This window comes from Cuculus canorus, chromosome 1 (assembly GCF_017976375.1).
Source record: "Cuculus canorus isolate bCucCan1 chromosome 1, bCucCan1.pri, whole genome shotgun sequence".
NCBI classification, from domain to species: Eukaryota; Metazoa; Chordata; class Aves; order Cuculiformes; family Cuculidae; genus Cuculus; species Cuculus canorus.
In genome coordinates this window covers 169268780-169381653 of record NC_071401.1, presented here as the reverse complement: position 1 = coordinate 169381653, position 112874 = coordinate 169268780, and the positions used below count along the sequence as shown (strand labels likewise).

The 112874-nt window shown below is 45.2% G+C and overlaps 1 protein-coding gene across 1 annotated transcript; it reads left to right on the top strand.

Moving 5' to 3' along the window:
* Positions 1–35345: 35345 nt before the first annotated feature.
* On the top strand, positions 35346–83839 carry NTN4 (netrin 4). Its single transcript, XM_054055269.1, has 10 exons — positions 35346–35467; positions 39669–40198; positions 56865–57143; positions 66151–66277; positions 67550–67738; positions 73811–74027; positions 74725–74837; positions 75993–76061; positions 77885–78055; positions 82108–83839. The coding sequence occupies exons 1-10, from the start codon at positions 35395–35397 to the stop codon at positions 82242–82244; spliced, it is 1905 nt and encodes a 634-aa protein (XP_053911244.1). The 5' UTR covers positions 35346–35394; the 3' UTR covers positions 82245–83839.
* The last annotated feature ends 29035 nt before the right edge of the window (positions 83840–112874 follow it).

Below are 112874 nucleotides of genomic sequence, written 5' to 3'. Positions count from 1 at the left end.
GCAGAATGGTATCGATGTGAAATGAGATGTTGAGGGGTGGTAGGTATATGCTAACAAAAGCCCAGGTCTTGATGGAGTCACAATAATTTTTTGTGCCCTTGCTCCTCAAGGGGGTTTGCTGGAACAGCTCTGCTCTGAACCTGTCACCAGGCTGGGCCGTGCCAGTGAGAAGAGGCATGGGATGGCTATTTTACAGAAATTACAGGAACATTAAAGCCTCCATTTATGCATATTGAAAACCTTTATTTTTTTTTTGTGCAAATAGTATTCATACAAATTATGCAGCTACACTAATGGGAGGCCTTTTAAGAATGTGTATCTGAAAACACAGGCTCCTTTGCCAAGAAATAATGGGACTTCCTTAATTATCAGCTGTTATCTGTTTTTGGCAAACTTTTGTTGCTTTATGTCTGTTGTTTCTTTTATGCTTTGACATTAATGAATTGGAATTGAAATTATGTGCTGAGGAAAACAAAGTGATCTGTATAAATAATAAAATGGCATTCTTGTGTGTCTCAAAAAGGAGGGGGATCAAGCATTGTGCAGAAGGAATTTGGAAACTGTGCTTTCACACAAACATCTTAATGGAAACTAATAGCTGGCTCCAAATCACAGAAGTGGTTCAAGAGTTGGTGTTTTGAGAAATCTGGCTGAGCAGAGCTCAGAAAGTCTGGCTGGTGTTTGGAAGCTCTCTTGTTAGGTGACAAGCTGTATTGCAGCCAAGGAGCTCATTTGCTGCTTCTGTTGTCCCTCTGCTTCCAGCCATGGCTGAAAGTACAAACGTGGTGAAGGTACAAACCCGACAACAGTTTCTAAACCTTACTAGTCCTTTACTCATGCTGAAGCCCTCTTGGACAAACAGTTACTCTGACAAGCAGAAGAAAGTAATTTTTAACAGTGAATCTTGTTGAGGGAGAGGAGAAGAAGGAGTGTTTAGACAGTAAGGCAGCTGGATGAGTGCATGGGTCACCAGGGGATTGCTGGGCAAGAGAAACTAGGTTTTGTACAAGAGATGCTGTCACCGTTTCAGAGAAAGGCCAGAAGGAAACTAGACCTAGAGAAGAAAGTAAGAGAGAAAAACACTGCTGGGTTAAAAGAAGGAGATAAATCCAGGATTCTTGAACTTCTTAGAAAACTCTGTGTGAGCTCAAGCAATGCTCTGGAGAGATGAGACAGAGAAATAGGAGCCGGGGCCCTAAAGAAATCAGTGAGTCATCAAGGCTGGCTGGCAGCTGCAGGGACAAATATGTCCTGAACTCCCTTCATTACACTGTGAGGCTCTGAATGTGCTGTGGTTTTCTTAATTTGGTGGGGTTTTGTATCACAAAAGGGAAGCCAAAGGGAAGAGTGATTTGGGGTTTGAGCCTTTGCAAAGTCTGCTGGGCTATTTGCTGTTTGCACCTGTCCCAGGGGAGCCAGAGCTGATTCTGAGGCAGCTTGGCCAGAAAGTCTCATTTCCAGAAAGGGGCTGCAGACAGAAAAAATCCCCAACCCCACGTACTCTGAAAATGTTCCAGAGGCAATGTCTGCATTTCATGTTTGACTTGAACCTGAGCCCAGAGCCCACATCTCAGCTGAGAGGCAGAGTTCACTGCTCTGCGTCTGAGACCAGTGACTTCTACCTCACTACTGAACTGGTGGTCCTTTCCTGAGGACCTCTCCAGGGTCATGTAGTTGCAAAGGTCTGCTGCGAAGTCAAATGTATGTGTGTAAACCTTCCTCGTGGAGCAGACCGGAGGAGCCAGTTTCTGGTCAGCTACCAGAATCTCTGAGCATCTTGTTGCCTGCCTGAAATAGGCAGGCATAGCTTGCGTAGGTGGGCAAGCTTTTCTCAGATCCCACAAACCCCATAGACTTAGCCTACACAAGATAGGAAGGGTTACAGGGACCAGGAATTAACAGTGGGGATGGATGGTCAGTTCATTAGAGCCAGACAGGACAAAAGACTGAAGCATGCTCAAGGCAAAAGTAACTTGACATCCAATGGTTCAACACGCATCATCTGATACAAATCCAGGAGGGAGATCATAGCTGTAGCTGTTTATGCTGGTTTTATGCCAACTGTTCCCAAATTACCAGTGCCCTGACTTCAATACTTCTTGGGGCAGTGCCCAGCTGCATGTGTTGGGTCCAATGTATCACCACAGAAGTGCCTTTCTTCAAAATGTTTTAGGAGTTCAGTAATCTGGAGATTTGGCGAGCCAGGTTTCCACTACATTGTGTCAACAGCAATGGTGCTCACTGAGAGCAGCAATACCTGCTTCATCTCCAGCCAGGAGGCCACTGATGTGCTGGTGTTCCCATGTCACAAGTGCTTTCTGTGATGCTTTACATTGCTGTTTAGTTTGCCATTTCTGCCTTCATTTTGTTGAGCACTCTGTTAGATCACTTAAACAACTGTTATTGTGCACAGAGGATGGGAGCTGGCCTCTCTCTTTGCCCAGCAGGTGCTTCTGAGGTGGCAGCTAAGGTACCATGGGCTTCCTTACTTGGGCACCAAGAGCCTGGACAGCCACAACGAGCAGTATCGGTGCTTCCAATGGTGTGCTGGCAATTTCTGATGCTCCATGCACATCCTAGGTGAGCTGGCCCCACTGCCACACCACTCCCTGCAGGTATTTTTCTGTACCTTACAGTCTTATGGCACCTGCTGTTGCTTGCCTGTCCTGGGGCATGTGCGGCCTCAGCAGTGTAGCACGGACATTTGCCTCCGTTTGGTGCCTTCCTTCTCCAAAGCAATGTCTTCTCTGTCACAATTTACACCACAGGTAAGGAGAGGGGCCACATGGGTGAGCGGAAGGTGTTCCTTTAATAGGACCCAGAGATGATCAATAAGGGATCAACTCTTCTACCCAGGAATTCATTGACAAACACACTTGTGAGGGTAGTTACTGACCAGGCGAGTGAAGAGATCAGCCCCTGAACATATTGTTTACTGCAATGCAGGATAGAGATACTTAAGCTTGCTTGGGTAATAAAAACAATTGAAAAAAAGACTGTTTTTCTGCCAACAAACATATTCTGGTGTCTGAGCCAGCTCACTCTGACCAGCAAGTGCAACTACGATAATTTGGAGGATTAGAATATGTTTGAGGCTTAGACTGTGGCTGCATTTCATCAGATTTTCACAAGCATAGCAAAAGGTGTACCCTTAACAAAGATTGTTTGTGTGACACTTGGGTCTTTGCTCCAAAACTCATTATTATTTTTCCACAAGGAAATGTGGGCTACCTGCAAATGGCATAGCAACGATCTAGATAGGAGGAAACCTTGTTACTGTCTAAAGAAGCTAATGACCTGCAAAAAGAGTAGATATCTGTAGCTATGCAGCAATGCATAGCTCATATTAGCTCATACAGTAATAGACTATAACCAATCAGCGTGAAAAGCATCGCTTGTAAGTCACTTATAACTAGTATAAATATATGTTAAGAATACAATAAAAACAACATCTTGCTTGCATAAGGCTTTGTCCCGTCTCCTAATCGCGGCAGCTTGGTGCAGATATTTCCTGCTTCCAGGAAAGCTTTCGTAGAGATCTGCCTGCTGTAAATGTTTATACTCACAGTTAAAGGCTGCCAGAGTTATAAGCTGCTAAGAAAGAGGAGCTTAGAATGGAAAGCGGTGAAACCTTAATAATGGTATTGCCTACTTCCCCTAATAAACAGATGCATTTCATTTGGCTTTTATATAATAAACACTAGGTTAGATATGAGACTATTGTACCATTGTTTTGCTACACAACAAAGAAAGATTTAGCATATCCATGTACAAAGTTGAGTATTTTCTGGCAAATATTGTATTTCTAAAGTTATTTGTAAAGTTGTTTGGTCAATTGTAGGTTGCAATGAACTGATATTTATGTTTCTTTCATATAATGCTTCACATAAGGCAAGTGATTACTTGATTTGACAGTTTGTAAAAGAGATGTAATTAAAAGGGGAAGGGGCTGGTTCATACCTGTGACACTTTGTGGATTTACATGCTTCTGTGAATTGGACAGAATACACCACACGTCATCTGTAGTTTTGTGGGTTCTTGCTTTAAATGCTCAAGAAGCAAATAATTTTTTATCTCTAGGAAAGGAGACCTAGAGGAATAAACTATACAGTTAAGGATTTATAGAATCATACATTCATAGAATAGTTTGGAAGGGACCTTAAAGATCACCTAGTTCCAATCCGCTGCCATGAGCAGGGGCACCTCCCACTAGACCAGGCTGCCCAAGGCTCCATCCAACCTGGCCTTGAACACCTCCAGGGATGGGGCAGCCACAGCTTCCCTGGGCAACCTGTGCCAGTGCCTGGCTGCCCTCATAGTGAAGAAATTCTTCCTTATGCCTAGTCTAACTCTTCCCCTCTCCAGCTTATACCCATTCGTCCTCGTCCAATCACTACAAGCCTTTGTAAATAGTGTCTCCTCAGCTTTCCTGTAGCCCTTTTGGGTACTGGAAGGTCACTATAAGGTCTTCTTGGAGCTTTTTCTTCTCCAGGCTGAACAACCCCAACTCTTTCAGCCTGTCCTTGTATGGGAGGGACTTATTTAACAATGGACATAAAATCCACAGCTAAACAGTCGTGTTTAAGTTTAATCACAGTGCTATCATGTTGAGACCCCAAGAATTTTAATGGAGGTATGATTTTAGATTAGGCATATGATAAGATAATAGACAATATAATCAAGTGAATAGCAATTCCTGTGCCCCTGTGAACTGGGCTGTCCGCGGAGAAGCATGGTCATGGCAGCAGGTGAAAGTGTTTCTGTCTCAGCACTAGGACACTAACTCACACTGGAGGACCCCCGTCAGACACTTCAGCCACCCAGGAGATAAGAGTGTCTGGAAACCCCGACAGCCATGATACTTGTTCACCATTTAATAATTAGCTGAGTTGAGGTCTGCCTAGAGCCTTTCCCATAAGCCGTGTTGATAATGACCTTTATCATGTGGCTCTACTTTTTCCAGTGCTTGGGGAACAACATTAACCAGACTTAAGAACCTGGTTTTTGTGAGGTACCTTTGAGGTTGTTCATAACTGATCTACATTCCTCTAATACATTATTCATATCATAGGTTTTCTTTATGAGTCCATTACTTGAAGTGCTAAACTTCTCAGATTTCAGGGGTTTTATTCTGAAAGTAAAAAGTTCATCTGCATTAAGGTAATTTTTTTCCCCGAATTGTCCTCATCAGTAAATTAAATATAGATGGAAAAATACTGCAGACCAGTGTTGAGTCATGCTGAATAAATATATGAGTATGTAATAGCTTATACAAATGAAAAATTCAACATTTTGATGTTGCCAAGTTGACTCCAGCCTCAGATAATGGGTTAAAAGGTGCAAACTAAGCACATTGATTGGTGTTGTAACATCTTTAGCAAATGAGGGAAATTGAATTCGCTTTGCCTACATAACCTTTGCCTTCATTGGTTTTGCTTTATTCACATTTGGAAGTACACATCTTCTCCCAGTGTGTTTAAATAGCAGCAGGATGGAAGTAATGACTGTGCTTTCAAGGGCAGAATGCCCCTGAGTTCCATAGGAACAGGATGCTAAATTATACTAAAAATTCATAGAACATGCATGACTCAGACTGAAATTGCACATCTGAAATGTTGTTGTAATGAAAAGCATCGCTTAGTATCTTTTTATGTATAGAAAAGGCAAATCCATATTGTATTTTTTAAAAACAGATCTTACTTTCCATATTTTCTCTGGTTTAATATTCATATGAGTATTAGATATGTGTGTGATAGCACAAAACAGTGCAGACAACACTATGTCAATCTATATTTCTGTGCTAAATATGTGTATATTATTTCATATTATTTACTAACAACCATTTTATTTCAGAGATCAGAAAAATGTGGGATTTTGCTGTGTTTGAGAGCACTGATTACATTCACAATGGTGAACAGATTAACCATTTAGTTGCAGGTATCAAGGTTGTCACTCAAACTGGCAGCACCTCAGAACTGCTAAAGCTTATCAAAAATTGTCTGGATTGGAAATGACAGCCATACATGCATGAATGCGTCTGTATGGCTGCAAGATTGTTGAAGTGTGAAGTGAAGAAGTTCACTTTAGTTTATTTTTTATCATAATTACTGTATTTCATGAGGGAACATTGACTTGCCACATGATAAATACAAGGGGAAACAGAAAGAAACTTCATTCTCTTATCATCTTTGTCTCCCAAAGGTCACCACATTTGAACAAAGCGTATTTATTTCATTCCTTATGCATTTACGTAGCCATTTACTGTACTCTGTATAAGTGAAGCAGAATAATTTTTTTGCGAGACTAATTAAAAGTTGCATGGTAGAAAATGTTTTTGTGATCACAACACCGTAACGAAATTGAGCTGTCTTTACTGACGTGTGCTCCATTTACTGGGTTTTTAAAAACATATTTCCCACACTTCCAGCAGATTGTTGATTTTTAAGAGCAAAAACATAGTAAAGGTTTTCATCCTAAGCAAAGTAAATTCCTTTATGAGAGTACTTAGAACAAAAAATTGTGGTGATTTATCTCAACTCTGTTCTATTTGTTGTGCAGTTTTTTACCACTTCCTAGTTCTAGAGCATCTTAGAAAACTTGTTTGTCAAATCAAGAACAACTAAATTGCCTCTGAGTCGATAAGATCAATGCATAAACTTTATTTGTCTCCATCCAAGTGGCGTTACAGTCTCAGTTCCAGCATAAAGTGACAACGGGGCAGTTTTACCATGTTCTGAGTTTCATATCCCATGTGGAATGAGCACTTAGTGAATAGAAGAAGCCGCTAATTTATTTATATGATTTCATCATAGACCGTTAATGGAATTGAGGGTTGCTCTAAGAAAGCCTGGAAATTTTAGCACAACAGATGGAGAAAAACAAACTTTTGTTAAAAAAGGAATTAATTACATTCCCCAAGGTGAGCTCAAAACATGATTCCCAAAGACTGCCATGGGAGCAGACAGGACTTAGTTCTGTGGCTGAAATTTTTGAGAACAGAATGGTCTACAAAAGGAAGGGGACGTTTTAACTGGCACAACACTTCCAAGTGCCCATTTGGCTTCCACAGAGAATTTGGGACCTTTTCTTTTTTTTTATTCTGTTACTTTCATCTGCCTAATTAAAATGGGAGAATTAATACTGTCTGGGTATATACTCAAAGGCAACTCCTATATCTGAGCTGGCCAGTAGATGAAGTGTTGGTAATAGCAGAAGTTCATGCTATACCCCAAAGACTAAACCATGTAGCAGCTTTGATACATGCTGTCATTACAGGCGTGAGATCGGGGACTGGCCTTGCCCCTAGTACTGGTCCAGCAAGCAGCTTCAGCAATTTGTGAAACTCGTGTTAGAAAAGCAGTGATATTTGTTATTATTCTGACCATCACTGCATTGTTTTATTGATGTCATGATGGCACCTGGAAGACTTGTGCAAGATTGAGGCTCTGCTGCATGGGTGCCCAACAAACACAAAGAGAGCGCCCTGCAAAGATATCACACCATCAGTGGGGAGAGGGGAAGCAGCTCTGAAAAGACAGAGAATGCAGGAAAGGAAGATAACTCTTAATGTTCTACCTGCCATTCATGATGTGAAAAAGCGTTCCCAGGATATATTATTTTTTATTGCAAAGCTGTGACTTGTGTCTAAATCCATACACATATTTTTCCCTTCTTGGTGGCTGACCACAAGAGTGAAGACAAAAATTCTTCCCTTTCCAAATGCGTGCAAATGGCTCTGAGATATGGATAGATATGGGATTGTCAACTCCAATTAGTTGGTGAAATGACCTACTGTACTTCTCTTCTATAGGTATTACAAAAGCCGTTCCGCCCATGAATTAGGCATCAGTGAGAAGCTGAATTTAAGCCCACTATTGTATGGGAATGTCCACTCTGCTTTGCCACACTAAAGACATTCAGGCAGGCAGAACACCCTCCGCTGACTCATTAGGGCATACATTAGAGGCAAACTTGCTGCGCTCGCCATGAACCCACAGCGCTGTCTTGAATGGTAGCCCTTGGTGGATGCTTGCAGGGCAGACCGGTTCCCACAGCACCCCGCTGATCCCCTGTGAACAGATTCGCAGCTCCCCACTGGCTGCAGAAATGGATTGCTTGCCCCATCCTCACCCGCCACTGACAGCCCTCATAATAATAACCTGCCCAGGAGGGGAGGGATGGGAATGGGTTTCTGACAACTCATTAGCCTGAGATACAGTTGGTTCCTGCCAGGGATTGCCTCTACCACTGCAGAGGGAGCTGCGTGATACTGGGCAACACCAGCTCGACCCTTTTGGGGCCATTCTTTCCCCCAAAAAAGTTACTTCTGTCCTCAGAAAGGAGCATCTGCGGAGGGTGGCTCAATGAAGAATCCTGAGGAGGGGGAAAACCAGAAAAATTGGCAGCATGAGAAGTGCTGAGGAGAAAAATGAGACCAGCAGGGGGTTGTATGATACTACAATGAAACCACAGCTGCTCAGAGGGGTGGGAGGCTGCCCTTGGCTCAGGCACGCATGCACGCATCTTCTCTCTTCAGGCAGCAGTTCTGTTCTGAGGTCCTGGGTCTGATTTCTGTAGTGCTGTCTCACTTTGTCCTTTGGCTTCACCAGGACATCACAGAATCATAGAATCACTAGGTTGGAAAAGACCTCTTGGATCATCAAGTCCAACTATTCCTACCATGATCAAGGTATCAGTCTGGGAAAGAAAATCAAGAGAAGAACCAGGAAGACCCTATTTGCTTTTCAGTGCTCTCTGCAGCTTATCTTTTAAAATCCAGGTGCACTGAACTACTCTGTGATTTTTTGGACTAGTTGAGAACTACGTGTGAGATCCTGCCTGCTTCCCTGTGTTGCTGGAGTGGTAGACGGGGCACTTCTGAGCCTGGCAGAAGTGCTTTTGGGATGTAACTGGTCTATGAAAACCACCAACTAGAAGTTTCTCAGGCTGGTTTAGCAGGAGAAGATGCAGAGGGCTGTCTGTGAGGGACCAGTTCTTTCTGGCTGTCATGGAACATTTTTAACTTACCGTGAGCTTGGAGAATGATGCTTTCAAAGGAGAGATCTTCACTCAAAGTTCCAACAAGAGCAATGTGGGGTAAATTGATCACCAAAAGCAAGAGATGTCCTTGCTTCTGATGGGATTGGAGCAAGATATGGGGAATCTTAAAGGAGGTCACATATTTCTCCTTTGCTACGTATATCTCGTGTTATATCAGAGGCAATTTTCTCTGCAAACTGAAAGCCTGGACTGCATTTCCTTTAGCTGATTTTTTCAAGTTTATCTAATATGTTCAGATCAGAAAGACTGAAAGAGTTGATTTATAAAGTCATTGTCTGGCTGCATACTGGTAAACAATGACAATTTAATGAGCTATCCACAAATTTTAGTGCAGAAATGAGAAACGGCTTCACTAGGGGAAGTATTTTTCAGCACAACTTCTGAGAAACATTGTCCACTGGGCATGGTGATGGTCATTGTAAAGCAATGTCAGCAAGACCAAATTTAACAGCAAAGAAACTAAAAACCAATTCAAGCATTAAATAAGTAAATAAATGAGAAGAATCATCACAGTCTGCTGTTTCCATAGCACATCACAGTCTGCTTAGGAATGAAGACTTCCTGAACCACAACTCTCAAACTAATCAGGCACTGTGGTCAGGGAAGACTCATAGATATGGCTGAAGTTTTGGGAGGATGTAAATGACAACAAAACGACTTCTGTTTCAGGAGGGAGGGAAATAGCAAGAGATGATTCCACATGCAGTGGTCTAAAACTGTTATTATTGTTTCTGTCTTCTAAACACCCTGCCCTGTAGGCAGGACTTAAACTATGGAGAGACAGAGATATTCCAGGCACACTGGAGACATTCCAGACCTGTTAATAGTCCCCCTTAGTCATGGAAGAAGCAACATATACTAAATTGTATTAGAGGCCAATGAAAGCTTTTTAACATCATTATTAATGAATTGGAAAGGGAGAAGCATGTCAATAACATTAGTAGAAAATGTTAAATTTGATTGTGTTGCCAGCAGATAAATTGCTCAAAGACAAATGTAGAGATTAAAATGACCTGGCAGAATTTAACTCATTCAGTTTTGGGAACCATAACTGTTAAAAAGGAAGCCAAATACATTGATCTAAGTTTTACATTGCTCCTCACAACACATGCAATCTGTCCACAGAGCCAGAGGAACTGACTTCTTGCAAAAATAGAGGTCCAGCAGACATACGTCAAGGTGACATCACCTGCTGGGAAGTGACAGCTGGTACTGTCCTGCTGGCCTAAAAGACAGCTATTGATGAAAAAAAGGTGCAAAGAGAGAAAAAGAAATTAAATTAATCTAAATGAAAAGGCTGAGTGACACGAACTAAGACTGTGGTGACATACTGCTAAGTAAACAAGGCACACGTTTTCAGTCTGTGTCCTTCCCTCCAGGAAGGCTCAGTTGCTCAGAGGGAGAAACTCTGAATTTGTGAAGAAGGAATTAGGATCAGTGATGCAGACAGGAGTGCAAGTGGGGTTTTGTACACAGTAAAATGGTCTTGAGAAAGAGGCAGCGATGTAAAGCTAAAAGGCTTTCCTCTGGAAACCTTCCTCCAGAGATTTCACCAGTGTCAAGTGTTCTGGGGCAGAATCATAGTCTTGAATTGCCTTCAAGCACACAGTAGAAAGCAGAGAACAAGCTTTATTATCTGTTTCCTAGGAACTCTAGCATACCAAAGTAATATCAAAGAAACTTTCCTTGAGTACTAAAAGCTGGCTTATGCAGAAAAAACAATATGTGACTATGAAAATACACGTTCTATTGCATTTATTTAAGTGTTTTGTAAATAATGATCCACAAGAATTTTCCTTGTGGAAATTTCTTCTAGGATGGAAAATATCGATCTTCCTGGAGATGACTGTGTAGTTCTGAACTGCCTTCAAATTTGCAAGTGGTTGCACGTCTGTTGAAGACTGTTATTTAAAGTGGTTGCTGCACTTGCACACAGACTCCAGTTGATGGTGACACATCTTCCAACAGTGTAGCCATAACTAGAAAAAAACGGCTTTACTTTGAAGTTCATTTTCAGCACTGAATTTGCAATAGACTCAAAAAGGCTCAGGGAAAAGGAGATACAAAACTTGACTGGGCCAAAAGAGACATAGTCCAAAGGCGCAAAGATTTCAGCGTTGCATTTCAGAGCCACTGTATTGGTTGCAGCATCCCAGTGACACAGGTATCTAAAATTCTCGAATAAAATACCTACACCAATATTACCCTCAATGTAATCCAGACCATAGATTTGCAAGTGAGGTGGAGCATGATATTAGAAGCTGAAAGTGCCTGATGAAATGCAGCAGTCTGGAGGGAAGTGCGTTAGCAGGAATCCACAGAGGAGTAGGATCTGTTAGAGGAGATTGATGCTAAGGGCCAGCAAATCTGCAAATGCAACGAACAGCAGCTCATCCGAGGTTCCTCAGGGCAAAGGAAGAAGCTGATGTTACTTTTCCTAGTGCATGAACAGCTCCACTTTCTGGATGTGTGTTCACATAGAAGTATACATGACAAGGAAAAAATGAGTCTTCCCACTTTATGACATGGAAGCTATATATAGAATAGGTTTTAATACTGTTTGTAAAGCTTTCTCAGTAAGCCATTTCGATATGTTTCACTGAAACTACTTTTCAATGGGAAAACAAACATGTAAAGAAAAACAAGAGGATGTTTTTCCAACTCTTCAGGAGATGTTTTTGGCTTTTGTACACTTCCTTCCAGGCCCATTAAACACTCTTTCCCAAAGTCAACGCGCTTGTTTCACTGCAGCAGGCTAAATGAGTCCAGAGAAACAGACAGATCTATGTTCTCTGTGCCATTTCTGACCTCACTTATAATGTTTAGATACCTCAGATATTTCTCTGTCAAGTTGTCTGAAGGTAAGGACTGTTAATCACATCTGTAAACCGAAGCATGGCCAAATCTTTACACGTGTAAAATATCTTCTCATTATATAGAAATAGTTTATAGACTGCTCTGAGTACAAGGCAAATAACTCACCAGAACAACAGAAATAGTATATACAAGCCTCTTAGCCTTGATGATCTTGTTTGGCAACAGATGTCTGAATTTCTTGGCTGGATTACTTGAAAGTAACAAAATTAAATACTGTCTGTTGTTCATCAGCTGGGAGATTTATTCTAAGCACTCTACTCCAGTCCAAAAACATCTGCAGATATATGAGGAAAAGAAGGCAAAATAGCATATGAAGGAGATTTAACTCTCTTCAAGATAAATGCAAATGAAGGGTTTCTGGCTAGCTTGGGAAATCCCTACTCATGGATATCGATGCTGGAGACTGAACAAGGACAATATGAGCATACATTTCCAAGAACATCCGTGTCACCCAGAGCTGCAAAACTGAGAGGTATCCATGATTATATTCAGGAAACACAATAAATTGCTGTTTAGTACTTATATAGAAAAATGTCAAGAAATCAGATCAGGATCCAGATTCTCATGTGCTAGGCTGAATTTGCACATATGAAGACACACTATTCCCCTACTGAAAGCTTGAATTTCTCTCATTAAACTATACTTGAGATGTATGGAACATACTAAGCTGATCGGATCCGTGGATGCATGGGTTTGAGTGCCATTTGACACATTTTCAGACCGATCAAGTTCCATCCATTCTTTGTGCACTCCTGCTGAGTCAGCAAATCCCTAGATAAATGCGTGCAACACACTGCTGAGTGGAAGGCTCACGTATTTCATTTCCTCCAGTGTTCCCTGCATCATGTCTGTACCTCGGTCAGAGGCAGTGCTGCTCTAAGCCCTGCAGTTGCCTGGTCCATGATCTATGAGGTCTGGCAATTGGAGATCTGGATTTAGGGAGCCGCCAGAGCAGTGTGTCACAGCCACGGTGTAAACCTCACAAGGTTTTATTTTCCTGGACACTTGCTTTGTTTTCCATTTAGAAGTATTTCTCAGGGGGATTTTGCCATATCCCTGTATGGGTGCTGGGCTTCCTGACCTCCCACTCATCAGGGAGGCTGCATCTTCCCAGGCTGCTCTAGAGCACAGGCTGCTCCAGTCACTGCAGATGTACAAGGTTGTCCCACAAGCCCATATTTCTGAACAGGTTGGCCAGACCTGTGGTCAGCAGGGTCTTCAGGCAGACTCCCTTCCTGCTGCAGCTGACTGCCACTGCCCTCCCAGGCACATCAACCCACCTGCAAGTGCTAACGCCCATTGCACAACCCCAGGCATACCATATTTTTTAATATGTTCAGGGATAGATGTTGAAATGTGCAGTTTTTTAAGTTACTGGCCATTTTTGTTTGAAGCATCTGCTGTACTGTGTGTTTTCTTGCTATCTCTTATTCCCTCAAACAAGGACGAAGACAAAGTTTTGTGAGCCAAGTCTAATCCCATTTACATCATGATGTTAACTCCTGTATTACTAGTTCAAAGCACATGTCCAAATTTAGAAGCAAGACTAATACAACCTCAGGCTTAGCGCTCATCAGATCTCACTAATGAAGCATGTTCAGACCTGGTCAGTACTGGATGGAAAGCTGTCAAAAAATTATCTGCCTTAGCTGCGAGTGATCTCAGAGACTGCAGGGGATACGCTTCTCTCAGTAATCAACTACTGTCCCGGCCACACTTCGCTTGGCAGTTTTGAACATCTGGAGCAGAGTGTGGCTTAGTTACATGCACAGTACTTCACATGCATTTTTCCATGTGTAGAGGGAAAGCCAGCCTGATCTTGAAGACCAGTACAGGAATATTTGTCATTTAAAACTCCATATTTCTGTCTGGAGGACAGAGAGGGCTTTGATGCTACACAACATGTGTACTGACCGTCTGCACAGTGCCCTCCCTTGAAGACATAATGAAAATGCTGATGGTTTGGGCTGGGCTGGTGCAGGTGATCATTTATCATCAGTAAAATACTGATACATTTTTTGCTAGGGAAAGGATGATAATTGAGGCATCAAGCTCCAAAGAGAATGATCTTCTTATTCTTTGTCCTCCTTATCCACCTGATCCCTACACTCATTTGTCCCTGCTGCTGTTATACATTTCTCACATTGGCATGAAACTCAACATGGTTTTAATGGCTAGTGTGAGACCAACAAATGACTTCTCCCCAGTAAGAAAGTACTCTTCCAAAACTCAGTGTCTTCACAATCGTCAATGACCAATTTACAATTAAGACTTTAAATGCCCAACCTTTCTCAGGGGTCTGAGAGCAAAGGGCCATTTCAAGTATCTCAGATGAGTACTTCTATAGCCGCGGTGGGAAACCAAGAAAAAGAAGGAGAAGGTCTTAGTGACATTGGTAGTTTGCCACGGCACTGGTAAATTAGCTTAGCTCTTTCCCTGGTATAGTAGGATTTCAGCAATAATCCTGTACATAGCATGTATCAAAACTTCTTGACTGCTGCAGGGGAAGAAAATCTTGGCTGGGGCAAGTACCATCCACCTTCAGGCTTTCCAAACAGAGACATCATTATGGTTCCGGTAAGATGTCAAACTATCACCCTTAAAGATTGTTGGGCTTGGTGATAACTTTTCCAGTGTTGATTCCTCCACCTGCTCTGCTCTGGCCATGTGCCCTTCAGGAGAAACTGCCTAATTTGACGAGCATTGTTGTAAATCCTTGCTGTGCCAGGGAAGCAGCAGCCCATCAGTGTGGCATGTCACCAGCACTGTGGGATGCCACTGGCACTGTGGGATGATCCAGCACCTTTTCAAGCCGCAGGAGGGAGCTTGGAAAGTGCGTGAGCGAGATCCGTCACCCTGGTCCCTACTCCATCCCCTTGCCCCTCAGGTGGACTCCCCCAGCCTCTCAGCCCACCACACATGCAGTCTCCTTTTGTAGACCTGTCAGTCAGGATAACGTCCTTGACCAGGCAAATCACAGCCACTTTTCAGCTGGAAATAATGCTCGAGCCACAACACGGCATTGTGCTCAAAGCGGATTACACAAGCAGGGCTGTCTGCCTGGCATGATATTATTATGTCAATAAGACTTTTCTTTCTCCCGGAAAACGTAAGCTCTGTCATCTTTTAACAAAGAAACCCAATGCCAACCTGCTGCCAGCCGGCACTTTTAGCAAACCACTGCTGCTTTTCTTGGGAAGCACTAACAACTATGGCTTGATCATGACAAAAGTGTCAGGGGCTCCAGTGGGGACAGAGGGGAGAACTGCTTCAGTGGTTCAGATTCCTCTTTCCAAATCCAAAACAACAACAAAAAAAAAAGGATTCCTGTGAGCAAAACAGCCCTGATACATCCCCCTGCCCTGATGCAAACCCCTGTCCTGATGGAAAGCCCCTTCATGTCAGCAGAAAGCCCTCGGTCAGCAGGTGTGTGCAGCACAGACAGCCCACGGATGGTGGTGTTTGTGTCCCTGTGGCACCAATGTGCTCCATGTCTGGAGCTGATGGTGAGGCAGGAGGAGGAGGGGACAAGGTTGTAGCAGCAGAAAATACCACATGCCAAGAAATATCTTTTGCTATTTCAAGGCTGCATTTCTTGCTGCTCCCAAATGCTGTGGAGACCTTCCCTGCTGGCTGACAGGCAGCCAGTGATAGAAAAAATATCTCCCCAGGTCAGCTTATTCCTCTTGGTCCTTGAGTTGGTTGCATTCAACAACTTCTAGATGCATTTTTCCCCCTGAAGCAATGTTGCACCACCATTGCCTTGCACCCTTTGTTACCTTTGGCTTGATCTGGACTATTTATTTCTCATGACATAATTCCAATCAAGTTTCAGAGCGCTTGATTCGTGTAAAGCGGCATGAAAAGGCTGTCGCTGCTGTGCCTACTGATTGTAAATTAAACCAAACATGATTCCATATGGCTACATCAATCTGTCATGTTCGCCCATCTGTGTTTTGCCTACCAGTTAAATTCATCTATCATTAAAATAAATCCATTTCAAAAAAAGAGAGAGTGAGGCCATTTGTTAGGTTAAGTTGAGTTTAATTTGAGATGCCTGCTTAGACCTAACCAAGGAAATTTGCGAGCAGCATTCCCAGCCCATACGGAGAAATATACCTGTCTTCACAGATATTGAATATATCTGCTTGCACAGGAGGGCTGGAAGATAAGTTGGAAACATACCCAGCTATTGCAGGAAGATTGTCTGAGGGACAGTCTAGTCATATTTGGGTTTGTGCATGCCAAGAGAAACCTTGTTGAAATCAGTGTGGGGCATTGATATAAATCTAGTGTATGTCTCATTAGGAGGCAGCGTGTTCCAACATGGTAAGTCACCCTAGGTCCCATTTTCAAAGGTGGAAGAGGCAGTAGAAGAGGCCAAGATTTACTCGTGCCTATCAACGTCTGGAAATAGATGTGCTGACAGTACAGAGTCTATGCTCTTTAAGGTAGATTTTTTCCCATCTTTCTCTGTTGTTCATCTATGGTTTGTATTTCCAGAGAATAGTCTTCTTCCCTGTTTGAGATCTAATACTAAATCTTACCATCTCTGCTGGCCTGGAAGTCTCTCCTTCTCCTTCATCAAATTTAGTTTTCTCAGCACTGCTCCTTATACAAGGTGATGCCACTGGCATTTCCTAATTTGATGCTCACTTGCTGCCTTCTGTGTGGTACCTACTCTCTCTGGGTTAGTGTTTGTGAACTTGTTTGCATACCTTCCCTTGCAAATAGAAAGGGCTTGGAGCCCTCACAGAAGCAAGAAGTGCTGATTCCCTTGAGATGGAGCATGTACACGATGCAGCCAAGCACCAGTACTCCTATGGGTTCCTGTCTTGCAGCAGTGTTTGTAGTATCTCCAGGCACCCACCACCTTCCAGACATGAGGAGGTGACCCAGAACTGGGACAGAGATGCTGTGTGTACAGTGGAATAAATCCTTGACGTTCTGAACATGAATAAACCAGTCAGCTGTAGTTCATTACCACCTTAGTCATTACTCTGCAAATATTTGGACTTATGCCAGAATTCATCAACATATTTCTGGATTCCAGGAGTGTCAAGAATTCATACCAGCTGTTCATTAGTCACTGCTCACCACTCAACTTGCTCACGCAAGGAAACATTGATGTTTGTTTAGAGAATCAGAAACCGCGCTGGCTCGTCCACCAAGCACCCTGGTCACAAAAGTTCATTAGTGGAACATGGTAGCTAACATTTTGCAGGACATCCAGAGCTGGAAAATTATTTGCCCAGATAGTCAGCTAATGTTTTAACATATGCCTCAGACTCATTTCCCAAAACAACACACTCTGAGGGGCTCTGACCAGGGGATCCACAGAGCGCTGGTATGAGGCTCCAGCCTGTCATTTAATTGTGCTCGAAGCCTTTTTATGTGGCTACATGGCATTTTGGGGTTACTTCAGGGCCTAAAGTCCACATTGAACAAGTCTCTTGGGCAGGGCCCCAGAATCAGCTTCTACTTCATTGCATTGCTACATCTGTCTCTGTCTCAAGAGATGACCTGAGCTTCGCTCGGGTTCACTTGGCCTTCCTTGATGATGAGCCTCATAGGCTGCAGTGACTGTAAGCAGAAGCCAACTGCTTCTCAGTGAGGGCACCCATTCGACCAGACCAGCCTCAAAACTTACCATCACCCAGTGATGGGGCCGGTGTTCTTTGAAAGAAGAGGGGAAGAAGAGGTGAAGCAACGTGATGAAAACAGGATTCTTGGGTCCACTGCAGATGTACATCAAAGTCTCCAGTACGGGACTCAACATGCAGGCCTTGCACAGGCATATTCCACAAACACTTGCACATGCCTGTGAGGCTTTTCTTGAAATTGAAGAGACCGCAGCAGCTGCTTCTTTCATATTGTGATCCAAAACAAGCACAAGGCCATATCCCAGCAACTCTGCTGTGCCCGTCTTAGCCAAAGCTGCTGTCAGCCTTCAGTTACCGCAGAGTGGTAATCTCAGCTGGGACATGCTTCTCCCGTCTGCTGGTCCTGGATGATTCCCCTCCTCAAAGATAGCCCTTTACTGGCTTTGTTTAGTACCGGCATCTCTTTTCTCTTGTTTCACATGGTCCTTCAGTATCACAGACTGATATCTGCGGCGCTGGCTTACTGCTGAGCACCACCCAGGGAAACAAACTTGTGCAAATGGGCACACAACTCAGCTCAGCTTCTTTACCTTTGATATGGGCATCCATGTGCCAGCAGGATGACACCTTCTGCCCTGGACCTCCCAGGAATATTCAAAGAGAGTGACTTCTAAGAGATCTCTTTATGTCGGGAGAGTGTGCTCCAACAGGCAACATTGCCTGGTTCTGGTATTTTGGGTTGGATGTTTGTAGGTGTTGATCATTCACAATAGGCAGGTTTGGCTCTAGATCGAATGTCACCAGCATCTAGAAGTCTACCATAATCTCACTTGTGCCGTCACTTGAGAGATCTCAAGTGAAATTACTGAGGAGAAACTAAGTGGTAAATGTGGAGTCCAGTGTACTAAATATTTGTGCAGACAAAAGGGAATTGCCTCTATTACAGGGAGATAAAGAAGATACGAACATAGAATATAACTAAATGGTTTATTTTCTCCATTTAGTCAAAAGGAAAGCTTGAATTTCCCTAGAAAGGACAAAACAAAGAAAAAAGCACAGCCCAAGGGAAGGGAGGAAAGAAAGCCATTAAAAAACCAGAAGGCAGTATTTCCCATTATGAAAGGGTTTTTTTTTAGACATAATGCTCAGAACTACATTATTACAAGATTTCTTGACAAATCTTAGAGCTGACAGAAAATCTTTGACATAATTCAGTTAATATTAGAAAAGGTCTTTGGAACAAGCCAGCACAAGCTTTAAACTTTTAACTTAAGATGAATTAAAATTCTTACAATGAGAGCCTGTAAAGACAGCGCATGTCCCAGCAACATCATGACTGTTACAGTTGAAATGTGGACATATGTAAACTGGTTGCTGGGCTTTGTGGATTGTGCTTTCTAAAATAATCTTGAAAATTTTCTAGGGAAAAGAAACCCCAACTGTGTTTCATATCCGTTCTTGCTTTCAAAACTCCAAGGAACCATTGCTGCTCACTGAACACTAAAATCTGGTGTCAGACAGTTCAGTCTCAAGTCCCCCAGACATTGCTTTTCACAAAATACAGAGCTTCTGTGCATAAAAAGCCACAGACAAACCCATATAATTACTCACTGAAAAAAACTTCATCCCAAAATAGAAAATATAATTCACTGCACTGAAGATGAAGGCTAGAGACTAACCCTTCAAAACTGCCATCTAATGAGGCACTGCTGACTTTTCTCTAGACTGTTTTGAACTTGCGCTCTTGGTTCTGCTTCTACCTTCCTTTGCAGGCAGGCATAATTTGATTACTTTCATTGTCTCTGTTCATAAATTGTAGAAATAATGGGCTACACAGCTTTTCAAAGAGTAGTGAAGTTTGCTCAGATTTAGTCATGTATTGCTGCGGCAACGGGGAACATGCTGTCTGTTAAATAAAACAGCAGGTCAAAATTATTTTCTGTTGGAACATTTCAGAACAGAATTTTTAGTGAACTAGATTAAAAAAACTTGATCTCAGGCAAGTATAAAACTTTTTATTTCAGCTCAGAAAAAAACAAGTGATTATGGTCTTGTTTCATCCTTTCCTCTGGCCTTTCTACACTAGAAAGGCTATAGTGTAAGGGAGACAGTTCAGTTTAGATCAGCAAACATGAAGACAATGTTTCTTTATATATTGGGGATGAGAAGATAAAGAAAAATGAACACTTTAACTCACTTTAAACCATTGCAAACCCCAAAACTTGTTCTGCTTCCATCCAGTCCATAAAGAGAAACCATGGTTTGAAATGTGCTTAGAAATTACAAATTATTTTCTTATAAAGCCACCGACATCTCAAACACATCGATGTGATTTTATCAAACAAGAAATCCTTTTTCATCTGGCCTCATTAGACACTAGCACTGCCCTGGCAGTCCTCTGCTAGATAACCATATTGAGCTGCTGGCTTCATGCTTTTTTCCATTCTCCCTTTCATCTCTTTCTTCTCTCCTTTGTTCTTCAGTGGGTTTCTGAACAGCAGCTTGTTTTTCTTGGCTGCCTTTCAGGAACGTCAGTCAATATTGGATCACTGGATCTCATCTTCTTTGATTTCAAACCTATTTTAAACCCATTAAAAATCAGAGCCATTTGTCCTGTGGTGTTTCCACTCCTGTCTGGTTTCCAGAATCTCAGACCTATTTAGGCAAGGACAGTAAGGTGCCCAAACACCTCCCAGTTTGTGATCTGAGATTTGTCCTGGCTGTCCCCTCACTTGCAGGGCACAGTGCGAGTGCAGCACTGTGAGGCTGCTGGAGCTCATGGCTGGACCCCGGCAAGAAAAAGAGACCTGGCGGCACCCTGTGCGCCTGCCAGGGTGGTTAGAAATCCCCTCCCCAAAGCAGCAGGTTTCCAAGATGCACTAAGGATGGATAGGATTTGAATCTGTTACTTCAGTCAATAGACTCCTGTAGACTCTTCTGTCCAGGTGCCAATAGCGGGGTTAGGATATCACTGGCCTACAGGCACTGCAAGAACTCTTTCCCACCACCCAGATCTGCAGAGGTCCATGGAGGACATAGGGAGAATTTTGTTACCTCCTTGCACTCCGTTACTCTTGGGAATTCCTCCCCTTACCAAAGGCAAGGTAAAGCCCAGGCCTCCAGCCTGGCTGCAAGATCATTTCGCTGCTGAACTTCTGACATCCACGACTCTCCTCAGTCCTCACAGTCACTCCAGCTGTTAGAAATGTCTAAATTTATCCTTTTTGAAATACGAGTAAGTGGCTTCTTATCGGCTTGTATCTTTCCAGATGTGTGGGGATCTCATCTGTCAGGAATGTATTTAGAATTTTGTCCAATGCCAAAATTGCAAAGCTATAAAAAATATTCCCCGCCTTACTAACTCCCAGACCATTCTGCATTTTCCTCTTAATCATTGCTTATCTCTCTTCAAGCTTTTCCGCTGTTTTCTGTTTTTAAACCGAGTAAGGACATTATCTCAGTGATAATTCAGTCATTCAGTGTCCCATCTCTGAGAATGGCTGAGACCTGGTGAAGAGCCAAGTAAGCCCAGAATGGAAAACTATGAAATTATTTGACCACAGTTAGAGATATTCCCTGGAGTTTAGTGTCTGCTTTTGTCTTAAAAAAAGTTTTGATCCTGTCTACTGCTACAGACCATTCATTCATACTCAACTATGTATGTGTTTATTTGCCTCCCTTAAAAATCTTAGCTCTGCAGGCCAGCACGTTCTGTTTTGTGGTCTATAAAGATACAGAAACTGGAAGTGGAAAAAGGAGTCTCTCGTCTATCTCACTTTTCTATGATATTCCTTATTATTATGTATTTTTATTATATGTATTACTATTATTATGGTTTTTTAATGAAGACGGACATCCTCTAAACTTCTTTCGTTTCATTTTTCCTGACATTTGGTTATGATTTTCTTTTGCTCAGCAGCGCTGTACATTGTACTGCTTCAAACAACTATACCACGACTCATTTTCCATCAGTATACTGTCAGTATTTCTCTCCAGCTTTTGTTCAGCTAGATCAGACTTAGTTCTCTGTCCGTCTAGTAGAGGTCTGTCCTCCCACTTTGATTCCTTCTGCTCTTGTACAAGTTCCTTCACTGTCCCAGCATCTTTCCAACAGTGGGGTTCCCAAGGCTGTAAACAATCTTCTAGGTCCTGTCTAAGGAGTTTTTCTAGTACAGAAAAGATCTTAGGGCATAAGGAACATTAATTCATTGCCTGTGTTGTTGGTAGGTGGTGAGCCCAATCCCCCATGCATCGTAAAACCAGGGCTAAAGGACTAGGGTTGAAAGGCTTAGCGGCGCTTCAATGAGTAGGAATGCAATTTCCACTGGTACTGAGGTCACAAATAGCAGTGTCACAAAGCTGAGTGTCCTGTCATCTGCTTTTTAGGCATCTTGCCACCTTCTTGTCTGTATTGCCTTGAGTTAGTTGTCTGGGGTCCCTGTAAGGGGATGGAGAGAGCTAAGTGCCTAAGAATGGGACTGTGGGATTCAGGGGGCATTAGAGAGTCAGGACATAAGCAAGTAATCCCTCATGTTAGATGGATCAGTAGATCAAAGCAGCATCTATCCTACATGCGTCCAAGTGTTTTTCTTTGGACTGTAACTTCCCTATCGTGCATGTGGCTTATAGCTGCCCAAAGGACCAGTTGTTCATATGAACTTATATGTGCCCCTGGGTACTGCAGTGCTGCTCATGCTCACCTGGAGTAGAGTGTCCAGTTTAGTAGCATTTGAAGGAAGCCAGAACTGCTTTGCAAATCCAACCAGTGAGCAATAAGTGGAAATTACTGGGGAAATTGTTTACTACTACTCCTGAAGTGCCAAGACTACTCCTATGATTGTCTTTTGGAGATTGTATGGGCATAGTGATGTAAACATGCCACTGCACTGCCACATTGTTTTTAGGTGTGAAGCACAAATCACAAGTCTGGTCTCTGTAACACTCTCTTACATGCAAAACTTTAGGCACAAAACTCCACCACCCTCAGTGGGATTACACAGTAGGTCAAGACAAGGATGTGGGTAAGGCTCTGAAGAGCTGGAACCTGGCTTGGGAAATTTGGAAAGGTATGCCGCCACTGCGATACTGTGCTTGTCAAGCAAAGGAGGAATTTCAAGGCTATCAATAGGACAGTTTCCAAGAGGTCTAGACTAATTTTATAAAGACAGGAAACATGAAGAGTGATTGTCTCACATTTTTTAGTTCCACACATTACTTGGCTTTTGGACTCCCTTATAGCACAAAGTAAGGAATGTTAAAATTACGTAGAAAAGTATGGTCTGTCATGCTTGATCATTTTCCTTATTATTTGATTGTCCAATATTCTTTAGAAGTAATTTCTGACATACAATCTTACACTAATTTCGTAAAAGAGATACCAGCAGAGAAGGAATGAGAGAAAAGAAAGAGGTGGAAATGCAGAGAATGGGTATGAATGGCAGGTCAGGGAGGAGAAGTTAGAATTCAGGTGTAAGCTATAGGGGTAGGAAGGGTGCAGTGAACAGGAGGGAATTAAAGATGATGATGGCAGGAAGTAAGGAAGGAATGTAGGCTGCACCATGGAAAAGCAGAGAGAGAGTTTGAGACTCAAGAAGAACTAACAGCAAGGAAGAAAACAAGAAGAGGAGATCAAGAAAAGACACAACAGAAATGAAAGCTCTTTTTTTTTTATTTTACAGACCAAACAGACCAAATGTTTTCTCCCTAATGTTGATGGTATATGTTTCAGCTGATCATTTCAGGTCAAGGAAAAAAAAATCCCTGTCAAAGCTTTCATTCACTGAAAGATGCAGTTTAAAATAGCTGAAAATATTAGTGAATTAAGCACACAGATTTGGCTATAACAAGAAATAATTATTTGGAAATGCTGGCATAACCCTTTTCATAATATCCACAGAAACTTTTATTACTCATTTGTGATAAAGGCAGAAGTTTACAGCCAAGAAGTAGGAGTATCAAACTGCTACTGGTGTCATCCCAGTAGAAAAAGCAGTCCATCCAGGATGCATCCTTCAGGATGCAGGAAATCATGGTTCAAGCCCCTTCTCTACCTGCAGGCATTTGCACCTATTTCCTTATGATACTGCTCCAGAGTATGGTGGGTGTATTGCTGTGTGCTGCTTTTGCTTGCTTCTGCTGGCACAGTGCCTCTTTGCATACACACTTACTTTGCACTTGGATATATATCCTTGAGAAGATGAGCCATTCTTCCTAGTCCAGTGCCTAAGCCGCCCTTTCATGCACAATATCAGGGCTGCAGCCTGCAGTGAAATTTGCTAAGCAAATCTGAAAGAGCAAGAAAAAAAAATCATTGAGAACAATTCAATAGTCTACAATAGCTGGTTGGTTAGGTTGCTTTCATGAGAAGGCTTAATTCTGCCCAAGACTCAAACTCAAACCAATACTTTACTGCTCATGGGTGAGAGAATCTTTCATTCCTTCAGCTGCTTTAGGAACCTGGCATTTCAGTATGCTGAAAATGGCAAATAGAGACCCTAGCCAGTGATAACATCTAAGGATATAAAGAAAGGCCAGATCTGGTGGTTCCTTCTGCCCTTATGTAGGACACAGTCAAAACAGGTGACTTCTCAGTGGTGCCCAAAGCCCATTTGCAGAAGTGTACTGGGCATTTAAAGCCTCACAGCCCTACAGCAGTTATACCCTCTGGTCCTTCTGTTAGTTTATCGTATCAGCCTCTGTCTATGTTGGTTAAGAGGAGGCTGTGCATAGTGAAGCTGGCTCAGCTTCTCTTTCTCCTCTGAGACCTCTTCCTAAACCTCTTGAGTAAAGGCTCATATCTAGTGTGTCCTCTGATAACAATCTGTAATTTTACTGGTATGTACTGCAAAATGTCTCCAGGTCCCCATGTTCCTTCTGGATGTCGTGGAATCAGCGGCATGCATACCATGGCCTGGAAATCTGAGATGCTCTGAGGATGATGGAGATCCCCCAGAGGACTCCCTCAAAGGAGATCAGGCTTCTTTCTGGCTGATCTGATATTTCATGCCTTCACTGCAGCCTGCAGCATTGTTTAAAGGTACAAAAACTAACTGTAAGCTAGAACTTAATACAGGCTAATTTAGCTTAATTGCTCAATTTTCAACCACAGCAAAAGTTATGAGGCACCTGGCATCTTTAACATATGCGAAATAAGGCAGCTGGGAAATACTTAGACTGTTTGCCTGGCTCTCTTCCCACTCTGTACGTGTCCTACATCCATGGACACACTGAACAACCAGGACTACTGTGTTTAACTACCTATAAAAACTGATGTTTAAAAGTTGCCTAGTGATCCAAGCTTGAAAGCAGCCAAAGGGTGACTAGGCTAAAAGCAGACTCACATGCATGAGCTACGTGAATCCATAGCTCTGATACACTATGCTGCCACCATAATACAGGCACAGCACATTCCACATTTACAGAGCTCTTTTAGTTTAAAGAGCGAAGTGGTCTTCCATTTACACTTACAAGAAGCTTATTAATTTGATGATATTATAGTGTCCAGCTAATTTGCTACATGTGTGTTAGATATACAGAAGAAATTCCTATTTTAAGGTGTGTTTTCCACTATAAATTATGCCAGCATTCAGCAATACTCACTCCCAGTAACCTACAGCAAGAAGTCTGGCTGTAACGAGTGCACCTAGACTAGCACAAGCTCTTCCTGGCACAAAGTCTTTCTACTGGATCCCAATGCGATGAGTTTTAGTGTACACATTTTCTTACACATCAGTCTCATGTGGGTCCAGGAATGATAAATATGAAATGACTTTGTCCTCTGCCTATCAAAAGATAGGAGATTGTTGTCAGAGACCAGAAATAGCCATAATGTCACCCGTGTGTACATCCAGCAGAAAGCAAGACAAAGTCTAGAATGGGTGGAACGGCTGCCAAGATCTGATATCAAAAGCAACATCTAAGCTGACATTTTGATACTAGGAAAAGGGGCATGAGGATAGACAGATTTCTCTAACATGCTGGAGGTTATGATTTTAAAGACAGCCTTGTGGTTTGATCAAGAGTGTCATCTCTTTACCCTGTATATTATTCACACTCTCCTGAATACATGTAAACTACCTCAGATGTTTCTTTTTCTAGTAGGGATACTTAAGTCCCCTCAGGCGTAAAGATCATAATAAGTACTAATGATGATATTGTATAGCATGCATTACTTTTTTAAATTTACCTGCAGAGATGTTAATAAGTTTGCATAGGGAGAAATAAAAGTGTAGCCAAATTCAGTCCCAGTCTGTGCATGAGAACTCTTTCTCCAGATAATATATCATGACTTACATGAGCCTAAAAAGAAGCATGACCAGCATACCAAGGTTTCTCTGTGCCTGTGTGCTTGCATGGGTATCCTCTTCTGTGCCCGAGAAGTTTCAGCATATCTCCAAACTGCATTTTTCTCATTCCCAATATACATACTTTGCCTTGCAAATCCCTATATGCTGGCTGTAAAAACAGTGTTTTGAACCCTGAGCTAACAGAACAAAAGATGACATTGAGCCAACAGGACAAATTACATCTTTTTGCATCTTCCAGCAGCACAGAAGCCATAACGTGACCGCACCATCAGATCCAGTGCCTGGTGCTCCACCATATCAATGCTGCCACATTCCCTTTCTCTTAGCAGGAAGTGTCTCTGTGTGACACTTCCACTCGCAAGTGGACAAAAGGACCAAGCTACACAACACTGAATTAAGACATTGTGTGTCTGGGAATAATGGAGGGCTTTTTCTTAGACTCCCACGGAAAGGAGCAGCATTAGCAGGAAGCCATCTAGCAACGGGCACCTTCCACCATGCTAGCTCTTATCTGACTGCACAGGTAACAAGACCAGAACTGATAAAAGTGACTGTGTGATCAAACTGACGTCCCAAAGAGAGATTCAAAAGCAAAGAAATCATCACACATTTCTTGCTAGAAAGCAAAGGAGGCAAGGAGTTGGCAGGAGAAAGGCCAAGGTTTTACAGCTCTGCTTGAATTTCAGTGTCTGTTTTTTTTGATGTCCCAGCAGAGACCACAGGAGGGTGCACGCAGATTGTAGGTATTCACACTGCATGCACTAGTTTTAGATGCCTGAAAACAGGGACATGGTAGTGTGCCTGAAAGTCTTGGTGGCAAGGTGACACTCTCAATCACCATCAAAACTTTCTGCTGTTTCTGGCATGCTGAAATCAGCAATTTATTTGCAATAACTGCTCTTACTGTCATGCCTGGGTCGTGTTCAAAGGAGTAGTTTTTAGGCTGTTCTGTGTTGCATCCAGCGCATGCCTGCGCTTCACCGATACTGAGAGACTTGAGTGGTGCATGCTAGTTGGTTTTATACTGTAAAGTATGGCCTGGAGGCTTCCTCTAAACCCAATTAACCTGAAATCCATGCTGTGTGCCTGCAACTAGGTCCTGAGGAACAGTCAGAGCAGGACATCCATGAGGCCCCACTTACGTAGCCATACTCTGCGTTTCCCAGGCAGCCACCAGGTCCACCTTCAGAGCATCCCTCCATGAAACAGGCATCTGCAAAGACGGTGGCAGGACATCAAGTCCACTGTGGCTGAAGCTACTAAGGAGCCAGGCTTTCATGCCAGCATAGGCACAATCACTAGACGAAAGGATATTTGTGAGACAGGGATGGTATTGTCCTCTGAGCCAGGGCTCTGGCTCCTTTGGGTTATTCCTGGTGTCCTACCTGCAGATATTTTGTTTTTGAAAGAGAAGAGTGGCAATGGACCTTCTGCAACACACTTCTCTGTCAGGAGAACTTTTGCACCAGTACAGGATAGACATCATTTCTGTCGTACTTTTGCATTGTCTCTGTTACACACAGGGGAAGGAGGAGGACAGGTCGTCGTGTTCCTGCCCTGCCTGGCCAAACTGGCCACCTCTCACTCTCTCAGCCTCATGGCCATGGCTCCTTCCATGTTTGCTATTTATTCATCAGCACCAACTCTGTGTAGCTTCGGGGAGGAGGCAGGGGTGCTCTGCTCCCCTTCAGACTGTGCCATGTGGCCGGCTGCAATTCTGCTGTGCCCGTAGGGTGGGAGAATTTGTGTTGCTTTCCAAAGAAACTCACACTCAAGAGTGGACCAATGCTCATGGTACCTCTTAGACCCAGGGAGAATCTTTTTATTCCAGTGGTTCATTCAGTCAAAGTGCAATTATGAAGTCAATATTTTTCTGCATTTTGCCTGACAGTCATTTCTCTTTCTCTTTCAATGGAGTCCAATAACATCACAAAACAATGTCCTACTTTCTCTAAATGCTGCCTTTATTGTTATCTTTTATAGAATTTTATTATTTATATTGACACACAACATCTGAAGGGGATGATTTACAATCACCTAATCCTCCTCCCCACCAAGTTTGCCATGAAATCACTGCCAAATGTTTCTTTTCTAAACTCAGTTTGTCAAATATTCATCGCTCATCCTGTTGATCAGGCAGACAGAGGCACATTTTTCCGGTCTTGATTTCTACTAATACCATCCTTCCTCCGCATGAGTAGTGATTGTAACTGAAGGCTATTAAACCTCATTCAATTCAAATATGGTGTGGTTCTCAAACGGTCCTGCTGGGGAGGCAGGTTCAGCAGCAAGTCACTGTCCTGGGGAAAGACCTGACTTACGAAGTTACGTTTGAAGCCCATTTTCTAAATACACTGTGCTTGCATCCCAGAGTCCTTGCAGCTGTCTCTGCTTAACTACCTTTCTGTAAGTCGTGCTGCAATAGGCTTGTGCATGCACTTTGGCACCAAATTCCTATCAATCAGATCGCTATGGAAGAACTGGATGCCATGGTGGTTCCTGGAGTGCCCATCCTGCTTGGCAGCCCAGAGGTGAGGAGGATTATGGAAGGATAATGCTCAGGGACTAAATCAAAAGGCAAAGAGCAGATGCCAAAGGAGGTGGCATAGCCCCACCAACATCTGTGTCTCCACACACACAGGGTCCTCTAAATGAGTCCTACTGGCAGATGCTCTGGGTTAAGAGGTTGGAGCAAATGCAGCTGCCCTGCCCTCTGTTCCTTCTGGAGAAAGCACAGAGGGCAACACGACACAGTAGTTCTGTCTCCACACATATATTAACGCTGGCTGGCAGAAGACACCTCCCCTGGTCACCTTCAAACCCAGCTTTGGGGACTTGGCTCACCTTACATCAGTGGTGAAGCAGAGCAATGCTGAGCATTATTCCCTCTTCAGGAATTGAGAAACAAGCCGCAGTATGCCATGGCCGGCTAGGCATTTCTCAGAGACAAAAGATGTGCTGACCCTGCTGAACTTGGTAGTTTTCCAGCACAAGGCAGTGTCTGGACCAGCTCCCTATACAGCAGCCATTGTCACCTAACCCCTCTCCCTCTGCCCCTCAGCACACTCCTCCCAGCCTCACATCCTGTGGCCACTGCTGGCTGCTGGGCAGCCCTCTGGCACCCCAATCCCAGCTTTTGGGTTTGGTGCCAGGACTGAGACAAGAGCCAGCCAGTGCCCAAGAGGGCTGTGCCTGACCTCGTCTCACTGCCAGTCCCAACACTGCTGGCCATGGACGGCTGCCTCACCACCCCAGGCGCTCCTCACCTCCCTGGCTGCTCTCCCTGGCTGCAGGGAGCATTTTGGAGGCTTTCTGACGGTTAGATGCTGAAGTTGGCAGAGGTGGTATTCAGGAAACAGCCGGCAGGTTAATCCTAATAATTTGTAGCATGAAGGATGGAGTGAGAACTGACGTAGAGCTTTGGGTTTCTATGGCACTTAAATTTCATCTTTGTCTTGATATCTGCATATCAATTACCCAGGAAAGGAGGGAAGGAGGAGGGGCAGACGTTATGGGGGAGCTAAGAAAACAGTGACAGCAATAATCCAGCAAGTGTAAGTCCTATTGCAAAAACATATGCCAACTGCCTACAAATACTTTTCTTTCTTTAGCAAATCCTCCCCATCTGTTTCTCTCTTTTGCTTTGGTTTTTTCCCTCTTGAATCCCCTGTAAATGGATCATGGGCAGATTAGCTGGTTCCCCTTCATTCCTACTTGTCCAAAATGGACAGTAAGAAGGGGGGGGGGGGGGGGGGGGGGGGGGGGGGGAAGAGAGAGAGAGGGAAAAAAAATCTCAAAATGCCTAGAGCCATGGCTTGTGGATAAAAAACAGCTGCACATGAAAAAAAATGACTTTTGGGTTTTTTTAGCTACTACAGTTTGGGGAATAAAACGTCAACTCACCGCTTACTTCCAGAAAGACAGCAGAACTTTTAAGAAGTATTGTTGAAAATAGGGAGTTGGTTTGGGCTTTCTTCTGCAGTGGATGCACAGAATCGAATTCACCTGGATCCAGCCTTGTGTGCTGCCAGACAATCCTCTGCTGCCCTGGGTTTGGGGGAGACCTTCCTTCCTAAAGCAAACCCCTGTCAGAAGGCATTTTGGTGCTGTTAGTCAGAGAAGTGCAGCAGCTATCAAACCACCTGGACACCAGAACAAGCCTTAACCCTCTCGGCCCTCCTGTGAGAGGACTGTAAGTGGAAGCAATACCTGATTTCATGACCAGGTGATGAACCCTTGCTGGTGTGCAGGGGTCCCTTTGAGTGGTGCGGGGGTCCCTTTTTGTGCACTAAAAGGACCAGAGGGAAAAGGGTTCAAATCTTTACTGGACTACATAGCAAATGGGTTTGTCTGTGTTCAATAAAGGGATTAATCATTACGTGTAATGTGCAGAAGTCTACTTAAAGATTGTGATGATCTCAGCTCTGCTGACATATAAAACCACAGTGAGTAAATCCAGGGTTTCTTCTTCCTCTCTTTTTCAGGTTCCCTACCAATGTTTTGCATTTATCCCTGTGGTGGGCAGAAATAGGGTCTTCCCCATCCTCAATACAGACTTCAGAGGAGCAGTGGCATTTTTTGTGACTTGATTTCCAGTTACTAAGTCCATGAAAATGCTCTCATTCTTGTACCCACATTGGTTTGGCAAGCAAAATACTTGGCTCCAGAAAGATCACTGGTTACAGGGAAAAGTAAGGGCACTTTGGTCCTCTTGTTTTCTCCAGTTTTCTGTAGGGTGATGCCTTACATCAGAACTCAGCTTTAACAGAAACTTAAACAAGGAAACATGAAGCTTTATTCAGTAATTGTTGCTCTGGATTATCCTTCAGTTTGTTTCATACAGAAAACTTAGGCATCAAGCTGATTCAAAATACGATGAGTCAGTGAAATGTTTTCATTCTTCATTTGATGATGGCTGGGAGATTTGCAGTGATGCAAAAAACCAGAAAAGTGCAAGACTTAGCAACAGGTTAATAGAAAGGATTAAACATGTGAGACCAAAACAGACAAGAGAGAAGTAGTTGTAGACCCCGTCCAAAATCCACGTATCAGATGTCAACTTCCATTGACTTCAGTGGACTTTTAATCAAGATCATATTTTTTTCTTCAGACAAACAAATTTCTATTCCTTTCAACAAAGCCCTTTTAATATGTTTAAATGTCTGTGTGGTACATTAACCTCTGTTCACGGCTGGAGGAATGAGTCATCTCTTTAAAACAGCAACAGCCACCAAATGTGGATGAGCCAAATTTTCTCTGAAGTCAAAAGGACTGCTAATCCAGTAGATCCTTCATAGAGACAGTAGCATTGCCATCTCCCATGTGACAGAGCAAAAGGTCAGTATTGTATCACTTGATATGCTATGTTGGTTGAAAAACATCGGAAAAAGGCAAAACAGGCCAGTGAAAACAATATGGAGCAAGAAGTAGCTGCTGTGGGGAAGGACTCCGTACAGGAGTGTGGTGGCTCTTCTTGCACAACACGCTGCACCAGTGTGTGAGGAGGATCCTTTTGCCCTCGTCTCTCCCACCAGCAACCTACTGTTGAGCAATGCGCGAGATACATCCAGTTCAGCCCAGAAGACAGCTGAAAGAATGTCTCAATGAAAAATAGCTAACAAACTAAAAATAAGCATCTCTAGAGCTAAAGCATGTAGGTAACTGTTCTGCTGGAACTGCTGCCCTCTAATTACACTCCTCAGTGGAGAACGGTCCGATTCAGCCCTTCATCTTCCCACTGAAGGGCAATGCTCTGTTTGGGTACCACCACAGAACCAAGTGGGCCATGCCCAGCCCTTGGAGGAGCAGTGAATGCATGGACAGGTGCAAGATGACACGTGTGACATCACTTAAAATAGTCAGGTGTTTCTGAAGGACTGTGTCAGCACCAAGGGCCTCCTGTTAAACTGTAACAAGAGTTCTGCATACTTACATGGATGCCAAAATGGTGATCTTTGAACAAGTCAGTAGTTAAAAAGTAAATCTGACCTTTTGAATTTTTGAGATTTTTATGACAAAAGTCTAAGCCAGACAGCTCTGACTGAGTGGTAGGTGAGATATTCCTCCCATAGTTTGCTTCAAAAATCAGCTTCACACACTGACTTAAAAATGTTAATCCCAGCTCATCCCTACCCATGGCAGGGCGCTTGGGTGAAGAAATTTCCAGAGGATCCTCTCTCATCACCCAATCCAGGGGCCAGGATTTCATTCTTACAGAAAAGGCCGAAGGGCTTCTGCCACCTCTCCCCAGGAATGGCATCATGTCCTTGGGGACCTCTGCCAAAGCAGTCTGCTCTGCTTCTTCCTCCAGGTTACCTCCTCAGCATTTTTGAGGAGGCAAGGACCATCCCCCAGGTCAGAGATCCCTGCTTATTCCCCTCTAACTTACTGGGAGACGTATATTCAGGGATCATCACTCTTTAAAGGCTTCTTAAGTTAATCAAGAAATGCAAACACCAGTCAAAGACAGGTGATCATCACATTTCTGGGCCTTTCCATCTACTTGGCTACCTACAACCATGCTCTTGCTCTTCCTTAACCAGCCGTATGGTATGAACCCAAAAACCTATGATCCTCAAGAAAGTTTGGTAAGAGGTGTACAGTCTCTTCCTCGTAATTATGTGATTTTTCCCTTGTTCTTTTCAGCCTTTTCTTCTCCTTGACAATTACTCCTGCTCATGGACTGCAATCTGCCCTATGCTCCTGACATGAAATGGGGTTGACGTAGTAGTGAGCTCTCGCTTACGTCTGACCAGACTTATCACCCTATGGCAGGCTTATCACCAGGCAATTTTGACCTAGGAGGAACTATGAGTGATGCATTACTATGGAGATAAATTCCTTGCCCGTGGCTTGCACTTCCCCTTTCCTAGCCCTGCGTGATATGACTGCTGCAACCCAGCTGCAATAGCATGAACCTCTGTGTGATTCCTCAGCTGTACATCAGTCTTTTGCGAGACATGAGGCAGAAATCCTCCAGAACATCATTTTCCTCTATGGCTACTCCCATGAGGAGGCTCAGAAGTGCAGGTGCAGCCCTCACTGTGATGGGCAGGCTGCAAGACAAGCCCATGAGTAGCCCACAAGCAGCCATGGGGCCTTGAGAGGTGCCCAGGGGCTGGAAGTCCCTGTCTAGACAAGCTCATCTGGAGGGCAGAGAAAATGGCAGCAGCAATGCCAGCAAAATGCTGTGGCATGCAAGTTAGTACTGAAAAATTAGAAACGTGACAAAGATCAGCCTACCTGTACTTTTTAAGTTATAGAGATAATACCGCCCTGTGAGTCAGATGTTCACCTGCTATCAGTAGATTATAGACTAAATACCTCTCAGGGAGCATTTTGGTGACCATATATAACCCTGAGTGTACAGCATTACACTTCAGAAGGCAGCATGGTGGCCTTAAGATACCATCATGCTGGGTAAGATACCATCGCGCTGGGTTTTGAAACAGACCTGTTCTTAAGTTATCCCAGTTCAAAGTGCAGAGAAAGAAGTATGAGATATTTTGTAATGCTTGCAATGCACTCAACTCTCAGGTTAAATTCAGTTAAGTCAAAAAAGTGACTGCTCGGAAGTGCTCTGCCCTTGCTTTCCTAACGTCCCCCTGCTGAGAGAGACCTAAAAAGGTTATGCTCTGGCAGTGAAAAGATGTAACTGTGGCTTTTCCTGTTTTCAGAGCCCAAAACTGCTGTTTAGGTATGATGACTAATGCTATGGAATTGATCAGACCACACAGGACTCTATGGCTCTTAAAAAATGTGACAGAGCCCAGAGATTGCCAAGTCCTGGGAAAGAAGGGAAACCTCTAACGTTTACATGGTTCCATCACTCAGTCCTTCAGTTGCCAGAAAAGAGCCAATAAAATAAGTAACATCTTCCAGGTTCCAAGCACGTGGGGTTTAGATAGCAGCGAGTTAGGTTGCTCTGTTAAATCTGAGCGAGGATGGAGGGAGGCTGCATTTCAAGGCTCAGATTCCACCCTTCCTGCCCCAACAGTGCTCCTGGGCTTGGAAGCCAGAACCAGGCGTCATAGGACCATAGAATCACTAGGTTAGAAAGGACCTTTGAGACCATCAAGCCCAACCGTAGCTGTCCGCTACTTAACCACATCCCTGAGCACTTCATCTACCTGACTTTTAAACACCTCCAGGGATGATGACTCAACCACTTCCTTGGGCAGCCTCTTCCAGTGCCCAATTCTGGAATCCTCAACATAAGAAGGATATAGAGCTGTTGGAATGGCTCCAGAGGAGGGCTACAAAGATGATCAGAGAGCTAGAGCACCTCCCATATGAGGACAGGCTGAGAGAGTTGGGCTTGTTCAGCCTGGAGAAGAGAAGGCTCTGAGGAGACCTTATAGTGACCTTCCAGTACCTGAAGGGGCTACAAGAAAGCTGGGGAGGGACTGCTTACAAAGGCTTCTAGTGATAGGACTGGGGGTAATAGGTATAAACTGGACAGGGGCAGATTTAGACTAGGCATAAGGAATAATTTCTTCACTATGAGAGTGGTGAGGCACTGGCACAGTTGCCCAGGGAAGTTGGGGCTGCCCCACCCCTGGAGGTGTTCAAGGCCGGGTTGGATGAGCAGCCTGGTCTGGTGGGACATGTCCCTGCTCATGGCAGGGGGATTGGAACTGGATCATCTTTAAGGTCCCTTCCAACACAAACCTCTCTTACGAGGGGCGGCTGAGGGAACTGGGATTGTTTAGCCTTGAGAGGAGGAGGCTGAGGAGAGACCTTATTGCTGTCCACAGCTATCTAAAAGGAGGTTGTAGAGAGGAGGGAGCTGGCCTCTTCTCCCAAGTGACAGGGGACAGGACAAGGGGAAATGGCCTCAAGCTGTGCCAGGGGAGGTTCAGACTGGATATCAGGAAAAATGTTTTCACAGAAAGTGTCATGGGGCACTGGCAGAGGCTGCCCACGGAGGGGGTTGAGTCACCATCCCTGCAGGTATTTAAAAGCAGGTGGATGAGGCGCTCAGGGACATGGTTTAGTGGCAGATAGGAATGGTTGGACTTGATGATCCAAGAGGTCTTTTCCAACCTGGTGATTCTATGATTCTTTTCTATGATAACCCTTTCGGTGAAGACATTTTGATATGTAATCTGAACCTCCCTTGGCACGGCTTGAGGCCGTTTCCTCTCATCCTGTCACCTGTTACTTGGGAGAAGAGACCAACACCCACCTGTCCACCACCTCCTTTTAGATAGCTGTGGACAGCCATAAGGTCTCCCCTCAGCCTCCTTTACTCCAAGCTAAACAATCCCAACTCCTGAGTTGCTCCCCATAGCACTTGTTCTCCAGCCCCTTCAGCGGTTTCTCTGCCCTTCTCTGGACACGCTCCAGCACCCCAATATCCTCCTCGCACAACCCAATCCGGCGCTCGAGCTGTCTCCTCACCGCGCGCGCGGGGCGGAGGGCGGGGCGCGGGCGGGGGGGGGGGGGGGGCACTGGGCGCGGGGGGGTGCGGGCGGGGCGGCGCGCGCCCTCCCGGCGGGGCGGCGCGGGGCGCTGATGCCGCGCGGGGCGGGGGGGGGCGCGCGGCCATGGGGCGCGGGATGGGGCCGCCGCCGCCGCCGCTGCCGCTGCTGCTGCTGCCGCTGCTGATCGCCGGGGCAGGTGGGGAGCGGGCGGACGGGGTTTGCCGGCCCGCCGGGGGCCGCGGGGGCGGGGGGGGATAGGGCGAGTGCGTGTGTGTGCGTGTGCGTGTGTATCTGCGTGTGCGTGTGTATCTGCGTGTCTATATATGCGTGTGTACACACGCGTGCGTGTAGATGTGCGTGTGGATGTGTATATGCCTGTGCACGCACACGTGTGTGTGTGTATATGTCCGTGTGCGCGCGTCTGTGCGTGTGTGTATATGAGCGTATCTATGCACACACCGTGTGTGCGTGTGTATCTGCGTGTCTGTGTACATGTCTGTGTACACACACGTGTGTACGTGTGTATGTGCGAGTGTGTACACGTGTGCATTTATATGTGCGTGTGTATATATGCCTGCGTACACACACCGTGTGTGCATGTATACGTGCGTGTGTATGGAAATATGCCAGTGTACACACATGTGTGCATGTATATGTATATATGTGTGTACACTCACATGTGTATGCATATGTGTGAATGTATGTATATGTGTGTACACACACGTGTGTGCATACATATGTGCACATGTATGTATATATGCCTGTGTACATACGTGTGCATGTATATCTGCATGTATATGCATGTGGATATGCCTGTGTACACGCACATGTGTATATATATGTGCATGTGTATTTATATATACCTGTGTGTGCATGTATATATACGTGTGTACAGACACGTGTGTGTATGTATATATGTATATATCTGTGTCTATACACACATGTGTATGTATATGTGTGTATGTATATATGCCTGTGTACACACCATGTGTGCATGTATATGTGCGTGTATATGTATATCTGCATGTCTATACGCACACATGTGTGTATGTATATCTACATGTCTATACACACACGTGTGCGTGTGTACAAAGGTGTGCGCATGCACAGAGTATCTCACACTGTGCATGAGGTGTACGTCTTGTATATTGAGCTGCCTGCTCTGGTGGGAGGTGTCCCTGCCCACGGCAGGGGGGTTTGGAACTGGACGATCTTTAAGGTCCCTTCCAACCCAACCCATTCTATGGTTCTATACACCGCGAGTGCACGCTATACACACACGCGTATGTCTACATACGCACATGTGCACACGCAAGTATGTCCATACGCGCTGTGTCCAGCAGCTCCCAGTCGCGCGCTGCAGACAAAGCGGGGTCTGGGGGCTGAGCTGGAGGTGCTGGAGGAACAGGGTGTGGGGGAAAGGCGGTGTGGGCTCCAGAATCGCTTTGGAGTGGCGGTGCCCTGAGCTGTCGGGGTACGGAAGGCGGCGGGCAGGGTTTTCCAAGCCCCTTCCCGATGGATAAACACTCAGCTCAGCCCGCAGCAGGGTCCCACCGCGCCACAGCGGAGACAATTGGGCATAAACAGTTTGCATAACGCTTCCTCAGCCGGTCACAAGCTGAGTGCCAATTTTCTTCTTTAAAAAGAAGAAAAAACCCAGATGGGAAACAAACATTTAATCAGGCACAAGATATAAACGAAACATCACAAGGCAAGTGTTGCTAAAATGCTTAAGCAGGAAGCATATGATTTTCCATGGATGTTTTACAGGTGAGTCATGGTATTCGCTGCATGCACTTACTCATTCCTGAAGGTCCCAGACCGGTGGCATGCACGGGATATAGAATGGGACAATATAGTTGGGCAAATTCATTAAGTGCAAGGAAGGAAAAAACAACTTTTCCAGGGCTGTGGCGGAGCAGTCGTGAGCTTGCGGCTGATGGCATGGAAATCTTTGTGCTCTCGTTTGTGCTGTTATGGGATTCCTGGGGCAGCCAGCATTACACTAGAAAGCTGTTGCTTTTCATAACATGCGGTGCTCTGCGTCTGTCATGCAACTCTTTCCAATTCAAGTGAAAAGAAACACCCTTTCAAAGGGGGTTTCCTCCGCCCCCTTCCCACTCCTGGGATGGGAGTGGGATCCACATGCCCAGTAGCATTTCTCAAACCTCACAGAAGCCAAGGTCCCTGGCCCCAAATCTGGCCCCAGGTGAGGAAGGGACCCTCCATGCCTGGCCAGAAGGTGACCATGGTCAGTAACTGGAGCATAGCGGGAGCTGGGTATGATTGAACACTCTCAGCTCCCAGGGTCTCGCATGGGAATTTGGTAGCCAACCCCTCCTGGCTGGGCTCAGGCAGAGCCTTGTCCCCATCCCTGGGACAGCTACGCTGAGCCCTGCCACCACTGCAGTCATCGGGGAAACCTCCCACTGACCAGGTCCTCCGCCACTGCCCCACAATGGGCTGTAATTGGTGGTGTGCCCAAAGCAGAAGGACTTTGTGAATGCAATAATTGCAACTTGTCTCAGGGTGCCGACTGTGCCCTACTCTTTTTACCTCTTTCCAAATCTGCTTTGCTGTCCCACATCTGAGGGAACTACATTAAATGGTCATCTATTTGTTTAGCAGCGAACTGTGCTGTGATACATGTACCCAAAGAGTCAAGGAAAGCAGACAAAGACATAAATTAGGCCAACTCGTGACAAGCCTAACTGATAATATGATGTTAGCGCTTTGTTACTTACTCCTCAGGAGAGCTGTGTAGGTTAGTTAAAGTTTATACAACACTTTGAAAAGAATTTTCAGGAGATGTGAGATTACATTAATTTTACAGTTACATTTGTATACTCTTATAGAGTAAACATATTCTGCACGGTCAATAGAGATCATCAGAGACAGTTTTAACAGATCTCTGTAGGGAACTATCTTGACTGATTCACTTTAAATTTCTCAAGACTGCTTACCCAGTGAAATCCAGAGACTGGATTCAGAAGTGCTTGTTAATGGGTGCATAACAAGCAGCAGTCCACATCTGTTTGGAATAATCTCTGTAGAAAACCTGTATAGACCTTTGGTGGTAGGCATGTTTTCTTTCCAGAGTGCTTTTTGGGGAGCAGGAGTAGGAAATGCTGGAAATGCTGTCAGGCTCTGAGGGCTTAGCCTCTGCTAGTGCATAATATAGCTTAATTGCAACTGCGACACTAGACAAAAGCTGAATAAACCCCAAATAAAAGATTTAACAGATACTAAACTGAAATGACCTTTGGACATAACAAAAATGCTGAGATGAAGCCATAATGATCAGTGCACAACACTTGACTATGTACGACTGGGCCAGTGATAAAGAAGACCTTATGCACCTTGGATGGTTTGGCCTACCCACATCCAAGTCATTAGAGCTCTTTTTTTTTCATATTAAACACCTATGGTTCATCAAGTACAGCCTTGGCCTACTGTTACATTTATTAATAAAGACGTGGAGAGCTTCTAATCAAGCATTCCTGCACTAGGTGGGTTACATTGCAGATGGTTTCACACCAAACCCCATGGAGATTTTATTTTTCTTTGACACTAACTGTGGATTTTTAAATTGACGAGGCTTCCAGAGAAACTTGAACAAAACCCACAGAGCCTCAGCTGTAAGGCATCTTGCCAGCATGATTTCAACCAAGGATTTTAATTTTTTTTACCTCCTTTCCACACATCAGTGACAGCCTTCCCAAACTTAACTTCTATTCAACCCTGACCTCGGCAGCAGTTTGGGACTGTGGGAAGATTTGGGATAGGGATGGAGGAGTGGGAAAGGGGGGTGAAGATTTAAGATCATTGGTGGAAGGAGATTTTCCTGCCAGCTCTCACATCCCCGACACCTGAGCTGCCACACGGTGAATTGTGGCATAGCAATGCTGTCCCTCAAGGCTGTCTCCTGGCTTCCTGCCAGCATGCCACCTTGGCCACCTCTATGTCACTGGCAGCCCTTCTTTCTTGTGCTTTTCTCCCCTTCCCTAGGACCACCTGGATTCCCTTGGAGGCCTCGGGGCATGGCGATGGTCGCTGCCCCTGAAGCCCCAGCCCTGCTCTGTCTCCCTTGGGATGGGAGGGTGAGATGGAGGCATCTCTCCCCCAGTGCCGCCTGCTCTGCTCTGCAACTCTTGGTAGGGATTATCCCAAGTGCAGGGAAGCCCTGAGGGTTTTTTGTTTGTTTTGCTGTTATAGACACACTGAGCTCCACAGAGAGGAGAGCTAAGCAGCAATGCCATGCTCTCCCTTGACCCCTTTTGGGGGTCTCAGCGGAGCCAGTGTCCCCAAAAAGTGTACCGTGGGGCATATCTGCTCCTGATAGACCGGGGTGCACCCACCTTGGAGCCAACTTCAGTGCCCCGCTCTCTGCCTTGCAGGTCTGGGCAGCGTGGCCAGAGCAGGCAGCCCCTGCGAAAAAGCCTGCAACCCCCGGATGGGCAACCTGGCACACGGGCGGGCGCTGCAGACAGAGACGACCTGCGGGCACCGCACCACCGAGCCCTTCTGTGCCTACACCGAGGACGCCCAGCGCCGCTGTAAGCGCCCCACATGTGGCCGGTGCAGCAGAGCCCATGCGGGGCTGGCTCACCCCGCTGCTGCCATGGCAGACTCCCCATTCCGCCTGCCCCGCACCTGGTGGCAGGCAGCCCAGGATGCCCTTCGTGAGACCATCCGGCTGGACCTAGAAGCCACCTTCTACTTCACTCATTTGATTTTGGTCTTCAAGTCGCCCAGGCCAGCTGCCATGGTGCTGGAGCGCTCCCAGGACTTTGGTGAGACGTGGAAGCCTTACAAATACTTTGCTGCTAACTGCTCGGCCACCTTTGGGCTGGAGGATGATGTGGAGCAGAGAGGAGCCATTTGCACTTCCAGATATTCGAGTCCCTTCCCCTGCACTGGAGGAGAGGTAGGTCTGCCAGGTTTGAGAAGAGAAAGCCCTTGCTCGCTTCATCCCCCTTTTCTTCTGCAATCTCCTCTCCAGTGTTTACACTTCTTGTTTAAGTGCACCAGCACTCTTTGTCATCAGATTTATTTCATAGGGTGAAATAATATAATTCATTCCTTGATGATGGAGGCACCTCTCTGGTCCTCACTTTGCTGCCCTCATAATCCTCCCTCTTTTCTGAAAAACTGTTCTCCCCACACCTGGTGACCCCCCTACAGAACTGGAAACAAGGCAGATGCTGACGATTCCTTGGGAAAGCCAAAGGGAATGTTGTTCTTGACTGTCTTCTCCAGTCCTTGCAGTTGTGTCTTTTCATTAAAATTAATGGTCACCAGATTCACTTTAAATAGTTACCACCTTCACTGAGAAGTGAGCCTGTAACTATTGAAAATAGCTACCGACCACACTGAAGTATTCTTCCCATAAACCATAGTAGCCAGGTAATTAAGAAACTTTATACCTTGTCTTTTTTCCTCTGTGTCCACTTATGTGAAATGAGCATGAAAAAAAAAGAAGAAAACCATCACATTTCCTAAGAGGAAACATACATGTTGAAAATAGATGTGAAAAATATTATTTTTGGTATCAGAAACAGATAAATCATGCACTTGAAGGAGCTACTAATACTTCTTTTCCCTTTGGTGCCTAAGCCTGTCCTGCGGTACTGGAAAGCCTCTCCTCGGAACCACAGCCTTGGGGATGTCCTCCAGTGTCCCCAGTGACCAGCTCTGTACTTTAAAGGCTGCTCCCTCTAGTGGTCTAATTTAATGAGCTTGTCTGAAAGTTTAATTAAACTTAAAATTCCCCTCTGACCTAATAGAAAGAGAGAAGCAAATCTGATTAGTGAATCAGGAGGTCAGTTATATCATTGTAGTTTCTGCTGAGAATTGGCTTTGAGGTGAAAACCCAGTTCTTGGAGACCAGCGTTCATGACTGAGAAAAATCACCCGTTCAGACCCCTTTGCCATCTTTTGGGGTCACCTCTAGCCATGCTCTGGCTAGGAAGCCACTTTCTGCAGAAATACTGAGAGCAGTTTGTTTGCCAAAGTGCATCTCTTGGCTGTGTCTCAGGAAGCAGCCGATGTCCTGCTCAAGGAGAAGCCACTCTGTGCTCTCACCAGCTCGGAAACATGGATCTCCAGACCTGCTAGGCAGATTCAAGATGATTATTTCATTAGCCCAGCAAAGGGTTTAAATCAGATGGCTGGCAAGAGAAAGTGCTACCTTAGTCTCTTCTCCTGCCTCTCTTTGTTCTTGCCCTTAAAAAGCTGCCTCAACTACCTTTCACAGTGAAATGTAGAAAGGGGCTTATAAGAAAAATGCGGGGGCCTGTACTGACAGGACAAGGAGCAACGGTTCTAAACTTAAATTTATTTAGAGTGGATATAAGGAAGACATTGTTTATGATGAGTGTGGTGAGACATTGCAACAGGGTTCCCAGAGAAGCTGTGGCTGCCCCGTCGCTGGAGTTGTTCACAGCAGGTTGAATGAGGCTTTAAGCAACCTGGTCTAGTGGGAGGTGTCCCTGCCCATGGCAGCAGTGTTGGACTAGGTGATCTTTGAAGGTCCCTTCTAATCCAAACAATTCTGTGGTTCTGAGGAGGGGCTAACACCAAAGTGGGACCTAAAAAGGTAAAGATGGACATACTCCACTGGGAATTTTCCAGGCCCCCCAGCACTAATGGCAGCCTCCTATCCCTCCACATGAATCCATGAATGCCAGCCTGTGATAGAGGGCAGGAACTGAAAGCTATAGCTCTCAGGCCAGCAAGACATGTCTGGGGTACTCTGACTTCTGTGCTCCTTTTTCAGTTTTCATAAAGATCATTCTCAGGGATAAGAAGCTCAGGGCATTATTCAGGGCAGTATTTGCCTCGTTTTTCCTGCATAGCTAGCTCCCCTGTGCCGTTTCCACTGTGGTTACCCGGGTGATGGACCTGCACACCAGGATGGGGGCTGTGCCTGGTGAGAACCTGTACAAATCCTGACCTCAGGCCAGCTCCTGAACAGGTTGGTCTAATGCGTGGGGACAGCAGGATCAAGGTTACGTGTGTAGGAACCAAACTCTGTCTCAAGAAGAAAAGGAATTTGGTGGTGTTTGATGCATCTGCAGTAGCATGCTGCAAAACCAGGCTGTTTGCTGAGCTTGCTTCTGTGAGAACTCTTCTTTTTGGCATCTCTTTAGTCTGTGTTATTGCAAAGAAGCTATAACAGTCAAGATCATTTAACTATCCCAGGTTTTAAATAAACGTTGAGTCCAAGGGGCTGGAGCTTATAAGATTTTATTTATATGACACACTTCAGTTCCCTGCACTTAAACACCACTTTTTACCTGCAAAGTAATAACAGCAGCTCTCTGGTGACCAGATGGCAAGCCTGCATGCTTAGCAAATATCACATCTAATTTATTACAGTGTGCTACATTCCAGCAATTACTTCTAACTGCCAATAGCAACATGTATCTCACCTAAAGAAACATCAGAATTTTCTGTTCTGTTTGTAGTTATGTTGTGCTTTACTCCCACTTCTGGTAGCACCTAATTTCAGACATGTGGAAACAGTAATTTCACTTGAAACAGTGGTTTCAAATATGCAGTCATCTGAAATGTCCAAGTCTAAAGGGTATTGTTTAATTGCAGCTCCGTCACCCCAGTTTTCTTTAAAGCACAAACATAAATTCTGCAAGTGCTACTAGATTTCTTTTTTAACTTTAACTTTTCGGTTTTTAATTGCAATGTAACAACTGTAACCTGTGATCCAAACTGTGTTATCGCACCATCTGCATACTGCTTTCTCCCACTTCAAACATTTCAACACCACATGTGCTTTTCCAGGCAGAGAGTCAGGGCTTGCAGGATTCTGCAGGACGGTGGGGTGTCCGCACACTGCTGGCAGCTTGGTCACTGCTCTCCATCCCCTTGGATGAGCAATTTGGCTCGGGGAGAGGGGACTCAGGAGACAGTGGCTCACCCCAAACAGCACAAGAGCTTGGCACAGACCTGTGGCTGGTTGGGTAGGTGGTTTCTGGCTTTAGCCCTCAGCAGAGAGCAGGCAGTGCCCCGCTTTGAGGCAGCAGAACCTCGTAGTACTCAGGGGGTTACAGCCTCTTTTTAGTAAATCACTTCTGTTAATTTGGAGCAAAGTTGTAGCTGCTTCAGTTTTTATTGAAAAGAAAGATCAGGGCTTTTGCATTTCTTCTGCCCTCAACATCATGAGTCATTCCTTAGATGCCTGTTTCAACTCCTATGACAAAAATCCTCCCTCATCACAACTTTGCCATGATGTTGATTTTAAGGAGATTTATGATACCACAGAAAGCAACAAACTGCCAAGCCTCTGGGTTCATTTCGAAGACCTAGGGCTCAGAGCTTGTCAAGAAATGAGAGATGCTGAGCTGGCTCTGGGAGACGCATTTCATTTTTCTTCTATAGTAGAGCAGCCCTGGGCTTCCCTTTGTGGTCGTGGGACCAGGGTTTTGGAGGGCACTGGGAGACTGGTCTGTGTGGGACAGGGTGTCACCATGCCACGGTCAACTGAGCTGAAGGCCACCACAGCCTTGGGAGTAAGCAGTGGTAATGCTTATGCTGTATGTGGCGCTTGGCAGATCTACTGGTGGGTAGAATCACCTCAGCAGGGACTTAGCAGGTCTCTGCCCTTCCTCACTGCTGGTCCCTAACACTAGAAAAACACTGGGCATGGTTATCCTCTGCTTTGGATGCATCCGAGTCCTCCACCCTGAAGCAAGCATGAGCTGGAGCATAATTATGCAGCCCAATGGTGAGATTAGAAAGGAAAGGACAGATCTGAGTAGAAGTGTAAAGGAAAGAGGTTGAAGGCTGCATGGCACGGTACCAACGTCAAGAACATTGTGTTGATGCCCTGGTGTTGGTCTTACAAGCTTTGTTGGTGGCAGGAAGCATGAGCTCACAGGGCAGCACGTGCTCAGAGACTTTGCTGAGCTGAGCTCCGTGCCAGAGCAGCCTGACTGTAGTTTGGCCTCATGCAAAGAAGAATCACCCTTTCAGCAGCCAGGAAAGCAATGACTTTTCTGCATGAAGCCAGACAAAACATCGAAGCACATCAGTGTTTTAAGAGAGAGGCTAAAGCCAAGTTTTAGCCTGGATCATACAAATGTGCTACAAATCCAGAGTACTTCCACTGTTTTCCAGGGTGTAAACCTTCAGTCACGTTATTGCAAGAGAAGTCAGAACTGGATTCACCAGCCAAGCATAATCTTATCTAAGTAAACAAGATGCAGATATAAACTCTTCCAGCTTCATGCTCAGACAGGAATGCCAATTTTATTGCATAAAAGGCTAGCTTCCTTCTCATAGTTCAGATTGTATTAATATCTCTTCCTTTGCAGCCCAGTCTGATCGCTGTTAAGAGCTCATCGACAAGGGGCCCTTAGCAGATGTTAATTCTTTAACTGTGAGTGAGAGTGACTGTCCACTCTGCAATGCAATTATCTCATCTGCTTTACATTCCCATCTGTGGTCAATTCAGATTAACTCGCCTGAGTGTCCCCATTTAGACAAGCTCCAGCATAAAAGGACTTACTGAAGCAGAGTCTCCTTGACAAGATTTTAGTAAATTAGTAACTTATTTGAATGTTTATCTGTTCGGAATATTGCTAATAAATCACTTGGAGACCTCAGCCATTGTTGCTGTTTGCTATTAATAGGAGAGGCATATTTGCAGCTTGACTGAATTCCAGCAACAAATTCTATTGTGCTTTTAACTCTTGAAACATCACATAATGGTGTTTTACTGTGGGGGTAGGCAGGTGTCTTCCTGAACATTTTATTGATCTTACGTGCCTTCTATAGCAGAAAAGCCTTCAGATGTTTTGCCTTGCACCGTTACTGCATGCAGCTTGCCTCTGTTCCTTGAGGATTTGTCTGCCTGTCCTACTGGTTTTACCTGAAATTTGCTCCGTAGAGAAGTGAATTGTGTCCTGCTACTCACAAGTTTGGCCCTGTTAGGCAATGAGGAGCTGTAACACTCACTGACGCAAAGAGGATTTAAAGATGCTCAGCAATTTTTATTTTGGAGCCCTAAATTGGGGTTGTAGCAACACAATTGCAGCCTAGAAGCTTTTTCCCACTTTTTTTTTGCCTGCCTTTAGGCCTGAATAAGCTTGGTCTTAAGTTTATCCTTGCTGTCCTTACCAGAAGCTGCATCTCCATTGCTCTGAGATAGTCCAGGGATCTTGTGGGTCATGGGGCATTTGGGTTCAGTCACTTACGGGACCTGAGACTCCACAAAAAGTCTAGGCAAATAAGCAAGAATAACCTCAAAACCATCTGGCATGTCAGCCCATTAGAAAGCTGCAAAAAGGTTTTTAAATGGTCCTGGGCCACTGGTGTCTGCACAGAGAGAAAACAGATAAGAGTCCCAAACTGCTGAGAAGGAAAGAGGAATCCTGGCTGGTGTTCAGCAGTGCTCAGGACATGTGAGGACATGGCTCGTGAAGTATATTTTGAAGTCCCATCTCTATACTTCGTAGATGTGCGTTTTGTAGGGAAAAAAAAAACCCTCTTTAACAGCATCTTCATTCTTTTTTCATTCCATCTTTGGGAAAATATGAATTGTCGGGCTTTGTACAAAAATGCCATATGCAAAGGAGAGTCAGTTCAGCTAGAGGCCAGGGGTGATGGCCAGACTCAGCCCAACTCTTTGGATTGTATCAGTGAATTTAGCAAGACACGGGGGCTGTTATTTCATAAGCACAAGTATAATGGTTTCTAGGATAATAGTTAATGAGACAACGTGAACAAAGTCAGGCTTGAGTCAATGGAGTGATGCAGGAAGCTAGACATTAAAAGCTGCAGCAGCTGACCATTCAGCATGGTTTGGCTGGTGGTAGGGTGTGAGAGCCGAGCAGATTGTGTGGATGCCAAGTGGGATGCTGTCCTCCTACCATCCACCTGACCCATGCCTCTTGGCTCAGCCCCCTGGCACCCAGCTTTCCCTCCCAGAATCAGAGCCCATCTTCCTAAGCACTGAGCAGGGTTTCCACTGGCTTTGACACATTGGGGTGAGGAGGAGCTTCTGTCTTTAAACAATGGGGTAGCAAAATGAAGATTCAGGAAAAAAAAAAGGAAACCTGGGAGGACAGGAAACAGGAGCAGTTCCGGGCACATGTGGAGATGAACCTTTGGTCTCCAGGGAATTTGCCATGAAAGGTACTCGCCCTCTAGAGTTCGGTCACCACTGGGGCTGAACAACACAGCTGCTGTTTTCTGGACACTAACACCTGCTTTTTCAGGTTTCCATATGCCTAGTATGGAGGGGCCCAGGGATGATGCTGCCAGTCCCTGGGCCAGGTTGTGACAAACCCTTTCCTTTCCACTGCAGGCAGTTCTAGGTCAGGGATATGTCCCTTTGCTGAGCCTCCGAAGTGCTCAGCACCTCTGGTGGACCAGGGCATCTCAGGGGCAAGACACTTTTCTAACCTGCCCAGTGATCCTCCATGTGATTCCTTCTAATGCAGCTAGCCCACAGGAAGGTCTCATCGTCTCCTTTTCTCCCTGGCTTTCCCAAGGCTTTTGGCACTTGGAGGTTGGCCCTCCGCTTGGCCAGCTCTTGAAATGCAGCCGCTTCTGGGATGGAGCATAGCCAGTGTTTAACAGTGCGTATCAGCGGTCCTCTGTTCAGAACAGCAAGTTTCTAACAATTGCAGATCAGGGCTTCTGGTTCAGCCTCCAATTATGTCTAAAACAAATTATTCCTCAGAGGGAGCTTGACCAGTCTGTGAAAGGGGGTATATTGTAAGCTGCCAGCATCAGGAGGGAATAGGTCCCAGGGCTCCAGGAGACCCTTTCCAAACTTCTTATGTAGGAAGTGAAGAGGACTGTACCCACATGAAACAAGAGAAATTTGGGTAGGCAGGATTTAATTCTCTAACTTGGCATCTAGCCTTGTTAGCAGGACTATTGCTTCTCTTGAGAAAAGTGCCTCCGATTTCAGCGGTGCAGCCAGAGCCTCTCTTCAGGCACTGCACCCCACTGCTTCATTTCACAGTTCATTTTTGGCGTGAAGGGAGGACTGGCTTACTTATTCAGCTCCCAGTTTACTGGCTGGAAAGTAGGGCTGCCATGTTTCTCTTTGAGATTCATGGATTCAAACAGTTACATGGAAAGTGTGTAACCTAAAGCAGTGAATAGACATATCTCAGAAGTTTTGGATCAAAAGCTCATGGGGACTGTGATTAATCGCCATGCACAATGAGTGTCAGCGTGAGATATCCAGTCTACCAGTGTTCAAAATCCTGCACAACTGGTGAAGTCTTCAAATTCTCCCTGGGCAACACTTCTGGGAAGAAAAGAAGTTAATGTGAAAACCAAACTTACTAGACATGTATGCCATGACTCTCTTATCACCAGTCTTTCCATGGCATCCCTCACTGCTGTGGTCAACATCTACAGCCATGGGCTGAAAGGGGGCTGCTGTTTCTCATGACCTTTTCGATCGTGTGTATTCGCATATAATTGACAGATGTTCCTTTTCCAAAAATTAGGTGTAGCTTGCAGTAACTGAATGGTTTAAGCAGAAAGTTCTATAGACACAAAGCCTTTTCATTATAGACAAGAGCAATTGAAAAACGTTCATGAAATCTAGTTACTCTTAGGTTGAAAGAAGTCCCCCTGATGCTTAGTCCTGTCGCAGGTAGTGAAATGCTACCCTGCTGCCTTGCAGGCTTTTTCAGTGGTGCATCATGCTCAAAAGCTGTTGAAGGAGTTGTTCTGCAGCTCTGGGGAGTGAGCCAGCTTTTCTTACAGTCCTGCCTATAAACAAGTAAATCCAGTTCTCTGTCTGGCTCTTTGGGGGTAGCACCAGGTTTTCTTGGTCTTCTATATGCACAACAGGTACTGCCGGCAGGGTACATAGATCTTTGTGGGAATAGGGAAAGGACGGGAATTACTGGAGGGAAGAGTATTTGAATGCCATCTTTCTAACGGATGAGTCAAAGGACTTCTTCATATCATCAGCTGAAATGTACTGGTTCATTTTGCTATGCGGGATAGTGCAGCCTTGGAAACAGTGATTCTGGAGGTGAGAAAAAAACAATAATTATTTTCCTTGGTAGTGCATAGCTGATGATCTCTCACATCTAAAGGGGAAGAAACTGAGTGTTTCAACCTGTTTGATGAGTGAACATAGTGATTAGGCAAAATAAAACTATAAACTACCAATTCTTGCAGGAGCACTGTTAAGTGGAGGTGAAGAAATCCAAATGTTTTGAGCTGTTTTGAACTGAAGAGAGATTTTTCTGCTAAAAATATTACTTCTGTGATCATCGTCTGCATGAAGACAGGCATGACCTAGCAGTGTTTCATTTTCATCTAATGAAATGTTGAAGGGGAGCTGAGAACGTGGCTGTTGTTGAGGATCCTGGAGAAATCCTGAGGCTCTTGCCTAGCTCTCCTCATGCCTTTTCCTGCCCCCCACCACCTAGCTGCTGTGCGTAAGGAGGAACTTATCCCATACAGCTTCTTGCTTGTGAGAATGGCATAAGAATTTTCGGATGGAGAGACAAGGGATTATTTGCCTCTTTTTATGCGCTGTAAAAGACTGCAGAAGGACTGTAAGCATGGGCCAAATGTTGTCCTTTGTAAAAATATATGAAGCAGCCGTAACAGCTGCAGAAGTGCCATTTCTCCAGAGTCTTGAGGAGCTCAGAGGCTGCTGCTGGTGGTTCACAGTGAGTTTCTGTCACCTTTGCTTGGGGAGGTGAACAGAGTGCTTCACTCTGTAGCCTGAAAGACAGGCTCCACTGCTCACTGTGATCTTAATCATAGAATCATAGAATGGCTTGGGTTTAAAGGGACCTTCAAGATCATCCAGTTCCAACCCCTGCTGCCATGGGCAAGGACACCCTGTACTAGATCAAGTTGCTCAAAGCCTCGTCCAGCCTGGCCTTTAACACTTGCAGGGATGGAGCTTCCACAACCTCTCTGGGACACCTGTTCCAGTGCCTCACCACCCTCACAGTAAAAAATTCCTTCCTAATATCTAATGTCTCTGGTGGTCCCCTCTTTGCAGTGGCGAGGCAGGTTTCCCAATTTCTCTTGCACTTTCATCACACCCATGTGATGCTGAAGTGCACAGTGTGAATGTGTACATGCAGAGGATGGTCAGACATCTCTGTGAGAAAAAGAGAGGCTTTTCTTCCCTGCAGTCCACTTCTTCTGACTGGCAGAGAAACAAAGTGTGTTAGGGCAGCTGGTGGGTGATACCTGCCCGGTTTAGTCTGATGAACTTCCCACACTGTGTGAATTATTCGTAGCATCTGCCAGAAAGTCTTTTTTTAGCCTAGGGTCATTGCAATGAACATAGAACAGAGATGTGCATGGGTTTCTCTCTTAAAAGCTCTTTTACCTGGTATGGCAATGCATCAAATAAGTCTATTTTGTCAATAGAGTGTGCCAGCACTGTGGTTCTAGCAGCCTTCTTCACAGAGCAAGGAGTCTACTAGAGTGATTTTGTGAAGGAACAGGGTTGTTTTCATAAAACTTTTAGGATTTTAGCGCTTGTAAGATATATCTCCCAAATGCAGTTGAAATTAGGCATCAGTTTCAAAAGTTTTTAGGGTGGACTGATAGGCAGATGCATAAATACACATGCAGTGCAATGGCATAAGGCCTGTTTCAGTAGGGAACTAATCTAAAAGATATAGGAAGGCTCCACAAGTGAAACACTCCTCTGCAGACATAGCTCTCCCCACTGGGAAAGGCCAAGGCAGAAGTTGACTACACTGATGAAGAAAATCCCTGGAAATTAAAATACTGACCAGGAGGGTAGATGCCAGGAGGCAGTTAAGCCCGCAATATTGAAACTGGGAGACAAGAAAAACCTATCCGCAAAGTTTCTTTCTCTCTCAGAGATGTATGGTCAGGGACTATGTTGTTGTAGGCACTAGGTCTGATGGTTAGACCATGCATCTGACAGATGGAGCACCTAAGCTTCTCCTGCACTGACAAGGCTGAAGGAGCCCTGTTAAACCAGACAACTCGTGTGCCTAAGGCTTCCTGCTGTAAAAATGGGTCTCCAAATGCATGAGGGCAGGTACGACTGTTGCTGCTCCCTGTAGGTACTAAATAGCATTTATTGTTGTGGCCTGAATCTCACCTCTAGGCACAGCAAACCTTGAAAGTCAAACCATCCTCACATGTACAATAAGACAGTCTTACCTCAGCATGTGTTGTTGCGTGTTAAGCTTAAATGCTCTTCCCTGGGAAGGTGCAGGAGGATGAACATAGAGCCATATCAACCCCAAAGCTCCTCTGCACCATTGAAGGGTAACTGAGCAAAAGCGTGCGAAAGAGGTGTGAGGACACCCACTTTGAAGTGGGAGGACCTGGCTGGTGCTGGATTTCTGCAGCTAAATTTGCATTCAACTCCATCTGCAAGTGAAAAAAAAGAAAAGTTCCATCAGGCTTTTGTGGTGATGATGACTTTATTACTCCTAATGCAGTTTCTTGGGTGGAAATTGAAAGCACGTGCTGTGGCAGGTTGACATTATAGACAGCTCCAGTGGGCACACGGATCTTGAATCATTGTTATTATTTTTTCAATTACTGATTTCTACCAATCAGCCTTATTGCCCCCTGTGAGCTTTCCATAATGCTTACTTGAAGAAATTATTACTTTTGACTTTTACATCTATTTAGAAGGAAATCTTAATAAGCCCAATGTAATTTCTCGGCTAAGCTTCTCTGAATGAGACCAGACAAAGCTGAAAGCAGTTGCAGCTTTTGAGTAGTCCCTCGGTTTGATGGGCAGTTTGATGGGCTGGGCTGGCTGTGGAGGGAGGACGGGGGGACAAGCCATGGGTGCTGGCATGCAGTAGCTGGGGTGGCAGAAGTGTCCAAACAGCAAGTACAGCATGGAGCATCTCAGCTTAAGCTGCAGTTGTGCACAGCTGTGAGTAACAGCCAGAGCCTGTGGGCAGGAGCAGATGTGGGGTGATGCTGGCGCACGGCTGGAAATCCTGAATCTAGGAGGTGAGGGATGAGGGCTCCCTTTCGCCTTAGCCCCAGTGCCTGGCAGGCAGTGCGTAACCTCAGCCATGTGCCAGACCTGAGAGAAATTGTTCAGGAGGCAAATGGATGACTTCCCTTGACATGCTGGCAGAGCTGAACCACTGCCTGTACTGACTATATTTTCAGAATGTTGTCCAGGCGCTAAATAAACAAGATAGTTTCCAGTGATGTGGAGATTCAACAGGGCCCCGTAATATAGGCCAATTAGCCACACTTTTATTTAGTACCCACATACCAAGAGACACTGCAGACTCCTAATGCAAACCTTAACTTTTCTGTTAAACATTTACCTAGGCATTTCATGTCCTTTTGTGAGGTGATGCAACGTCCCTCATTGCTTTCACTGTCTATTTGGAGAAGACAACAAACCTTACATCTTTTTATTCTTATTATTCTTTTCCTGTAAAATTTATTGAAAATACTAAGACCACCAGCAAAAATCAAGCAGTACTGGTTTTATCAAACTGAGCCTATGAGCTAAGTAGTTGAATCAGTAATATGGATAGGTCATTTGTTATTGAGTGCTTGTAGGTGCATTTTCATGCATCCAGGTTGGCCGATGCAGGATGGAGTCCATCAGTCTTTTTTAGAAAGAAACCACAGACCACTTTATGCAGAGTTACCACCTTGGTTTTCATTTATAACAAAACAAAAATGTGGTTATGTTTATAATATGTGTATACTGCTTTTATTTCTGCCTTTTTCCTGTTTGTTGGCTTGTTCCTGTGTGTATAACCTTCTTGAGTCTCCCATCAATTTATTTCCTCTGTCTGTAATTTACTGGAGGGGGAAATTCTGATCAAAGCCAAGCTCCTGGTTGGAGATTGGTGCCTCTAGCTGTGCACTGAGACAGGGGGAAGGAACACGCACACAGGGCCTGGAGGTCTCTGCCCACAGCTTCTGTGGCTGTGCGTATTGCTGAAGGTCTGTGGATCACGTCTCCTCAGTGCCATAGGTATTTGTGACCCAAAGGGCCCCATTTTATTGCTGTGGTTATTTGTATCTTGAGAAAGGTCTGAGCCCCTGCAGCTGCAGCAGGTGGAGGCTCCAGTGGTCCAAGATGCGCCTGTGACTTGTCAAGAAGGCTTTGCTAGTGGCAAATCTTTCATTGGTTTTGTTGACTTCCTCAGGCAACTTTGACTTCAGAGCCTATTTTGTTGCTCTCAGCATCATTCATTAGCATTTTCCTTCCCACTGTGGATATATATAAAGCTGTCCTTTCATTGCCTCTCGAGTGTAAACATACTAGGGTACTTCTTGCAAAGGCACTTTTATGTATTTATAAATTGAGGTCATTGTGGTGCAAGCGGTTACTTGAGTGCACCATGTACATGGCTGCTGATTTATTTATATACAGGGCTACATTATTGCGTCTATGGAATGGCAAGTAGCAAAGGCTTCTTGCGCCACTAAGACAGAATAAAGTGAAGTAATCGACAGAGCAAGAGCTGCTCATGACAGCCCATAGGGAAACTGAAACGCTGTGGCTATCTATTAGAGGCTGTCTATGTAACGAAGTGCCCAAACTGCAGACAGTTGGAATGGTCTTCCGGAAAAGCAGAATATTTTTACTCCGTGGCATGTGCAAGGTGCTGCAGGGCAGCTTCTCTGCTCTCACTCCCTTGAGAAAGGAGTGGGATTTTTCCTGCCACCACTGGCAGGAGGTGAACCTGACCCTCTCGAGACATAGCAGAGGCGTTCCTCATTCAAGGATTGAAGTCTAAAGATCCTGTTTTGGCTGTGTAGTGAGACTTCACCCCCACCAAAAAATCCTCTGATCACTGTAAGGTGCTTTCTGGTGAGGCTCGCTGCGGGTGAATGGCCAGATTTTGCTGCTGTTGCTCCTTTGCCAAGAGAGTGGATGCATTCCTGTGCTCATGGTGGAGCATTCTCCTGGCAGAGACCTTGCGGTGTGGAAACAGAAGTGGCATCATCTATCAAAAAATATGTTCTCCTATAGCTCATCAAGCTATTTATCTCCCTTGTGTAATCACAACACAGCTGTCTTTGGCAGGACCCTTGGGTATAACTTCTTCCAGTGCTTTTGGGATAGGAAGAATAATGGACTTAATGGCTCTGCAAGCAGTGACTTCTCTTGGAGCAGGTGGGAACTGCTGTCCCCCCCATCAAGTCTGGCAGAGGGGCTGCCCTGACACCTAAAAAGCTGACATAATACGTGCCAAGACTGTGACTGCAGTGGTGGAGCCACTGGAGGGTTTGTGTTCTTGTAAGCTGAAGTTAGCGTGCATGTTTTCTGTATGGTTTTAACAAGATAAACCCAGAAGGCCTCAGGGAGTTGTTGGAAAGAGGAAAGATGGCTGTGGACTAGACACATCACCACAAGCATCACAGGACGGCTGAGGTGTGCTAAGCCAACAGAGTCAATCAGAGGAAGTCCTGCCCAGTGGCACCAGGGAGATGATGGGCTTGCAAAACCCCGTCATCAGATACACATTTATGTTGGCAGCACATTCTTGTCAAATCCTGCCTACATGCTTTCCCTGCTTTCTTAAAAGTTAAACAAGTCTCTGGTTGAGAGGCCTCTGACTGCAGTTACCAGGGACTGCTGGCAGAAATGTAGGTATGAAAACCTCAGTCAGGTCTGCCGTGCAAACCATGGTTCGTTCACAGATGGGATGCTGGAGACTACGGCTGGTGCTAGCAGTGGGACAATTACATGGAAAAGTCCAAGGACAAGTAAACGCAGGAAGGCTGTTACCCACCCATGAATGTACGTGGAGATGAGGTGCTGGCAGCACAAAGGTAAAGACCCATAACAGCTGTATGAGGATGACATGGCCACAATGATGTGTTGACTCCCAAGACAGGCAGGGATAAATCATCAACGCTAACAACTGAACAGGGAAATCCTTCTGGGAAACACATCCTTGACCCTGTTATGCAACCTCTAGGGGCTCCAGCTCAATCTGCTAGGGCAGAGCAGTGAATTGCTATTTGTATGGTGTCCTACATGTTATAATGACTGGTTTGTATTTCATTAAAGCAGAGCTACTAGCATCCAATACACAGAGATGAGGATGTTTACTGCCTTGGCAGCGCTGAGACCAGGCTCGTCCCGTTACATTGCACTGCTGCAGCGTACAGCATGGCTCTGAATCCCGGGCCAGGGCTGCTGGGCACAGCCGGAAACATACAAGGCAGCTGGGGGGGAGCAGCCGAGAGCCTGCAACCCCTGGGAATTACAGATGGGGCTCATATTTAGCATCACTGTTTTCAAGTAGCCATAAAAAGAAATGTTTGTAACATTTTAGGGCCTGAGCGGGAATACTGGCTCCATTGAAATCAGAATCATAACTCCCCCTGAATTCCACACAGGCAAGATTTAACTCTCACAGCATGAAGGCACTCAGGGTTATTGATTCCTTGTTGTGATATTCTTTACTAGAGCTACAAGCATCAATCACATGCATTAAATGGGGATAGATAAACAAGAAAACCTGAAAATTATGAGAGGAGCCTGCTGCTGCATCTAGCATAAATTATTCACATTGATATATTTCCTTCACTGCTCTCATCCCAATCTGGATGAACAAAGAATTCTCTGAAATGCAATATATATAATTGCAAGGAACCCAAAATGCTAGTTTTTACAGAAAATTCTTAGCCTGGTAATTTTCCATCGTCTCCACTAAAAGAAAATTGATGTCTCCAGTTTGGATGTTTTCCAGGGAATTTTATTGCTGTATCTGAAAGCATCTTGTATTCACAAAGCCTCTAATGAGTCAATGTGATCAGAATGACATTAATTTAAATTTGGGTAAATAACAAGTCTTAGGGAGAGGTGCTGGGCCTGAGGGTTTGCTTGAGTTTCTGTTCATCTGTGCTTGATATTTTTGTTTGAGGAAAGCAGAAAAATCTCTGTAGATACATTTTCTCTGAAAGAGAAGGAAAAAAACCATTTGAAATGTGTTACTATTTATTAATATCCGTCATCATACTCAACATTTTTGCAGAAGGGGCATACTGCTCAGCAGCCTTGCCCTCTGACTGCTTTTCTTATTAGCCTTCTCCTTTTTCAGCGTCTTTCCAGCAGAAGATGCTGGAATACCTTTGGGAGGGAGCATCTGCAGGATAGAGGAGTGGGGCTGCAGCTGCGACGTGCTTGCCAGTGTTCAGCATCCAGCACCAGCACACTTCAGCCCCGCTGTCACCGGCACGCTGGTAGCAACCGCACTTGGCAGACTGATGGGATGTGCAAAAGCACACTGCCACCATTCAGCTCCAAAATAAGCTCTAAATCTCCCTCCAGGCTGGGACAAAGCTTCCACTGGCTGTATCCTGGCAGCTCTGGAGAAAAGCCAGGTCCCGGTCAGGAGCAGTGCCAGCAGCGGCAGGGCTGGTGGAGGTGACAGCCGGCAGGCGAAGCCCACAGCCAGACAAGCTGGGATCGTTATTTCCAGGATATATAAATCCTGATTAAATGAAAGGGAAACCTTCACTAACTGAAGTGTATCAGCCGCATGCTTCAGGAGGAGCAGATTTAGAGAAAGGAGGCTGTGATACCTGTAAGCAGTGCCAGCAGACTCATGCTCTGCTTCTCTCTGGGCACCCTGCAGCACCTCCTGGCAAGAAATGGTCGTTACCTATCGCTATCACACACCATCTTACTGTCCATGGTAGGCTGACTGGCATTTCTTGGGGCATTGAGTAGTTGTCAGCAAGGCAGAGGGGCAGTTTGAGGAGGTTTTAAGCTATTGCTGGGAGCAGTGCATCAAGCCATTAGACTATGTCACACCCTCAAACACTCAAGTGACTGATTGAATGTTGCTTACAAATACTGTAGTTCCTCAAGCTTTCAGTGCCTGTTCAGTGAAGAGCTGTTAAACTACTTAGAAAGTGTCACTGTAATGTACCAGTGACTAATGTCATAGATGTGTCATTTTATGCCAGTGCTAGTTATACAAGATCTGTGCTGTTTCTGATGTCTCACTGCAGGCAGCTAGACCAACAACTTTAAAATAAACCTCTTTAAGAAAATTGGTTATTTTTATCCAGTGCTCTCAGTTTTCGGCTTGAGCCAATATTTACCTATTCAATCAGATGAAAGTTAAAATAAAGACTGACTGATAAGTATTTGTTTAAGTTCCACAAGCCCCCCACTTTTCTTTCTTTCTTATCTCGGTTTTCTCCGCTATGAGCTTGCTGTCACTAATTGCCATACCTAATCACTTTTGCACTAGGAAACAGACTGGGACTGATAGAAGCCAAATATTTGGAAATCTGAGCTGTATTTGTTAAAAAGTACACCCATTCTGGGAGAGGGAATGTTAATGAAGAGTCACCCACCTGAGCATTGCCTTCAGCATGGACGGTCCCTACACTGGGCTGCCAGACTGCATACCAGTGGCACCCAACTCTGCCTAAAGTGATGGCAAAATTTTATTTGACACCCATAGGGTCTCAGTTTCATGTGGAAATGGGCATAGGGGATTGCAGGGGGTTGCTTTGCTCCCACCACTTGTGGAGGGGGAAGAGCATCAGAGGATCCTGGTGTGTGCTCCTGGGGGATACTCCTACTAACATCGAACCCCTTTCCCATGCTGCGTTTCTCTGCCCAGGTGATATACCGAGCCCTGTCACCGCCTTACACTGCTGAGGACCCATACAGCGCAGAAGCGCAGGCACAGCTGAAGATCACCAACTTGCGAGTGCGACTGCTGGAGCGGCAAGGCTGTCCCTGCCTCCCGGCGGACCCAGACCCCCGACCCTTGCCACCCCTGCACTACGCCATCTACGACTTCATTGTGAAGGGCAGCTGCTTCTGTAACGGCCACGCTGACCACTGCGTCCCCGTCACCGGATTCAAGCCTGTCAAAACAGCTGGCGTTTTCCACGTGGTATGTACATATGCCCAACAATGTCCGCACAACAGCAAAGCAGAGTTTCAAAATAATAGGGACAGTTTAGAGTATGGTGTAGGTCCAAGTATGCAGTATTTGACATGTGAAGCCCTGAATTCCAAGCATGGGGAGCAAAAGCAGTCTTTACAAAGGAGGTGGTCTCCACACCAAGCTGAAGCACTGGGCTTCTCTTCTGCCTTGGTGTGAGGTCCACCAGGACTCTCATCCTTCAAGGAGTCTCCACAGTAATTTATTTCAAATGAATCTTTAAAAAAACAGTGAAATTGCTAACTCCCTTCTTCCCCCAAACACTACCTTGCAGTAACACAATATCTAAAAGGTAATAAATGAAGGGCATTTTGGTGATGGAGAAGGAGGAGAGCTCCTCCACAGGTTCTAGAACAGAACCCCAGTCCTCCTATGTCCTAAAGAAGTGAGAGCCACTAACCTGTTAGGGGTGGGAGGCACAGCAGCTGCCTGTGCATTGGGTGCCTGTGGCATGGCATGTCTGCACCCTGCCGGTCCAGTGACACTCATTGCCGTCAGCCTATCTTGTCCTTTCTGTCCATCTTGACTGGCTCTGAAGATCCCGGCTTTGCTGGCACAGGAGCAGTAGGAAAAGCCAGGGCGGTCAAATATTGCGTCAAATAATGTTAGAAAAGAAAGATCATTAAAAAATATAAGGCAGTTAATAGAGGTAAAGAGGTCTGGCATTTGTCCAGCTCTTTGGGGAACTCTCATTTCACTTAAATGATGGTCTCAGACATGAAGCAGACAGCATGTTTCCCTTCTAATAGAGCCCGTCTTGTAACATCTTGAAAATATACCCATTTGAAAGTGTACAGTCCTATGATTGATAAGGCTGTTTCAAGTAGCTCTGCTCTGCTTTCCATAGATGTTCCCTGAGTGAAAGTCTTTGAAAAGAGCTATTTGCTCAGGATTATTTTGGTGAGATACAATTGCACATGAGCGTGCCTAGGAGTACTGCTGAGAGTTGTAACAGAGCCTGCAGCCAAATACGCTTCTGGTACAGCCTATGGAAACCACAGTGCTCAGGTAACAGGCGATGCTGTGGGAAAGAATCAAGTGCCAAAACTGTGCTGAAAACCAAAGCAAGAAGTAGCAATAAGCTCCTGCTCTGGCCCTGAGGGGACTGGAAATTAAACTCCTGTTATAAATATGTGTGTGGCAGGAGTCCCGAAGGTGTCTTTTCTGCAGTGAGGCTGGCTCATTTTACTGTGCCTTACCACTTATTCTGCATTTCCTGTAAGGGATGTGCCCGTGTAGTGGTGACGTAACTGCATAGTTTGCAGGGAGGCTTGGGGAGATATTTCCTCTCCCAATACCAGTTTTTCCATCACAGAACCAGGGCAGCCGGGCTGAGCCTGGTCCATGCCAGGCTCCTGCCTGGTGCAAGGCTGCTGTGATGCAGGGGCTGCGGTGGCACACAACTTGTGCATACCAGGCTGGGGTGTGCCAGTGTATTTCTTCAGAATGGGAAGAGAGGATTATTTCCACGATGACAGCAAGACACGTGCGAATGACAGAAAAGGGGTGCACGGTTCCAGGATCTGTGGCTGCTTAGCTGGGAAAAGGCAGAGAAACTCCTCAAAAGAGGGTAGGATTTCAGAGAGGAAGCATTTTTTATACATTTCAACTGAAAAAGTCGCATGAAAGATAGTTCTGAACAATAGCGGTCTATCATTCCAGTGTGAAAAGGGGACTTCAGTCTTGTCTTTATGAACTGTATCTACATGGGGTCTTAGCAGAATCTTCATCATAAAACCAAGGACAGCAAAAGTGGGGAAGCACATTACCGTTTCACAGTATGATTATAAAAACTGGCTCTGTTTTTATGCTTGTTTAGACCTGAACACTCCCAAAGAATATCCCCTAAGTTAAAGAGTTAACATAAAAATTTATGCAAGTTTAAGATACTTTTTTGAAAAAACAACTTTTATGAAGGAAGTATGTGTAAGTTTTCTTAAACTGCTACTTGGTCTCAGCCCACAGGCAAGATCTTGGCTGCCAGCTTAGTTTCAGTCCCTGCTTGGCCAGTGGAAGACCTGGATGTCATATATTTGTTTTTCCCTTGGGCTGCTCTGGACAGTAAGCTGGGATGTCCTGACAGCGCTAGGCATAGCTGCCATGTCTCAGGCAGATCTCACAAAGCAAACAGAAGCATTTCAGCCATCTCACCCAGAGATGGATCTAATAAAGCCAAGCAAGGATACTGATGGCTGCTGCTTAGGGAACTTTGGTTCAGGGACCTGACCTGGAGGACCAGAATGCTCCTCTCAGCTTGGGACATTGGCTCAGCTTGCTGCCATGGGATTCCTTCCATCGGATGCATTTTTTCTCAAGGGCTGGGCCATCATGTGCTGAGAAGCTGACAGTTTTAAAGGTAAATATTCTGCTGAAGGGAGGCTAGAAGTCCAGCTTGGCCATGAGATAATACTGACCCAGAACATCCTTGGGTCATGAGGGTTGGATGCAAACAAGGTGGCTTTGTGGACAAAGAGCAGCTCCTTACAACCCAGCAGAAACAGCTCTGGCTCCATTCACTGAAATGGGTTAACTTTCTTTGCCCTTCTCTTTCTAATCCCTGTCCACACATCTTTCACTTGCATCAAACAGTGAAACCAAATGAAGCCACCTAGTTTTGTTCATCCTTTTGTTCTGTTTTCCCCTCAGTGACAGTTTTAATAACGTGATAACAGCAGCTATCTTTGCTCTGAAGAAGGAAATTGGGAAACTAGAACTTAGGGATGAAGATGCTTCAATGGACTTAAGACATGTGCCCAAAGCGGTTTGATGCGGTGCTGCTGCCATACCAAAATGTCACTACTGCAATTACACTTAAATATGTCTTTAGTAGTCCAAGGTGCTGTGTCAGTTTAAGTCAAGGATTTTTCCAGGCACTGCGCTGTATTTTCTAGGCTCAACAGACAAACCAGTTAAGGAATCTGATCAGTGAATACATCTGAACTTGATTTCTGGCAGCTGCCTGACAATTAGGCACCAAACCCCAAATTTATCTCACCTAATTTTAGGCATGTGTTTGATGCACCCAAGTTAGTCAGCTGATCCTCCCAGGCTCTTCCTATAGTTACGAAGGAGTGCAGGGATACCGTATGGTTTGGATCCTGGGTAGGCTGAGCTACTGTGCTAAAGCACTTTGTATAGTCAGGCAGGTTGAATGTTCCTCCCCCTTCCCATGTGGCAAACCCAGTGGCTGTTATAAATTGTTATCGTGCTACTGACATCAAAAGATGGTGAAGGTCTTCTCCAGCAGCACTGACAGAAGCCTATTGTACAAGGAATTAAAAAAAAAAATGCATCAGACAGCCCCCACGCCCTGGACTACAAGCTTTGTATTCTTTCACAAGAACGAGATAGGATATGAGAGTTTTCTCATGCATAAATTTGGTTGTCTGGTGCTTTGGGAAAGAATACCTCCCTGCATGCTGACAGCAGTCAGTAAGCATTGGTTCTAAAATTGGCACAGTGGTTCGAACACAACACAGTTTAAAAGCTATCGTTAGAGACTCAGCATGAATGCTGTGATTTTCCTTTAGGCTGATATGATGACCATTTTCCATTAAAATAAAAAATTAGAGAAAATACAATTTTAGCAGTTCCAAGAAAGAAACTCTATTAAAAGCACTTGCCCCTCCCAGATTTTCTGCCTACTTACACTATCAGATCTTTGGGACGTTGATTTTCTTTTAGTGTGCATTTGTGTTGCACTCTATATAGTGGGTGAGTTCTTGAAATATAAATCAATTCATAACAGGTGACTGAAAGCATTTTTCCATCAGCGCAGTATTTCTTTCTCACTGCCCAACTTTTTGGAATATGATACATAGAGGCAAAAGGATTTTATAGGATTTGACTAAAGAAAAAAACCCCATGTATTTGCAGTCTGAAAGGAAGTGTTGGAAGGTTATAATTCAGCAACAAAAGGCTCTGGAAGGAAGCATGCCCTAGCAACTGTCTTTGTATAGGGAAATCAGTCACTCATTTATCTTACAGAAGTCAACTTTTGTAACGCTGTTTGCATTGTGGCCTCTAATGACTGACTGCGATGGGGCTGTAGAACTAAGAAGGCCCTCCTACAGTGTGAAAGTGAACTGGGATGTAAAGACCCCATGACAAAATGAAAAATGGTATGAGAAAGATTTGCTCCTTAAATGAATCAAGGGCTGTGTGAATGCTTAAAGCGGTGAGACATGCTGGGAATTGTGTTTGTGTACTTAGTGATGCTCCAGAGTGACCCGAGTGGGTATGCCTTATAGTTAAATGGAAATGGAGGTAAATGAAAAGGGAGGAAAAAATGTGCCTTTTCCCTTGTCGATTCATGGAGGTCACATTCTGCCATCAGAAAGGTGCCAAGATGCTGGCAAAATCCCTGAGGCTGGGTTCATCATTTCCCCACTTTACTTTGGGTTCCAGGAGAGTTGCGGGGCTGATTTCTCAGCCCGGACTCCTGGCTTCTTACTGGCATAACGAGGGATTTACAAAGCATCACAGTCTTGCATCTGGCCCTCCTACAGCTCTGACAGGCCTTAATTTTGCCCAGTGTAGACAGTCTGTTGGCTGATTTTCACCTGCTGCCACTTCTCTTTTCCTTCTATTATCCCTTCTTCTTGTCCTGTCTTTCTGCTATTTTCAGCTGTTTCTTTATAATTAATAAAAATACCTGTCTCTCCATGGGCTGCAAGAAGGGGCTTGCTAATATTCACTTCTTTTGTTGTTTTCAATGCGTAAAAATCTTTTCTGTCATGCTGGAATTATATAGCCGAAAAAAGAGATTTTCTTCAATGGGATAAAGCTAGGATGGAGAGATGTTTAAAGCAGAGCTGGTTAGGGCGGTAATTGAAAAAAAGAAATACATCAGCCTGAGGCAAGCGTTTAGATCCGACTTTATAGAAGAAAAGGAATAGGAAAATAAAGGTGTTAATTAAACTGTTCCATGATTAAATCTGATCTGTGATTACAAACAGCTGCACTGAGAAACAACTTATTAAAGAGCCCATTTCTCTCCCCTTGCTTGGCTGAGACTGGCTGTTTAGCTTGTTCATTAGTGGGTCTGAGCCTCATTCTGTCTGACCAAGAGGGGTTGGGGCCACCGTGGCACCTGGGGGGACCTCACAGAGGCAGGGTTTTGTCGGGATCCAGCCCGTTTGAGTAGCACCACTGTAAAGGCTCAGCACTACTGCTGGTTTTTTCCCAAAGCTTGCTCCTGAAGACTGGAGCCTGGGTGGCTTCATCCAAGGCAGAATCAGGGCCAATGAAGTCGTTGCATCCCATGCCTCTGCAGGCACTCACCCGGGTGTGAATCCCGCTGAGATTACAAGTCTCCAGCCTCGCAGCAAGCAGGGGTGCGCAGGGTTGCAAAGCGTGCATGGCAGTCTGGGATACTGAACACCCAGTCCAGCCTCTGCCGAGGTGAACGGAGCGGGTGCAGTGAGATCTGGGCTTGGGAGGGAGCATCTGATGAAGACGCTAACACATCTGCTTGTGGAGGAAAGAAGACTGCAAAGCATCGCCTTTATGAGAAGGACTGAGAACACATGGTTCCTCCTGATTCAGGCTGTGACAGCACCCACCGAGTCAGGTGGGGAGCCCAGATGTTTGGACGAACAGACTTCTGTGCTCATCCTGTCCTTGCCTTTATGCAGAAGTCAGAGTCAAATCTTGCTGTTCTCTTGTTTTTTAAGCTTTTCAGCCAGACTATTTGTTTCCTTCTCCCCAGGTGCATCATACCTTTACAAGTGATCAGTACCAGGAGCCTCATGCCCTGCTCTGCCTCAGAGTCTATCTAAACACCACCTGGCTTGATTTGCACCATCTCCAAATTTGGCTCTTTTGCAATGCTCCTTGCCACAGCACCTGAGAGCCCACCGGCCTGCTGTTGCTGCAGAAGGATTTTAAGTTTATAAGATTAATTTCTTTAGAGTTTATATAGAGATTAATATTAGTAAGTTGGCGCACAGCTATTCAGTGGTTTGCTTCTTAGCTCTGCGTGCCAAATTAATGGTTGCACATGAGGTTCTTACCCATCCTCTTCTGTTTGATTTTTACCCAACTCCCCCTATCCTGGCAACGTTGCATGCTCTATTATACAGTACTTGGGCTTTCAGAAAATGCAGGCCTTATGCCTTGGGACCATGAATACTCCTCAGCAGGGAGCTTTGCCTCGCTCTCTGCTGGTGTCTTGGGATGCTTAATCCTTTGAAGGTTTCTTAGGTGCTTCTGAGTTTCAGAATCGTACATAATAGATGCTGAGCAGACGTTTGCTGATTGATTGAGTCCCCACTGATTCTTTGTGTGACTTTGGCAAGAGGGGAGCCGAATATGAAGGGTGAGGCTGCAAGCTGCGGGCACTGGCAGGGGGAGTATGCATTCCCACAGTAATCCTGAGAGCCCCCCATGTCTGAGACATACTCCTGTTTGCAAGTTTTCTCCCATATCCTTCTTCCTTTGGCATCATGATCACCAAAGCACCCAGGGACCACCTGGGTTTGACCATGGCACCCTTTGACTGCCTCAGGTCCCTTCTCTTCCTGATCAAGCATGTCCCGGGTCTGGTGGGTCCCTCTCTTCTGACAGCTGAGACAGTCCTGGGAGGGAGAAGCTGAAGGATTTCTCTGTCGTCAGATGTGGTTCAGGCTACTACAGCCTGTTTATCTCTAACCACTTGATGGTCAAAGGACTTGAGAGAAACCCCTACCAAAAATGGCGTCAGAGAGGTAGGGCTCCATCAAAATCACTAAAAGATGACCACACAACTAATACAAGGTTAACCAATTTCTGCTTCCAGTGGGTAGGTGCTTTTAGAAGTAGATAAAGTTGTTCTCTAACATTGATTTGTGTGTGGTCTGTGCCTAAAAAATATAGATGAGAGAGAAATTTATTGCAGTGTAGATTTAGGAAAGCAAGGCATCTGAGAGTCTGAAGAGTGTCTTGTAGGTGGTAGAAAAGATGAAGATATGAAAACACAGGACACACTTTGATGACCAAACATTCCCTCTGCAAATTTGTTTTGTTTCTTTTATGTATTTGCTTTTCATTGTTTTCAAACACTAGCACACATTTAAGCATATGTCATGATAAGCATACATGATGAGCCGGACAGACCAACTAGTATCTGCGGTGCAACCAATCCGTAATGCAGCCAAAACAGCACAGAAACTGATGTTATCTTAGTATTAGTGCTTTAGCTTAGATGCTTGCGCATTCTGTCTGACTCCATCTATATCTGTCCATTGTTTATGCAGTCCAGTTGCTGTACTGTATTTTGCTTATTCCTGCATTGATAATTCAGGCATTTTAATAGGGCAGGAAAGGATCACTCGTAATGTTTTTGAAAGATTTTGCTGTTTGCATTGCTACTGTAAAGCATTTTAAGGATTTCCAAGGTCAGTTTTGAAGTTTTATCTGCACTGGTTCCACCTGACCTGCATGAGGTAGCAGCTGAAATATATTCATTAAAAATAAGTAAATCAGAAAGTCATCATCCGCCAGGAGTGTCTGGTGTGGGTGTGGGTGAGTCTACGTAACAAGCAGGAGCTGTTTACAACATGTTCAAGGTCCTCTTCTGTTTTGTTTACCATCCAGGTTTTACAGGAACCCTTTTCATGGCAGGTCTTGGCAGCAAGCCACGCAGTTAGGTAAAACCACGCGGTTGTAAAACCACAAATTAGACAGAGCAGAAGGCAGCATTTTCCAGTAGCAGTTAAAGCCATGCCCCAGTTCCAGGCCAGATCACCAGGCACCCCAACTGCCCTGTGTCGATCCCAATGCTGAAAGCAGATAGCGGCTGGTGCAGCTCCGTAGCTCTGTTTGTTTTATGACAGCCTGTGGCATGAGCACAGGGCCATTCTGACAGGGCAGGCTAAGGTCTTCAGCTCATCACTGAGCAGCAGGAGAAGCTAAACGATGCTCAGTTTGTTGCACTGCTTTCTCTATCACTTTACCTACAACTGATGAAGGAAGGGGCATCGGGGTGGTGAGGCGCTGCTCAGCTTGTGTTTCAGCAAACGCAGGATGCTGTTGATGTCTCGATCCTGGACATGCATCAGACACCTGGAGAGACTTACTGCTGAAATGCTCTGAGTAAAATGGTTGAGCAGAGTAAAGCTACAAGCACAAGAAGCTATCGAAGTAGCTATGGTATGTAGCTGCCCACCACACTCCACAGGAAAAGGCAGGTCCTTCAGCTTTGCCAGCAGAGCCATGCTGCTTCAGAGCTTGATTTCATTGCATCTAGGGACTGCCGGGATGCTCTTGCCCTCTGGCTACGTCCTATTTTCTTTGCATTTGCCAACAGTGTGAGTAATGCCAGCAGCTGACAGGGTAGCTGGCACCAAGCGAACATGCTGGCTTTTCATCTCTAATTACCCTCTTGCGCTATGCTGCATAGCTGTTAAATTACCTGTCTTCATGAAGATATCCAAGGATAGCCTCTCATGGTCTTTGTGCTATCCCTGGTTCGTTCTTTGTGGGGCAAACACTGCCTAGGATGAGCAGATATCTATGTTTTGGGAGGCTGGATTCCTGGGGTTTTTGTACTCATTTCTGTTAGAGAAAGCTGGGTACTGAGGTTGTGAGTACTATTCCTGCAGTGTTGCAAAGGTGTATTTGTGTTTGGGAGGGAGAAAAAGCGAAATGTTTTACAGTGTGACCCAAGGATACTTTGGATCTTGGCTTTTTTTTAAAGCTCCTGGAAATTCTCTGCTAAAGATTCTTTTAGATCTCAATAAAAGTTGTGATCCTACAGTACTGTGACATACAGATCGATAAATACTAATCTATTTGAAAATGTAACTGCAGAATATTTGTCTAGTTCAAGATACTAAGACAGACATCGTGCTAGCTGTTTCTGTTCTACATAATTGCATCTAGCTGATGCAGTATCTCTTGTATGTGGACGTTGCTTGTGCCCCTTCAGAGACCTGAAGACTCTTTGGGATGATCCTTGTTCTCTTTCCCTTGGTAGGTCCATGGGAAATGCATGTGCAAGCACAACACAGCAGGGTCCCACTGCCAGCACTGCGCCCCGCTCTACAATGACCAGCCTTGGCAGGCTGCCGACGGCAAAACCGGAGCCCCCAAAGAATGTCAGTGTAAGTAACCAGCTGGGAACAGTGTCTCCAGAGCCTCTGCCAGAGCAAAATGTTTCTTCCTTGCACACGGTTCTCCTGTGTTTCCAAGAGGCCAATGCCACGCTCCTGCCCAGTGCCCACTGCATGTTTGTATGGTGGGGACAGCACTGTTTGCAAAGCTCCTCGCTTGGGAATCCTCATGGGACCGTGTTGTCTATTGGCGTGACCTTTTCTTGGTACTGAAGTGTATCTCCTTGAGATGTGGTCTGCTGTCACAGGCAGACTGCAGCCCACCAGCGTGCCCGGGAGGTTACAAGGGGCCAGCACTGTCCCCTCCATTGGCACCACTGACAAACACATTTGCAGGAGGTATGGTCTTCTGCAGCTGGACGTAGGCTCTGCTTACTCCCTGGGCACTGAGGGCAAGAGGAGCTGCAGGCTCTGGGGGGGTTTAAGGACTGCATCTGTGGTGCTGGGGAGGGATGCTTGAGGTTAGCACGGGCTGCAGGAGACTGCAGAGGTCACGAGGTGATTTGCTTCAGTAGCAGCAGCAGCTTAGCCAGAAGGGTGCTGAGAATTAATCTCACCACCCCAGGAAGGTTTACAGGCATGCTAAGCACCATCCCGCTGTGAATACCATACTGTCAACACTTAAGCTAGCATCAGCCTGCCGATGTGGGCTGTGGCCACACCTCTCTGTGGTATAGATGTTCCCCAAGTGAGTGACAGCGGGTCTGTGTTTCCACCAGCAGTATTTGATGTGCAGGGTCTAAAACAGATCTCCCGTGGCCCCTAACTTCAAGTGTGTGGACATCCAGACTTCCTCCACTGCCAGCACAAGGAAAGAGGGATATTCACCTTCTCTCTCACACCTCCCTCCATCTGCCTTTTCCCTCCGTCACCTGCAAGGAGCATCCTGACAACACTCACATGGCAGATGCTGTATGAGGCACTGCTGATTTCTAAAGCAGGGAGGGAAGGATTCAGCCCCAGCAGGACCAGTGAGTGTAAGAGGTCTCCCTGTGCTGGCCTGACCATATTGCTGCCTTGTACTGGGAAACTCATACTAGAAATAAAGGAGTTAAAGAAATTATTTTTTCTTAAATGTCACCTCTAAAAGCTGGGAAGCATAGATGAAAATGTGATGATACTTTATGAGTTTGAGTGAATACCGGGTTCATAGGTCAGACCTCCCATTCCAAAGGATGGTTTGGAGTTTTGTGCCTCTTTTCTATAAATCAACATCTCTCACTGCCTTCATGAGTCTTTCTGCTTCCTTTGGCTTTGTCTCAGCCTGCAAGTGTAATGGGCATGCCGACACTTGTCATTTTGACATGGATGCATGGCTGGCATCAGGCAATCGAAGCGGCGGCGTCTGTGACAACTGTCAGCACAACACAGAAGGGCAGCACTGCCAGCGCTGCAAGCCAGGCTTCTACCGGGACCTCAGGAAGCCCTTCTCTGCCCCAGATGCCTGCAAACGTAAGTCAGCAACCTTTTGCTAGTAAAATGCTTAAGTGTGAGGGTGTCAGTGGAAAGATGAGATCTTCCTGTCCTTCCTTAGAGCAGTCTTCTTGCTTAGGCGCAAGGAGGACAGGGAGTTCTTTACTCCTGTAGCTTGGAGGCAGTGCAAGAGCGGTGATTCGTTGACTTTCTCCTGCTGTCTTTGAAGAGCAAAAGTTGCATCATGTTTGCATGTTCTCCTTGTTTGGTGATTGCTGCAACCTCAGAAGCAGGGTGCCTCAGCCAACAGGGGTGCAGCTGATAAATAGCATCGCCCACCAGTGCGTGTTCACAGCAGCGGCAGGTGGGTAGAGAGGGAGAGATGGGAACACAAGTTATATCCCGGAAGGCGTGACACTGAGAAGGCCAGACCAAAGGCAATGACTCGGCCATATGTGAAATTAAATATTTCCCAAGCAAAAGCAGCTATCGAGGAGCCACGCTCCCCAGGGACCCCTGTGAGGATAGTGACTCACTGTGGGGGACTCTGGATCCCCAGACTGTGCCAAGCACATTTCACTGATCAGCTAAATATAGGCTGCAGGCATGCCCTCTGCTCTACGCCTACAGCCACCCACTGGCTTCAACAGGTTTCTCCCCACTGACCCCAGTTTGGAGAAGGACCTTCATGGGTGGCAGAAAAATAATCCAACTGACACCCTACTTGTGTCATTTGTGGAAACATTGAGGACATCTCTCTCCTTTAAAGGAGAAGTATCTGCATTTAAAGGAGGAGAAACTCTTCTGGGCTGGAAAGCTGTACTCCAGGCTGGGAAGTTGTGTGCGGTTTCACTTTCATTGGTGAGGTCGGGTGGGCAACAACTGTTTTCGTCCCACTCCCTTGCTATGTATCATTCTCTTGAGGCTCCCAGTGGCCCTACCAGCCTATTGCAGAAGACTTCCTCCTCTCCCCTTTAAACTCCTTGTAAGGAGAAGCAGCAACAGCTGAACCACCTGTTTTACAACTCTAATTCTCTCTATGAACACAGAATTGACCACAGTTCGTTATGTGTGTGAATAATTATTTCACTGCTGTAGTATGTACACAAATTTGTGTTTTTAAGCAGTGTGTTTAATGACTTTTTAAAGTTCCTTTACCTACTTATGTACATCAAAGCTCCAAACCTCCTCCTCAAACATCAGATATTTTCCCGCTGTAAATATTGCCAGAACTTAGGCAACGAACTTTTGTTTTGGAGTCTCTTTAGTACAAAAAAAAACCAGGCTTAAATCTTGCACTTAGACACAATGCAGGTGCTTGTGGGTTTTTTCCTAACTTGTGGATTCAATCTTGTTGATTGGAAACAAAAATACTAATTAATTGACTCCTGGTAGGTAACACAGGAAAAGACTGAAAGTCTGTATGGCATGTTCAAGCTCCAAAATGTGTTTTTACATTACATTACATGAAAAATACTGAGTTGTCCTGCCTTCACTAGGGCTGTAATTCCCAATGCTCTGTACATGTCAGCTCCCATCAGTGAAGAGCACGTGCTTTTCCAAGACCGATGAAGCCAAGTCAAGCTTTGGTATTGACTTGAATGCGGTCTTCTAGACACCTGAAAATAACACCCTTCAGCTTGGAGGTGGTAGGAGTGGCCACCATCTTCTGTGATGTCTCATGCAGCCCATTGAGGAGATGGAGTTTCAGAAGGGACACATGGTATGGTTTTCCTGGTGCCAAAACACCCAATCCAAATCGTGTGGCTCTTTGGAGGGACTGAGAGGGAGTCAAATGGCACCTCCTGGGCTGGCCAGCGTGGAGCTTTCTTCCTTGCAAAACCAAATGGAAACAGAGGTCTCAGGACATATTGCTGCAAAGCAGCCATAGCTCAAAGGGAAGGCTACCAACAGTGGGCATGTGCCTGTGTGCAAGTTAAACCAGTGCTAACGAAGTTGGGCATTACATCATGTCATTAGCTATATGTTAGCCAAATACCATGAGACTCAATTAAAAAGTTTCTCGCAGCCATTCTGGGCTGGAGAAAGCTGTGGAGATGAGATGATGAATGACATATACCAATGCTCGGTCCTCTCAGCTTTCTGCATTCATCTCTAAATCACTGGCCCATGGCATTCCCCTTTCCACAATTTTTCCTCCCCAAAAAAAGTATGCCTGACATATAGACTGTAAGTTTGTTCCCATTGCTCTTTAATGCAACAATCCAGTCTCTTTATGGATTGCTATGTAGTCATGAACTCTGGTGTTTAAAGGCCAAAGGTAACATATTTGACAAAACCTGTAAGATAACCCTGAGTACAGTGAGAAAAAGTCTGCATTTATTTACCCTCTGCATTAAATACATCTACTTCGTTGCTCTTTTTTTCTTTGGTATTTATGAATTACAGAGCATGAAGTACTGAAGTATCTTGAGGCGACAACTTTCCCAGGCATAAACTGGATTGAACAAAAATGTAGGGATCATCTGAATGCTTTCCTTTCAGGTACCCTATTGCTACAAACATGCTGATTATTTCTCTCTGGGCTTTTTTCATACTCTCATGAATGCTGTCCTCCCTAAGACCCCTTCAGTGTTTCCCTCCTGGTCTCCTGCTGTCGGGGCTGCTCCTGCACCCGGGGACCCAGCTTCTCACGGGGAAGCCCGGCAGCTTGCAAGGCTGTAGCAAATGACTAATGACTGTTAAATTAAATTATATAAGACCAATTACAGCCTATGCCTGGCACATTTCCAAGGACCGTGCCATAACAGGGGGTGTGCGTGGTGCTCTGTTATTCTTTCTGGGAAGGCTACGGTGTTGCCTGTTTACTTCTGACACAAGGTACCATTATTGCTCAGCCGCAGGGTAGCACTGAAAAATTTAAAAATACCAAGATCAAAGTAAATAAAGGAGTTGTTAAGCTATAATCTTTAAGGATACTCTAAAGATTCTTGTAGGTGAAGAGTGTATACAATATTTGCTCAAGAGTAGGTGTGTACCTGATAAAACGAGATGTTCTGCTATTTAAAACACCAATCTGATTACTCTTCCTCCCCCCGTCAGTCCTTTTCTTTACATCCCTCATGAATTTTTAAGCCTCAGCTACAGTATAATTGCAGACAATAATTCAGGTTTTATAATTGTTGAGTTTGTTTTTGCTTTTCAACTGTAGTTTTTTGAGGGTAAATATTTGTCATTTCCAAAGGTTAGCTGGCAACTGAAGAAACCGCAACTGTATCCTGGGAAAATCCAGCTCCGCTGGAGGGCTGCTCCCATGTGTATGGAAGTCACGTGTAAAATATTGCTATGTAGCACAGGGTGATAAGTTGGTATTTGAACCATGCTGCTTACAAATTGAAAAGAAAACAAGAAGATCATGCTTGAGGAAGGTTTCTCTTGGTCCCAGGCTGGTGGTGCCCAGCCAGCCCTTCTCTCACTGGAGCTTCCTTGGCCATGGAAAACCCCACCCTCCTCAGTGGGAAGGCCATCGCTCATGAGGCAGGAACCATCCTGAAGCCTCACACTGAGTGTCTTGCGCACAGCGCCCATGTATCCACCATGAAGTGCCATGCACCACTGCCTGTAGTTGCTCTATCTGCTGTTAAGCTGCTCCTCACACCCTTGTGGAGATGGGTCTCCTGCTACCAGTGAGGTGCAGATTGGGTGGAAAGAGGAAAACAGGGTCTAAACCCAATGCTCAGCACAGCAGCCCTTGAGGGAGCGATAGCCGCAGCTGCCAAATGTGTGGTCAACCCTGCAATCCTTTTCTTCCTGCCATTGCCATAGTATGAAAGCACATGGTCCTATTTTCATGCATTTTGTTCAAAGCTGGTACAATTCAGTCACATTTGAGCTCTGGAGTCTCATTTCTGTACTCAGTGCATAGGGATAGGCTGCACTTTATGCCTCTACATTTCTCCGCGTATTCCCACTGCACATCACATTTACCATGATGTAAGTTTGCCACCCAAAGCAATCAGATCAACGCCACTTAGTGTCATCTTGGGCCTGCACTGAAGATGCAAGACAAAAAAGCTTCAGTTTGCTCAGCAATGGTGGAAAGCAGGTTTGCTGCCTTGGTAGCTCATAGGGGAGCAGCCAGGAAGGACAGGGTCCATGGAGGTGGATGCACAGCCCTTGTAAAAATTAATAACCTTTAAAATACATCTCTTTGCAGCTTTTATTAAAAAGTATAACCAACTACATTCTCAGTTTTAATTGCCATTTTGTCTGTGATCTTGCTGCTGTAGTTTTCATAACAGCTTTTGTAAAATTAATGTTCTTGCCTCACTGTGGTATTGCCACTGTCATTAAATTTTCCCTTAGGAAAAAATTGTGCGCAAGCATGGTCTAAAACATAAAAATCTCCAACTCTGATAGGGTAGGGTGTGAAAACTCAGCTGAAACCCAAGAGAAGCAGGACCAAATGTCTGTCTGAGAAGTGAAGTTATTTCACGGACCGCAGGAAAATAGAACTTTAAGTGCTTGATATTTCCCCTGAAGGGGCTGAGGAATGCCAGAAATACCCACCACATCTAGTAGGAAAAGAGAGCGTTTGGCTATATGTGTCAGGTGTAAAACACTTCACAGACTTCAGGAGAAAGGTATGCGAGTCTTGGTGAGTGCTGTTGAAAACTATGCTATTAAAGGTACTGGAGTTCACTGCCTGCAGCTAGTTATGCAGTTTGCGGAGAGGCTTTCTAATCTTTTAATTTTATATAATTATATTTTTGGGGGAATGGCAAGGGTGGGGAAAATCTGGGGATTACTTTGGCAAAGGTTTTGGAATCATGGTCGCCTGTAAGTTAACTGCCAATACTAGTCTGTCCTGTAGTATTTTGAAATGACACTCCAGGTATGTCAAATCCCCAAAACCATAAAAATGTTGTCAGAGCAAAATTAAATTTATGCAGACGGCAATAAGTATTTTAAAAGAAGGACTGTGTTACTGAAAAAAAAGCAGTGGCTTTTATTGCCTTCATAGCTGCCAAATAAAAAAAAATATTAGAATTTGATGAATTTTTTCCCTCCAAATGAAATTTTCTCAGGAAATCCGATTTTTATGTAAATTGAGTTTTAGACAAAAGTCTTTCAGCAAAGGACGTTTTTGTGCTAATGCACAAGGCTGACCGTAACATGTCCTGGTCAGAGAACCAAACCCTGAGAGAAAGAGAGCATGAATCACCCAGCTACTTGTCCTGTGGGACACTGTGTTGCCTGCTGGCCAGGCCAAATGGTCAGAGGTTTGGCTCACACTTCTGATGACTGTATTTCTGATCTTTGAAAAGATTACCATCTTTGGGGGGAAAAAAGATTGTGGTCGTGCAACAGACACAAATTACATTTATGGAAAAGAAAAATCCTAAGAAGCAGGCAGGGAAGACTTCACCTATTTTAGGGCATCCTTTCTGATCTGTACAAACGACCATTTTTATGTCCCAGCACACTTGTAGTGCATCATTCTGCTGCAAGGGGCTGTGGAGGAGGAAGAAAGAGCAGCCAGCATTTCTGATATGCACTCTCCAAACGCGTGTCTCAGAGCATATGCAAAAGCATATCTCTGAGCCGTCGGTGTCCTCATTCTTTTTCTTTTAATATTTTGAAATGATGGCTTTAACAGAAAATCAGACAGAGACAGAGGGTACTTTTTGCTCAGCCTCCACTTTAATTAAGATGACCATTCAGAGGGAGGTTTTTAACCTCCTGGATGAAAGAGAGTTGTTATTACTTTAGAAAGCAATTATGCTCTGATTCATTTTTGCAATGAAGCACCCACAGCTGCTTAAATATCGTTGTGAGCCAGGCACATCCCTGGGTACTTGGCTGGACTGAAGTCCAGATACTGTAAGGAAAGTAATAAAGACCTATTTGGCAAAACATGACACGACACCAGGGTAGGTTGGCTAATTAAGATAATTCACAAAAGTTAAAATCATACAGATTCCAAAGGGACACTCTGCTCAGTTTTATATGCCCGAGGGTGAAAAAAAAAGTCCAGAAACCTCATCAGTGTCCCTATGCAGTGTCAGCCTCACAGGCATCTCCTACGCCTTCATCCCACATTGCTTTTGTGCTCACAGATGATCTCTTCCTCTCTGGTGTCTCCCGCAGCCTGTTCCTGCCACCCCCTGGGATCAGCCACGCTCCCCCTTGGCCCCCGCACCTTCTGTGACCCCAGTACCGGTGACTGTCCCTGCAAGCCTGGCGTGGCAGGGCCCCACTGCGACCGCTGCCTCCCCGGGTACTGGGGCTTCGGTGCCTATGGCTGCCGCCCCTGCGACTGTGCCCGCAGCTGCGACCCCCGCACTGGGGACTGCCACAGCAGCAGGTGAGTTGGGGGGGTCCCACCACCGTCCCCCAACCTCAGCAATCCCCCTGACGTCTCCATTCCAGGGAGGACACTTCTCTGACCTAATTTATACATGGCACCTGGTCTGAAAATATTAGACAAAGTGTTTGGGGCTTGTTGTGGTCGAGAATTGGGGATAGAGCGTGAGCTGAGGCTGCAGTCCACCTGGGTGCCTGGCACACGGTGGCAGGGCATCAGCGAGGTTGGATTATTGGCTCTCAGTGCTGGTGTTAATGCATGGGGTGTTTTCCATAACCTTCACCGTTACACTTCACCATGAGCAAAATGTGAGCCTCAGGGAGATCTGAGCAAGGAGAGACCAAAGGGTTAATATTGTTCTGTTGCAACTCAGCTTGCATTGACTGGGCTGGACTTAAAAAGAGGCTCTGATTTTTTGAATACAGCATGTTTTGAAAATATTTTTCTCTCCAGATCTTATACATTGCTTTATCTTACCACGCAGGGGATATTTATAGCATATAATTCCCTGTAACACATTTGAAGGCCCAAATGTATTCAGGATCCACTCTGGCAACACTCAATGTGTTCACTTTCCAAAACTGCCTCTTGTGTTTAACACCACCAGGATGTGCAGTCCCCAGAAGACAGGTTGGTAGTGGCCCTGCTTTCCGCCAGCTCCAGGAGGAAGGCTGACCATCTCCCTTTCCCTCAACAGCTCAGACGTGACCTGGCACCACGAAGCGCCTCCATTCCAGGCAGTGCTCAACGAGAGTGAGCCCACCTGGGGCTGGGAGGATGAGCAGGGCTTCTCAGCACTCCGGCACTCTGGTAGGACGGCAGCTTTAAGCATCTTTTCCTGCCCCATCCCTCCTGCCAGCAGCCAGGACAGATAGAGTCTCTGTATTGGCTTAGAATTAATACTCTGGCATTTGCAGCAGGGGATGGACATTCCCCATTAATGTCCTGTGTGACCAAGGAGTCAGAGGAGCCTTATGGTTCATGCCATCAATGTGAGGATGTGCAAATCCTTTAGGCAGATGCTACGTGCTTAAAGCCTGCACCTGGTATTTAGCTGTTGGTAAGGTGAGAGTTGCCTGCCTGAATTTACAGCCCCAACTCTAAATTTTAAGGTTAGACAGTCTCTTTTTTTTTCTGTCTGTCATGTTTTAAATGTCTTTATATTCATTAGAACTACTACAGGTTGGACAAACCAGCAGTATTATTTAGAGGGTGGATTTTGCCACTTCATGGGCAGAGAACTGGAAATTTTCAAATGAAAACTTATTTCCGTGCTCCCCACAACAATTTTGGCATGAATTGCAGCTTACAATGCAATTCGGGATTGCCTAGCCTTGCAGTTACGTTTTCAGCTGGGGAAGTTATTTCCCCCACAGTCTGAGAGAGGCGGATACTGCGTGAGGTTGCTGCGAGGCAGTTTGTCCTTGCGGCACAGCATCAAGCCGTCCTCCCTTGCAATGGCTGCATGCAAGCAGGCAAGCATCATTTCCTGCTTTTTTCAGCAAGCCGCATGATAAAAATCTCGAAGATACAATAATTGAGTTAATTGAGGGGAAAGCTCCATCATTTGTCTGGGCAACTTCATTTTAAAGGTAAATAAGAATATCACGTTATCCTTTGTTCTGAGATCACGGAAGTCATTAATCTGCCTTAACCTCTGCAACATTTCCTTTTAAAATTTGTCTGGTACATTGCGGTGTGGAAAATACCGCAGAGAAAGACATGCGTGTTATTTGCATCTCAAGGCAAAATAATAAGGCCTTTGTTTCCCTTCTCTTCCAATTGTAAACAAGAAACAATTGCCCTTGGACTAAGTATATTCAGCCTGGATCTGAAAATAGGCTTTTTTTTTGCATGGGGCTTGTGGACCATGTGAAAACCTCTGGAGGGTCCCAGGCTTTGCCTGCAAAGACTCACATCTTCTAAGTACAATCCACAGCCGTTTGCTTCCTTCTCTTTTCCCAGGTAAATGCGAATGTAAAGAGCAAGTTTTAGGGAATCCCAAGGTCTTCTGCGGGATGAAGTACACCTACGGTGAGTTTCAGATGAGGTGGCAGGGGCACAAAGGGAGGTGCTGCGAGGCAGTGCAAGACTGTAAATCGTGAGAGGTGCTGCTCTGTGCACCACTCCATCCCAGCAAACCCATGGGCATAGTCTAAGGGCGTATCTTCGACCTTTCCAAAAGCCATAGATATCATGGTGCCAAGTCAAGGTGGGTGAATTGTCTTGCTCTGTTACCCACCTCTCTTGCTACCAAAATGCTCTTGTGCCAAAATCATGGAAGGACAAGAGCTGGAAACATAAGAGCTGGAAGCATCACTAAGAGGTTCTCTAGGTCCAAGACAGACTGGAAAGCTCTGTTACCAAAACCAGGCCATTAAAACCTTTTCTGTAGACCATGTGCCCCAAGAATGGTATAGGATCACACAGTATATATGGAGGGACAGTGATCACCGTGCAAGCCACTACATGAAGAAAACTGCTCCGACAGCTACTGGAAACTTCCCCTGTCAGCAAATTTCAGCTGTTGTGATAGCGTGCTGTATATTGTCTATGTGTCTATTGAGTTTAAATGAAGGAATGGAGACACTTCTATTCTCAAGACCTCTCTGGTGTGTGCCAGTGAAACACCTCCTTCAAGCCACAGCAGAGAAAGGAATGCACTGTGTAGCACTCCCTCCCTTAACAGTTTTCCAGGGGTCTCTTGCACCTGTTTCATCTCGTGCTGAAGTTGAAAATGCACACAGAGATAACCCATACCTCTGCAGAGCAACCTACAAAGGAAAGTTCAAGGGGCCGCCAGCTGTTGAAATATAGCCCTAGCTTAGTGGTATTAGGAAAAAATCTGATTCTGCTTTGCTTTGCTCCCCAGCTGCAATAGTGACTGTGTTTAATCTTGCAAAAGATAAGAGATTAAAATAAAAAAGTCACCAAAAAAACAAGTTCATAAATCTTATCTAGAAGTGCACTCAGGCTTCCCACCCTTTCATCACTGAACATGCAAAGGTGTCAGCTAAACTAGAAAGACAGATGAATTATGGGGCTTATCATGAGCTTCAGGAGGCCATATGGTAGGAGGAGACGTTTCTCCGAGCTTCCTAACAGGCAGCACTGAATAAAGCACCATCATACAGTGATACCAACCAGAGCAGGTATCAGCAAGGTTGAGGCATGGCTCATGCATGAGACCAGAGCCTTGAGCTTCCACCGCACAGGAGCTCAGCAGGTGGGATACCAGGTGGCCCACGTGTACCTGTGGGTATCTGTGAGTTCAAAACACCCTACAATTTGCCTCAGTCCCAACCAATACTCAGTCTCCGCCACTGCATTTGGATTTGGCCGTTCTGCAAAGTGTGAGAAACAACAGCAGGAGTGCCTATCAGGAATGGATGAAGGCAGCCCCTCACACCCCTGCCTGCTGCCTGGGCTGAGGCCAGCAAATCCTCCAGGTCCATCCCTAGAAGAAAGGCTTTCTGCTTGATTTCCTGAAGTGGTAAGGAAGCCAAAGTGTTTGCTGAGCTCTTGGGGAAAATAGGGTCTTCACAAGTTTTGAATATCTGCTCTTTGGACCTCTCCCACTGCCCACATGGCAGGTCCAGGGGCCATGGCAAGTGAACCAGCAGCATTCCTGCCCATGGGTAAGGGGATGTATCTGCTGGCCCAGGGCTGTGCTGATCTCAGGCTCCCAAGGAAGGGGCATCAGGCTAACTCCACTGCAATGAATTGTCCTCAATGATTTGCCCAGACACCTGCATTAGAAAAAAAAAAAAAAAAAACAAACAAACACTAAGAAAACAAACAAAAAGACAATTGTAAATAATTGATGTATTCCTGGGTTTTAATTCATGTCTTCCCAGTGATCAAGACGAAGATCTTGTCAGCTCATGACAAAGGCTCCCATGCAGAAGTTATTGCAAAGATCAAGAAAGTCTTGAAATCTACAAAGCTGAAGATTCTCCGGGGCAAGAGGACACTCTACCCTGAATCCTGGACTAACAGAGGCTGCACTTGTCCCATCCTCAATCCTGGTAGGTTTAACTCCCTGAAAAATTCATCCCCAACACATTTACACAAATTCCATTCCCACTTCTCTGTCCCCTCCTGCCATTGAGCTGATATTGCAGCCCAACGTTCATTAAATTATTGGCTGTTACATTATTTGGACTCCAGCAGCAATCTCCATCAAATTTGAATTTCATAGAGAAAAGCTTGGTTCATTCTATAGACTTTCAAACATATAAGGAGAGCCGCAAAGATGATTTGAGGACTGGAGCATCTCCCCTGTGAGGAGAGATTTGGGTTTTTTCAGCCTGGAGAAGACAAGATTTAGGGAAGACCTTGCAGTAGCCCTTCCATATTTAAAGGGGGCCTACAGGAAAGCTAAGGAGAGGTTCTTCATCAGCAAGCACAGTGATGTCATGAAGGGTAACGGTTTTAAGCTGAAAGAAGTGAGATTTAGATTTGATATTAGGATGATTGGTTTTACTGTGAGGGTGGTGAAGCACTGGAACGGGTTTTCTAGAGAAGTCGTGGATGCCCCATCCCTGGAGGTGTTCAAAACCAGGTTGGGTAAGGCTTTGAGCAGCCTGGTCTAGTGGAAGGTGTCCCTGCCTATGGCAGGGATGTTGGACCTGCATGATCCTAAAAATCCCTTCCAATCCAAACCATTCTATGATTCCGTGATTCCCTTTGTGAAGCATTATAACAGTCTTACAGCTTTACCAGTCTCAGTCTGTTCCCGGAGGGAGAGAGGTTCGTATCACACAACTACATGGCGTATTTTTCAAAACTAATGCTAATTAGAATCCATAACACTGCATTTAAATCTAATTCAAGTCATGATATTGTACTGAAGTTCTAATCTAAACTCAAGGGAAGATATCTCTTTGAAAGTAACACTAATTTGCATCTACAAGATTTGGAAAAGATTCTCTTATGCAATGAGAGTGCAGGTTTGGCTTCACATTTTTTTCTCATCTTCTTTCACTGCAATGGAGTATAAACAGTGGCTAAAGAGTGCAAACAATCTCTGGCACAGATGAAGAGATGCAGACTCAGGGTTTTCTTCAGCGGAGCAAAACTAAGCTCCAGATGACACACCTTTATTTACAACTCCAAGATAAACCAACGGTTACCAGCTAATTCAGATAAAGGGTTTTCTTTCCGTGAGGCACACACATCACTTGGAAGTCACCAATCAAAACATCAACTTCAGTGCTGAGACATCCTTTACATATATAGCACTAGGAACTTCATTCAGGGGAAGTGGCTGTCTGGGAGGCTGGATCACACAGAAAGGTTATTCATTGATAAGGTATTTGGAGTCTTCTTTCATCTCCACCGGAGTGACCATCTGGCTTTGAAAGCAAGCCTCCATGATAGCACAGCTGTAGTCAGGAAACCTTGTCAGGTGCAAGGGTTGCATGAATCAGCAGCATTAGGCAGGACTTTACTGTTTAAGTAAGACTTTGAATATTGGTAAAACACCATAAATTATAATTAAATAGATATAGCTCTTTTATTTTGACGTATGCAATGCAAATGCAAGGGAGAAAGCCCAGATGTGGCCGCCTTAATATGAACCTGGAGGAACACCGTGAAAGCTGTCAGACACCGAGCGTGCATGGCAGCCCTGCACCTGACACCCAGCTTTGCAACTCCAGTAACTTCAGAGGAGCTTCACTGATTTTTCCCAGCAGAGGAAAAGACAGCAATAATTACAGAATCAGTGAAAATTGCTTGGACATCAGTGGAAGGGTGGAGGTGCAATTGTCTTTAGGGACAATCCAGGCATCTGACACATCAGGCATTGTTCCCTTGCCAACTCTCATGATTTACACTGCAAAGCTTGGCGTTGTCTTGAAATGCAGCTGCTGGAGTCCCATGAGTATAAATTACTCTCTGCTTTCATGTTGGAAAGAAATAGTGAAGTTTGGTCCTAATGGGAAATTTGAAAACATCAACCAAGTGCCCCTTATGGATTCAGTAATTTCAAAAGGAAAACAAAGGATTGCAGGAATATTTTAAGATGATTTTCTGTAGCTACCACATTCATTTCTGAATGGTTGGCAATACTGTATTAGCAGATTTAACCCTCTCTTAGAGAATGAGCTTATGACCTCCAGATGAATAAACCAACAGCCGGATAAAAAAACAAGGTGACATAAAACCATTTCCTGACACATAGCTGTAACAGAAATCACATCCCCCAAAACTATAGAGGAGATTAAAGGTAAAAATAAAAGAAAGACAGACATATTTACATATTTTTTTTCTGTTTCTTCCTGCTAAAGGGATGCCAAAAGGAGGGGAGGTTCTTAAAGCGTCTGGCAAGAAATAAAACTCCAAGCATTTATCAAATCTCCATGGCTGTTTTCATATTATAAATGTGTTATAAAGTTCCTATGAGGGGATATTTGCTACCCTTGCACACCTTCCCCTCCACATACACCCACAGAGGTTGGGTGAACTTCTGAGGGAACACTGAGCTGAAAGGTTTAAAGGCCTCAGCCATTCAAACAGGCACAGAGCCCCTTCCTCTCTTCACCTCTGCCAGGCACAGGCACAAATAAGCAGAGAGCTGCCCACCAGCAATGTGGAGTAAAATGAACAGCCTCAAGTATTGGGTTGCAGCATGTCAGACTTAATTTCATACTTCTGTAACATCAGGCTGAAAATCTAGCAAGCCCTATCGAGTCAGCCACCACAGCAATATTTGCTTCCTCTCTGAGCGTACGTGCCATGTTTCTCTCTCAAGGAAGATGGATTTAGGAGCCCTTGAAAAGTGATGTTTATAACAGCATGACCAAAGTGAATGTCTTGCAAAGGGTGATACTGCCATACACATATCCTGTGTTTACTTGGACGTGTGTGCCCAAGACCTCAGATGAAGTAGATAACAAATTGTACTGGATTAAAGAAAAACATGCTTGACCTTTAAGTAGGGGACACTCTCCCTTTATTCTGAACTACAAAATGAAAACCTAAGTAAACACGAGCAGACTCCTTGCTGAGGCCAGGAGGGAGTGGGACAACTAAGAGCACTGGGAGACACCCATCTACCCCAAGCTAGTTCATACCACCACTTCATGCTCCCCAAACCGGCGTGAGGAGGAGGGGTTACGAAGGGGGTTTGAGGATGCTTACCGTACCCTAGACATGCTACAGGGGGATGCTGGCCCTGGCAGGGAGCTCTTCCTGCCATGGGAGTGATTATCCTCCTTGTTATACCAGTTCCTGGCATGTTCTTGTCCCATTTAGGTTGTTGGTATCTATGGCAATGTTTCTTTAGCTAATTCAAGCCAAGGGCTGTGCTCCATCCTCCTGCTTAGCGGTTCTTGCCTGGCTCCAACCTCTCTTTGACTCGTGCCTTGAGAGCCAAGCGCAGACCTGTATGCCTGGGACAAGTCCTGGGGCACTGCAGGACTGTGTTCCAGCCCTTTCTGGCAGCTTCTGGACACTTAGGTGAGGTTTCACCAGACACTGCTGTCATGTCTCTAAAACATCTGACAGAAGCAGATATTAATGCAGCTTTTTTCATTGTGCCTGCCACCCACTGAGGCTCTTCTGGGGTGCTCGTACCAGCAAATCTAATACTGCTTCTGATCAGGGTCTGGTGCGCCTTTGCCTGCAAGGGGGCACCAACCATTCTGAGCAACACAGCAGCACTGGGCCATCCTGCACTGTCATAACTGGAACGTGCTGACCCATCTGATTTCCAGTCACAGGTGTATTCAGGGAGGAATGACGGGTGGCTGCCGAATGAAGGCAGTAGCAGTTCCCAAATGGGTTATAAAAACTTGTAGTGCAGCTTCCAGAATTCAGCTTCCATTTATATTTAGAAGCTAACAAAATCAAAGTCCATATCCTGCATCTCACTAACAGATGTGCCATGGGTCATTTTTCCATAGATATAGGTAGAGGTATGGATATACAGATACATGAGAGAATCAATATGCATAAACGTTTCTTCATATAGTGAGATTTTACATGGGACTAGACATCCAGGCTGACTTTGCAGCATCAATACATCTCTTAAGCGCAGTGCTGTGCAGTCCTTGACCACTTTGCTGCTTTGCAGGCTTGGAGTACCTTGTGGCAGGACATGAGGACATCCGAACGGGCAGACTTATTGTCAACATGAAAAGTTTTGTCCATCAGTGGAAGTCGGCTCTCGGAAGAAAGGTCCTAGAGATGTTGAAAAGAGACTGCATCTAGAGGTGTGTAACTGCTTAGGGCATTTTTTTATGCACAAGATGTAGCAGCCTTCACAGAGAGAAGACCTCTAGGATGGAAACTGGAATGTAAGAAAATAGTGCCAAAATGTGTAGCAAGTCATTCAGAGTTGTAGGCACTGTCTAATTTAATCCTTCCTGGCCAATGTTCATTCATTTGCCTGTAGCTTCCTTGCCAGGGTCTTACCTGAGCCCAGCTCATCATTGTGTTGAGAGAAACAAAAGGAAGGGTGGTCGCTTGTCTCACTCCATTGAGATGTTGGAGCAACTCTTATGAAGCCACTGATCATCCCAGACTTTCCCCAGAGGGAAAGTGTGCCCATGAGCTACATCTGAGAAGCAAAACAAGGCTGCCATTACCACCGGTGCAGATCGTGAGTGACTTCCAGAGGCTTTCGGAGAATGCTGTGGGGAAGGTCACAGCCGCAGCAGCGGGCAGGCACTGGCAGCAGTGTGGTAGTGACGACTGTTCTTTAGAAACACCCCCTCAGGTTAGGACACACCTGTCAAAACGAGCACTGTGTGCTTTTAATAGAGACCCCACTGAAGGTTTTGAAGGCTGCATTCTCTGCCAGTGCTGGTGAGGATGGAGCTGCCAGAGTCAATTGAATCTCTTCTGCCTTGGCACAAGCACGGCACAAGGCAAAGATTGGCTCTCCACCCACTGTACAGCCACAGAGAAGAGACAGTTCCAGAGGGTGCAGCATCTCTGAGCTTTTGTCCTTGAAGTGTTAAAAAACAAACCTATCCCTAGTGTAAATATTTTCATTGTATAAAGCACTTTACTACCTGCCACTTCATGGTGCAGGAAGTCTAATTGTGTTGGGGAAAGAAGAGGTTGAAGGTGGCAGGTGAAAAAAACTCTCTGAAACAGAAGCACTCCTGAAGACTCCCCCAGTTGGACAGCATTAACGGTATAAAGGGAACGGCCAGCCTGGCACTGGCCACTCAGAGTATCTGAGGATGCAATCTGAGAGATAAAGTATTTGCACTGAGGTCCCAGCTTCAGACCAGCACATGGACCCCATGGGCAGGACTCCAGCGAGACTTCACAAGCAGCATGAGAAGAAGAAGAGACTTTGAGACAAAAAATGCAATTGCCAGAGGAGAAAAACTCTGCCTGCAGGAAGAGGAGTGGATGCAGAGAACGGAAAGGACTCACATTTGTGTATCACAACCCAGTGATTCATGGTGGGCCTGGAGTTTATTTTCTGTTAGTATTTAAAACTGAACATTTTATTTGTTTTCTTCCGCGTTATTGTTTGCAATATATACAACCATTATACTTCCTCATTAACACCAGTATGGAATATAGCACAGTTTACTGCAGTTTTCAGCACTAAAATAGATATTTTCTGTAAGGTATCTTTAAACCACATTGCATAGAGTGTATTTTGTTCATGAGCGTGAGGGGAAGGAAAAGGAAGGCATACAACACCTGCAAAATCACGAGTCTACCAATCTGCATTACGTATGTATTTTTCTTTCAAGGTCCTGTGGGCTCACAAAAAAAATTTATACTATTTTGGTAATTTGTTTTTATATCTCATGTATGTAATAAATATAATATGATTTCAACATCTTCATCTCCTATTGTTGCTTATGCCACTGGCAATGAAGTCTTCATGCCTGCAGTAGAGAGCACAGCGAAGATGAGTTTCGAGAAGCTGCCATGGGGATATTTTCCTCTCTGGGAGGTAATATTCACCATATGGTAAGAAGCCAAGCAGCATGGTGAATGGTCCACAGAAATCCCATTTCCCTTCTGTTTTGGAAGGTTTAACCATCAGCTTTTCTCAGAAGAAGGGGAAATGTACCTAAATATTTTCAAAGCTGGCCAAGTTCTTGCATCCACACAGGCCTGATGGTTGAGCTGCAGAGCAGTTACTCATAAAAAGCAAGTCAATGATGGCAGAAATCAGGTTCAATCCCTACATTTGAAACATTGAAAATGGTAAGGGGAAAAGAAAAAGGCTACGGGAAACAAGCACTGTAGCAAAAGGTCTATAAAAACACCACGGAATGAAGTCAAGCATCAGAAATGAGCAGCCGGGGGTCAAGATTAGACTAAGAGTCTCTAATACCTCCACCTCAATTTAAATTTTCGCAGGTTTACCTGCTTGATGTATTTTTAGCTTAAAATTATTTTAATGCCATGAAAACTAGATTTGCAATGGCTAGATGGTTCCTGTGGCATCATGAAAGCTGGAAGGTGTGAGCAGAGAGACCCACAGTCCCAGCCAGCTTGAGCACAACAGGGAACCGGCTTGGCTCCTGGAGCAGACACTCCTTATGGACTGGTGTGTGATCCCTGCCCTAACCTTTGGTCTGGGTACTGATGGTTTTATGAAGGAAGGGGATTAGATTCCGTAGGGCAAATCTGCCCATGAGACGTTTCTGTGAGGGAATTTTGGATGGAAGGAGAAATGGTCCTTTACCATGAGTGGGGCAAGCTGGATATCCCTGCATCCCTGTGTGACAAGATGGCCAGTCAAGCCCTTCTCACTAGATGATCTTTAAGGTCCCTTCCAACCCAAACTACTCTATGATTCTAATTCCAACCCCCCTGCCATGAACAGGGACATATCACACTAGATCAGGCTGCCCAAGGCCCCATCCAACCTGGCCTTGAACACTTCCAGGGGTGGGGCAGCCACAACCTCCCCTTGCAACCTGTTCCACCCTCATGGTGAAGAAATTCCTCCTTATGTCTAGTCTAAATCTGCCCCTTTCCAGTTTATACCCATTCTCCCTACTCCTACCACTACGTGCCTTTGTAAAAAGTCCCTCCCCGGCTTTCTTGTAGCCCCCTTCAGGTACTGAAATATCTGCTTTTGCTTTCTTAGGACAACGTTTTTCTCTTCAAGCCACCTCAATAGACACCAACCATAGCCTGCAGGCTATTAGTGCGCAGAGGGATGGGGGAGAAGCCACCTGCAGTCCTAGCCACATCCTTCCCCACAGCAGCGTTTGGCTGTAGGATGACTGAGCAGCACACGGACCGCAGCAGTATGTTGCCTACCTCCCAGGAGGTGCTACTAATAGGTGTCTCCTCCATCCTCGACACCTCCCAGACCAAGCCCTGTTGGACTACAGAAATTGTGTCCCCTTCTGGGGAAAGGGCTCAGGGCTGTGCTGGCTACACGTGCATGGGGCCCGGCCACCCAGCCATCACGTGCCCCAGAGGAATGTGATCTTCCAGTCACAGTGGAAAATTACAGACATGTTTGATATAGTTGCTCCAGTGGGTTAAATCTTCTGGGATATGACCACATTGCTGAAAATGACTGAACATCTGGTACTACCGGGCTGCCCAAATGGAAAGCTGGGCTGGTATGGGTAAACATAACAACTCGGGAACAAATAGCTGCAGTGTATTTCTTTTTTTTAATCTTTATTTTTAGTTATGGTATTGACTTCAATATCAACACTGGACAGAATAAACATCTCAAAAATGTCCAGTGGCTGCTGTCTTAGCATTCAGAGGAGCCCTCTCTTCGATAAGGCAGGAAGAGATCAGCTGCCTGTGAGCCTTCTGGGCTGATGTGTTGATTTTTCAATGATGGTGTTTCCAAAGTACACCCTTGCCCAGGGGTCACAGTTTCTCTCTGCTCTTTTCCCACAGTTGAGAACAGAAACATCAATGATGCCTTTTCTTGCTTCAAGGGAAGGCAATAAGGCCTCAGTGAGGCTTGCAGGCTGGGAAATAGACTGTATAAGGGAAAGTGTTGGCATATTGAAAATGTTAGCATGCCCAAGAGGACAACATGCCATGGCAGGCATGGGGAGAGCCGTTCTGTGTGCTCAGCCCAGCTCCAAGCTGTGCCCATCTCTTCACTTCTCCATCACTCTGGTGGCTCCTTTGGAGCAAAAATAATGCTGGGTCACTCGCAGACGTGATGTGCTCATGGGTGTGATGTGCTCACAGATGTGTTGCACTCGTGGCTATGCTTAAGCCCAAGTGATGCATGGAGACCAATGAAAATTTTGTCGTGCCCAAATCTGGTTCCCTGCAACTTGATCAATGGTTCAAGGCATCTCCAGTCTCTATCTGGACACTTTCTTGGCAACTGGAGATGTGTAACAGGATTATTAGGCTGCTGAGAGGTTGAGGGGATGGGGGGACTATGGTGTAGGTGTGGGTGCATGTGTGTGCACCCCTACAACTGCTCACTGTTTCATTTCCCAGATGATGTTTTCTCTGCTCATGTCTTAGAGCTCCCCCGCCCAGGCAAGTTGGTCACACCATCAGTATTTCTTTCTTTGGCTTCTTCTCTCAGTCTTATACATAGAAGTCATATATACTTATTGAGCGCAGAACCTGAATTTTAAGTCATCTGGAAAACAGGGCTGGCAAAAGGCTCTTGGATCTGTACAAAAACTGCTGAAAAGAATGAAATTGTTCTTAAATCCAACGTAAGTGAGGTTTCCCTGAACTGACTTGCTGTGGATGTGGATATGTACCCCTGTGAGCAGGTGCAAAATGCAGTCCAGCTCCAGGCTCAGGACACACACTGAAGTACTGAAACACAGGAAAAGAGATCAAAACCAAGCAACCATTCATTAGGCTGGTGTTAATCTGGAGTAAAGAACAATCATCACTATATTTTCCATGCCTTATTCACATGTCATCCCTACCTGGTGCAGTAGGAGATATTTCTAACATTATAACCTTAAAATGTATGTCTGTAAAAAAATGTGGTTGCTGTCTGTCTCAGTTCTTTGTAGGAGCTTGTTCTCCTCTCCTTTGTTTGCATCGAGTGCCGCTCGCATCTGGACCTTGAGCATTTATGCAGCCTCCAATTGGTCAAATCTGCTGTGTCATCTCTATGTGGGCTTTATTTGAATAACACCTGTAGGAGATAGGGAAACATTATTTTAGGTACACAAACAAGGACCAGAGATTCGCCCCACCTGATGTGAAATGTTGGTGGCAGTCATTTAAGGTTCCCCTGATGTCCCCAGTGTTGCGGAAAAGACCTACAAGACCCCATGGGGACCGTTACAGCTGCCAAACTGCCCCATAGGGGTAGATCAGGGGGCAGGAAGATGCACAAAGTACTTTTGTAGCTCAAAGAGCATCACCAAGATGCTCTTGTCAGAAGAGCAGGGGATTAAACCCGTCCTCCACAGGGACAGGGAAGTTAAACGGAGAGGAGGCTGAAGCAGGAACATTGGCAGCATCCTGTGCTGCCTCTGCAGCCATGGACAAATGCAGGGACAAGGGAGCCCAGCAGCGGGAGACTAGGAAGCCTCAGCCATCACTGCCATTGCCCCTTGCTTGGCATAACCGCCCAGGCCTTATCAGTCCCTTCCCCCAGAGAGCTGCAAGAAGGGGTCGTTTCTTGTCCTCAGTTGTTTCAGGTCCTCAAAAATGCCACCAGAGCCACTGGAACGGAGAAGTCGATTCAAGTGAGCCCAAGCCTGTCGCTGCAACACACTCAGCTGGCAGCCACCTGAAGAGCCTGAAAATGCTCACATGGAGCTGTGTGTGCAAAGTAAATGTGCTCAGAATTGCTCTGCAGTGCAAACAGCCCCTGTCTGTGCTGTCAAACGCCATTGAAACAGATATTTTAGGAGAGACTTTGGCCTTTAGCAGCCCCTGTGCCATGGAGTTGGGAGGGGATGAAGTGGCGCAGGCCAGAGCTGTGCCAGGAGTCGTGCTAACAGCTTCGTGGTACAGGTGATTACCTTGCAGTGCCTGGGGAAGTTCCTGAAAACTACGTCATTTATTTGCATGTCTGTACCTCCCGAGAAGCAGCACATCCTGCCTCATGACTTGGCCTCAGCCACAGCCAACAGCTACAAAAGCAGGAGGGAAAAAACAACAACAAGTAAACAGAAGCCAAGTTATGCAGCGGTGAGCAGGAGGCAGGGAAGGATATTTCCCTGGTCATAGTGGGTGACCTAAAGAAACTCCAAAAGGCATTGTAAATACAATTCAACACAGCCCAGACAAACAGCCTTGCCTTGGTGCTCCAAGAAGCTCAACACCCTGCAGCAGCACTCCAGGGACTGGGGACGGTGCCGGTGGGACGAGCCAGCACTCCCAGTCCTGCTCCGGATGTAAACAGGACACCCCACCCGGGCTGATATAAATCAGCTGGACGGTGCAGAAGAGGGGAAAGGCCAGACCACTGCTGCGACCCAGTCACCTTTGAAATGACAAAGCAGTATTGCAAATGACAAAACACAAATGACATTGCAAAGAGCTTCAAGATCGAAGGACAAGAGGAGGAGATGGCCCAGGGGACTTCTGCTGTAGCTGCAGCAGGTTCTATTGCCTTGTCCATGCTCTGTGCTGGTGACTCTTTAACTTTGACACATTAAAGGCAATCATAAATGAATTCTTCTGAGAAAAAAAGTGCTTATAATTGGATAATGGCCACTGAGTATCAGTAGCTGGATTGCCTAATGCCTGAAGGAAAGCATGAGAATTTTTTTTCCACCCACAAACCTATTATGAAGCTGACAAGGTCCTGCTCTCTGCAATTCCCATTAATTTTACTGCTGGGCTTGAAGATTTATGACAGCTTTGTCTGACATTCATGAAGCAGACAGGTATTGTTACATGCCGACATAACCCAGGTAGCAGCCATGGGTTGTTCTCCACAAATGACTGCACTCCAGTCATCTTTTGAAAACTCCCAGCTTTTGTACAGGGAACTACTGAATAAATGAGAATCACTCTAAATTCCAGTCTCCCTTTCCACCCTCAGGAAAGCCCTGTGCATGCCAGAGAACAGGGGCTGCTGCTCATCCTGTATTCAAACAGCAGACAAGCTTAAATCCTTAGAAATCCTTGAATACTCGACAGATGATGACATACACTGACATACCATACCTTTCATTTAAACCCCCTGTGATTTGAAAAAAAAATCAAACATGCAGCAGTTATATTGGCCAGGAGCAAAGGGGGAGTGGCCATCTGGCATCCATTCTTCTCCTTCCAGGACTCTGTTTTCTCTAGCTAAACAGTCTTTTTTTTTTCTCTATGTATCATTGAAAATAGAGAGAAAACAAATAGAGCTAAAATAGCAACAGTACAAGAGAAAATACCATCAGGAGTTCCTGTTCACAAGGCTATCCTGGCCTTTATCTGCAGCTGTTGACATATTTAATAGCCATCCAGTCTTTGCCAGCTGGATGCCAGCTTCCAGCTCAAATCCACAATGAGATAACTTCTTGCTTCATGCAACAATTTCTGCACCCTGTTTCTCCTGTAGTGTGAGTTAGCAGCACACTTTATTCTGGGGGACAGCTTACCTGAAGGCATGCAGAAAAACAAACCTACATGGCTAATCCCCAATTTTCCTTTACCTGCAGAAGCGAGGATTTTGCTTTCATGTCACGCTAAGGGTTATTTTTCTGAGTGAATTGGAATGAAGAAAGCCTGTTGTTTTGCTGGCAAAGAACTGAGCTTTAGTATAGTTTCTCAAATCTTCTGAATGTTTCTTCATTGTACTGAAGAAACATTTTCATTTTAGTTATCTGTAGTCCACGGAGATACATCCATGGAAAATAGGCTGGGGAGTAACAGGGCTGTAATCTTCCCAATTCCACCTCCTCAGTTTTTACAGCACAAAAGTGCCACAAGCTGGTGGCACTTGTCCACCAGCTGGACACAGCTTGCTGGTGGAGGCTGAGGCTGGGTTGTACTAGGTGTTGTCCACAGAGCTTTCTCCCCAAAGACTTCAGGGTCTGACAGCTCCAGGGAGACCAGGACTTGGGGGAGAAACATTGTTCCCCTTGTTTTCCTCGGAGGGTTTTGTTTTCCTTCTGTGTCACTACTCAGGAGTGGAGCAGGGCTGGGCTTTCATGATTGCCAGCACTCTCATGTTGACACCGCCACATGTCTCACTTGCCACTGCTCCAACACAGATTTTGCAGAAGGTTGGACAGTCTGTTCCCTCCAGCAGGCCACCATCAAGCATCAGAAAGGTGGGGCAGAGGCAGAGCCCATCGTGTGGCTGCAGAAACCCAGGCCCCAGGGAACACATGTGCTACCCACCAGCCTGCTGCCATGAAACAGGCCTGCTAAGAACCAGTAATATGCTGTCATAAGGCACTTCAGACTCTGTGGGTGTTAAATCCACCCAGCTTCTGTTTTCCAGAGCCCATGGAGCTGTGACAAAACATCAGTGTGAATTTGGAGCCCACCACAGCCCTCTTCTTCAAGGCTTGTGGCAGGGGGCATCCCTCACCCTTCCAATCATGGAAGTTTGAGAGTCAGCAAGGGCCACCTATTGCAAACCAGAGTTGCTGAACAAGCTGCTGAGCACCTACCTCCACTACAATTCTCTTCTCACCAGTCCTTCAATAAACATTTTTAATAATAATGAGCCATAAATGTTACTGACTCATCCTTTCTCTTCCCGCTAAGGAAATGAATTGGTCAATTATCTTAAGCATCACATAACTCAATGAAACAAAGATTCCTGTCAAGGGATGCACTATGTTGCCCATTATAAACTGAGAAACAATCTTCAGGTCTTAGTTCCCAGCCAACACAACAATTGCACGTGTTAGATATTGGGTTTGTTGCTGCACAGACCTGTGGTTATGGTGCTTTCCACTGTAAACCCACCCAAACTGTGTGACTTAGCCTATGACTCTGACCTTTCCTCATCAATGAAATACAATATAAGTTATTTTTGAGACAGCTTTTTTTTTCTGTTCATTCTGTCACGCAACCACGATTACTTCACTAAGCAGAGGGGAAGAAACAACAGTGGCCTTTTTTTAGTATATGCTGCAAAATAACTTTTGTTTTTTTTAATGCCAGTGGTGAACAATAAAATCCATTTTGACTCTGTATCGCACAATGTGACAAAAGAGTGAGAAAACAGAGATAGCAGCCCTTCCCACGCAAACAGACAAAAAATAACTTCGTCAATACATTTTTTCCTTGACTTTGCCTCCCTCACATTCACAGCCTTGGAGGCCTCTGGTATCTTTAGCTTCTGATACAGTGGCAGCTCTGACTGGGATGGCAGAGAATCATCGGTCCCCGTGCCATGCCTGTCCCTCAGTGCTCGATCTCCTGGGAAGGTCCCTCCTGGCACTAGATGTAGTAACACCATTCCTGCAGAACCACAATGGCAGGTCCTTAGGGTTGCTTCTCTGCCACGTTTGCAGCAGCTCGGCACACATTTCAAGACATTCTTGCCGGTGCTGAGGCTGAGCATGGGATGTGTTTCTCTTGGTGGGTGTCAGGCTGCCAGGGCGCTCCTCTAAACCTGTGACTATAAACAACAGAGACAGGGAAGGAGACAAAGAGACCATAATATCCAAGTGAGATAGGTCTGTTTTCTGTAAGCAGAAATGCTCCTGCTCTGCATGAATACCATGCATGGGCATTGTGAGTAGATAAAAATATCCTTTTAAAAAGAGAAGAAAAATGGCAGACAGCAGTTGGTGGTGAGGAAGAACCTACAGAAAGTCTTCAAGTATAGCACAAAAGAAAAAAACAGAAGCAGACAAAAAAAGACAACTTTAAAAGAAAATCTCTAATAACATAGCATGAGCTGGTACCTGAGGGCTTGAACACTTGAAAGAGCTGAATATCTCTAAGTTTGGCTTTGTTTTCCATTCCAAATCTTCCAGTCACATTACAAAACAGTGACAAGTTGCAGTTCATGTTTAGCAAGCATTTTCCTTAGCAGGGCTGAGAGTTTCACGCAGGTAGGAGAAACCGAACAGTGGTCTCAGCACAGGTGCCCAAACACTTGTCTTTTTCAGCTACCTCTCTCCGTCTAGTAAAACTTGTCACCCCTCAATGTGCGCCTTCTTTTACTTCTTTCTTTAGACCATCACAGCCACAACGTTACCATGATAGAACTGCAAACCACAGCTCCTCGAATGCAGAAATGGTTTCGCACCTCTCCACGATGTGACCCTGCTTGGGTCAGGGGCTGACTCCTGCGCACAGCCAGCCGGGCACCAACTGGGAGCAATGCCCACAATGGGGACGATGGCCTTGCCCCAAGGCAGAGCTCAGCTCCTGGGGTTGAGTGCCATGCTGAAGGTCTCCAGGGCAAATTACACCACACTACCTGGTGCTCAGCGGGAGGCATGGATGTGCAGCCATGGGCCAGCAATTTACATTTAAAGAATTAATAAAAATTCCAGGCCAGAGAGCTTCTGTGGGGTTTATAACCTTGACATTTTTTTATCACCCCCTGGCTTGTTTCTTTTTCCCTTTATAACCAAACAAACCCATACAAATTAGTATTCGAAAGTATGCAATTAGCAAGCTGCTCCTGCAGCTATGCGGTTCTCCTGTCACACAGTTTCCCAATGGGGGAAATCAACAATAAAGAGCAAAGAAAAGAATTTGCTGCCTCATATTAATGACTGCTGTTTGAGGACAGCATTTGTATTTTAAATGAATAGCTTGCTGAGGACAAAAAGGTCAGAACTGCATTTTATGGTAGCGATAGAATAGCAGGAGGACAGAAGAAAGGCAAAAGCTGCAAGCAGACAGGCGGAACAACACGCTCTGCTTGCTGGAGAGGCTGGGACCAGCGCCCAGCCATGCTGAGGCCGCACGTTTAGGAGTCAATATACGGGCACAGTCCTGCAAGGTGGTGAGGATGATGGTGGGAATACAGGACACTCACCTCCCAGCCAAGCCAATGAGCTCTGTGGTACACAGTGTGGTTTGAGGACACTTGGCGCACAGGGTCCTGCTTAGCCCAGTGATCACCTCCCCCCAAATTATTCCCTTCTCCAAAGCCATACTGAATCTTTCTCCTTGTACGTGGAATCTTTTTCATCAGCCCCAACACCCTGAACGTGCTCTATCCCCTCAGACACTGCATGTGGCTGTGCAATAACACCCTGCCAACATCCAGCAAGGAAGCCTGTGCCTGCGTGTTGAGCGCAGGTACCTGTGAATGTGCCCCTCGCTGCCTTAACATCTTCATGTTGCCTAAAGTTAAACCTGAATTGAGAAACCTGATGCTGGTTCAAGTTATACCATAAAATTCCAGACCTTATCCATGTGTATTGATCAATACCTTCAGGAGAACTCATCCATTTGTCTTTCTGAGGATTCAAAAATAAAGGTGAACTAGCACAAGACTATTTTAACCAATAATATGCAGTGAGAATGGAATAGTCACACCACAACTGACAACAAAGCTAGTCACAAAGGAAAGCTAAAGTCTCCAAAGCCGCCTGGGGATCCCTGGGGTGAACACCCCATCAGACTATTACCTAAGCAGAGGAGAAGAGCCAGCTTATAGCCAACTACCGCAAAGCTGTGGAGAGGAGTAAGAGGCTTCTCCAAGCACAAAGCCTTGTGCCACTAACCTTTCCCACTGTGAAGCAGGCCCATGACCCTCCTGGGCGATATAGATGGATGGGACCTGTCATGAGGCTGCCTGTGAGGAATGGCTCACTGCTGGGCTACCAGACTCCGGGGCAAGAGGTGCCATGTACAGCCCTGGCATCCACAGTCTATCTGCTGTCCCATGCATGTTATGCTGCTGGGCTTCACCTAGGGATACCCCTGACCTCCCAGGGAGCCTCCTTGCTGCTTTGGGATGTGGCACCAGGGCCATGCAGCTTTAGCAAGGAGGAAGCCATCAGTGAAATCACACTGGTATGCCACCAGAGAGAGAGTGAAATCTGGCACCTAGTCTCCACTGTCCCTTCCTATTTTCCAGAGGTTTTATTCCTGCCACTCTTTGGTGTCATCTCCTCCTCTTCCTGGGCTCCTTCCCATTGCTGCTGTCACCTCCTGGTCACTGCACAACTCCCGGCTGCTTTCCCAGTTTCCCACAGCAGCTGCAGGGTCTTGGCATGTTTGCACCCATGTAGGACCTTCCTTGGAGGACAGCTGTCCCTCTTGCCCCAGCCTCACTGCAATTCTGACTTCAGGGCAAAGCTTTTGAGGAAAAAGTAGGATACACTAAAGCTCAGTGACTCTTGAGCTCTCTTACTGACTATAACAAGAAAGAGAATAACATTTCATTAAGTGCATGTTTCTGCCAGTGTAACAAGCCCTTACCCGCAATCGTGTGTGAAGCACAAGCAGCCTAAAGGCAACACACCTGAAGGAAAATTCCAGTCCCTTTAATAACGTCTTAACATTTTTAGCATACATTCAAAACATTTAATGCGGTTGGAATAACACATGTTCTGGTCTCAGGTCACGTGTTCTGTCTCTCAGACAAGAAGGAAGGCTGTGTCTTTCCAGCAGTGACTTCATGGCATGCATTGTTTTTTTGAAATGTTAGAGCCAGGACCAAAATCAGAAAATCACCTGGAAAGTTAGGATAGCTGAGCAAAGAAATGTGGCTTTTGAATCAGACTAGTTCTGTGCATATTCCTGGAAAGTGTAACTATAAATCTGTAAGACAGATAAAACCTGCCCTTTGCCACCCTGACCCAACACCTTCTGCTACGGCCAAATTACCCAGCAGCTCAGAGATGCCCAAGAGCCACTCCTGGCTTCTCTCCAGGAGCTTTGGCTATGAAAAGGAGGAGCTAAAAAGTATCTCTTTAAATAGATGTTCCTGTGATACAGGTTAGTCCTTGTCTTGAGTAGAGCTTGTAAATAACCTTGCTCGGGGCAGAGAGGGGTGGGAAAAGGTGTATCTTCATCCAGTAGGACTGGCAGACTGTTAGCAGTGTCTGTCCATCTGCGACAGAACAGAGGAAAAGGGGTGACAATGTTGGAGAGGGTGTAGGAGTGGGAAAGTTGACAAGCCAACATGAGCCCTGGCTTGAATGTCCCCAGCACCAGCAACCAAACATGGCTGGGAGGCATCACTCTGGGACTTCATATGAACTGGTGCTGGCTGTATGGAGCATCAAAAGGACCTGCCAAAGCAGCTAGATGGCTGTCACAGCTTCAACAGTATTTGCTGGGTGTCCCCAGGTGCTGGAGGGACTGGTGACAGCTGGGCACAATTCTTGGGCATGGTCCCCATGGACCTTCTGGCTGCTAGACCTTCCCTGAGAAAAAGCACGATCCTCTCATGCAGCACTCCTCTCATCCCCCAACCCAGCCACAAGACTGAGGAAAAAAAAAACCAGCTCCTTTGGCCTTGATTTTTAAACTTATATTATCTTAAAATCACAGTTCATTTCTGACTTACACGCATCCATAGAAGAAAGGTGCATTGGTGCAGTTAAACCACCTCAGAGATGCAATTTGCTAAGACAACTTATATTTTTGGTTTTTTCAGTGCTGGAATCAAGGTTTCACCAGCCTACAGCTGAAAGGTCAGCCTGTAACACCTTGAACCATTCTGCCTAAACTGTGCTGAAGTTCAGCAAAACCAATTTGTGTGGCAAAAGTGAGGGCCTGGAAGGAGGAATTCTTGAAAAATGCTAATGATGTCTCAAACCTGAACTATTTTTCCCTTAGCTGGGAAATCATTCTGATTAAAATAAAACAGGCAGAGAGATGACTGAGATTTTTTTTTAGCAGTCTCTGAGCCACAGGACATGTGAAAATTTTGTTCGGTTTTGGGGCCTAGAAAATCCATTTAGCCTTTGTGCGCAGGTGAACTTTCCATTTTGCAGAAGGAAAAATACAAAGGTTGCTGGCCTCTGGCTGCACGTTCAGCCCCTGTACTGCCGTGGAGATGGAGACACCATCCATTCGCATCCATTTTCCTCCACATTGCATTAATATGAATGAAATACTTCTGCAGTGTGTAAATAGTGGACTTAGCACAGCAGCCCTGCTTGCATGAATAAGTCTTTTAAGCTCCTCTGCCCTTTCTGCCCCATGGCTGCATAGATAAATAAAGAAAAGGCCTTATTATATTTGCAGTGGCTGAAATTAAAGGTCTGTGCTAAACCAAGTAAACTAAGCCTTCACACTTGTCCCTTATCATTTGCTGCTCCTTAAATTCCTTGGCTTAGGCTCTATAACCTGGTGGGAAAGCACTATTCTGGGAGAGTGTTAAAGCTGGAGTTGCTGCTACTTACCATCAACAGCAGGGGTTTTGACAGATATGAAACCCAAAATCTCACAGCCGATGTGCTGCAGCCCCCTTGTTCATATAAATAGACAGAGGACATTTTATCTGCGGAGGGGAGTTTAGAGTTGCTGAGATGTTGTTTGAAGGGAGAGAGAATCTGTGACAAATTTTCACAGGAAAACACTTGGAAGCCAGTCTGGTTTGGACATGGTTAGTTGGGATGTATTTGTTTGAAGGATAATCCTCAAAGAGTAAGAACCAGTCACCCCTCATCAATTACCCATCCATCCATACAACCATACATCCAGGTGAGGGCTGTCATGTTTTCTGGAGAGAAAAAATAGAGAAGAGTGGGAGGAAAGAGCTCTTGGTGGGCTCAAAGATCCTGTGTCAGTGGGTGAATTCCCAGTGTATGGCACCATACATCCGCTAGGCAGTTCCACAAGATCATGGTCTCACCCAAGTGGAGTCAGAGTTTGCAGGGGACACAAAGCTAGAGCTGGGACATCAAAAGTCCCAAATCACTAACATCTGCCTCCATGAGACACCTTGCCTCTCACTTGTCCTCATTTCCCTGCCACTGTTGGGACTCCATTGTCCTTTACTGGTCCTCTCCCCAGGAGAGCAGTTTGCTTTCATTTAAGGAGCGGGAGAAACAGTAAGGCCTGGACCTCCAGCCCTGTGACCTCAGCCACCTGTAAAGTGTTCAGGAGTCAAAAAGGAACAGCAGAGAAGGTGCTGGGGATGGGTGGGATGAATGCACTCAACATCCCTCAGAAACTCTCCGAGAAACATGCAGCTTCCCTAGGATGCTTCAAACATCACTCTTCAAAGAGATCTAGAAACCTAATGGCTGAATCTAACCCTTGCTTGGTTTGGCAGAAGGTATGTGTCCAGTGCTATCCCCAAGGCAGCAATCAGCATCTTCCTCTCCTCACTCCTCCTGGTGTCTTTCAGCTTAGTGCCTGCTCCCAGCAAATCTTTCCAGTTGGCAAACTTTTGGGTTTGCAGACCCAGAGCAATTGAAAGTTACTGTTCACACCTGGCTTGTATCACACTCCTTCTTGCAGAAATAACGCTGTGGCCACAAGCCTTACTGTACCTTCAGGGTTCTCAGCTCCCCATCAGACTGCTGCATGCAGCACAAATAAGTTCAGTCCATTTTTTTATACTATTCCAGTAATTCCTTAGGGGATGAGACCATCTCGGTGTGCAGGCAGATAAAGAGCCAGCATTAATGCAGGGCTTCATCCTTTCCATGCTCACTATCCTTACAACAGAAATATTCCCACTGTGCTAATGGGATAAAATTGTGGATATCCAGGCACTAAGAATTAAGAGAATTTGCTTTCAAAATGCCATCGAGTTTTCTTTTGAAATATCTGTGTAAACACACATATTATTAGCAAATACAGATCAGGACTACCACGTTGGTAAGTACAAAATTGGACTTGGCAATTTTTCTTAAACTAAAATGTTATGAATGTAGTGAAGTTGATTTGTAGGACAAGGCATTATCATAACAGAACATAAACTTTTAGGGCAGCCAGTTATGTGACATAATAATTCTGTCTTTACTCATTAACAAACACCAGCAAATCCATGCTGTAGACACCAATACTGAGAAGTGTTGGGTACAGTGGCTTCTTTGTGAAGGAACGGTCTTTCTCTGAGAACTGGACCGCTGGTAATTAATTATCTCAGTGTCTTTGATCTATTTACTTTATGCATATTTCATCTGTTTTGGTTTGTTACTTGCATTTCAATGATCTCTCACATTATGGAGTAATTCCTTCGGTTGGGAAAATTGCCTTTCCCTTTCCCATGGGAGTGTAGCGGCAGACTAACCACTCCTCAGAGATGACAGGTCCATTTTTTACTTCTGTGAGCATGACTGCACTGATTTAAGGAATCTGGCTGTAAACAGCTGAGGAATTCAGTTTGCTCTTATGAAACCTCTGTGTGCATTTATAGCAAACTGCAAACTCCTTTTGGGCCTTGAAGCTCTCTCAGTTTTAAAGGCAAAATTGTAGGCAGAAATGACATCAAAGGATCACTGTTACTAAAATCCTGCCTCTTGCACATCAAAAGCAAAAGAAGGCTCTGGGGAGACGTTCTAGCAGCCTTCCAACACAGAGGGCTTGTAGGAAAGATGAGGAAGGGCTCTTTGTCATCACGGAGTGCAGGGATAGGCTGAGGGGTAACAGTTTTAAGCTGAAAGAGGGGAGATTTAGATTAGGAAGACATTTTTTAGTGTGAGTGTGGTGAGGCATTGGAAAAGGTTGTCCAAAGAAGTCACGAGTGCCCCATCCCAGGAGGTGATCCAGGCTAGGCTAGATGAAGTTTTAAGCAACCTGATCCAGTGGAAAATGTCCCTGCCCATGGTGTTGGGGTTAGAATTGAATGATTTTTAAGGTCCCTTCCAACCCAAGCCATTCTGTGATTCTGTGATTCTATGAAGATCATCTCTGTTTCTAACTACTGGCTAGACACTTAGTAGTATTTGACACAATAACTACAGTAAGACTGTGTGTGTATTCGATTGCCCTCAGATTTTCCAAAGAATTATTTTATTAACTATGACATGTTGTGAACTTGAGTTCAATACAAAAGGATTGCTCTTTCGTTTTTTTCCATGACAGACAATAAACCCATGCTGATAACATGGGTGTCAAATATCCCATTCTTTCTACCTTCTTCTCCCCTTGGAGAGAGACTTGAAATAACTGTGAGACTTTTTCAGATTATTTGGGCTAGAACAGATTGGGAATTTTTCAGTTCCTTCTTCCCACAGGCTGTTATTTTTGAGTATCTGGTGTTTAACAATTTATGTTATTGCATTATGTGTGATAGTAAAACCTGACTTGAGGAGATAATAGCAAATATTTTACGTATTTGTGGTTTCTGTTCTTGAAAAACAACACTGTAAAAGGCACAGCCAACAACCTTTAAATAGAACTACTAAACTCAAGTCAGAGCTAATTTTGATCCAAAAGCTATGGCAGAGTCCAGCTGTAGCTTGCTATAACCCTGCCCATTCCTGAACAAATCAGTATTTCACCTCACAACAAATTAGTTCTAGGTTGACCTGTACTGGAGAGACTGAGTTCAAGACACGGAGAAGCTAAGGGCGTATTACCAGAAGACAAGTTTTGTCACCTCGTCACTGCAGGAGAGGGAGAGCAGAGCTCTGCTGAGGATGCCAAATTGCTGGGTCAGTGAGCCCGAGGAGCAGTGTGCTTGGCCAAGCACACATGCCCTGTGTGAGAAACACTATGGGGCTTCACACTCCCCCCATGTCAGAGCAGAGAGGGACCAACACAGCCCAGAGATTCATCACCAAATATTGTTGAAATAAAACAAATTAGAATCGGCCTTTTCTCAAAGCTTCCTTCTGATTTCACAATGCATGAAGCCAGATTTTGCCGCACCAGCTGAAGCACATCTCATTTATGAAGAGACACTTATCTAGAAAACCCCTAGTGATTGTGAGAAGTTCAGAAGAACTTTTTTTTTCTTAAAACCTAAACCATACCCAAAGAGATTCTGCAGGACATCAAGTGCACCGATATTTTTCTCCAACACTGGGGGACAAATCTTCACAGAGCACTCTCAAACCTCCTTGTTCAGTAGCTTCAATAATATAGAAAGAACTTTTGAAGCTTCCCTAGTTTGACGGTCTGTTATAGCACAGGCCGGAGAGCTCTTTGATTTCTATAAAAGCAATTCACACCCTATGGCTGGCTGCCAGGGGTTGTCTCCTCCTCTTGAGCACTGCTGTGGTTTTAACACCAGCCTGCTTCTGTGCTCCAGCACCCCACTGTCACCAGTCACCTCAGGTATTTGTCTCCCTTCACAGTTCTTCTTGCAGGAGAGGTTGAGATTGATTACTTTTGCCCTCCAGGGTGATACTGAGATATAAACAACATTTGCTATCTCTTCAGTTTTTTATTGACTGAACAGCTGCCCTTAAGCTGCATCATGAAGCAAATGAGCTCACAAAAGCATGAAATGTATCCTGTATTGGACAAAGAGCATAGCAAAAGGATGTTTTCACAAATAAAAATGTTTTGGGCTTGCCTTGAGCCACCGTGATGCCCAAGTAAAGAAGGGAAGAAGACGTGGCATCTCACCAGCTTTCCCAGCTCTGGAGCTGAAGCTTGCAGCCAGCTTTGGGGTTGCCCTCGGCCGCTGCCCCACCAGTCCCTCAGCAGAACCTTGGGAGGCAACTGTCTCCACAGCTCTAATCTTTTTTTTCCCGTGGACCTGCATTTTGCCCCAGGGGATGGCCAAGAACAGCAACCAGAGGCTGGAGTTGCAGTGCATTATATATCTGACATGGAAGAGTGGTGGCGGAGGCATTTTTAGGGACTCTGCAAGATGTAGTCATTGAATGACACTGTGGGAAATATTCTGCGTCCGTTCCTCAGTGGCTTATGCTTAGGGCACACAAGTGCCTTCACCAGCACCACACGAAGACAAGTTAGGGCTTAAAGAGGATGAGATTTTCTTTTCCAGATCCAGCAATCACGCTAGCAGCAGGTAACCTTTCAAAGACTTGTGCCAGGCTGGCTTTTTCAACACTGGAGATTATATGCATGGGCAAAAGCTCAGCAGGAACTAGGAAGGTTGTGGTTGCCAGTCCCCTTTTGAGCAGGACTTAGTGTCCTCAACAGGGAGCAAGACCTGAAAGCTCCTTATAAATGCTGTAGTGCCCCATCCCTGCCTCGCAGTAGTCCTGCTCTTTCACCATGAGCATGTGCTACTGCGGTTCACTTCACACATTAGATCACACCATTTTTCCTTTGAAGGGAAAATTAAAAACCTGCATTCCTAGTAGGAGAATAGAGCTGTACAAAGTCGAATCTCATCCCTCTGCCTCCTCATTACAGGACTCTGACATCATTTTATGTCTGTCCCTGGAAAGCAGGACTTTAAATGTATTTACTGTAAATGCTCCCTTTTTATACTCACTCTGTGTCACCAATTGCAAAACACCCTTCTAAAGTTAAATATAAGACTTCAGTTTGAGCCAAGTAATTTCATTCCTCTCGGGGTTTGGTTATTTTTAACAAGCAAAACTCAGGTCTGTGTAGGACATCTAATTTACGCAGTTATCTCAGACTGCCCTCTTATGGTAAAATTTCAAACTGTAGGTTTTCTTGGATTTTTGGATTTTCAAAGGTCTTGCAAGTTCAGTTACTGAAAACTCCAGTCCTGAAAATTACTAGACAGAAGAAGTCAAGCTTGCCTGATTAATTTCTGCTGCATACAGGTCCTGTGACCAATTTGTCCTGCCATGCCCAAGCACTATCAGCCTTCTGGTCAGCAGCTGGGCCACCACCTAGTACCCTTGTGCTCACCTGTCCCTCCTTCTCCAGCAGAAGCATGTCCAGCTCTGTGTGTGTGTGTGTGTTCAGGAAGTTTTCTAACATGCTCATGCATGAACACACATATACATGCTGCTCTTTGTCTACATTAGAGAAGGACTGACTGCAAAAGTGTAGGATGAAGGCTGCCAATGATCTCCAAATCATGGAAGAATTTCTCAATCCTAGGGGCCAGCTGCCAACAAGTCCTTGCTGAAGCCACAGATGAGCTCTCCCCTGCTGCATAAAGTTTCAGAAAAACAGGGCAACAGAACTGCTGGCCAAAATGATCCTAGAGGCCATCTCAGCTGGCTGCAGAGAAGCCGAAGAGGTAGGAGGGCTCTGCATGGGTCAGCAACATCAGCTGTAGTGGAATTGAGCAAGCAAGAGAAATTGCTCACAGGCAGGGCAATCTGCAGCCTCCTCCCTAGCCCTTCAAGGCTGCTCTGCCCACTTAGGTACTGGTTGCTCCTCCCCGGGGAACTCGTGGTGGCCGACATGGGGGTTTGAGTGAAGAAGATCGAGTGCAAAGGATTTTCTCACCATTTCAAAGCAGGGTGGGGAGCAGTCAACCTAATCTGTGGATTCACAATCACAGAATGGTTTGGATTGGAGGGGACCTTAAAGATCATCTAGTTCCAACCCCCCTGACGTGAACAGGGACACCTCCCACCAGATCAGGCTGCCCGAGGCCCCATCCAACCTGGCCTTGAACACCTCCAGGGATGGGGCAGCCACAACTTCCCTGGGCAACCTGTGCCAGTGCCTCACCACTCTCAGGGTGAAGAAATTCCTCCTTATGCCTAGCCTAAATCTGCCCCTCTCCAGTTTATACCCATTGCCCATCATCCTGTCACTAGAAGCCTTTGTAAACAGTCTCTCCCCAGCTTTCTTGTAGCCCCTTCAGGTACTGGAAGGTCACTATAAGGTATCCATGGAGCCTTTTCTTCTCCAGGCTGAACAATCCCAACTCTCTTAGCCTGTCCTCGTATGGGAGGTGCTCCAGCCCTAGGATCAGCCCTTTGTAGCTCTCCTCTGGACCGGTTCCAACAGCTCCATCTCCTTCATATGTTCAGGATTTTAGATGTCCATTCAAGGTGGAAATGCTTTTAAAAAAACAGCAGTCCCTTGCTTCAGACATGCAGTCTACACAAATGGTAGAGAGAGGAACAGAGAGTGTGCTTTGCCTGTCGCCTAAGCTTTTACTGTCCACTACCTGGACATCTGGAGCCTTGCAGTGATGGCACTTCTGACTTCTCACGTCTTTCAGCTCCCAGGACTGGAAACTCTTGACTTAAAGTGTTTCCACCAGAGATGGAGCCCTGGAGCACGCCTGAGCTCTTCTGAATCCACCCGCTAGAGGACAGCAGGAGGGTGTCACGCAGCCAGCTGTTCCTCACCGCTACGTGGGATGGCAAATGCATTCGCTTGTGTATAAACACATCAAAAATAGCAGAAAGGAGTTTGTATGCACGACTGTGAGGAACAGGCAGCTGGAGTGACATTTTGATAGTAAGCTCTGGCTCAAGAAGAAAGCAAAAGAAAAAGCCTCTGCCCTAAAGTGGGATCAGCTCAAGCCACCACTGGTTTCTTTTAGGTGCCCTGGGTCTTTTGTAGCTGTGTAACCAGCAAAAAGGCCAAGAACGTTACCTGCAGCATACAGACCTTTGCAAATTCTACAAATGCCCAGGCAGAGAAAGGAAACTTGTACTCACAGTGATTTGGAGAAAAACGTTGTCTTTCATTTCCAAATAAAATGCAGAGCCAGAGATTATTTAACCCACAGATATATTTACATCCTCCCAACTAGCACCAGCCTGTCTGAGATATAGCCCTCTCCTGTCTACAACAAATTCCAGGCATACATCGCCTGCATGACAGTACAACCCTCTAGAAGGAGTTATTTCCTCTTGCAGCTGATTCATAAATAGTGAGGTAGGTGGAGAAGGCGAAAACATAATTGACTCATCAACATTTTTTCAGTGCCCTTTGGCTCCCAACTCTTAGTGTATGATACCTCGCCTGAGTTATGAAGGTCTCAACGTGACCTATTTTATTTAGATATTCAGTCTGGAAAAGCAATACCCAAGGCTTTCGATTTCTAAACCAGAAGTCACACCTGGGTTACACATTACAGTCCTTCATGGAGTGCAGGAGTGAGCCCATTTATATCCCACACACAGCAACTTCAATATTTTTCTAAGGAATTGGCATAAGAAACAGTTCCATTGTATAAATGTCAATGGAACACCTTCCTCTGAAATTAGGATATAAACAAGAAAGCACAGAGTTGCCAGAAGACCAAAACTCAAAGTATGAAACCAATGAGGAAGCAAAATAAGCATAAGTCTGGTTCTTTTCTAATCAGCAGGTGTCCCTGCTGTGAAAATGCCCACCCCCAGGAGACACCCACTTACCTGCTAAATCCTCAGCTTGGAAAATAGGGCTCAGATCCCTGCAGGGACTTAGAAGAAGTCATTTCTCTTCCCGAACCATCTGATTTCCTGTGTATAAAGTGGACACGATCGTCTTTACTGCCTTATTCATCTTGGATGATGGATTACACAAGCACAAGGGCTTTTATAGGCTCTGTTCCGCCTGTGTGGGGAGCATAATATTTGAGACTCTATTGTCAAGGCTGTCAGCTTCTGCACATGAAGCCCATGCTGCAGCCCCCACCCCAAAGAGGGGTAGTTTTGAACATGAAACATTAAGGCATGGCTCTGCCTGTGCTGAAGGAGGCTCTGCAGGGTCCCCTGCAAGTTCCCCTTCCATCTGTTTCTTCTAGAGCCACTGCGAATGGTATTTATTTCCTGGCTCTTGCCCTCAGGTGCCCTGACATGTAGCAAACCCTGACGGTTTGCACACGGGGCCCACAGTTTTGCCTGAGTCCCTAAGCCAGGCATCCATTCCAGACCACGACAGCCCTGGTGAACCTTTAAAAGGGTTCAATACTTCCTTGGGGATGCTGGAGACAGAGGTGCAGGCTCTGTGTTTTGGCTTTTCCCAGCTGTTTTCTTCCATGTGTGGCTGCAGGCAAAGCAGCATGATGTCTCTCATCCCTCACCCTTGACAGTGCAGTTTGGTGCCTCTGGCAGCCCTCAGTGGAGGGCAGGCAGCATCCCATGCCTACCTGCTTCTCCAGGGAGGGAGGGAAAACTGTGCCGGAGGGGCCTTACTTAAAGAAAGTGTAGAAAAATGAGGTTTAACTAATTAAAAATATAAAATATGTAACACAATTCCTTTGTGTCCATAATTTCTTCATCTCCATTCCCTCCTGAGAATGAAGTGGATATGAGACAAGCAGGGAAGTCCTTTGTGAAGCTCCTACATTTGGAGCAGGCCAATTCAACGCAGGGCAATTGCCACTGGCAGCAAGGATGAGGAGCTGCCTTTGCTCCTCGTTAACCTCTTACCTGGATCAACTAGATCCAAACCTGGCTTTGCCCAGCCTCACCCAGTTGCCCAGCAACACTTCAGTATGTTCAACTTTCTCATACAGGCTGTCCAAGATACATCTAAGTCATTAATATTTCTCAGGTGTTTTGAGAACTCCAAAAGAGAACACAGCAGAAAGATAACACCCTTTACCCATGAGGTAAGAGTGAAATCTCTGCTTCAGCTCTCTTGGAGGGAACCTGCATGGATCTGGCCCTTGGGCACATACCAGGGAGCAGCAGTGGCTGTGGACCCATAGGATCAGTTTATACCCCAATAAAAAGGCAAAGTCAGGATTTCACAAAGGATGTTGGTCAGTGTTTAACAAAATTGCAAATAAGTACTGATGACAAATACTTTTTATTTCAAAAATAGTTCTATTAAATGAGGATGCTGGCAAAAAAAAGGGCACTTTCTGCAGCCACAGTGACTATTTCGTTTCCCGTACAACAAGCTGGATGCCTTTGCAAATGTCCACAGACTTCTGCTGATTTTACCTTTCACTTTAAATGACAATTTGAAAGCTCTTCGCTGTGGTTGACATCCTTCAAACCACAAAATACTTAACAGCAGTCACCACTGGAAAGCCCCGGTGTTATCACCCTTGACCATACCGTTTAAGGCCTGCACAATGCAATTCACTGCATGGCAGCAGGCTGGCAAGTCCGTGTGATGCCCCTCGTGTCATGCTCAAGATACCACAACATCTATAATTAGAGCGGGAAATGCCTGTGGCATCGTGGTGAACACTACCAACAATTTCCTTTTTACTGCTGCTTGCAAGAGTTGGCTCCTGGCATATCCAAGGAATTATAAACCTAGCTGAGCTGCAAAAGCAGTGTTATTTTCTCTTTCTTCCTACTTCCTTGCTTGTACTGATAGTTTTTCTCTTGTTTTTCATTTAGCTTAAGTGTCTTGGTGGAGGGACCATCTTTTCATCTTACGGTACAGTGTCACCTTGAGGCTCCAGTCTCTGATGGATGCAATGGGAAGATAAGTGCTCTGTCAGTAACTCAGATTAAAAGTGACTTCTGTAGAGGTCTCCAGTGCATGTTGATTGGCCCACAGCATGTTGTAAATGTATGGAAAGAATAAGTTATACAGGAGCACAACCTCATAACATAAGAGTTATCCCTCTATTTCCTAGTTTAACATCTAGAAAAAGAGGATTTTTAAAAATATCTCAAAATATGTCCATTTCCTAAAGATTAAGGCAGTGTGAGAGTAGCAATGTATTGTTCTTTTCCTTCACTTGAATGTTTTTCCCTGTATATAACCTACATCATCTGTGTTGAAAATTGCATGTAATTTCTATTGTCTTACTCCAAACACATATCAAGGACAAATGACCACACCTGCAATGTAACAAACCTCTACCCATCAGAAGACCTTTGTTACCATTTCCCCTCAGTCCTGCTCTACACATACTCCATTCTTTTCCAGCTTAAGTAAATTCTTCTCCTTTAGCCTTTCCTAACATATCAGTTTTCTTCTTTTTGTCGCTTTCTGCACCTGCCCATCGTGTTTCTGGATGCAGTAGCCAGACAAGACCCTTGCTGGCAGCAGGGAGCTTGGAATAGGCACCACATCTCACATCCTCAGCTCCTTCTGGTCAGGCCAGCCTAGGGAAAGGCACAGGTCTCATGTATCTGCCCCATGAGAAGATAAGGGACAAGGGCTACCTCAGCCTGGAGATGAGGCAGCATTAGGGGGACTTAACAGAAGACCCTAAAAAGTGGGTTATGGAGAAGAGGAAGCCTGCTCAGCCTGCTGGGAAGACAACAGGCATGGGGTGAAATGTTGAGTTTCAGACAGAGTATAAGGACACATTCATTCCTCATGAGGACACTCAAACCGTGGGATGGGCTGCCCAGAGAGGCTATCCAGTCACTGTCCCTGGAGGTTTCCAAGACTCAGCTGGATGAAATCCTGAGCAACCTCATCTGGTCTCACAGCTTTGAGTATGAGGTTGGACCAGAGACCTCCTCACATCCCTTCCAACAAGAAGTAAACCATGATTTTGTGATCCTAGAATCTACCAGATGACAAAATCAGATACATGTGTTTTATAAGCCACTCCTCACAGAGAATATGTTTATATCTAAAGCAGAAAGGTGTTTGAAACAGAGCTCATGAGGTGTGCAGGAGGACCTAGTTCAGTGTTATATTCACAGGTCAGCATGTGCTTCAAGGAGAAGCCTACCAAAAAGATTAGTTTTGGTGAAAAGCCTGGGAGTCAGAAATATATCATTGCTTTGAAATCCAGTCAAGAAAAAAAATCAAAGTGGTTTCAAAGGTCATGCCTGCCAAATGCACTTTGCCACCATCAGTGGTTTCACAATCTTGTCCTCCCATTTTATTGCAGTATTTTTTCACCTTTATTGTATGAAAGACTCACCCATGTGGTGGAGCACCAAATGAACCCAGAACAGCTAGAGAAAGGAAACAAGCAGTGAACCTCATTAAGCCCACAATGTTGTTGAGGGTTTGAAGAAAACAAACAGGAAAGACACTTCCTTGAATTGCTTCATTTTCCAATACACCAAGGAGGTATTTTGTCCATTTTAGGTGAAATATTCTCAGAACTGGGTTTTTCAACTGGTGTTTCTTAAAGTGACTTCTTGAACTTCTCGCTGCCTGCAAAGAGCACATCAGAGTCTGTAAGGGGTCCCGGAGTCTGGTTACAGAGTCTCTTAGCAGTAGAACCACAAAAATCACACCACCTCCTCCTCTACATAAACCAGTGTCTCATCTGTTTTGTAATTGCAGCCTTTATGAAACTTCGTCACAATAGCATTGAGTGACCGCACAATAAACTGTGCTAAATGTCAGCTCTGGATAACTGGAAGTTGTCAAACTCCTAAGTCAGGCTCAAAAGTCAACAATTAATTTTTACATTTCTCCCTGTGAGCAACAAACAGTGGAGGAAGGAGAAGCCTCCAAAAAATGAAATATAAATGTAAAATATTCTAGCATCAATATTACTAAAATAGCGTCAGGCACAGATTTAAAAAATTAAGTCGTTACAGGCAGCAAGGGCTGTGCCTTCATGCATGTATAAAATAGTGGGGAGCACGCACTATATTCCCCTCCTCCAGGGGCTGCCTTTGGGGGCTGAGGGAGCACCCCTGCTCCTGGATCTGGCTTTCCTTCCTCTCCCTGCCTCTTGTTCACAGCCAAGGCTAGAGTGAGCAGAGGCTGACTCCTGAGCTCTTTCCACTAGGGATTCCAGCCTTCACTCCACTCCCCTGGCCTCTCCCTCTCATCTGGGGAGGGAACTTCCACCTCTGGAGAAAACATCATTAACTTTCCAGCATGTTTCCAGATGTTCATTGTTTTTCTTTTTCTTTTTTTTTTTTCTTTGTGTAAGGGTTTTCTGAAAGGCAACTCAAGTTTTGGGAAGCCAGCTGTCACCCAGAAGAACTAACTGGTATTTAGCCCTATGCAAGTGAAGCAGCCCAAGAAACATGACAACTACAATAAATTATTGCCATACGCTTCCCCTCTTATCCCCTGTGTCTATATCATAATCTTAAAATGTGGCCTCTTCACTGTAGGAACTTCCTTTTGTATTTGTACCATGCCTAAATGAGCAGGATGCTGCTGTCAGTCGGTCATATCTTGTGGGAGATGGACTTATGTGGCTGCTTCTTCACGCTCTTGTGCTGTGGAGCTGCCGTCATGCTTTGCTGCAGCTCCCCATCTACCCCAAGCACCCACCTGTGAGCCCTGCTGCCCAGACATAGCATTGATATGCCAGCATCTTGGAGCTCGTAGGGGACATCTGAAAGGTGATGGCAAGAGCACCAGAGCATGCATCTCTTCATGGGCCTTACAAGTTGCTTTGGAGGAGCCTGGATGAGAGTCATGCACAGATGCACACCTGCAGTGCCCTGCTTTGGGCACACCCCTCTGGGATTTGCCAGCAGCTGCCCACCCCTGGCAGATGCCAGGTAATGCCATGGTCAGTGCCAGAGGCTCTGGTACAAATGTTCTGGTACAGTGTTGTGGTACAAATGAAATGCCATGATTATCTGTTGCACAGATACCATCTTACCTCCATATGTGTACGGGTACATGTAGATGTATGTGGGCATGCACTGATCTTCTGTTCATATCTGAATGCTTCCACATACACAAATATAATAGAAAAAATAATATATGAAGCATAAAACATTCAAGACCATGTCTGTGATTCTTGCAGATCCTCAGGCTCCCTCTGGAGTCAAGGGAAGTTCAGCAGGCACAAGAAGTGCACTTTGTTCAGCAGATATTTGCTTCTTTGCCTTCATTGCTGCATGGAGGGCTTGTGTGAGGCAGGTGTTGGCTCTCCACTCCCAATGTTTAGGCAGTAACACAAGGGAAGCAAAACAAAATGTGGCCTAAAACCCTGGAAACACACAAGTAGATATAAACAGCTGGGATGGAAGAAGCTGATTTTTTTTCATGCCTCTGCTGAGGTTTTACAGTCTTTGCTTCTCCAACAGAGGATTTGCCAGGTGAAAGAGATTGCAACCACCAGAGGATGTATTTGAATTATTTGTAAGTCTTGTGAAGTTTGTATACAAAATTGTTCATCTAACTGCTGCAATTTGAAAAGCTGAACATTTCCAACACTTTCCTTCCTTCCTTCCTTCCTTCCTTCCTTCCTTCCTTCCTTCCTTCCTTCCTTCCTTCCTTCCTTCCTTCCTTCCTTCCTTCCTTCCTTCCTTCCTTCCTCTAATGCAACTTCTTTTTCCTGACCTGAAGCCGTCATTTAAACATGTATGAGGAGCATTTTCTGCAGAGTCGACTGAGCACACTGCAAAAGTAGCACCAGGGTTCCAGCAGTTCATTCTCGGGGGCAGTACCTATGTCAGCTGAAGAGCTCTCTCTGGCTCTTGTGAACAAACCTTCTATCTGAGCTTACTCTAGGAAGGCACGTGGGGAACCAGAGAGACCCCATTCACACTCTGATCTACCTGACAGGACAAATACACCATTGTGTGGTCTCTCTTCATCTCTACTATCCTTCTTACATGACCATCTCACCATCCCCAAATCCAAACTGGGGATAATGAACAGCAACCATTTAAATTGTTGTTCTACAGTCAAGAATATTACAGTAATTTTTGGGTTTACAAGCAGTTTACAAATTTTGGGTTTAAAAGCAACGCTTTTACAGCAAACCTGTTCTTATTTTATGTGCCACTTTCACATTCTGGTTTTGTTTCCTCTCTCTGTAATTTACTCAGCAGGAGAGAAACGTATAAATTTCCTGTGCATGCTGCTAGGAGTTTTTGCCCTTGAAAGTTCAGAGCAGCCTGCAGCCAGCTGGGGCTCCTCGGGATCAACACGGGAGTGGGAAAATCAGCGCCGGGATCTGTAGGAAGCAATGAAATGGCATTAACTTGGTAGGGGTGTCATTTAGGAAATCTCTCGTTGTCGCATACTGCGGAAAATAACAACCACGAGACTTCACAATAAGTAAAAGTGGTGGCAGCAGTAGATAGTGGTATATGACAACTCAAGTTCAAAAAAAAAAAAAAAAAAAAAAGGGCGGGGGGGGGACAACCAAAAAAAAAGCCCCGAACAGCCTTTCATTGTTTCCCAGGGCTGGTCTCTTGCAACTTGAAATAAAGTACTGGAGCAATATACTGTTCTCTAGGGGTTAATGTTACATTAATCAGAACTGACAAGCATGAAAATCATTCTTTGTTGTCTTTAAATTGCTAATTTAAGATTGAAATCTAAAACGCTTGAGCACCGATCGTTAACACTGACGCTCAAACAAAACCCAAGTACAATCTTCCCTCCTATGGGCCGCTACACAATTGTTTTACATTTGCTTGAGAAAACAAATGCAAAATCTGTAACTAAATCCTAATGTATCGTTTAAGTGTTTCCATTCACCGGCTTTCTTTGGCTAACCTTCAACGAATTGTACTACAGTTTAATTGAAAAGCAGCATTTGCACAAGCATTTACATCTCAAGGCAGAAATGCTGGCATTGTATCCTACGGTCCCATTGCAGCAAGAGTTCCCCAAAAGGTAAATAAATTTTTTTTGCAGGTATTATTTTTCCAGTTGTAGAGGTATTTTAACGACCTGGCTCTCAACTGAGGTAACCAAGGGAAGTTTGAGGTACTCAGTAACAAAAAGCTTACTTTAAAAGCTTATTAAATTAAACAAACAAACAATCAACTATAAAAGGGTAAGCCCTACTATGAAGACAGGCACTAGATAACATCAAGGAGAATAAAGTGCCATCATGTGTGGCTATAAAGCTAACAAAACCAAACGGAATAAGCATGTCCTTCTGCCCCTTTAGTGGAATCATAAATTGCATTAGGTGCCAAAACAAGTCCAGTTTATTTTGCAAGCGGGACATTTGCAGGTTCAGGTCTATTCACAGACATTGCTCCCACTTAAGTCCATGGACATACGCACTTGCAGCTGAATCTTCAGCTTGGCTGAAGCAAACTCTGTGACCTCAAATCATTTCTTAGACTCTAAACCCATCGGCGGATCTGGTTTGATCTGGTCCCTTATGATAAGAAAGGAGGAATAAGGACATCTCTGTGATAGAGTCACACTCCATGCGACACTCTATGTTCCATCGGAGGCTCTGGAGGATGAGAGTAGGAGAGGATCTGGGGGTAAAACAAGCTGTGCAGTCATTCTTCTTTCTGAGAAGTCAGTAAGCTACAGTAGCTGTGATATCCAGCACCCAGAGTAAAGAACGACACATTTATCACATCCGAGCACTTTGCCTTTCTTTGCAATTACAGTAAAGCAGGGTTGAGCTATGCAGACATACTTACCACATCCATTGACCTCGACGTGAGATCCATAGCAAATCCTAGGGCAGAACTTGCCACACAAAAGAAGTGTTAAAGACACAAGCACTGTCATGCAGAACAAGCTCTTAGAGCAGAAGAAAAGGACTCCGCATTTGGCCAAGGAGTGGGGTCATGCACTGAGAGTGCTTTGTATTCCGGGGAGGACGTGGCACGATGGCTCTCCAGGCTTGTACAGAGTAAAGGCAGAGGAATATAGGGCTTAGGGAAAGAGACAATGAATATCGGATTTAGGGAAACGGGGAAAAGCGAGAGATTCTGAGCACTCGCTCATCAGGCAGCCGCATCTAGAATATGAAGGTGCGCATGGGCAGTGCCTGGCCGAAAAGGACCCTTGTCTTTCCTTCTGGTCCATAGAGTAGGAGTGTAAAACTGCCCTTAAATTAAGACTTATTCACAGCAAAATCTCTTTGTTCATTAACCCCAACATCACTAAGAAATCTGCGTTCTGGTGCCTAGACTCCAAGTCAGATCTAAGGCAAGTATAACAAAATCTCACGTCCATCCCATTGCATGCTCTTTCGCAGCACTCCCTGCATATGGTGGTAGAGCAGCAGAAGAAAACATTGACAAGCATGTTTTCATCTGCATATGTTGGATTCAGAGTCGCAGAGTTTGACAACGAAAACCATTTTTAACTGAAAACCATTTTTCACTGTCCACTTGTCCTCAAAACAAGTGTTAGCAAGATTTGATTAATACATTTTTACTGCATTAAATTCTGTCTCTTGACATTTCCAATGCATGTTTAGCTGGTTTATATGAAAGACTGTCAGGAAGAGGACCTGTCTGAGCATCTTTTGTAACAATATTGTGTTAGAGCTGGGACTCAGAATCTCACCAGAGGCACAAGGAGAGCAAGCCAAATGCCTGATAATGAAAATGAACCTCAGAACTGTCAGTTAAATTCAATAGCACCTGCCTAAACAATTGTTTGATACATTTTCATTCTATTTCAAGCTATTTAAAGATTAGAAATAATAAGGAAAAAAAAGCAAAGTGCCCTTAAGCATTTTAGTTTATT

Excerpts from the sequence above, each read along its gene's own strand:
- NTN4 (XM_054055269.1), top strand. The coding sequence starts at position 35,395 with ATGGGGCGCGGGATGGGGCCGCCGCCGCCGCCGCTGCCGCTGCTGCTG. Across the intron at positions 35,468-39,668 it reads GCTGCTGATCGCCGGGGCAG|GTCTGGGCAGCGTGGCCAGA; the intron begins GTGGGGAGCGGG and ends TCTGCCTTGCAG. Across the intron at positions 78,056-82,107 it reads TTGTCCCATCCTCAATCCTG|GCTTGGAGTACCTTGTGGCA; the intron begins GTAGGTTTAACT and ends GCTGCTTTGCAG.